Genomic DNA, 144,179 nt, shown 5'->3' with positions numbered 1-144,179 from the left:
ACAAACACGTTCACTCATTTGTTTTTAATACTTAATTCACACGCCTATTGCCTTTGTAAATCTTAATATGTAAAAAAAATGCATTACTGATGTAATCATAAACAAAACGATGACTAAATATGAAACTAATAGCAGAAATAAATCTCATAAAAAAAACATATAAGTACTGGGATGTATCAAAACAGACCTTGACCCTAAACTTAAAGCCAAAAATTATCTAAACACACATCAAAAAGCACCCAATGGATAAGAAGACAATATAAGAACACTCTGAAGTGGCCTGCCATTCCTAATCTCAATCTTACCGAACATTTGTGAAAAGAGCTGAAACGTACAGTTTGGAAGACGGCACCTCTCAAACCTGAGACAAGGTTCCTAAAAAGGTGAAGGTGTTTGTATCTTTTAACATAAACTCCTCCAATATAATATTAAGGAATGTAAAGTTGCAAATCATTTGTAGGGACCCTCAGAACCCTAAAAACAAATTTGGCAAGAGGAATAGGTCAAAATGTAAACACAAAAAGCATGGCTTTCTAATCTGATTCTTCCTTAGTATTTTGAAAAAATAAGTCAAGCATTATTACAATAGTTGTTATTGTTATATTTTATAATAATTTAAAATGATTAAATTTATACTGTAATTTTTCTTATTAAAATGACAAAAAGACTCCTGCTGGCCAGAAATGTGCTATAGTTAATGTTTTTCAGAATAGACTAAAGACAATACTCAAATAAAGGTATTTTGTTATTTGGGATACAGCCCTACATCTGTACTGTACTGTACTAAAACATTGTGTTAAGTGTTAATGGCACCCCTCCACCTATAATAAACAGTAGTCAATATGTGTGATTATCTAATAATGTTTTTTGTCAACTGCATTAGAACTGTAAGTAGCAGGAGGAGGAAGCTAGCTTTAAACAGTTTATTGATTACTGCCTGGTTGTTTGCCAAACTGCAAGCAAACTATTGTGCTAAATAATAAACTAGAGTTGCATTACTGTAATGAAATATGCCTTCAACATTGACACAGAGAACAGGGAAGAAGGGGCTAAAAGGGATAGCAAAAAAGCTAAAAACAAACAAGAAGTTAGCTCAAAGTAAGGTCCCAGTAAACCATATCATTGGTATTTACATACATAAAAAGAAATATAAGACCAGCAAAACCAGCAAATAATCACTTCACAATTATTACTTCACAAGTAAATAATAATAAAAAACTACATAAAGAAGTACACCTTACCAAATATGCTGTTTGCAAAACAGGAAGTGATGTCACAGGAAAAGAAGAGACCCCTTCAATACTTCAAACCAGAGCCGTAGATAGAGAGAGTTGCGACACTCCTTGATCTCGCCGCTACGCGGTCACGTGGTTCATGTAACCCTCCAATAGTTCCAAACAAACCCGGCGCTGTCATGTTCTCATATGGGACAGGCAGCAGTGAATTAAATATTAAACGCTAAATAATAAACATTTGTACAATTTCTGGGTATTTTCAACTGCCTTTACATTTACTGCATCTGCTTTAATGTCAATTTGGTATATAAAGTGGAAGATTGATGTTTATAATGACTTGTTAATAGGTCGTTCTTGTTAACACACAGTACATTATATTAGCATACATTACATAATGCCATATCATTAAGTAGCAGAGACAATATACAGTATAGACATTAAAGTTTTTTTGTTTTGTTTTTTGTATAAACTAATCTCCCTTCACTTTCCTGAGGATTCATAATAATAATCATTTTGGCTAAACACTAAGTCATGTGCTGGATTCATAAGGTTTACCTGCACTGAATGATTAGATTCATAAACACACTACCGTATCAAAAACATTATAGTGCAGGTACATGAAAAAGCATTCATTCATCTCTTATTTCATGAGTGATTAATAAGGTACATGAGTGGACAAGGTACACAAACCATGTAGTTGAGTTAAAGTAGAGATATCCAAGGTAACATATTACTCCAGTAAAAGTACTAGTAAAAGTAAAAATACTCTTTACCTCCACTAAAGTACTAAACTAAATTTACCTTCAAATGTACTTAAGTATGAAAGTAAAAGTATAATGATTTATTGTGGTTCTAATGTTTTATGATCATTTCTGTAACAAGACTCTTGATTAATCAACTCATTTTAGGTGAAAAGACTCGTGTGTCATTAAGCTTAACTGACTAAGCTAAATTGGGTTATACCTATTAATTAAGATAAACATGTAACATTTAGTGCTGAGCAAATGCTAAACAATAACAGTATTAAGTATATTAATGACATCAAATTCATTATTTTTTTAAAACAAAGCAACATACAGCTAAAAATGTTTGATAAGTAGTGAAAATGAATGGGGCTCTATGGGATGTTTGGAACTATACAGAGCTCCACAACCCGGAAGCTGCACAGAAAATATGTCCCGCCCCCTTTCCAACGGTTCCCTATGGGAGTGTCGCCACTCTGTTCTCTCTACCGCTCTGCTTCAAACTAAACAAAAAAAGCTGTTATTGACCAGCTTAACCCTTAAACTCATGATTTTTATGTTATTCCCCTAAAATTGCATAAAGTTTTTTTTTGTTTGTTTTAAGGGGTTTAGGTCATGTTATCCCAACATGATTTTACAATATTCCAAAAAGCATCATGGGATGTTACAGATTTTTATATATATATATATATATATATATATATATATATATATATATATATATATATATACATATAACTACAACTCAATACAATTTAAGCAGCCAAGGGTTAAGGGCCCTGCAACAATGCAACAACAGTAGGGCTGGCAGGACTTGAACCAGCAACCTTCCAATTACTACTTCAGCACCTTAACCGTTGAGCCACCACTGCTCTATACTGTTAATGAACAAGAAACCATTTTAGGTATCTCACATTCTATTTTATTGGCAACATTTTTTCATACCAGGGATAATAAAATAAGAATGTTAATTAATACAGTCATTTTGCAGGACGAGCATAATAATTTGATCCACTTAATGTAGACAACCTCAATAAAATGAGACCTACTGCTAAGCTTACTGATGTTTATAATTTCATCTGTATCATAGATTGGCTTTACAACAAGTCTACAAATCTAAATTTCTTTTTACAATGATTCTGGTTGGTGAATTAAAGCAAATCTTTTCAAAGGTTTTACAATTTAGTGTAAAGCCTTCTGATAAGAGCAAAATCCATATAAATGCCCACCACTTTATTTATAAGCAAGCATATATAGAACTCTATTCATACTCATTACATATCTTTAAATCTTTATGTATATTTTACTTACTTAAGTTTAAAAGATCTGGCGAGGTTCTGACAAAGTTATAAGTAAGTGGACAGTGATACAGGTGTATGTGGGAAGCTTGTTCCACCTTGTTAAATTTCATTATGATAAGCTATTACTTCAAAGGTTTTACTGTGGACATTTTAACAAATGCATGTTTGTGGAGGTGGAGAATTAGGAAAGTAGGCAGGTAATTAAATAGTACAAATTTAAGTATATGAGTAAGTAAATAGGTAAGTAGGTGGGGGGTAAGCAAGTATGTGGGTAGGTTATAAATAAATAGGTGAGTAGGTAAATATTTAAGAATGTAAATATGTGAAAAGTTAAGTACAAACTTCTTTACAGGGCAGCATGGTGGCTTGGTGAGTAACACTGTCAGCAAGAAGGTCCTGGGTTCAATTGCCAGGTGGAGCAGTCCGAGTCCTTTCTGTGTAGAGTTTGCATGTTCGCCCCATGTCTGCGTGGGTTTCTTCCCACAGTCCAAAGATGTGAGGTAAATAGGAGATATAAAGCTGTCCAAGACTGTGTTTGACATTAAGAGACTTAAACTAATGAATCTTGTGTAACCAGTAATTACCTGTCCTGTCATAAATAATAATAATAATAATAATACATTTTATTTATATAGCGCTTTTCAAGATACTCAAAGACGCTTTACATAAGACAAATAATCAAAACAAATACGTACATACACCATACAAATCATAGTACAAAATCAAAATAGTACATCAACATCAAGAATAATTAAGATAAAAACAAAGAGAGCAGCATAAGACAGTTCATTAAAAATTAGCTAAATTATGAGAGAGAACAACAAATATAGAACAATTTCTTAAAATTAGACAGAAACAGGACAGATTTACATGCAATCAGGAAACTGAAAACTTTACAAGTTTTAGGATCTAGGACTTCACATTTCTGTCGTGATCTAAGTATAAAAACTATTAAAAAGAATAGCACAAATAAAAGCATTTATTTTGTGTTGTTACAAGTTAAATGCCATATTGAATAGATGAGTTTTGAGAAGTGACTTGAATTTGGACAGGTCAGGACAATCTCGTAGGTGTTTGGGGAGAGCATTCCATAAAGATGGAGCAGCTATGGAAAAGGCCCTGTCACCCCAGGTCCGGTGCTTGGTCCTAGAGGGTATGGACAGTAGGTTAGCCTCAGAAGAGCGAAGGCTACGGGAGGGAATGTGCTGATGGAGCAGGTCGGTGAGGTAGGATGGGGCCTGATCATGGAGAGCTTTGTGAGTGAATAGAAGAATTTTGAATTGAATGCGTTGAGCAACGGGAAGCCAATGAAGTTTTTGTAGAACAGGTGTAATATGATCACGGGAGCGAGTATGAGTAAGGAGGCGAGCAGCTGAATTCTGGATATACTGAAGTTTTTTTAGGATTTTGTTAGATGTACCATAAAGGATGCTATTGCAATAATCAATTCTGGATGTAATAAAAGCATGAATCAAGGTTTCGGCGGCAGAAAAAGAGAGTGATGGACGTAGACGTGCTATGTTTTTTAGATGAAAGAAAGCAGTTTTGGTGATGTGATTTACATGGCGGTCAAAAGAGAGGTTGCTATCAAAAATTACACCAAGATTTCGGATGTTAGAAGACGGAGACAAAGTGTCATTATCAATGGTAATTTGAAAATTTTTTGTGGTTTTTGCCAGGGTTGTAGGACCTACGATGATCATATCTGATTTTTCACAGTTTAATTTGAGGAAATTAGCTTTCATCCACAATTTCATTTCAGTGATGCAATTTGTCAGAGTGGAGTGAAGTTCAGTATTAATGGATTTGGAGGAGATGTAAAGCTGAATATCATCAGCATAGCAGTGGAAATGTAAACCATGCCGACGTATGATGTCACCAAGGGGGAGCATATAAAGAATAAACAAAAGGGGACCTAACACTGAGCCTTGGGGAACGCCTTGGGACAGTGGAGCAATGGCAGAACTACAATTGTTGATATTAACAAACTGTTGTCTGTTTATGAGATATGACCTTAACCACAAAAGGGCAGTACCAGTGATGTTGACAGAGGATTCAAGGCGGGACAGAAGAATGGAGTGATTAATGGTGTCAAAAGCTGCAGTAAGATCAAGGAGGACGAGAATATTAATTTGTCCAGAGTCTGAGGAAAGAAGAAGGTCATTTGTGACTTTGAGGAGGGCTGACTCAGTGCTGTGCTGGGGGCGGAAACCAGACTGAAATGATTCAAATAGATTATTGGAATTTAGGTGATCTTTGAGCTGTGAGGCAACAACACGTTCCAGTATTTTCGACAGAAATGGAAGATTGGAAATGGGCCGAAGGTTACTCATAATGTTAGAGTCAAGTCCAGGTTTTTTAAGTATGGGAGTAACAGCAGCCAATTTGAGTGATTGAGGGACTGAGCCAGAACTAAGAGAGGAATTGATTATCTCTGTGATAAGTGATGAGATAACTGGAAAACAACCCTTAACAAGTTTTGATGGAGCAGGATCCAAAACACAAGTGGAGCTTCGCATCCCTGTTAAGATCTCAGATAGGTCCAAAAGAGACACAGGTGAGAACTGAGACAGAGGCTGGGTAATAAATTGAGATGAGATAGGCGGAGAAACAGAGATGACAGGGGAAACTGTCAGAAAATTGTGGATATTCTCAACTTTTGTTTGAAAAAATGAGAGGTAAGAGTTACACTTGTCAACTGTAAAGGAATTGGTAGTATTGTCAACTGGTTTGAGAAGTTTATTTATTGTGGAAAAGAGAGTCTTAGGATTTGTTGATCCAGCATGTATGAGTTCGGAATAGTAAGTGGATCGGGCTGCCGTAAGAGCGTCTTTGTAATGTTGAAGATAATCAGAATAAATCTGATAATGTACTGTTAGACCGGTTTTCTTATAAAGTCTTTCAAGCTGGCGTTTACGGGATTTCATTTGGTGAAGCTCAATTGTGTACCATGGTGCGGAATGACTAAATGAAACAAATTTGGTTCTCAAAGGAGCCAGCTCATCAAGACATGAGGCGAGTATGTCATTATAGTAATCGACAAGGTCAGATGAATTACTAGACAGTACAGGACAGACAGACATCTTTTTAACAAGAGAATCTGAGAAAGCAGAGGGAGAGATATATTGAAGATTCCTGAAGGATATTTTACGTTTAGCTCTAGTGATGGGCCTAGTGACCTCAATGTCCATGATGATTGTCAAATGATCAGAGACAGTAAGGTCATGGCTGGACGGCTGATGAACTAGGACACCAGTAGAGCAGACAAGGTCAAGAGTATGACCTTTTTTATGAGTTGGAAAATGTATATGTTGTGTGAAATTAAAACACTGTAACAATTCCAAAAATTCCCTGGCAAATTTACAGTTGTTGTCATCAATATGGATGTTAAAATCACCCATAAGCAGTACAGAGGATGAGAGGCCACTAAGCTGGGTTAAAAAATCTGAAAAATCAGAGAGAAAGGAAGCGTTTGGCTTTGGCGGACGATAAACTACAGCAGTGACCAGAGGAGTTGGCCCTGACAACTTGAAAGCCAGGTGTTCAAAAGAAAGAGCAGCAGGAAAAGACAAAGTGGTTATTTTAATATCATCCCTATAGACTGCAGCAACACCACCACCTCGCCCTTCCATACGAGGTTCATCAATATACGAGTATCCCATTGGCGTGGTCTGATTTAACGTAAAATAATCCAAGGGTTTATGCCAAGTTTCAGTGAGACAGAAAAAGTCTAGTTCACTGTCAGATATAAATTCACTAAGTACAGTACTTTTTGTGTTGAGTGAACGAACATTAAGCAATGCCATTTTCAAGTGGTATTGTTGTGTAGTTGGCTGTGAGGAACGAGGAAGAGAACGGAGATTTGCTAAGTCCACTCCGCGTTTCCTATCCCACTCCGTGGACAGCGTTGTCATGGAGACTACACCGCTACTGGTGTGCAAGGCAGCAGCGCTCTGATGACGTGTTTGCGGAGCGACAGTGCGCACGGCTGACTAGAAGGATGGAATAGCGTTACCGTTTCGAAGATAAACAAGCTTTCTCCGGGAGCCCCTGTGAATATAACGAGGCCGGCGAAGGAGTCCAAGCTGTTTGATGACTGAAATACACGATGGAGTAGTGCAGTTGTTGAACTTCCTCAGCTGGTCAACGGAATAGTTCAACATCGTGCCGATCCCAGGAAAACTCATCCACCGTTCACCACCGGCCGCAGACGCGATGTACAGTAGAAAGAACAAAAAGTATCAAAAGCACAAATAAAAGTATCAAAAGTAACATAAAAGAAATAGATCCACAAGGTGTGTAAAAAGATGAAAACGAAAAACGATAAAAATACAATAAAATACGGTAAAATACGGTAACGGTAGCGGCAGCCAAATGCGCCAGCGTCCACCATCACCATGGCAACTGTAAATAATGTAACATGGACCCACAACATAAATGTAACCAAAGTGTGTAAAAATGACGTTAAAATCCTAATAAATAAAACCCCATTTCTAGAAAAGTTGGGACATTTTGTGCACTCAGTAAAAAGAAGAATCTATGATGTGTTAATTCTCTATCAAGAAAAGATTTTGCAGTGTTTATTAGTGCTTGCACTGATCAACTTCATTGTATTTTGTAAATTTAAACACAATAGAATATGATACCAGTAACACAATTGAAAAAAAATGGCACAAATGCATGTTTACCAACCACATTTTATATTAATGAGACTTTTAAATGGTTTGGTAACTAAGTACACTAATTGTTATGGAATTTTTCTCATTCTTGGGAGCAGCCTTCAGCTGCGTAACAGTCTGTGGTCACCACTGTCTGATTCCCCTTTTTCTGATATGCCATTCATTTTCAGTAGGAGACAGATCTAGTCTGTGGGCAGGCCAGTAAAGGACACATACTCCATGTATACAATGAAACACTGTTGTAGTGCATGCAGAATGAGAACTTCCCTGGAAAAGATCTTGCCTTTATCTGTATAATCTCAATATACACCTCTACTTCCGTGGCACTCATGCTGTGGGCACTAATGCACCCTTATACCATGAGTTTTTGCACTTGCCCAGATAACTGTCTTCATGCAGTGTAGAACAGTATTAATTGACAAAGGCTTTCCAAAGTACCCCCAAACACATGGGGCTATATTTAGACGTCAGTCAATCACAGTCAAGTCAATTAAATTTAGTCATTACAAGGGAAAACAGTAACCAAAGGCAAAGATCAAACACAAGACACTGAAGCTATATGGAATTAACACTACAAAGCTACTTACACTTTTTGAACACAGTTGTGTATTACATTTCATTACATTTGCATCATTTAGCGACTTACAATCATTACTGATACACTTTGAGCAATTGAAGGTTAGGGGCTTTGCTCAGAGGCCCAACAGTGGCAACTTGATAGTGGACAGGCTTAAACCTGTAATCCTTTGATTACTAGTCCAGTATCTTAACCACAGAGCCACCACTGCCCTATTATTATTATCTTCTAAACCTCTGTGCCACCAGATGGTTGAACTACCCTTCTAACTGGTAGTTGTTTTATTTGTTTGGTGCTGGATCCTCACAGAAACGAGAAGCCATTTGGACTGTGATCACTTAATCATTGTGATGTAGTAAATAATAAATGTTGGGAATGTGGGACACGGCTGTGTGATTTCTGCCAATTTTGAGTAACCAGTTTAGATAGATTGTGTCTCAAGGATACAACACTGATGCTCATTCTCTAGCAAATGTAGATCTGTTGAATATTCATTTGTGTGTGGATTCTTGTATGATCTCAAGCAGGAGGGTAATTCATGTTCTGGTCTGTGTGGAACACGTAAGCGTCTTGTCTTCACTGTAAAACATCAAGGCATGACTTTATTTTACATTTTTAATAACTGCTTTCCAGTAGATTAAGGAAGTTGTGGGTCCACTGCCAATTTGAAACTCTAGAAAAACTACCTACTGTTAAAAACAAAAAATACATGCTTGCTGTGGCTTTTTCTGTTGGGTCATGCATTTAATAAGCTAATCAATAAGATACGTCAGTTTAATTTAGTTTGTATGGCACCACATGCTTTTACTGGTGCAGTCAAACAGTCCTAGAGACAAAACCACACAGACACTGGGAGAACATGCACAACTCGTCACACAGACTGGAGGAAAGGAGGAAACTCAGGTCTTCAGGACTTCACCCACTCCACCAGCTCCACCCACTCTATGTATTCAGTGGTAAAGAAAAAGTGCTGTTTACATAAAAATACAAAGTAATTCAACACACTATTTTAAGGCTTGTGTTCATTAAAAAATAAAAAAAACACAGACTGCCTGCGGGCAGCACGATGGATTCGAATGGTAGCACTTTCACCTCACAGCAAGAAGGTTCTAGGTTTGATTCCCAGGTGGAGCAGTCTGGTTCCTTTCTGTGTGGGGTTTGCATGTTCTCCCCGTGTCTGTGTGGGTTCCTCCGGGTGCTCTGGTTTGCTCCTACAGTACAAAGACATGCAGTCAGGTTCATTTGAGATACTAAAATGCCCTGGATATGAGAGAGTATGTGTGTTTGCCCTGTGATGGACTGACTCTGACTCTGAAAAAACAGTGGTAAAACAGACAATGAATGAATGACGCTTGCCTGCACATGCCTGCAAAAAATGTAAAAATCCAAATATTACTCTCAATGTACATTAAACATACAAAATGAATAAACTATTTAGATAATGTATAACCCCTTCGAAACCTCCAACAAATACCCCCACCCAAAAATAAATAATTTTTTTTTTTTTAATACTACATTATAACTGATACTACTACATTTTCACTATTATACCAGATACCAAGGGACTCAGGTGGCACAGCGGTAAATTCCGCTGGCTCACTAGCGCTAGAATCCAGGGTTTAAATCCCTATCGTTGCTATCGGTTGGATGGACAGTGTATATGACTGGTGGAGAGCATCTCAAGACGCATGCAGTGATAATTTGGTGTATTAAAAAGACATTCCTGCTCCCAATCACATTGCTTACACATCTTTGTATTATTCATTACAATAACTTAAATAACATTCAGAAAAGCTGTTTTGTCAGTAATTAATAAACTGTGACTAAGGACGTTGTGTGCATACCTCTATTTGAGTCTGTTCTTGATGAATTTGACTGTTGAAAATGTGTGTTCACATCTTGAATGAAACTGTGTTTTATGTTTTCTATGTTTTAAACCCTGAGGGTCTAAGAGAAAAAAAGGTTGAGAAGCACTAGTTTAGATAACTCAGTATTTATCTCAGTATCTAATAATTGTTTATTTTTTAAAACATTTTGTTTATGCATTTTCTCCCCTTTTTCTTCAGACTTTAGCGTATTCAATTACCCAGTTGCATTATGCTTCCTCTGTACTGATGTTGATCTCCACCCTGGTTAACCCTTTGATGCACAAGCTAAGCAAACCCCTTCTAATGCACAACATGGGTCAAAAATTACCCATATTCATCCATTCAAGAATATTTTCATATGCACACTTCATGTATTTGCTGTCTTAGCTAATAAAAGCTATCTATACTAGAATATGTAAACAGCTAGCAAGCAAATAGTATTGGACATATTCAAGATTCAAGAGCCTAATCTTTGGTTGTCTTTCAAAAGATCAGTAAATATGTTTTTGACTACAAACACTTACAAATGTCAGTAGTTTCTGTCAAATTCCATAGTAAATACATAAGGGTCATTTTTGACCCATGTTGTGCATTAGAAGGGTAGTGATACAAAAATTATTTTTATTAAAAAAGCAAAAAATATAAAACTGAAATAAGGATTTGTGATGATCAAAAACAAGTTAATTGAAAAATTCATGGAAGCTTGAATGACGAAATTAATTTATTGCAAAGATATAGAAAATAAAAACTCAGTTGGGTCACTTTTGACCCAGGTTGTGCATCAAAGGGTTAAGGAGAGCCATGACTGACACACGCCCCCTCCGACACGTGTGCAGTAGCCGACTGCATCTTTTCACCTCCATGAGTTTATATGTGGATCAGCTGTGTACGGAGAGCCACACCCTGATCACACATTATCCCTTGTCTCTGTGCAGGCACCATCAACCAGCCAGCAGAGGTCATAATTGCATCAGTTATGGGGAATCACCATCCGGATCCCACCCTGTATGAACAACAGCTAGTCGTTGTTCATGTAGGCGACCAGCCTGGCGGATAGCAGAGCTGAGATACGAAACAACGAGTTTGAAATGTCAGCTCTGTTGTGCTAGCGTGTTTTACCGCTGTGCCACCTGAGCACCCAAAATGTTTATTTTTAAGTAGTGCCCTAAGTTGGGAATAGGTGTCATTGAATTTCAATTAATTGTCGATTAATTTCTATTGAAATGGCAGAGTAAATGAACTTCAGTTGGTATTACTTAAAACTTATGTTTGAAAATCAATCAGTCCGTTACAGTTACAGACCCTTAAATACCAGACAAATAATTATGTACCGGCCCTTTAAAAACAGCAGACTCGTATGCTGAGTAGTCTTCACATAATTAGCTGTTTGTTGGCTAGCTGTGCTTTCTCCTGACCTTTCAGAGCTGAACCTGCAGTATCATACACAGCCAGTGAGAGGTTATGTAAGATATCACTACTGTTTTTGTTCCAGACTGGTGACCTTACAGTCATCAAATACTGTCAGACTATTCATCACATTTCAAGCAGAAAAAGTATTTTAATGTTGAAGTAAAAATGGAATATATTGAGTGTTGGCTGGTAGACTGTTTTTTTTATTCATGGAGCCAAAAGTATGTTTTCCTCCTCAGCAAAATGTACTGTATATATCAGTGCCACTAGGAATAAAGGAAAGGTACTAATCTGATGTGCCTTTAATGTGCATTTATTGTGCTAAAAAATATATGCAGGGGGTTGCTGAAGCCTATCCCAGCTCTCAATGGTTGCAAGGAACACAAAAACATCCTGGATGGGGCACCAGTTCATCACAGGGCAGACATACAAACAAACACATTCACACCTTAACACACACACACACACACACACACACAAACACACACATATCTAGGGCAATTTTAGTATCTCCAATTAACCTGACTTCATGTCTTTGGACTGTGGAAGGAATCTGGAGCTCCTGGTGGAAACCCACTGACACAGGGAGAATGAGGAGGACATAGCTAATGATGTCATACCATAGCTGGCTAAAAGCTGCATTTGCCAGTAACAGCTTTGCAGTTATTATTTTTGAATGTATGTTTATGCTTACAATTATATACTAGTCATGTGCATATTACTATATTACTCTACAGTTAAAGTAACACACAAGATAATTATTTAAGCATGAACATCCAGTCAAAAGTGAATTTAATATGTCTTTTTTTCTCTCCTGGGGTGGAACTGGATAGCTAGCAAGTACTGCAACATGGTGTTAAGCCAGTTAGGATTTATTCATTGTTTTGTCAGTCCTACTGGATTTCTACATTCATTGTTAAATGAACGGGTTACTGCTTCATGAGCAAACATTTTTCACACACCACTAAACATTAATGCACTAAACATTAAGTCCTTTTGTGTCCTGCCTTTCACTGACTTTGCTTGTGTTTACTTCAGTGAGCAGCCAAGCGAGTTTGTGTGTGTGTGTGTGTGTGTATGTGTGTCTGTGTGTGTTGGTGATATAATCTGTACTGTATGTCTCAGTACAAACCTATCTGTTTGGCATTAGGGCTGTGGTGGCTCTCCCAGCTGATAGACCAGTATTTACAGTATCCAGTTACAGCATGCTTACGGCAAAGGGGAGGGGTATAGACACCCTTTACAACACACACACACACACACACACACACAAACAAACACAGAATCATCAGGTAAAATAAGCTGTATTTTACTTACATAATATAATTAAATGAACTGTAAAAAATATTTAGCTTTGAAAACTATACATAAATTTACTGTGAGCTGTGTTGAAAGTAAAATACAGTATATTGTAATATATTGAATGCTTTTACCTGGTCGCACCTCCTGCTGCACCACCTGGACGCCCTGGAAGCCATATGTTAACAATGCCCAGATACATCACTGACTTTTCTGGACTCAAATAAAGGTACCACACCAGCATAAAGACTAAAAGCCAGGGTCTGCCAGAAGTTGTTTTTGTAGCCACAACATGGTACCTTGTGAATCTGCAAGGGCAAGACTAACAATAAAAGATGCAAACGAATTCTGAAGCAGCATATGCAGCCCTCTGGACAGCGTCTATTTTAAGTGCATACATGCTTAATTTAACAGAACAATGTCAAGCCACATTCTGCATGTGTTTCATCAGCATGGCTGTGTGACCTTAGAATGTGAGTGCTACACTGGCCTGCCTGCAGTCCAATCCTGCCTTTTATCACAAATATGTGTTGTTGAAGGAAGAATAACGTGACAGTGGTACACATGCTCCCCAGCCTAAATTGACATTTTGGGCGGTAACTCATAGACACATACACACATACTTATAGACAGTGGTAGCCTAGTGGGTAAAGCTTTGGCCCATCAGTCAAGATTGTTAGTTCAAATCCAGGCTCTGCTATGCAGCTACTGTTGGGCTTTTGAGCAAGGCCCTTAACCCTGTCTGTTTCAGGAGCGCAAAACAATGGCTGACCCTACACTTTAATCACAGCTTCGAAAAAAAAAAAAAACATTTTACTGTATGTGTGTATGTACAGTATATATGACACATAAAGGCATTCTATCTGATCTATTCTAAAAACAATTAAATATTGGGATGTTGAAATCTTGAAAAGAGCTTTGGTAACATAGGAAGTTGGAAGAACATGACCTGGAATAAAACGGGCAAAAGCATCAAGCTCTGGAAATATAGGGCTTCAAAATGGCATTGAAGACGAGACTAGATGCAGGAGGATGCAACTTGATTGTTCAAGCTCATCTCCAGCTACAGACTTCCTTCCCATGAAGCACTGGAAAGGATGTGTGGTCTGTGTTATTGCAGGCACACCCAAGAGAAAGGATGGCGGACAGACGCCCAGCAGCCTCCTCACCCGTCCTGTCGAGTGTACAACAATAGATTGGTGGATGCTTAGTGGAAATCGTGCAAGCGTGTAGACTTCTGGACTTACCCTCCCAGTGTCTGCTTGCTTCCAGATGTGCTGTTTTTTGTATCCCAAAACATACTAGTAGATGATATTCCTACTCATTTACATTGCCATTTTAGGAATTCAGCAGACGCCTTTATCCAGAGCAACTCACAGTACTGTGACAGTATACACTCTAAACAATTGAGTCTTGCTCAAGGACCCAACAGCAGCAACCTGGCAGTGGTGCAGGTTGAACAAGCAACCTTCTGATTACTAGTCCAGTACCTTAACCACTAGGTAACACTGTCCCACAGTCCACTCTAAATTGCCCCTAGGAGTAAGTAAGTGAAGTAATGTGATGTACCTTGTGAAAATGTGATGCACCACGTCCATGTCCGGGCTTTGATCCTTGCATTTCCAGGATGAGCTCTGGGCCAACTGTGACCCCGATCAGGATATTTTTAGTAAAGATGAACAAATGAATAAATTAATTAAATGACTGACTATGGATGACCAATGGATAAGAAGTTTGGTGTCATCCTTGCCTCCTGAGCTTTGCACTAATGCTAATGTCAGCAAGTAATAAAAGCTTTTAGCATCTGTTTGCTAAACTGGTAAGATTAGCTAAACTGGCGCTTTAGCTATTACATTAGTCTCAGTGTTCTAATGCAAAACTTTACAGAACAAATAAGCACCCAACAAGAGTCTGGGGTAAGGAGATATTGGCGCAAGGGGAAGGTGAGGTGAAGTCAATATACATTGAATACTTGTTTGCCCCCACTGTATATACACTGATCAGCCATAACATTAAAACCACCTCCTTGTTTCTACACTCACTGTCCATTTTATCAGCTCCACTTACCATATAGGAGCACTTTGTAGTTCTACAATTACTGACTGTAGTCCATCTGTTTCTTTACATATTTTTTTAACCTGCTTTCACCATGTTCTTTAATGGTCAGGACCACCACAGAGCAGGTATTATTTAGGTGGTGGATCATTCTCAGCACTGCAGTGACACTGACATGGTGGTGGTGTGTTAGTGTGTGTTGTGCTGGTATGAGTGGATAAGACACAGCAGCGCTGCTGGAGTTTTTAAATACCGTGTCCACTCGCTGTCCACTCTATTAGACACTCCTAACTAGTTGGTCCACCTTGTAGATGTAAAGTCAGAGACGATCGCTCATCTATTGCTGCTTTTTGAGTTGGTCATCTTCTAGATCTTCATCAGTGGTCACAGGACGCTGCCCACAGAGCACTGTTGGCTGGATATTTTTGGTTGGTGGATTATTCTCAGTCCAGCAGTGACAGTGAGGTGTTTAAAAACTTTAGCAGCGCTGCTGTGTCTGATCCACTCATACCAGCTCAACACACACTAACACACCACCACCATGTCAGTGTCACTGCAGTGCTGAGAATGATCCACCACCTAAATAATACCTGCTCTGTAGTGGTCCTGTTGGGTCCTGACCATTGAAGAACAGCATCAGCATGAAAGAGGCATGCAGAGAAACAGATGGACTACAGTCAGTAATTGTAGAACTACAAAGTGCTTCTACAGTGTATCACAAAAGTGAGTACACCCCTCACATTTCTGCAGATATTTAAGTATATCTTTTCATGGGACAACACTGACAAAATGACACTTTGACACAATGAAAAGTAGTCTGTGTGCAGCTTATATAACAGTGTACATTTATTCTTCCCTCAAAATAACTCAATATACAGCCATTAATGTCTAAACCACCGGCAACAAAAGTGAGTACACCCCTTAGTGAAAGTTCCTGAAGTGTCAATATTTTGTGTGGCCACCATTATTTCCCAGAACTGCCTTAACTCTCCTGGGCATGGAGTTTACCAGAGCTTCACAGGTTGCCACTGGAATGCTTTTCCACTCCTCCATGACGACATCACGGAGCTGGCGGATATTCGAGACTTTGCGCTCCTCCACCTTCCGCTTGAGGATGCCCCAAAGATGTTCTATTGGGTTTAGGTCTGGAGACATGCTTGGCCAGTCCATCACCTTTACCCTCAGCCTCTTCAATAAAGCAGTGGTCGTCTTATAGGTTTGTTTGGGGTCATTATCATGCTGGAACACTGCCCTGCGACCCAGTTTCCGGAGGGAGGGGATCATGCTCTGCTTCAGTATTTCACAGTACATATTGGAGTTCATGTGTCCCTCAATGAAATGTAACTCCCCAACACCTGCTGCACTCATGCAGCCCCAGACCATGGCATTCCCACCACCATGCTTGACTGTAGGCATGACACACTTATCTTTGTACTCCTCACCTGATTGCTGCCACACATGCTTGAGACCATCTGAACCAAACAAATTAATCTTGGTCTCATCAGACCATAGGACATGGTTCCAGTAATCCATGTCCTTTGTTGACATGTCTTCAGCAAACTGTTTGCGGGCTTTCTTTTGTAGAGACTTCAGAAGAGGCTTCCTTCTGGGGTGACAGCCATGCAGACCAATTTGATGTAGTGTGCGGCGTATGGTCTGAGCACTGACAGGCTGACCCCCCACCTTTTCAATCTCTGCAGCAATGCTGACAGCACTCCTGCGCCTATATTTCAAAGACAGCAGTTGGATGTGACGCTGAGCACGTGCACTCAGCTTCTTTGGACGACCAACGCGAGGTCTGTTCTGAGTGGACCCTGCTCTTTTAAAACGCTGGATGATCTTGGCCACTGTGCTGCAGCTCAGTTTCAGGGTGTTGGCAATCTTCTTGTAGCCTTGGCCATCTTCATGTAGTGCAACAATTCGTCTTTTAAGATCCTCAGAGAGTTCTTTGCCATGAGGTGCCATGTTGGAACTTTCAGTGACCAGTATGAGAGAGTGTGAGAGCTGTACTACTAAATTGAACACACCTGCTCCCTATGCACACCTGAGACCTAGTAACACTAACAAATCACATGACATTTTGGAGGGAAAATGACAAGCAGTGCTCAATTTGGACATTTAGGGGTGTAGTCTCTTAGGGGTGTACTCACTTTTGTTGCCGGTGGTTAAGACATTAATGGCTGTATATTGAGTTATTTTGAGGGAAGAATAAATTTACACTGTTATATAAGCTGCACACAGACTACTTTTCATTGTGTCAAAGTGTCATTTTGTCAGTGTTGTCCCATGAAAAGATATACTTAAATATCTGCAGAAATGTGAGGGGTGTACTCACTTTTGTGATACACTGTATATGGTAAGTGGAGCTGATAAAATGGACAGTGAGTGTAGAAACAAGGAGTTGGATTTATGTTATGGGCACAAATTCCTACAGACATACTTCAAAGTCTTGTGAGAAGGGTGGCTGTTGTTTTAGCAGATAAAAAAAATCACACAGGTCCCTCTGTATTAATTCTATTTGTTTTTTTGAAATTGGGATATCCAAGAAGCTCACGATCAGGTGTCCAAATACTTTTGGCCGGTGTAGGAAATTGAATAGGTACAGATTTCCCAAGTTGTAGACAGGGAGAAAATCTGTACCGGGAGGAAAAATTATGTGTGCACTAAATTATTATTTAAGGTTGTTGCTTCAAGCTATCAAGGTATTAATTTAAATATTGGAATTTGAATTTTGACTGAATGGGCACAAATTCCCATAGACATACTTCAGTAAGAAGCCTTCACAGAAGGGTGGCTATTGTTTTTTCCCCCTGTTTTTTCTCTTATCAGATTTTCCCCCACAATTTTTCCCTAATCTAGTCGTATCCAATTACCCTGGCTGCGTTACACTTCACCTCCTCCGATACAACCCTCCACTGCTGACTGAGGAGCTTCGCAACTGACACACGCCCCCTCCGACACGTGTGCAGTACCGAGTTCATATGTGGATCAGCCTTGTGCACAGAGAGCCACACCCTGATCAGCATTATTCCCCAACTCTGCACAGATGCCATAAATCAGCCAGAAGAGGTCATAACTGCACCAGTTATGAGGGACCCTGGTCCGGCTCATCCCATCCCAGAACAACAGCCAATCGTTGTTCATGTGGCCGCCCAGCCCAGCTGTATGGCAGAGCTGAGATTCGATACGATGTATTCAAAATCTCAGCTCTGGTGCACTAGCATATTTTACCGCTGTGCCACCTGAGTGGCCGTGGCTGTTGTTTTAGCTAAAACGATCACACAGAGGTCACTATATATTTGTCTATATATGTTTTTGAATGGGATGTTCTACACACATGTTCAGGTGTACAAATATTATTGACCGGGGTAGGAAATTGAATAGGTAGAGATTTCACAAGTTGTAGAAATTTGTGCAACTTCCTAGAGTCTGAAAACACCAAAGTACAGGGAGGAAAAATCTGATTTAAACAATATAGCTCTATTTAAAATTGATCAGCCTAAATCCACGATTTAAAATCCCTCTTAGGTTTGGTCATACCCCGACCAGAGAAATGGCCCGTACTTTAACATCTAATACTATAATAACAGGGATTTCTACAGCATGTACTCACACAAGGCATCAATGTAGCAGAGCCTAAATGAAAACTATACAAATTTTAAATCTAGGAACAGCAAAAACTCCACATCTTGGGTCATCTGATGCGAATGCTGTACTGCCTGGCACCAGCATGTTATTGAGCAGTGCATTGGTAAGCAGAGTTTCCCTGTTACGCTGGGCAACTGCACCCTGCTGCCAAAATCAAGGCAAAGAACCAGGTCTTGCCAAGACTGTTACACAACTGGTGGTTGTGAAGTGAGAGGGGAAGTGGAAATCTAATGAAAAGAGAACGATGGAGAGAGGTCAGGGAGTTTAGCTAAACACAAGAAAAACCTGAGAAACAAGACGGCTTGACTCACACCATGTTAAGGGTATAAATACTGCCCTTATGTACCCAAATGGTGTTTGAAGTAAAGGCTGAAATAAGCTTTCTCAGAAAAGCAACTGAAATCGGCCTGATGCGGCCATTGGGAAGCCAGGAGCTTTCACTGTACATCGGAACATTATGACTTACTATTGCCACCTTTTTTTAATTAACTTGCGCAATTGTCCCTCATGTGGCACAGTGGGCTTGGTCGGCAGGACTGTTGCCTCACTGCAGGAAGGTCCTGGGTTTGATTCACTCTATTAGACACTCTTACCTAGTTGGTCCACCTTGTAGATGTAAAGTCAGAGACGATCGATTGCTGCTGTTTGAGTTGGTCATCTTCTAGACCTTTCTCAGTCGTCACAGGACGCTGCCCACGGGTGCTGTTGGCTGGATATATTTTTGGTTGGTGGACTATTCTCAGTCCAGCAGTGACAGTGAGGTGTTTAAAAACTCCATCAGCGCTGCTGTGTCTGATCCACTCATACCAGCACAACACACACTAACACACCACCACCATGTCAGTGTCACTGCAGTGCTGATATGATCCACCACCTAAATAATACCTGCTCTGTAGTGGTCCTGTGGGGGTCCTGACCATTAAAGAACAGCATGAAAGGGGGCTAACAAAGCATGCAGAGAAATAGATGGACTACAGTCAGTAATTGTAGAACTACAAAGTGCTGCTATATGGTAAGTGGAGCTGATAAAATGGACAGTGAGTGTAGAAACAAGGAGGTGGTTTTAATGTTATGGCTGATCGGTGTATTTGAAATTCTTCTATGACTTTACCATACCTATAGCCCTCACAAATATATCTATATCTATATACTTGACCTTGCCACTACCTTATGGCCTTTATTATAAGTGAGGTTTAAATAGTTGTTTTTCTTATTTCCTGCCTATAATAATTATACATTCACTACAAAAATAAATAAATAAAACAGAAATTAGAGTCATGTTGTAGTATTCCTTTAAGAATCTTATTTCATTTTGGCTCAAGTGCCTGTCATTCCTCTGCCAAGGATATTAGATATTCCTGCAGACCAGTGTGAAATGTTGCCATATCTGAGATAGCACTGTGCTTTAGAAAGGTTACAGTGTGTATATAAAACCTGAGACTCACAGAAATTAGCTTTTTTAGATTTTAATCATGCTGAACACAGTGCTCTAAACTTCAGCATCTATTTTTAAACATCCTCTGCTCAGACTGCACATTAGAAATACAGAAGGGTAATGCTGCTTCCAGTGAACAAAATTTATTATCTTAATTCAAGGGTCAAAGCTTTTCAAAAATATAATAACCTAAAAAATAGCGGGCTTTAAAAATATACTAAAACCCTTGTAGCTCCAACCCTGTGTTCCAAACGGCAGCAAGACAATGCGACAAAGCGACCGACTCTCATTTATTTTCAATTAGAGCTGGTGACAGGAGGTGGAGCGGACATTAGCAATGTGAAAAGGGCTGAATCAGTGACGTTGAGAAAAGTTCAATTGCAATGCAAATTAGTAGCAAAGCGATGTGCCGATTACCAATAGGAATTGAGCACTGAGAACATTATCTCTATTAATTTCCCTCCAAGATTCTATTTTTAATATTTTTTTATTTATGCATTTTCTCCCTTTTTCTCCCTTTTAGTGTGTCCAAATGCCCGATTGCGTCATGCTTCCTCTCCACCAATGCCGATCTCTGCTCTGATTGAGGAGAACAAAGCTGCCGTATGCATCTTATCACCTACACTTTGACGAGTGCCGTGCAGCTCAGCACTGTGTACGGAGAATCACACCCTGAGAGCACTCTTTTCTCATCTCTGTGCAGGCGCCATCAATCAGATAGCAGAGATCGTAATTGCATTAGTTATGAGACAGAGACCCTATCCGTCTTAATCCCACCCGTATCTGAACAACAGGCCAATCGTTGTCCATGTGGCCGCTCAGCCTAGCCAGCAGGCAGAGCTGAGATTCGATATGATGTATTCGAGATCCCGCGTGTGTTTTTTACCGCTGCGCCACCTGAGCGGCCCAAGATTTTTATTTTTTAGCGGGAACACACTTGATTTGTGGTCAAAACTAGGTGGGAAGGAATCTGATTTATGATCAAATTGTATTTTCTAAATGCTCTGTAGGTACTAGTCACTAAAGTATGCTGTACTGCCCAAGCATTTGCATGGCGTCAGTTAAACCAAGCATCTCCAGACAATAATAACGCTTTCAGTGTGAACACAGGGTGATTAGTGATCTAGGCTGGTCTGAACATAGGGTAAGACTACCTTCAAACTGTGTGAATTGTTAATACCTGTCTACACACATTATAGATTAGCTGTTTTTAATCACTTCACAAGAATAAACTTATTACAGAATTAAACAAATTAAGAAGGAGTATTTAAAACATGACTGAGACCTAATCATAGACAGAACACAGATTTGTATGTTCATTATAAAAAAGGGGAGAAAATATGAAACTACAGCCAAAATGCTTAGGTCAGACCACCCAATCTCCAAACTATGTCAACTAACAAGAGATTCACTCAGAAAAGAATACTAATGATCACTTTGGCTAAGATTCAGAAGTCTGTGGCTATGACTAAAGGCAATGTTTATGGATCAATCATTTCCAATGTGTTACAACAAACACCAAACCGGCCTTAATGGAAATGATGCAAGGAAGCCCTTACAGAAAACATTGCCTTGCTTAGAAAGCATTTGCAAAATGATTAGCTACAATTTTAAACATTGTTTGTGGTGTAAATCTAACAAGTTATATCAACCACTGTAAAATATGTTGATGGTCAAAGTTAATTAAAAATTAATGGGATAGCTGCTCAGGTGGCGCAGTGATAAAATACGCTAGCACTTTAGAGCTGGGTTTTCAAATACATCGTCTCAAATCTCAGCTCAACGATTGGCTGTTGTTCACAGGGTGGGATGAGTTGGACCAGGGCTCCTCATTGAGGAGTTGGGGAATAATGCTGATCGGGGTGTGGCTCTCTGTGCACAAAGCTGATCCGCATATGAACTCACCTCGTGCAGGTGAAAAGAGGCAGTCGGTACTGCACACGTGTCGGAGGGGGCGTGTGTCAGTTGCGAAGCTCCTCAGTCAGCAGTGGAGGGTTGTATCGGTAGAGGTGAAGCGTAACACAATCAGGGTAATTGGATACGACTAGATTAGGGGGGAAAATTAGGATTACATTTCAGAGAAAAAAAGTTAATGGGATGTGCGGAACAAATATTTCATTGTACTTTACACGTGTACACATATTTCTGACAAATAAAGGCATTCCATCTGCCCTAGATTATTATTATTATATTATTATAATTATGGAAAAAGTTGTTCCCCTCTGCTAGTCATTTAGCAAGACTACTGGCCAAATCACACATCTAAACCAACAGAAAACAAAAGAATATTATCTTTGAAGGTCAGTCAAAGTCCTGATTTATCTGTTCACCACTTATCCCCAGTTAATCATACAGACCTCAATAATTTTGTAAAAGGGATAAGCCCGAGTTATTTTTCCACTGTGAAAAGTATTCATAAAAGTATTTTTTTCCCAAAAATGTCTGACTTAAACAATCTCTAGATTTTCAAGTACTACAGTGTGATCCCTTTAGGTCACTGTATTACATAGCTGTTTAAAATATGCAAGCTTAGAATAAACTGAGCTTTGTGCTCTGTCTGGCTTAGTTAGGCAATACATAAAAAAGCTTGTTCTTTACTTATCAATGGGAAACTAATGCAAATTTTCTAGAAATAGTTTCTACACCAATTTTCCTTATTTAAACTGTAACCACTGTAGCTCGTGCTACACAAGTCCTCTCAGATTAGTGTCAAATGGTGCGTTAATGATCATTAAGGCTGATCAGGTTGGCGGGTTGGAAGCACTCCAATCTAGTTCTTGTGCTCACTCCCACCTCTTGCTAATGAAAGGCAACTCTATTCCCCCCTTCTTTTGTGTGACTAGGGCTTTTGGCCAGATCTGCTGGGGAATATAGCATAGCCCAGGCCGGCTGGATTTACAAAGTGTGGTTTGAAGACTGAACATTGGACAGAAGCGGCATTCTGCTCTTGTTGGAGGCTAATGCAGTCCCACGACTACACTCCCACCACAGTATTCAGTTCTATAGAAACAACATTGTGAACCACTGGAATGACCTAGAATCTGTCTAAGTGAATATAATACAAGTGTGCTTTTTTACTAATAAATATACACTGATCAGCCATAACATTAAAACCACCTACTTGTTTCTACACTCACTGTCCATTTTATCAGCTCCACTTACCATATAGAAGCACTTTGTAGTTCTACAATTACTGACTGTAGTCCATCTCTTTCTCTACATACTTTTTACATACCTGCTCTGTGGTGGTCCTATGGGGGTCCTGACCATTGAAGAACAGCATGAAAGGAGGCTAACAAAGCATGCAGAGAAACAGTTGGACTACAGTCAGTAATTGTAAAACTACAAAGTGCTCCTATGTGGTAAGTGGAGCTGATAAAATGGACAGTGTGTGTAGAAACCAGGGGGTGGTTTTAATGTTATGGCTGATCGGTGTATGTTTGTCTTGTAAACAAGAATGAGGAATAACGTCTTTACAAAACTACTTTATTGATTAATATCCTCAAATCAAAAATGATCAAAAAGCAAAATTATTAGGAAAGGTCACATAATAATAACGTGATAAACATGCCTCTGTCCCAGCTTTATTTGTGTTCCAGGTATAAAATGCTAAATTTGTTGATATTAAAAACTATAATTAAGTTAGTTAATAAAACATTGGAATATTTTCTTAGTACTTTTGTCACTTAAGTAAAGGTTCAAATGATTAAACAAATCACATTATTTTTTACTTTTGGGTTTATGAAAGAACAGAAAATAAACAAAAAAGGTTTAATAAGATTGCTGTAATTAACAATTTAACCACTGACCCCAAAATACAATAATAACATCTTATTAATGTTCCTGCTACTACTAGTACTAATTATAAAAATCATAATTAAATATTTCTACTATAATTATTTCTGAATGTGACACTTAAAACAATGACCACATAGTTAATATAATATAATAATTTTTAAAAAATTACAAAAAGAACTAAAAGAGAAAAAAAGAAAGTAATATGGGCTAAATATTGCATACATTTTCCATTGTATATTAATTTTACACTGATTTTTAATATAAAAAATTACATCAACATTGTGTCACATTATAAAATTATGTAGTGATTATGTTTGGTTATGTATTATTCATTTATTCGTTCATTCACTGTCTGTTTTACCAACGCCTTTTTCTTATTCAGGCTCGCAGTAGGTCCAATTCACTGGACGAAAGGTGAAAAACACCCTAGACAGTTTGCCAGTCCATCACAACACACACACACACACACACACACACTCATACCTAGGGGGACAATAGTATCTCAGGTGAAGCTAACTGCATGTCTTTGGACTGTAGGAGTAAGCCGGAGTACCCGGAGAAAACCCAAGGAGACACGGGAAAAACATGCAAACTCCACACTGACAGAACCTGGACCGCTCAACCTGGGAATCAAACACAGGACCTTCTTGCTGTGAGGCAACAAGGCTACACATGAGGCACCATGTTGCCCTGGTTATGTAGGGTGCCCATATGTCTTCTTTTTCCCAGACTTGTCCTCTTTTTTGGACCTAAAAAATGCATCTGGTCGGGATTTCTAAATCACCAAAAATGTTCGGGATTCGGCTTTTGTAGTCTCTGTGCGTTCTCTGTTCTCTTTAGGTCTCGCCTTCTCGCACTCCTCTTTAAAGATGTCCAAGTGCAAATTAAAATTCACAGATGAATCACAGAAACAAGAAACAGGAATTTCCTGTTCTAGTCTCGGTCAGGATCCTTGGAAAGCAGAATGGATGACCAAGTGTCAAATACAGGTGCTAGTTTAGCAAAACACAAACTATTTTATTTGTTGTTTTTACTGTGTTGGGCCAAACACTGAAATTAAAGTAATAAGATTATCTGACCAAAAAGGCATTTGTTAGTTGTTCTGTTAAATAGTAGCTGTTTATTTATTAAAGTTCAATAACATAGTTGCATTATTGATGCATTTGTGAAATATTTAAACCCCTACACATTACCATGGTTTGCCAAGGGCACCAATGCCTTTTTGGTCAGATAATCTTATTACTTTAATTTCAGTGTTTGGCCCAACAGGGGAGGGGAGGGGTGGGGGGAGGATTAGGATTGGCAAAGTAATTTCATGTAATTGGTGTGCCACCAATTACATGAAATTACTTTGCCAATCCTAATCCTCCCCCCACCCCTCCCCTCCCCTGGACCAAACTGTCTTTACAAGATGATTAAAAACGCACCTCTTTACTAAGCACTTAAGCTGACATGTACAGTACTTACTAATGCTCTTATTTATTGCTTGCATAAAAAATCACTTTGGTTCTAACAGGATTTCAGCAGATTTGTATTCTTGAACTGTTATTTACTTAAACTAGAGTAAGGTAATGTTTACTATCGAAGCACTTTTGTAAGTCGCATTTATATATATGGTCCTGGGTTCGATCCCCAGGTGGCGGTCCGGGTCCTTTCTGTGTGGAGTTTGCATGTTCTCCCCGTGTCTGTGTGGGTTTCCTCCGGGAGCTCCGGTTTCCTCCCACAGTCCAAAAACATGCAGTCAGGTTAATTGGAGACACTGAATTGCCCTATAGGTGAATGGGTATGTGTGTGTGTGTATGTGTGTCTGCCCTGCGATGGACTGGCGCCCCGTCCAGGGTGTTACTGTGTGCCTTGCGCCCATTGAAAAGTTGAGATATGCTCCAGCACCCCCCTGCGACACTGATTGATAAGCGGTTAAGAAAGTGAGTGAGTAAGTAAGTGAGTGAACATAACATTCCACCCAGTGCAGGTGTCCACAAGTGTCCTCTTTTTTGAAAACCAAAATATGGTCACCCTAACTTTTGACCTCAACCTTAAATCCATGCAGAGCCATAATGTGACAAACACACTATTATCCAACAGTTAGTTCCGACCTTACAATCTGATTGGTTGAGAAGCGTTCTAACCGTGCTGATATTGGTGATAACAGCACGGCCTTTTCACACCACAACTGTATTACTCCGCTGACGCGTTGCCAGTAACGACAAGCTTCACGCACACAAACGCACACGCAGGCGACACAGACTTTTTTCTCGATCGCGTTTTAAATCCGTTATCTGATATACAATCTAGCGCACTGTGTAGGGAACATAACCAACTGTCTAATTTACTATCTAGTGAACTATGTAGGGAACATAAATGTGTTTGTAACGCGAACAGTTAGCAGCTCCTAAAAGTTCTGTTATCACCCATATCCTTTGGTGTGTGCGAGAGGTTTTTTATTTCTTTTTTTTTTCCTTCGGAGGTTCTTGCCTTCTTCTTCTTGTTTTTCATACCTCCCTGAAATGAGTTTTTGCAACTTGGGATGTCTGTTTTGTAGTGTTAAACTTTTTTAGCCTACTGTGTTAAGGCATGGTGGGGAATTTTTACCGTTGCATAGCAGCAACTCATTCGTTGTGGAACTACTTTTTGGCGGAAGGTACTGTCAATATTAAAGCATATTCAATGTGAAATTCAGGGCTTCTTTGATTTAATTTCTTTCTTTATTTTGTAAAAACTGTTGTATAAAAGCAATAGAACACTCGAGGTCGTGTGTTATCGCGAATAACATCACGGTTGTGATTTGGTCACAGGCACGAGCCGATAACACACTCCCTCTCGTGTTCTATTGCTGAAATGAGTTTCCTTTTGTGTATTTGTGTAATACATTAAACCCCATAACTGTGTAATTATGAAATATATGCTTCTGGTTCTGCTTCTACAATGTCTTCTTGTTGGAGGTGGAGAAAGTTATTTAAAAAATGTCAAGACAAAAGGCATCAGTGAGTCAGACTAGTAAACTTTGTTTGTTTCCCCCCCAACCTGTTTTATGGCAAACCCCACCTGTTTTCCTGTAAATTAATCAGAAGTCCCGCCTCCTGCGCTATAACTGTGCTATGATCACTTAATACACCGCATTATTATCCAATCCTATTAGCTCTCATACCTAGGACGGGTCAGGATGGAGATGTAGTCCACTGGGCGTGGTTAGTGTGAAGTAGGCGGGGAGTGGGCGGGAGGAGGGAGGAGGAAGAACTGGCCGCGGCTGGTTCTGCCGCACATAAACAACCGAACTGTGTGTTGAGAAAAGAAACACAAAGAGCAGAGCTGTGTTACTAATACACTCTAACAGGCCGATCAGGAGTACAGGTATGAGTTTAACTACCTCATTACATCTAAAAATGGCATTATTTTTTCATGTCATTGTGTTATTTTTGTGTAAGTAACAGTGGCATGTCAGGCTAACCCTGAGAATTAAAGAACGGAGCGAACGAACAAAAGAGCGACTCCCCTATTCATGCGCTTTTCTTTTCTTTATTAATGCATCTTCATTGTTTTATGTGTTCATTCTGTCTTTGTTTATTCATTTATTTACAGTCTATTTTATACGATTTTCCTGTTCTAACACACATATTCCTCTATATTATGCGCTCCGATGCTGCGCTCCTTCTGCCCTGGATAACCATCATTTAAGAAAAGAAACAACGTTTTTTAAAAGAAAACAAAACATATGCCAACACATTCTTGTTGGTATTCAATTACTTGACTGTTTTATTTAGTATTTTCTGTATTTATTTATCTGGATTCATTACAAGCCAGTACGTGTCCTCTTTTTCTACAGCTCATACGTGGCACTCACTATTTATTGGTGGCTCTTTTGTCCAAACTTCAGACAATCTGAATGAATACTCTCAGATAAAATATCCTCCTGAGACAAAGACTAGAACAAGCAAATGATAGCAGGTAGTACTATTGTTGCAGCAAGAATGAAGTGCACCTCTGATACTGTATTACATTTGCTCTTTGAACCAGAGTACAGTACAGTCTCAAGGCTGGATCAGCTTTTTTTAATACCTAGTTACATTACTAATCACTAGGGATGGTGGGATGGTTCCAATCAGTAATAATACATGATAGCTGTATGGAATAGCCACGAAATATCCAGTGGACTTTTTTAACTTTGTTGTCTTGTAGATACACCTAATCAAGCATAATACATCAGATTTGCAGATACTGTAATCTGCACTTACATTTGGAACCCGATTTTGCTCTTTGGACCAGAGTACAGTACAGTCTCAAGGCTGGATCCGCTTTTTTCAATACTCAGTTACATTACTAATCACTAGGGATGGTGGGATGGTTCCAATAGACCTAAATATGGGGGCCCAAAATGCTGGTACATTCTTAACAAAACAAAAAAAATCCATGACAAAACTGACAAAATTGTGTATTATTTCATGGCAGTGGCATTTGAGGAACAGTGGACGCGCACTATCAGTAATAATACATGATAGCTGTACGGAATAGCCACAAAATATCCAGTAAACTGAATGAACACACACAGTGGACTTTTCAGGCCCTTTGACTTTTTTACCTTTGTTGTCTTGTAGATACACCTAATCAAACATAATAGAGTTTTCAAATGTATTAAAGACAAAAACTCAATTCACAAAAGTACTATCTATCTTTTGTTGCAGCAAGAATGAAGTGTACCTCTGATACTGTAATCTGCACTTACATTTGGAACCCGATTTTGCTCTTAGGACCAGAGTACAGTACAATCTCAAGGCTGGATCAGCTTTTTTCAATACTCAGTTACATTACTAATCACTAGGGATGGTGGGATGGTTCCAAGAGACCATCCTTAATGAAACAAAGCAAAAAAAATCCAAAACAAAACTGTAACATTATGTATTGTTTTATTATGGCTGCATTGGTCAAACTGGCAGTGGTATTTAAGGAACAGTGGACACGCACTATCAGGGATGAGAATTATACAAGATAGTAGTACTGAACGTCCCTAAATACAGCCACAAATATTCAGACCCTTTGACTTTTTTAACTTTATTGTCTTGTGAATACACCTAATCAGGCATAATAGTTTTTAAAAAATTTATTACAGACAAAAACTCTTCAGGCCAAATCCAAATCGTGGTCAGATACATAAATGTTTTCGATATGTGACTAGAACTCAGTTGGTGTCCACCTTTTGAAATTTAAACTGATTGGACATAGATAGGAAAGGCGCACGGTGACTGTGAAAGAAGGGGCTCAGTCAGGGAGGTACGAAAGAACCCACTGGTAGCTGTAAAAGAGCTCCAAAAGTCTTGTGCAGAGATGAGATAAACTTTTGGTACAGACAATCTTATCTCTTAGCACTCCCTTATTCAGGCCCTTATGGCAGAGTGGCAGGATAAAAGCCGCTGTTCTTCTGCTAGGAGTTCGTTAGACAGCATGTAAAACTCTGGGACAAGAGGTAAAAGATTTTCTGGTCTGATGAGCTGAAAATTGACCTTTTCGGGTAGAATAGTAAGAACTGTGTCTAAAGAACAATAAGCACTGCGTTACCTGACTGCTACCATTACAACAGTAAACCATGGTGGCTTTTCAGTAGTGGTGAAAAGGAGGGACAGATTATTGCTGACTTTATTTACCAAATAATAGTCCTATCTTGTCCCCATTACAACTTTTATTTTGTTGTCCAAAGCTTAAAATGCAGTAATGGTCGTATATTAACAAATAAGTGGACCAGACAAAACATGAAATAACTTGGGTTCATTCTGTCTGCAGTGAAATGAAAGATAAAATAAATGTAAAAAAACCCCACATTTTTATTTGTATTTTGTATTTATAAGCATAAGCAAATATATGTTTAACAAAAGTTAAATAAAGGGAAAGTATTTAGTCATTATAATAATAATAATAATAATAATAATAATAATAATACATTTAATTAGTAACATTTGTGTACAAATCTCAAAGTGCCATAAGATAAAAGACATCACTACAAATAATAAATAAATAAATAAATAAAAAAGCTGCAATCACTACATAAATTAAAAATTATTCATAAGTTCTGCTAAAAAGAAAGGTTTTGAGTCTCTTCTTAAAAGTCCCAATCGTCTGTGGTGCCCTCAAATGGTCAGGGAGGGCATTCCAAAGGCGAGGGGCAGCAGAACAGAAGGCCCGATCACCCATGGTACTGAGCTTGGTTCTTGGGGGGGGGAGAAGGCGATTTGAGTTGGTAGAGCGGAAAAATCGGAATGAGGTTTGAGTGGTGAGCAGTTCTTTCAAATAGGTGGGAGCATATCCATAAATACACTGGTGAGTGTATTCAATTATGCTAAAGATTTACACAGATCAGCCAAAACATTAGGACTATTCACCAAAAATTTCAATAACAATGCCTATTGTGTAGCAACTGTGTGTGTCACAACGAGGAATGCATTAAAAGTTGGGTTTATGGTTACTTGTAGTTCACACATTGACTGCAGCAGATACGGGCAGCATAAGGATCTGAGTGACTTTAATAAGGACCTAATCATTATGGTCAGATAACTGGATTGCAGTATCTCAAAACAAGTGCTTACAGTCAGCCGCGGTTAGAACCCACTGACAGCAGCCTGAGGAGGGACCAGCCAACTGTGTCAGGTTTGTTAGGCTGCTAAGACTCATGGATACCAGAGGACATATAGGCTCTGGGACCTGGTACTAACCAACAGAAGGTCTACTGTGGCTTTTACAGATTGAATATCAGTTTCACACAGGCGATGAGGTGAATGTGTTACAACACAATAAAATGAAGCCTTCTGTGTATGGGACTGCACAGTCAGAGTGCCCATGCTTACTCCTGTTAACCATCAAAAGAACCTACAGTGGGCACACAGGCATCAGAAATGGACAGAAGAAGGTCGACTGGTACAAAAGAAGAAGACCCCTGATACAAACCAAGCATTATTTGAGAGCCACGTGCACTAGTCATCTTATATTTATCAGCATGATACTTCATTCTAAACTGCTTGTTAACGTTTTTTGGACAAAGATGAAAGTACTCTAAGTAATCCTTTACAAGTGTATGTACAACTGCACATTTCTTTCTTGGGTGGAGGTGGTAATTTTAAGTAATACGCCCACGAGTGTGTGCACTATCTGTAACACGACATGCGGGTTGGTCAGGAAGGTGTGAAGTTTCCATCATGCTTTATCTACTGTGTAAAAGAATGACACAAATGTAGAACTAACTTAAAAGACTTTCATCTGCAAGATCTCCTTTATGTGGTCTCTATATTCTTTCCTGACTATACAGTGTATCACAAAAGTGAGTACACCCCTCACATTTCTGCAAATATTTTATTATATCTTTTCATGGGACAACACTATAGAAATAAAACTTGGATATAACTTAGAGTAGTCAGTGTACAACTTGTATAGCAGTGTAGATTTACTGTCTTCTGAAAATAACTCAACACACAGCCATTAATGTCTAAATAGCTGGCAACATAAGTGAGTACACCCCACAGTGAACATGTCCAAATTGTGCCTAAAGTGTCAATATTTTGTGTGACCACCATTATTATCTAGCACTGCCTTAACCCTCCTGGGCATGGAATTCACCAGAGCTGCACAGGTTGCTACTGGAATCCTCTTCCACTCCTCCATGATGACATCACGGAGCTGGTGGATGTTAGACACCTTGAACTCCTCCACCTTCCACTTGAGGATGCGTCACAGGTGCTCAATTGGGTTTAGTCCATCACCTTTACCTTCAGCTTCCTCAGCAAGGCAGTTGTCATCTTGGAGGTTGTGTTTGGGGTCGTTATCCTGTTGGAAAACTGCCATGAGTTTTCGAAGGGAGGGGATCATGCTCTGTTTCAGAATGTCACAGTACATGTTGGAATTAATGTTTCCCTCAATGAACTGCAGCTCCCCAGTGCCAGCAACACTCATGCAGCCCAAGACCATGATGCTACCACCACCATGCTTGACTGTAGGCAAGATACAGTTGTCTTGGTACTTCTCACCAGGGCGCCGCCACACATGCTGGACACCATCTGAGCCAAACAAGTTTATCTTGGTCTCGTCAGACCACAGGGCATTCCAGTAATCCATGTTCTTGGACTGCTTGTCTTCAGCAAACTGTTTGCGGGCTTTCTTGTGCGTCAGCTTCCTTCTGGGATGACGACCATGCAGACCGAGTTGATGCAGTGTGCGGCGTATGGTCTGAGCACTGACAGGCTGACCTCCCACATCTTCAACCTCTGCAGCAATGCTGGCAGCACTCATGTGTCTATTTTTTAAAGCCAACCTCTGGATATGACGCCGAACACGTGGACTCAACTTCTTTGGTCGACCCTGGCGAAGCCTGTTCCGAGTTGAACCTGTCCTGGAAAACTGCTGTATGACCTTGGCCACCAGGCTGTAGCTCAGTTTCAGGGTGTTAGCAATCTTCTTATAGCCCAGGCCATCTTTGTGGAGAGCAACAATTCTATTTCTCACATCCTCAGAGAGTTCTTTGCCATGAGGTGCCATGTTGAATATCCAGTGGCCAGTATGAGAGAATTGTACCCAAAACACCAAATTTAACAGCCCTGCTCCCCATTTACACCTGGGACCTTGACACATGACACCAGGGAGGGACAACGACACATTTGGGCACAATTTGGACATGTTCACTGTGGGGTGTACTCACTTATGTTGCCAGCTATTTAGACATTAATGGCTGTGTGTTGAGTTATTTTCAGAAGACAGTAAATCTACACTGCTATACAAGCTGTACACTGACTACTCTAAGTTATATCCAAGTTTTATTTCTATAGTGTTGTCCCATGAAAAGATATAATGAAATATTTGCAGAAATGTGAGGGGTGTACTCACTTTTGTGATACACTGTACATGGCCTATTGCCTAACAGGTAAATAACTGAAGGCTTTTTGTTTTCTGCTGCGTGCATATTTGGCAAACATGCCCCAAGCCACATCCTCTGAGCGTACGCTAGCTGCATGCACTTGCTGTTTTGGCTAATTCGGCACAGCTGTGTCTGCTTTGTTAAAGTTTGCCCTTACGTGTTTGGGTAAGGATCTGCACGTGGTGGGTGTTGCGCATGATTGCCTGCTGTGGCGTGCATGTTTCTGTTTGTGTCGGATCAAAGAACCCTGCTGTCTCGCAGCTGAGAGGTATTATTTTTAGATCAGATAACTGACCGGATTTGTTTTGAGTTGTTTTACGATTGGGATTGGTTGGTAAAACAGCAATCAAATCTTTCGTCCGCTTCTTTTGGTGAGAGTTACTATGGCAGCAGGCTGAGAAGATTAGCCCAGACTTCCTCATCATGACTGAGAAGAGACATAGTATCACATATGCAGACCGCTTCTTTTCACCTGCTTGATATGGAGTCTCACAGGGACTCACTATATTCTACTCTTTGGGTCTGTTCGAAAACCTAGTAAGCTGCCTTGTTGCCTACCTAGACGGCTGCCTGAGTAGAGAGGATTCTAATAAGACATCAAACTTATTTAGACGCACTACTTAGACTGCGATTAGGCAGGTGTAGCCTAGTGGTTAAGGTACTGGTCCAGTAATTAGAAGGTTGCCGGTTCAAGCCTCACCACTGCCAGGTTGCCACTGTTGGGCCCTTGAGCAAGGCCCTCAACCCTCAATTGCTTAGATTGTATACTGTCACAGTACTGTAAGTCGCTTTGGATTAAAGCATCTGCTAAATGCTGAAAATGTAAAATGTAAATGATTACATCACCGCAGTTTTTGCTTACTGAGCTAACAGTTTAAACCAATGGGCTGAGGCTACAAAACCTGCTAGCATGCCAGCTAACATCCCCCATCATGTGGCACTGACAAGCTTAAATTTGCAAATAAATTACACTTGTACACCATTTATAACAATTAAAAAGAACTATGTTTGTTGCTCTGCATCTGTCCGAGCAAGGTTGTGCCGCATGGAATGCTGGGATTGCCTTCACCGCTAAGGGCACGTCGGATGCTCCCTTAAGGGCCCCTTAGTAGGCAGCATTTAAAGGCATCTAAGAATTCGGACAGCCTTCTTCTCTGAAGCACGCATAGGATGGCGTAAAATGCTGTCTATGTAGAGAGCGCACAAAATGTACAAACAGACCCAATATGCTTTTCCGTGACCATCCACCCTTCATGTAGGCGCCTTGACCAGCCATCAGAGGTTGCATTTGCATCAGTAACAAGAAACCACATAGACCTTTCTTCCTCAGGCATGGCCAGTTATGCCTGTTGGCTGCCCAGCCGGGTTGTTCTCAGCCATAATGGGTTAGTGCGTTAGACCACTGCATCCGGTGACCATATTCTTTCTGTTATTGCCTGCGGCAGAAATATTTAGTGAGTTCTATCTACAGTATTTGTTCAGAATTCCACATCTGCATCTCACTTGACCCCAAATGACTGTCCCAGCTCAGAGTTAAAACCCGCAGCCTTACACACGTTGTTCGATGGACATGGTTAATCTTGAGTGCTGGTGTGATGAAATCCAGATAAATGTTCCAAACTCCACTGACGAAAGGAAGTTAATGCTTTGAGGTCTGTTTTGTCTAACATCTAATAGCCTCTGTCATAATATAACACAGTTTTAATCTTTTATATCCAGACTTTCTTCTGCTGTCTGCTTTGTATCAGGTGTATCTTTGTTTGGCTAAGTTTATCCAATAGTGTTTATATTCCATGGCATTAAGGGATTGAGGTTCTCTAAATGGGGGGTGTAATTACATTGTCACTATCATTATTCCCATAGACTGATATTTTTAATCATGAATTTTGCACTAATATGTTTAAAATCTTTGATAAACTACACTTGAAATCTTCATGCTGGCAGCAACATCATATCACTCTAGATAGTGTGAATCTTGGAGACCTGAGTTCATCTGAACACTGAAAGATTTTCGATATCCTCCCTGTTCACACAGGTTTTCACTTTCCAATATACAGAAGGTTGCTTCAAACTGCACCAAAGTATGAGCAAAGTGTGAGTAGTGCACTGCGATTAACTGGTGTCCTGTCCAGAGTTCATTCCTGCCTGGCATCCAGTGTTTCCAAATCATGCCAGACACACTGTGACCCTGACCAGGATAAACACTATGACCTAATTGACTTGATTGTAATGCAAATGCACCATGAACAATCAGCAGTTACTGCTTGTTTGGACTCTTTATTTCAGTCTTCCTGTGTGTGCATGTTTATTTGAATTGCATTGCTTCACACTTTTAAATTAAGTTGGGCGCCCCTTCCACAAAACACGCATGCCTGGAAAGTGTCTTGCTGGAGATATAAACTGATTTTATCAAATTGATTTCATACATTTGTTAGTGATGGTTATGGCTTAAAATACAGTGGACCCTTGACTTACGAATTTCATTGGTTCCAAAGGGCTGTTCTTAAGTCAAAATGTTCGTTAGTTAAACCTATTTTTCCCATAAGAAATCATGTAAATAGAATTCATCCGTGCCAGACCTCCCAAACCCCCCCTTACCTAACATTTCTAATGTCTTAAATGGTCTTTTTTGTTATAAATACAGGTATATTTTCCCTTAATCTTAAATTATAGAATAGACGTTCCTGTAATAAAGAAATAAACAACAACACAGTAGTACTGTACATAAAACACATCATATTTCAGTACAGTACGTGTGCTGTACCATACACCATAATACATTGTATCTACCAGAAACAACAATAACTCTTACATTTCTCTGTTATTTCCCTCTTTATTTCAATAGCGTTGTATTTTGTAGGTGTAATTTCACGAAAGAATAACTTCCTTCTTCTCTCTCACTCACTGTCCCCTCTGTCTGATACACAGTGACAGCTACTGGCAGGAGTCATTATACAACAACTTAAAACTGCGCTTTCTCTGCACCTTCTCTGGGGACATTTTAATATAAAATGTTACAAAATATAAAGAAAACACCGGAAAAACACCGTCTGTTGTATGTTTGCTCACTGTATATATATATACAGTGTATCACAAAAGTGAGTACACCCCTCACATTTCTGCAAATATTTCATTATATCTTTTCATGGGACAACACTATAGACATGAAACTTGGATATAACTTAGAGTAGTCAGTGTACAGCTTGTATAGCAGTGTAGATTTACTGTCTTCTGAAAATAACTCAACACACAGCCATTAATGTCTAAATAGCTGCAACATAAGTGAGTACACCCCACAGTGAACATGTCCAAATTGTGCCCAAAGTGTCAATATTTTGTGTGACCACCATTATTATCCAGCACTGCCTTAACCCTCCTGGGCATGGAATTCACCAGAGCTGCACAGGTTGCTACTGGAATCCTCTTCCACTCCTCCATGATGACATCACGGAGCTGGTGGATGTTAGACACCTTGAACTCCTCCACCTTCCACTTGAGGATGCGCCACAGGTGCTCAATTGGGTTTAGTCCATCACCTTTACCTTCAGCTTCCTCAGCAAGGCAGTTGTCATCTTGGAGGTTGGGTTTGGGGTCGTTATCCTGTTGGGGATCATGCTCTGTTTCAGAATGTCACAGTACATGTTGGAATTAATGTTTCCCTCAATGAACTGCAGCTCCCCAGTGCCAGCAACACTCATGCAGCCCAAGACCATGATGCTACCACCACCATGCTTGACTGTAGGCAAGATACAGTTGTCTTGGTACTTCTCACCAGGGCGCCGCCACACATGCTGGACACCATCTGAGCCAAACAAGTTTATCTTGGTCTCGTCAGACCACAGGGCATTCCAGTAATCCATGTTCTTGGACTGCTTGTCTTCAGCAAACTGTTTGCGGGCTTTCTTGTGCGTCAGCTTCCTTCTGGGATGACGACCATGCAGACCGAGTTGATGCAGTGTGCGGCGTATGGTCTGAGCACTGACAGGCTGACCTCCCACGTCTTCAACCTCTGCAGCAATGCTGGCAGCACTCATGTGTCTATTTTTTAAAGCCAACCTCTGGATATGACGTCGAACACGTGGACTCAACTTCTTTGGTCGACCCTGGCGAAGCCTGTTCCGAGTGGAACCTGTCCTGGAAAACCGCTGTATGACCTTGGCCACCATGCTGTAGCTCAGTTTCAGGGTGTTAGCAATCTTCTTATAGCCCAGGCCATCTTTGTGGAGAGCAACAATTCTATTTCTCACATCCTCAGAGAGTTCTTTGCCATGAGGTGCCATGTTGAATATCCAGTGGCCAGTATGAGAGAATTGTACCCAAAACACCAAATTTAACAGCCCTGCTCCCCATTTATACCTGGGACCTTGACACATGACACCAGGGAGGGACAACGACACATTTGGGCACAATTTGGACATGTTCACTGTGGGGTGTACTCACTTATGTTGCCAGCTATTTAGACATTAATGGCTGTGTGTTGAGTTATTTTCAGAAGACAGTAAATCTACACTGCTATACAAGCTGTACACTGACTACTCTAAGTTATATCCAAGTTTCATGTCTATAGTGTTGTCCCATGAAAAGATATAATGAAATATTTGCAGAAATGTGAGGGGTGTACTCACTTTTGTGATACACTGTATATATATATATACAGGGTTGGATAATGAAACTGAAACACCTGGTTTTAGACCACAATAATTTATTAGTATGGTGTAGGGCCTCCTTTTGGAAGGGCGTCTTGGAAATGACATATACAAGTCCTGCACAGTGGTCAGAGGGATTTTAAGCCATTCTTCTTGCAGGATAGTGGCCAGGTCACTACGTGATGCTGGTGGAGGAAAACGTTTCCTGACTCGCTTCTCCAAAACACCCCAAAGTGGCTCAATAATATTTAGATCTGGTGACTGTGCAGGCCATGGGAGATGTTCAACTTCACTTTCATGTTCATCAAACCAATCTTTCACCAGTCTTGCTGTGTGTATTGGTGCATTGTAATCCTGATACACGGCACCGCCTTCAGGATACAATGTTTGAACCATTGGATGCACATGGTCCTCCAGAATGGTTCGGTAGTCCTTGGCAGTGACGCGCCCATCTAGCACAAGTATTGGGCCAAGGGAATGCCATGATATGGCAGCCCAAACCATCACTGATCCACCCCCATGCTTCACTCTGGGCATGCTTCACTCTGGGCATGCAACAGTCTGGGTGGTACGCTTCTTTGGGGCTTCTCCACACCGTAACTCTCCCGGATGTGGGGAAAACAGTAAAGGTGGACTCATCAGAGAACAATACATGTTTCACATTGTCCACAGCCCAAGATTTGCGCTCCTTGCACCATTGAAACCGACGTTTGGCATTGGCACGAGTGACCAAAGGTTTGGCTATAGCAGCCCGGCCGTGTATATTGACCCTGTGGAGCTCCCGACGGACAGTTCTGGTGGAAACGGGAGAGTTGAGGTGCACATTTAATTCTGCCGTGATTTGGGCAGCCGTGGTTTTATGTTTTTGGATACAATCCGGGTTAGCACCCGAACATCCCTTTCAGACAGCTTCCTCTTGCGTCCACAGTTAATCCTGTTGGATGTGGTTTGTCCTTCTTGGTGGTATGCTGACATTACCCTGGATACCGTGGCTCTTGATACATCACAAAGACTTGCTGTCTTGGTCACAGATGCGCCAGCAAGACGTGCACCAACAATTTGTCCTCTTTTGAACTCTGGTATGTCACCCATAATGTTGTGTGCATTGCAATATTTTGAGCAAAACTGTGCTCTTACCCTGCTAATTGAACCTCCACACTCTGCTCTTACTGGTGCAATTATGCAATTAATGAAGATTGGCCACCAGACTGGTCCAATTTAGCCATGAAACCTCCCACACTAAAATGACAGGTGTTTCAGTTTCATTGTCCAACCCCTGTATATATATATATATATATATATATATATATATATATACAGTGTATCACAAAAGTGAGTACACCCCTCACATTTCTGCAAATATTTCATTATATCTTTTCATGGGACAACACTATAGACATGAAACTTGGATATAACTTAGAGTAGTCAGTGTACAGCGTGTATAGCAGTGTAGATTTACTGTCTTCTGAAAATAACTCAACACACAGCCATTAATGTCTAAATAGCTGGCAACATAAGTGAGTACACCCCACAGTGAACATGTCCAAATTGTGCCCAAATGTGTCGTTGTCCCTCCCTGGTGTCATGTGTCAAGGTCCCAGGTGTAAATGGGGAGCAGGGCTGTTAAATTTGGTATTTTGGGTACAATTCTCTCATACTGGCCACTGGATATTCAACATGGCACCTCATGGCAAAGAACTCTCTGAGGATGTGAGAAATAGAATTGTTGCTCTCCACAAAGATGGCCTGGGCTATAAGAAGATTGCTAACACCCTGAAACTGAGCTACAGCATGGTGGCCAAGGTCATACAGCGGTTTTCCAGGACAGGTTCCACTCGGAACAGGCTTCGCCAGGGTCGACCAAAGAAGTTGAGTCCATGTGTTCGGCGTCATATCCAGAGGTTGGCTTTAAAAAATAGACACATGAGTGCTGCCAGCATTGCTGCAGAGGTTGAAGACGTGGGAGGTCAGCCTGTCAGTGCTCAGACCATACGCCGCACACTGCTTCAACTCGGTCTGCATGGTCGTCATCCCAGAAGGAAGCTGACGCACAAGAAAGCCCGCAAACAGTTTGCTGAAGACAAGCAGTCCAAGAACATGGATTACTGGAATGCCCTGTGGTCTGACGAGACCAAGATAAACTTGTTTGGCTCAGATGGTGTCCAGCATGTGTGGCGGCGCCCTGGTGAGAAGTACCAAGACAACTGTATCTTGCCTACAGTCAAGCATGGTGGTGGTAGCATCATGGTCTTGGGCTGCATGAGTGTTGCTGGCACTGGGGAGCTGCAGTTCATTGAGGGAAACATGAATTCCAACATGTACTGTGACATTCTGAAACAGAGCATGATCCCCTCCCTTCGAAAACTGGGCCTCATGGCAGTTTTCCAACAGGATAACGACCCCAAACACAACCTCCAAGATGACAACTGCCTTGCTGAGGAAGCTGAAGGTAAAGGTGATGGACTAAACCCAATTGAGCACCTGTGGCGCATCCTCAAGTGGAAGGTGGAGGAGTTCAAGGTGTCTAACATCCACCAGCTCCGTGATGTCATCATGGAGGAGTGGAAGAGGATTCCAGTAGCAACCTGTGCAGCTCTGGTGAATTCCATGCCCAGGAGGGTTAAGGCAGTGCTGGATAATAATGGTGGTCACACAAATATTGACACTTTGGGCACAATTTGGACATGTTCACTGTGGGGTGTACTCACTTATGTTGCCAGCTATTTAGACATTAATGGCTGTGTGTTGAGTTATTTTCAGAAGACAGTAAATCTACACTGCTATACAAGTTGTACACTGACTACTCTAAGTTATATCCAAGTTTTATTTCTATAGTGTTGTCCCATGAAAAGATATAATAAAATATTTGCAGAAATGTGAGGGGTGTACTCACTTTTGTGATACACTGTATATATAGAGAGAGAGAGAGAGAGAGAGAGAGAGAGAGAGACGGTTGGAGTTAACTTGTTCGTGACGTCACGTGTTTCGCGAATTTCAGTTCGTAATTCGAAATTTGTTCGTACGTTAAGTTGAAAAAGATCGTTCGTAACCGAAAATGTTCGTATGGTAAACCGTTTGTACTCAGGGGTCTACTGTATTCTGTCCACATACTTTTGGCTGTATAGTTTATACCAGTGCAATTTCTGACAGATCTCAAAAATGTCTTATTTTTTATGTACAAATGGAAAGATTATGGTTGCCATCACCAAGTGCTTTTATAAGCTTTCTTCACTGTTTTTTATGCTGTTGGTCAAGCCTTAGACCTGCAGACCTAAGTAACTCTTGTGCTTTGTGAAGATGTTTTTATTTGACAGATACTTTATCTTGGGCCACCTCACTCAGCCTTACATCTTAAACATGAAAGCCTCCTTTACTCTTTTACGATGCTTTATTTTCGGAATAAATTGTCATAATATTTCATAATGTTTCTCAAAGAAGCCACTGTTTGAAACCACCTCTCTTTTCATTTTGCCCTTCAGGTCTTTTAGAAGAGGAGTTTGGACGGCATGCAAAGTTGTGAAATATCTTCAGACAGCACAGATGATCCTCTTAGTAGCGGCTTATGCAGGCATCGACAACCGCGAATAGTAGTGATTGGTGCGGGCCTGGCCGGCCTGGCAGCCACCAAAACCCTCTTGGAGAACGGCTTCACCAATGTCACCGTGCTAGAGGCCTCGGATCGCATCGGAGGCAGAGTGCAAAGCGTTCAATTCGGTGAGACTAAATGAACCTTGAATGAACTATATTAATACGTTTTCATTAACTGATGGGAAAAAACTAATCTTGCAACTAATCTTGTCCTAGTACGACTGAACCCGAAACTTTATCATTCAATTCCAAACTACTTTTCTGGAATAGAATCAAGAATCTGTGATTTGTTAATTCTCTTACACTTTTATTTACCTGTCAAAAGTAAAGATTTCCAGTGTTTTCACTGAATTTGATGCCTGCAACACACTCAAAAAAGTTGAGTCAGAGTTATGTTTACCTTTTCTATTAATTTGTTAATCGTTTGGGAACAGATTACACAATTTTTTGCAGATTACCAGTGGAATTTTTGCTCATTCTTGCTTGATACAAGAGTTCAGCTGCATAACAGTCTGTGGTCACTGGTGTCTGATTCTCCTCTTTATGATGCACCATACAATTCATATGGAAGCAAGAAAAAGTGCACATGAACATGTCTACAAAGCCACACTGTGGTAGAGAGCACAGAATCTGACTTCTTCACTGACTTCCCAAGGAAAGATGTCTCCCTGATGGCAGTACATCTTTATAATATCTTAATATACATGCAAGTCACCCGTTCCATGACCGATGTTGACTTTTGCATCTTTCGCTGCTGACAGTCTGGATGGTCTGTTTTGTCTTTGGGACTAAGAACTGTTGCCAAAACAAACGGAAAACTAATCTGACCACTGTAGACCTTTTGGTCCGTCTGAGATGAGCTCGGGTCCAGAGTACTCTGTGGTGTTGATGTTTGGCCTTCTGTTTGCATAACAAAGTTACAGTTTCCATTTCTTAATAACAGTGGTGGACTGTATCAAGCGACAACTGTTGTGCAAAGAACTTCCATACAAATGTGGCAGTATTTGTTACTGGTACACAAGGGTTTCTTATGCAGTGTCATCTGAGGGCTCAGAAGTCATGCAAATTCAGTACTGGTTTCTAGTCTTGCCTCACACTAAGATTTCTCTGGATCTTTTCATGATATTACATATGGTTGATGTAAAAGATCTGAATTATGTGCAATCTTGTGGTAAGAAATGTTTGAACTGGCTAAAAATTCTCGAAAGTTTGGCACAAAGTGGTGAGCCATGACCCATCTTCCCTCAACTGTTACCAATTCACCTGAATGGAGTAACATAAATATTTTACAACTTTTTGCCTTGAATTTGCTATTGTGTTGTAGATATCAAATTTATAATATACAAAACCAGTCAGAGGAAACATTGATCATCTTTTCTTTGTGATTTTGTCAGTTAAATAAAGCTTCAAGCTAAATTGAGGAATCACAAATTCTTGTTTTTATTGTTTAAATTCTTCAAGAAATACAGTGTACATTTCACGTTTTAATTCTCATTTAATTCATGTCTAGATAAAGCCACTTTGGAACTAGGAGCTACCTGGATACATGGAGCTATTGGGAACCCCATCTACCACCTGGCTGAGGAAAACGGGCTTCTGGTCCACACTACGGAGGACGAACGCAGTGTGGGACGCATTAGCCTCTATGCCAAAAACGGTGTGGCTCACTACCAAACCAACAATGGCAGACGCATCCCCAAGGACCTGGTGGAGGAATTCAGTGACCTGTACAATGAGGTGAGAGGGCCTTGGCATTTAAGAATCCATAAATTAAAGTGACAGTCCAGCCAAAATTTGACTTCATTTGTACATTTTATACATGTACTATATGGTCTATATAAGCATGTGGACACCTCTACTAAATATTAGGTTTAAGTGTTCCAGCAATGCCTATTACTAACAGGTGTATAAAAGTATATTCAGTACGTACTTTGCAGTTTGTGGCAACATTTTGGTAAAGGTGTTTTCTTTATAGACCAAGTTTTGTGCACATGGGCAAAGTGAAGTTAGGACAGGACATGGTTTCACAAATTTCGTATGGAGGAACTCCTGCCATGACCTCATTTGAGATGAATTGGAATGTTAAGTGCGAGCCAGGACTTCCAACATTAGTGTCTAACAAATTCTCTCATCATCTTCATTGTGTCCAAATCCACTAGACCACTACAAAACAATGCTTTTGCATTTTGAATCATTGTATTTCTGCATGACTCAATCATGCCTCAGCTTTAACTCACTGACTGATGACCTTACATTCTCCTCAAGAATGTTCTAATAAATAATGAATTCAATCTTTCCTTAATACTGTTGTTCCTGCTATAACATGCCCCATTTCCTTTAGCCAGACTTAACAAGACTCAGACCAACAGTTGATAAGATCATTACTCATTCCTATTGAAGCAGATACAATCTCTGATTGCAAGTCGAATTCTGTGCCTTATTGCCAGCCAGAACACTCATACAGGAAGTTGCAACATTGTGTTGCATGACAACACTGGTCTGCGTAGACATGTACACTGATTAAAAAGACTGAACAATCCTGGAACACAAAGTCCTAATTAGAAATCATGACTAGTACAGTTTTAGATGAGGTCATCAACATGACACTGTACATTGTGTTCATGACAGACTGATTAGTAATCAGATATGCAATCGCATCAAGCGACCTTGGGCCTGTCTGGAAACCTAGTGAGCTGCCTTGCTACCTACTACCTGCCTCAGTAGAGAGGATTCTAATAAGACATCAAACTAAGGCAGATTATTTAGACGCAGTACTTAGACAGCGATTATGTCGCCACAGTTTTCGCTTACTAAGCTAACACAGTTAGCCTCAAGCCATTCAAATCAATTGTCACTGACAATTACACGTGCACACCTTTATACAAATTAAACATCAATGAGAATTTATTTACATTTGAAAAGAACTCAGTTCGTTGCTCCGCATTCGTCCATCATATTTTTGTATATTATTTATTATTCAATCAGATTATCGCTTAGAATTTAAGCACCTCAGTAGGCAGCATTTTAAGGTATCTAAGAATTCAGACACATTTCTTCTCTGGAGTGTGTATACGATGATGTAAAATGCATCTATATAGAGAGCTCACTAAGTTTTCAGACAGACCCCTATTCACATAATTTGTCTACCAGTGAGGGTATGTATGGTGGCTGAGTTTTTGTTTGGATGGGCTCTTTCATCAACGTGCATAATTACTGCAAAGCAGATTTTAATTAATGACTTAATTAGAGAGGAATCGAATGTCCGTTACACTTGAATACTGATGAATTGTGCCCTGCACTGTCGAGATGACATTAGCAGCTGCCTTGTTTATGCATATCTGTCCAGGATGAATTCCCAACTTGCACCAAATTCTAGCTGATAGTGAGTATTATTAAGGTTATTTGCAGTAATAATACTCAAACTATTATTTTCTTGGCTGTTAAACCTTTACGCTTATATTTACAAGTAGCATCAGTTATGCTCTAGTAAATACAATTCATAACATATTAATATTAACAAAATATTAATTTCTTTTTTTTTGTGGCATATTTTATTCATGTTATTAAAGTGACAACCCAGTGAAGATCTCAGTATTTTTAAATGTCCATTAAACTACTGATGGCTGCAGATTGTAGATGTGGCACATCCTTTCCAATATGTGCAGCATTAGTTGTAATTTCCAAAACTCATCTGGTCTGTGTGGTTCCTAATCAGCAGATTTCTCAATCAGTCTTGTGACCCACGTGAGGAGCATTTTCTCCCCTGCCCAAACAACAGTTTTTATTGCTTATGAGTTCACTTTCCGTCTTCACATACAGAAGACTGATACACACTACATGAAAAAAAGTATAGGGACACCCATTTAAGTTGCTGAAATCATGTGTTGCAGCCATAACTGAAATGCTTGGTTTAAAGAAACTCCAGTGGCCTGCACAGAGCCCTGACGTAAGCCCCACTGAACAGCGTAGCTTTATTACACGCATTTATAACTTTGATAATGGCACTTTGATACACTACTTGGCCAAAAGACAAAATATAGTAAATGCAAAGTTCCCAAGGGTGCATTCACATGAGAAATCAGCGCTTGGCTTGAGTGGTGTAGTAAAATGTCATCAAAGTGCACCACAAAATAAATATCAACTTGTGTGTAATAAACATCAAATCCACTCTGAAAGCATCCACATGTATCTATGTTTAGCTGGATTTTCCTCACTGTGTGGTGGTTTCACTTTTAAACTTGTGTTATAGCTCGGGGTGCTGAGAAATGGTGAGAATCAGGTTTTCTGCGAGAGTCGAAAACACTTAACATAAAAAAAGCATAATGTGGTTTAATTAGTGCTGGACAATAATTCGATATCGATATATATCGCGATAGAAAATGTTTCAATAACGGTGATATGATTTATAAACAAATTCGATCGATATGCATACGTCAGTACCAGGGATGGACTGGCCATCGGGAGGGTCGGGAGTTTTCCCGGTGGGCCGCTCTGTATGTGGGCCGCTGAGAGAGTGAAAAATAAATTCTATTTTAATATTCCTGAATAATAATCCTGAAGTGTACATTGGCCCACCACAGTATCCTCACTGCATGTCCATTGGCCAATCACAGAAATGTCCCTCCCCCAGGATAAACCGTAATCACAACCACCAGTACAAAAACTATGAATGAGTGCGAGATGGAGAAAGGGTCGAAAAAGCGTAAAGGAGGTGCAGAAAAAGCCTGTGATAAAACACAGAAAAAGCTGCAAGCAGATGCAGAAAAGTGCAGGAAACTGGACAACCTGTTTGGCAGTGAGGAACCACAGCATAGCCAGAGAGCAGAAAAGGAAAAGTTAGTGTTCAGTGACTCTGCTTCGTTAGTAACGCCGTTTAAGAAGAGACTGTGGGCCCATCTCAAATGTCGCCTATGCCCTACTTAGGGTACTTCCTAACAGTACAAAACATTTCTTTTAACAGTCGCTGAATGATTAATAAGTAGTTATCTAAGCTACTGTTGGATATCAGGGGCTTTAAACCAGCCGTTTTAAGGACGATTTTTGTAAAAGTTCTATGATATCATGTTCAACATAGTGCACTACATAGGGCGGTGGATATAATTTGAGACGGTACCATTAGTGTCCTCTATAATACAGAAAGGAAAATGCAGTTGTTCAGGACATTTTTAGAGTGATTATGTGCATAGCGCACATGGTTAATTTCCCTTGTCAACATATAAAGTATTTATTTTTTTGCTCATCGGAGCAATGCACTAATTTGGAACAAACGTGAATCACGTGTGAATAAAAGTGCGAAAAAAGCATATTTACCAGTGTTAAAGGTTTAATGAAAGAAAGGTTTAATTTTATTTCTTGCGGTTTAATGAGACAGGATGGGGAAATCCAATAGAACCATTTAAGAAATTGTAAATTTAATGTGTGTGATAGATGGATAGAACTATTAATCCCAAAGGAAAGTGTTGGAAATATTTATATATTTGTTTGTAGTTATTTTTTTATTATTTTAATTTTTATTATAGTGAGTTATTAACTTTAGTGGTAAGATAGATGAAAACTATTAATATCAATCATCTAACATTTGAGTAGGGGGTGATATGTGTGGCGCGATGTGCTTGTAGTGGGCTGGTGAAGAAAAAAGTCCAGGGCTGAATTTTGTTCCCAGTCCAGCCCTGGTCAGTACGTGATGACGTGCGCCACAGGCACGAAGTCAGTGCTCAGCGTTACCGCTGTGATTACACTCCGCTGCAACACGGTGGATATTAGCGGCTAAATGAGTTCAACAGCTGTGAGTGAACGAGCATCCACAGTTACAAAAGAAGCAGTAGAAATAGTTGATAAGAGAGGAAAGACTGTATTTTTTTCTGTATTCTTTAAGCACAACATCTGCTGCAGCAAATTCTGCAGCAACTCTTAAGCACTTTTTATATTCTTTATCCTGGTTGAGCACTTTTGTTCGAAAATGTTTACATACAAATAATAATCAGTCCATGTTGTGGATTAAAGTTAGTTAAGACCAGAGGTGGAAAGTAACGAATTACATTTACTCGCGTTACTGTAATTGAGTGTACTTTTTTGTTTTTTGTGTACTTTTTTTTATTATTTTTTTTTTTTATTTTTACCCCTTTTTCTCCCCTTTTTAGCGCATCCAATTGTTCAATTAGCATCGTGCTTCCTCTCTGTCTATGCCGAACCCTGCCCTGACGGAGGTGATTGAAGCTAACCCGTATCCCCTCCGAAACACGAGCAGCAGCCAGATGCATCTTTGCCACCCACACATCGACGAGTTTGGCGCCACCTAGCGTTGCATGCGGAGAGACACACCCTAAGGGCACCCCCTCCCATCTCTGTGTAAGCGCCTCCAATCAGCCGGCAGAGAACGCAATCGCATTCTGACAGAGAGAGACCCACATCCGGTTCTTTGTCCCACCCCCCACATGAGCAACCGGCCAATCGTTGCTCATATAGCCACTCAGCTTCGAACCGGTAAAGCAAGGCTGGATTCGATACGACGCTTCTCAGAATCCAGCCCTGGTTGCAGCGCGTTTCTTTTTACCGCTGCGCCACCTGAGCGGCCGTACTTATACTTTTTAAAGTAGATTTCACAGCCTGTAATTTTACTTTTACTTCAGTATGTTTTGTATTAAGAATTGTAATTCGCTACATTTTAAATAAGATCCGTAACTGAGTAAAATAATAAACGCCAAAGAAATCGCGTCTGGGAAACTGCTGCAGTGAATTCTGCGACGGGGAGTCGGATCTTTTGTCTCGGTTCCTTTTAAAGAGCCGTATATATACATAAAGCGTGAATCGATTCCTTTATTTCAGTTTAAAGGGCCGTTCAATAGATTCAAATAATTCTACGACACATCACTAGTGGTTATACAGTTTAAAAAAGTTTTATGGGACTAAAAGGACACATTACACACCCCTAAATGTTTTAAATGTTGTATCAACATGAATTAAAAACAACTATTGTGAGATTTATATCCACTTGTCCTGTTTGCATTACACAGAAGAGACCCCCCCCCCCTGCTGTTAATAAAGTAACTAAGTAACGTTTACTCTGAGTACATTTTACCTTTTACTTGAGTAGATTTTTAGACTAGTAACTTTACTCGTACTTAAGTAAAAATTCATTAAAGTAATAGTACTTTCACTTGAGTACAATATTTCAGTACTCTTTCAACCTCTGGTTAAGACATATGTTAATATATTATATTATATATTGTCAAGGCTTATGTTTATTTGAGAATGATGTCGTGTTTTTGTCTGTATACAAATGCTGAATACAAGTAAAAGGTGAAAGCTAATTTATTTGTATTATTATTATTATTTCTAAAATATTATGCAGTTGTAAAGGGTGAGATTTCATAGACTTTGCAAATAAATTTTTCAGAGGTTTGCAGGTACAGCCTTTTAATGTTGGTGTTCCTGGCAGTTTTTCTGACATTTGTATTATTCATATCGATATCGGAATTATATCGTATCGACCGAAATTAGGAGTTATATCGTGATATAAATTTTAGCCATATCGTCCAGCCCTAGGTTTAATGTACTAAAACAATGACCTTGAAACTTCTCTTAATTATTACTGAGAACACTCACTTGTTGTTTTAGTACAATATGTCACGTTAAGCGTTGTTCGTACTGAGCCACTTTTACCATGTCATTTCAAACAGCTCGTCTTATTGGAGATGCTTTGAAAAGGTCAGCAGCAAACTGGGTAAAAGGTCAGTCAAGTGAATCTGAGCACCGTGGCAAATGCAAACATCGCGAGCCCCATAGAAAACAATGACACAGCCAGCGCAAAAAAACGTTTTGCTGCTTCTCATGTGAATGCGCCCTAATAGGTCGAATAGGTCAGTGGACTGTGACTGATCTTTTTAAGACCTACCAATTTTGCCAAAAATAAATATTTAAACCTTACACAAATTTTACATTATCATGGTTAAAAGGAACAGATGCCAGGTAAAATAATACAAGCCCAAATAAATCAGCCACGCTTGTTGAAAATAAGGAGAATGTGTGGCCATGCAGCGTTCGGCATTAAGCAAGTGTGTATGAGACAGTTCATCTAAAGAAAAAAGATCTTGAACAGAAATTAAAACACTGACTGTACACACAGGCTCAGTCTTTTTAGTGTGTGGTGCGTGTTTCTGAAAATTGACTTATAGGTAATACTGGTAATTGGGGCAGTGATCTAAAAACGTTAAGAACTACCGCTCTAATTCATTTCCTCAGACCAGCTCATGACTTCAAAGCTGCATGTGTTTGGGATTAAGCTTTGACCTAATTATACAATAAGTACGGTTTAACTCATTATCGTATAAATATTTCTGTTTTGGTCTCTCTGTCCTCTGGGCATAGGTGTACGAGCTGACTCAGGAGTTCTTCCAGAATGGGAAGCCGGTGGGTGCTGAGACTAAGAACAGCGTGGGCATTTTCACACGAGACCTGGTGCGGAAAAAGATCACGATGGACCCTGATGACTTCGAAAGCACAAAGAAGCTCAAGCTGTCCATGCTTCAGCAGTACCTTAAGGTGAGTTCAAGCTATACCAAAACTCACAGGGTGTCTTACCAAGCATACTGTTAAACTGAAAGGTACCATGTCGCCACACCTGTTCATACTTTATTTATTTTTGCCTTTTTTACCCTAATTTCCTCCCAATCTAGTCTTCCTCCTAATCCAGTTTCGCACAGTGAGAGTCACACACTACTCCCATTGTACCTCGTCTCTGTGCAGGCGGCATCAATCAGCCAGCAGAGGTCGTAATTAATTTAATTAGTTATGAGAAATCCTCTCCGATGTACACTTTACGAACGAGCCAATAATTGTTCGTGTAGGCGCCCAGCCTGCCGGTAGCAGAGCTGAGATTTGAACTCACAAGTTCGAGATTAACCACTGCACCACCTGAGCACCTATTTTGGGCCTTTATTTTTACAAATTTGTCACATTAACTGGATTCATGTCCTCATACAAAATGTAGGAAAGTACCAGGACATGAGAAATTCTCCAATGTATTTAATAAAGAAAAAAGAAATAAAGAAATAACTGCAACTTTAGCAGCAACAAATGCAACCCAATTCATCTGATTACTGCAGATCAGTTTATGGCGACGTTTTTGAGATCAAACAATCATGAACTGTCCATTTAAGGTCCAGCCACAGCATCTGACAGGGTTTCAGTCATTTATATTTATTTAGATATTGAGGGTCAACTTGCTTTTGTAATTTATAAAAGGGTCTTGTTGCATAATTCAGTTGCACTTGAGCTTTAGATCACAGGCAGATGATTGGACATTCTTCTTTAGATTCCAAAGCTGCAAATAATCTACCTTCATGCTGCCAATAACATGTTCGGTTGTTGATATGATGTTTTTTTATTGTAAAACCCTATTTTGGTTTTATGCCAAATGTAACAGCAACAATTTCTTCCAAAACAGTTCCGTCTTTGACTGATGAGACTTGCAAATCATCAAGGTTTTATTCTTAGATACGTCATCAGTGCACTCTTTATGAGATTTTGCTACTTCTGGAAAAATCTTTTGTTGCTTTAAGTTTTTTTGTCCATATGAGGAAAGAAACCACCCGAGCACTCTGCACAGCACTAAATATTTCTTGGAAAACCATCCTAATAAAGTGGAAATCCAAAAATTCTATTAGCATCGCCCACTGGTGACTATATCAGTGGAGAAGTTATTATTAAAAAAAGTGAATTTGACACAATCTGGACACTCTTCATTACGTTTCTACAGCAATAGATTACAGTCTAAAAGAAACAGTAAGATACAAACATAAATAAATAAGACACAACCCCAGAAAACCATATATACAATATAATTTATTGTGTAAATTGCACAGATCTTATTTTGTGCTGCTGTTTGTACATATAAGGTATTGAGTTGAGAGATGGCTCCAAATGAAATCCATGCACTGCAATGGATTCAGATGAAGAACTTTGTTAAGACAAGCTAAGCTTGATATGAAATCATAATGCCTTTATTTTCAGCACTTTACTGGGCTTCTATGTGTCCATATAAATAGGTCAAGTTTGACTGCATCAGTTTGAACTAAGGTCTGTGGCCAGAGAAAAAAGCCACTGCTGGTAACACGTTGTCTGGGTTGATATGTGTAATACAAGAAAGAATATTTAAGTTGCAAAATAAATTCAATCATAAAACCACCTTAAAATACATGGTTCCTAAACTTTTGACTTGAGAACCCTTAGACTCGTGTAGCCCGGTTTGGTCCAGTCAGTTTAAAAGGTTAAGAACTACACATCCTATGACGTATGTTTAAAATCCTGAACTCACATGTCTGCACTTTCACTTCTTGTTTTTCTGTACTGAATGTAGTTTGAACTGATCTTGACTGGAAAAGGCTGGTTTAGCAAAATAATGCAACTCTTCTGCAGTTTCACACTAACCACAGTCTACGATTGCTTAAAAAGAGCTTACTATGGTGTATTGTAAGTGCACAAATGCTCGAGCGTGCATGACCTTACATGCTTACTCATAATATCTAATAGGAACATCTGGTGCTTACAAACCACAACTACCAAACCACATCGCAATCCAGCGTAGCCCAGTGTTACCGTGAGGTACAGCTGCGTTCATTCTCTACCATCTTTTTCTGACTGTATTATCACAATGCAGTTTACAAATGATGGGAAACGGAAATAAAAACCTAAAATAAGAACTGATCGCACAAGTTTCTCGTTGCATTAACATAGAGCAGGAACTAGTGCATGTCTAGCCTTTCTTTTTTTATACAGGCTTCTTCCTACTCAATAAAACTTGTGAAAAAAAGCCAGCTAGTAAATTTCAGTTCAAAACATTTAGAAGATGATAGTGAAAGTGATGTGTGAAGAGAAAAACACCAATAACGGATGTTCTGTCCTCAGTTAGGACCTGTCTGTGACCTTTCTATGCATAGTGAGGTAGTCAAAGTATAACTTAAGACTTAAAAAGTGAGTGAGGAAACTCTTTAGTGGCTTAAGGCAGGGTTTTTCCAAAAAAATGGGTCACAGAGAAAAAATAATGATAATTAAATAAACTTGTACGCGAACGGTGGGTAGCACTGTCACCTCACAGCAAGAAGGTCCTGTGTTCGATCCCCAAGCGGGGTGGTCTGGGTCCTTTCTGTGCAGAGTTTGCATGTTCTCCCCGTGTCTGCGTGGGTTTCCTCCGGGAGCTCCGGTTTCCTCCCACAGTCCAAAAACATGCAGTCAGGTTATTTGGAGACACCGAATTGCCCTTTAGGTGAATGGGTGTGTGTATGTGTTCCTGCCCTGCAATGGACTGGCGCCCCGTCCAGGGTGTTACTGTGTGCCTTGCGCCCATTGAAAAGCTGGGATAGGCTCCAGCACCTTCGTGACCCTAATTCGATCCCCCAGGCGGGGTGGTCTGGGTCCTTTCTGTGCAGAGTTTGCATGTTCTTCCCGTGTCTGTGTGGGTTTCCTCCGGGAGCTCCGGTTTCCTCCCACAGTCCAAAAACATGCAGTCAGGTCAATTGGAGACACCGAATTGCCCTATAGGTGAATGGGTGTGTGTGTGTGTCTGCCCTGAGATGAACTGGCGCCCCGTCCAGGGTGTTACTGTGTGCCTTGCGCCCACTGAAAAACTGGGATAGGCTCCAGCACCCCCCTGCGACCCTAATTGGATAAGCTGTTAAGAAACTGAGTGTACAGCCCTTGTGAAGGCTTTACATTAAATCTTGTATAGAGAAGGTAAGATGCATTGTGTTGCCTGGGTCGCGTAAAATGTTATGAACATAATGTGGCTCGCTTGGGTCTCTCTAATGTTTGACTGTTCTACAATAGAAATGTTTGTCTGTCTCAGGTGGAGAGTTGCGAGAGCAGTTCTCCCAGCATGGACGAGGTGTCTCTGAGTGAGTTCGGAGAGTGGACCGAGATCCCAGGTGCCCACCACGTCATCCCAGATGGCTTTGTCAAAGTGGTGGAACTACTGGCTCGTGAAATCCCTGCTCGCATGCTACAACTCAGCAAACCCGTCCGTCGCGTTCACTGGAACTACAGCGGCCACGACGCCGACTCAGATGCAGCTGACCACAACCACGACCAGCGGCCCGGGCCGGCCCCGGTACGCGTCGAGTGCGAGGACGGAGAATGGTACCTTGCTGATCACGTGGTGGTCACAGCCTCTCTAGGTGTCCTAAAGAAGGCCCATGAAACACTGTTTGCTCCGGCGCTTCCTCTGGACAAGGCCCTGGCCATCCAGAAGCTGGGCATTAGCACTACTGATAAAATCTTCTTGGAGTTCGCCGAGCCCTTCTGGAGCCCAGAATGCAACAGCATCCAGTTTGTGTGGGAGGAAGAGGCTCACCTGGAGAGCCTGGTCTATCCAGAGGAGCACTGGTACAAGAAGATCTGCAGTTTCGACGTGCTGTACCCACCTGAGCGCTATGGTCATGTGCTGAGCGGCTGGATTTGCGGAGACGAGGCTTTGCACATGGAGCGCTGTGATGATGAGACCGTGGCCGAGATCTGCACCGAGCTGCTTCGCAAATTTACAGGTTAGTGGAAAAATGTTAGAATTAAAATTACTAACAAGCAGTTATTTTGTTCGTTAAGTACTATTCAGTAAAAGCAAGTGACTGAATACTCAGCATTTAAGACAATTCATGGTCATTTATGGTTCCAAAAATACAATTCAGAGAAGCACCTCCGCAATTTACAGTGGGTGTGGGGTTCTTGGGGTCGCACACACAACCGTTTCTAAAAATAAGAGCTAAATTATCATCCAAGTTGTGTGTAAGTGTAGGAGATGATGCAGTTAATTGCTTATTATTCATTGGGTCTGTCTGAAAACCTAGTGAGCTCTCTACATAGACGCATTTAACGCCATCCTACGCTCTCCCGAAAAGAAGGCTGTAAAAATTCTTATGCCTAGTTCACACTACATGATTTTTGCCCTGGTTTTACTCGCTGTCAGGTCGCCGCTAGATGTAGCAGCTCAGAGGCCACTCTGCGTTTGCTTAGGGCTCAAAAATCGACTCACCGAGCGCTGGCGGACTATTTAGCATGTTAAATATCTGGACCAGTCTGCGAGTCAAAACCCTGTAGTGTGAAAAGTGTTACGATCAGGTTGCGAGTGCTATGTCAAACTACAGCCAATGAGAACGCAAGATACGGGGTGAGGGAAAACCCGGGGGACAGGGGCATAATATGATTTCTATCAGAATACATCGGCACACACACAAGGTTTACAGTATTTGTGATCTTATCATTCACGCCAACCATAATACCCACGCTGCATTGCAAAAATATTTATTAACCTCCAACTCACTACAGAACAGACCGAGTTTCGGGTAGCCCAATCCACTCTGATTCATTTATTTTTCCTACTTGCTTCTACGCTGCACATCAGCACACGTGTAGTGGGAAATCCACAACGACTTCAAAGACTCCCGATTGCAAGAAATCCAGTTGTGTAGTGTGAACTGTACAGCGATCCGACGGCTCCGAAAGTCGTGTAGTGTGAACTTGGCATTGGATGCCTTAAAATGCTGCCTGCTGAGGTGCCTTATTTCAAAGTGATAATCTGACTGAATAACAAGGGAGCATCCGATGCTTCCTTAGTGGTGAAGGCAATCCCAGCATTCAGTGCGGCACAAGTTTTCTCACAAAAAAATACAAATATGGAGGACACATTTTAATAACACATTTTAAATGTAAATAAATTCTCATTGATTTTTAATTTGTATAAAGGTGTATAAGTGTAATTTATTTGCAAATTCCAGCTTGTCAGTGACAGTGCAATCGTTGTTGGTATATGGAGGGAGATGTTAGCTGGTATGCTAGTGGCTTGTGCCACTTCAGCCCATTGGTTTGAATGGCCTGAGGCTAACTGTGTTAGAGAAAACTGCAGTGACGTAATTGCTGTCTAGGTAGTGCATCTAAATAATCTGCCTCATGAGTTCGATGTCTTATTAGAATCCCTAGGTCTTCCCACAGACCTACTGTCTGTTGTTCCTGCTGCTTTTATGTAGTCCTGCATACACTAACAAAGTGGCGACTGCCCCCTACTTTCCTTATCATTAGTTTTAGGAGCAAGGGGTGTGTAATGGACCAACTATACTAACAGGGATGTTAAAGCTCATGTGGCCGTGGCTCTGAAGCATTTTCCATTTAGATTTTTGTGTAAATAAAAATACATTATTATTGTTTTTATTGGAGGAGGAAATCTACAATTAACTATTGTAAAACACATTACACAAGTGAATTCATCACTAAATTCTACATCATATTTGAAATTTTAGCACTGCAGGATGATTCAACTAATTAATCACCCAGTAGTAAACACTTACTCCATCATCGCTCAGTGACTCTCTACCATAAGCGGACTCACCTTTCCACTTATTTGACGTAAACACAGACCAAAAATATGTCATTGCCTGTCAGGGTTTTGTATTCCCTAAAGCAACCTGCCATTTCTGCATGGTGAGTCACTCAGGGACCTTCACATCTGTTCATATCATTGCTAACCCAATGCATTGTGCAGTTAGGGCTGTAAAGCTACATATATTATTTAGCCATACACATTATGATTATGTAACACAAGGATTTCAGACAAGTATACATAATAATCCTGAACGCCTGTTTTAAACACTTTGCCGGTTAGCCGTGGAATGGGACTGTTAGAATAGCTGATTAGTTATTTGCATCTGAAATGGGTTTGGCAGCAAATGAAAGGTTAACTATATGCAAAGGGTGGGACTGAAAATTGTTTAGGCGGAACTGTCAAGTTTCACAAGTTCTAAGGTGGCGGTTTTGATTATTCATTAGGTAGCGCACACGCCTTTAAATTCACTATTCTGAAAGATTGTTAGGAGTCTGTGGCTCGTCTGTCAGCCCATATTCTCATTCAAAATTATAGTTTAAAGATTTTAAACCATTTTGTGTATACTCATACAAAAAAGATAGTCAAAAAGTCGTGTCCAGGAAGCTCCTATGGGCCTGACACCTATAGTTGGATGCTAAATTATCATGGGCTGTTAATTTCTTATGATTTAAGAAAGAAAATATTACGACTCACTGTAACTGATATTGAACCACAAATGTCTATGATGTGGTTGCAGAAACAGGTTCGGCCATCGCATTGAATAAGGAAGGGCTGTATTATCTGTTTGAAGTAAATATTTAAATCAGCGTGAACAATGTTAATTATATTATTTTTAGCTTGTCAAGATCTTTCACAATGGTTTCTGGGCGAGGGTTGATGTGTGTGTGTGTTAGGCATATGTCCAAAAAGTGGTTAAGGTACTGGACTAGTAAACAGAAGGTTGCCGGTTCAAGCCCCGCCACCACCAAGTTGCCACTGTTGGGTCCTTGAGCAAGGCCCTTAACCCTCAATTGCGTTCCACTCATTGTGTAAGTCGCTTTGGATTAAAGCGTCTGCTAAATGCTGAAAATGTAAAATAACAGATGCCTTGTAATAATAATACCATAAACAATGATTACCAAACATTTTGACCTAGGCCTATGTAAATCTGTTTTTTGTATTGGCTGCTTATTACATGCGCACAAGTGTTTTCTATTACTCACTTGGTTGGACAAACGCTGACGGGCCGGCCTCATGCTTAGCAAACGAAGACTGCTAGGAGAAGTACTGGCCTTTACATAACTAGTACAGGCAGATGTTTGGAACGATACCGCTTTCATATGTAATAAAAGCACTATATTATAAAAACAATATTAGTTATGAAGAAAATAGATTTTAAAAAGTAGTTATAGGGCACTGCTCCACAGCACATCTGGTGAGAGATGTGTCTGATAAAGACACATTTATTTAGACTTTTCTATTTAAAACCTTTAAAGCAGTGGCCTTCCTACTCAATACCTGGACCCCCCCCCCAGGTCATTAGTTAGCTAAACTGTAACTTCAGGCAAAACTTAGAAACTAGCTGATGTCAGCATTCCTTAAAATGCAGTCGACACAATCTAATTTAGAAAACAAGAAGTTAGGATACTGTGTTGTACGCTTTAACCCTGTTTACAGTAATGCTAAAGCTTATTGGTGTATTACAGGCTGGCCATTTTAATGTATTAGTGCCGATTTAGGGAACCTCAGCAATGTTACTATATTAAGTGCTACTATATTAAAACTATTGAGGGAAAGTTATTATTTCTTGTGAAATTCTCAGCTGTTAAAAGTTTTTTGGCCACAGACAAAAAGTCACATGACTTAGCAGGGTCTCCGTGTTCAGCACTAAGATTTAGGAAGTGAGAGAGATGGAAAAAATGTACGTAAACATGAGTGTATGTAATGCTGCATTCACGTGTTACAAGTATGTGGTTGCCAGAGATCTTAAAATTCATTGTGGGTTTTTGAGTCCCCCAGATTTAAACACTACATGCTGTGTTCTGCAACATGCTCAGCAGTCTTTATCCATTTTACATTACTGCACCAATTTATGTTATTTTATTTTTCAATTTTTGCAGTAGGAATCCACGTCTTTTGACAGTAGTTCATCTCACTGTAGGCCCTGTTCAGGTGTTCATTGTAGTGCTTTTTTTATTAAAGGCTCATAAAGTTGTGTCCAGGAAGCTCCCAGGGGCCTGACACCTACAGCCGGGTGCTAAATTATCATGCGTTGTTAAAGCATGATTTAGGAAAAAGATCTTCCAGCTCTTAAAAGGGATTAAGCCGGTGGAGACTTTTTTCCGTCTGCACTTTAGAACTTTCCGTAAGAGGTTCGATTTACATCAACTGATTACAGAGGATATAAAAGTAGCTCAAGTTTATTCTGGCATCATATTAAACCACTTGGAAATAACCCCGTATTTGCTGCCTGTGATACAATCATGCGAAACAATTATTGCACAATTCACCAGACGAGTAAGTATACCATTATTGATTTCTTACTGAATTTAACAGCTGGCATAGAGCGTGAAAACATTGTTCGATCCTCAACTGTAAATAGCTCATCTGTAAGGCTTTGCAAGTCTTTGTAATTGTGATTTAGTTGCATTTTATGTGGTGTTTCTCTTTAACAATGCCCGTTTTAGCCGGTTCTTATATCATTCTTTTGTTCTTCACAGGAAAGCAGAACATTCCAAAACCAAGACGTATCCTGCGCTCCTCATGGGGCAGTAATCCCTACATCAGGGGTTCTTACTCATTTACCCGTGTGGGCTCCAGCGGAGGAGACGTCGAGCGGCTGGCTGAGCCTCTGCCCTACACCAAGAGCACCAAGGCTCCAGTGAGTGTCAAAACTTACTACTTAACACTTGTCTTTCTTATCTTCGCATTAATATTAGATGGTTTGGATCTGAATTTGCAACAGTATTTTCTGAGCAAGTAACAGGCTGCAGTAAAAGACTAAGGAGACATATGGAACATATGAACATAGAAACATATGACCATGAACGTTCCACAAGATTTTGGTCTGTCTGTGGGAATTTGTGTCTACTTAGTTAAAAAGACACAAGCATTTGTGGGGTCACAATAGACAATTAACATAACAAAAGACTCCACACCTTTCGTTAACCTATAAAAGACATATCACAACCTTTCCTGCCATTAACATAGCCCAAGAGCAGACATGGCATTAAAAACAAAATTTTGCAATTTCCCCAGTTCTTCTCCCAATCTAGTTAAATCCGGTTACCTGATTGCATTACGCTTCCTCTCTACTGCTGCTGACGTCTGCTCCTGACTGAGGAGAGCTGTGACTAACACATGCCCCCTCCGATGCGTGTGCAGTTGCCGACTTCATCTTTTCACCTGCACAAGATGAGTTCATATGGGGCTCAGTCTCATGCATGGAGAGTCACGCACTGATCCCATTATCCCTTGATCTGTGCATGTGCTGTCAATCAGCCAGCAGAGACCATAATTGCAGAATTGAAGCTGTTGGAACACTGTATAGATTTTAGAGTAAGCGAACATTACTAATAACATAGAGAAAAGAAGCAGCTTCTAAGTCATGGTAGATCTGTGTTTAGGGTTTTTGTATTGCATTATCTGGACAAATTTCCCATCAGTATAGGCTGACATTTTAGGATTTACATTTTAGTACTTTATTTATATCTAATAGAGCTTGAGACTGTCATGAAGAATGTGAACAGCCTAAATCAGGACAGGCAAAGCTAGAGATGTATCTAAGAAGACTTGCAGATGTAATTGCTGGTGAATATGGTTTCTAAATATTGATTAAACGGTCTGAATAGTTTTTACAAACATGTTTTCTTTTGTCATTATGGTTGATTCAGTATAAATTGAAAAAAATCTACACTTGTACAAATGGCAGTATGTCCATTTAAAATTAAATCCACAGCAGAAAGTCAAGGAGTCTAAATACTTTTTGACTCCACTGTGTGTTTGTCATTTAGACACAGAAAAACAATAGTTGCAGAAACCAATGAAAGCCCAAGACTGTGATTGTTAGACAAGTGAAATAAGGCTTCACATTCAACATTTTTTTCAATCATGATTTAAACATTTTTGACATTTTCCTGAAGCTGTACCTGTGTAAACAGGCTTCAGTCCCTCTCTACCTGTTTTTTTCCTCCTCCCTCAGCACTAACATGCAAGTACAAATTTTAAAGGAACAGTCTGAGCCAGCACAACACTCCCAGCAAAAGATGCAGTACAGCCAGAAATCACTTGATTAAAAATAACCACCGCAATCTAGGCATAAATGGCACAGAGCGTTTCGACAAGTCAAGCTAACTGCTCCTGGACTCGGTTTTATTAGTGCACTGGACGTTAATGCTTGAATTTACGCATTATTTTTTTCTTTGCCTCCAGCCGTTACAGGTGCTGTTCGCTGGCGAGGCCACACACAGAAAATACTATTCCACTACCCATGGTGCTTTGTTGTCTGGTCAGAGGGAGGCGGACCGTCTTGTTGAGCTGTACCAAGACCTCTTCAATGCAGAAACCACAAAACCCTAACTACCAGGATGAATAAATCAAAGCAGAACCACTAACTCGTGATTTTTAATCTCTGTATTCTTAATGACTAAACTTGTATTAAAAACTAGTAGGGGCATTAAACCAATAACAACAAAAAAGAATCTTGTTTAACATGTATGTAGATTTATAGATATTTAGATATTACTGGAGATGTACTGTACAAGGCTGCCAAGTTTGGTGCCAGCTTTGGTTATCTTTCACTAACTGTTTTTTAATTAATGAGTTATATGTTTATAACACAACTGTAATTTAACTTTTTTGTAAGTGCCTTCTGTATTTAATGGTGTCTTTTAAAATAAAACCACTGTGGCAAAGAATAAACTGTATATTACTGTGCAACTTTAACATGAAACAATTACTCAATGTGATAAAAATTAATTTACATTTTCTTCATTTAGCAGATGCTTTAATCCAGAGTGACTTACAGAAGTGCTTCCATAGTGAATATTACCGTACTCTAGTTTAAGTAGACAACAGTCCAAGAACACAAATCTGCCAAAACCCTGATAGAACCAAAAGTGAGAGCAATAGTAAGTAAGTACATGTCAGCTTAAGTGTTTAGTAAAGAGGTGGGTTTTTGATCGTTGCAGCAGTAGGGTGATGTGGTAGTGTTTAGGTTGGTTAAGAACCATTTTGAATGAGTTGCAAGGATTTAATAGTGGACATAGGAGCACCTGCCAGGAGGGAGTTGCAGTAGTCCAGCCGTAAGATTACAAGTGACTGGACCAGAATCTGAGTGGCTTCAATGGAGAGAAATGGCCGAATCTTCTACATGAGAAGAGAAGGTCAGCTGGTTATCCAGGACAACACCAATGCTTCTTACATTATCAGACGGTCTGATTTGGGAATCATCAAGAGAGATGACTAGGTCCTGGGTTGGAGATTGATCTCCAGGAATAAGTAACAGCTCGGTCTTCCTGGGATTAAATTTTAGATGATGAGCTGACATCCATTTTAAGATATCTTGCAGACTTGCTGAGATGTGAGCTGAGACTTGTGTGCTGAAGGAGGAAATGACAGAATGAGCTGAGTATCATCTGCATATGAGTGGTAAGAGAAGCCAGTGGAGACTATGGTCTTACCAAGAGAGTGGGTGTAAATGGAGAATAGAAGTGGGCCAAGTACAAATCCCTGAGGAACACTGGTTGAGAGAGTGCATGGAGAGGATATAGATCCCCTCCATGACACCTGGTAGGAGCACCCTTCCAGGTAGGAGGCCATCCATTGCCATGCTGAACCATAAAATGACAGAACTATTCAGTACTTTATGTTGTGGCTTTATTAGCCTGAGCATTGTATCAAACTATTGTCACACTGACTGACTAAATTGACGGTCGATGAAGTTTTTTGTAGATTTTGAGTGGAACGTAACAGATACCTGAAGGGGTAAAGTCCTTCCTTCCCGTGGAAGTGGATCTATGTATACATGCCAGCAGTGTAACTAGATTCTTATGGGCCTCATTTTAAAATTAATTGTTAAAAAAGTAAGTCCTCCAGAGATTAATAGCCTAAACAGTCTTGTCTCACAATGGATAATTCAATCTACTCTTCAAAGTTTCTGGTTGACTTTGAGATTACTGTTGAAATTAGTTGACCTAACTGACTGTCAAAGTGGTTTTTAGTAGATTTTGAATGAAACGTGACAAGTCAATTTTATTTGTATAGCGCTTGTTACAATAGACATTGTCTCGAAGCAATTTTACAGAATTCAGGACTGACAGACCAAAAAACCTGTTGAGCAAGCCAAGGGTGACAGTGGCAGGGAAAACTCCCTTAAAATTACAGAAAGAGCTATGCGAGGAACCAGACTCAGCAAGGACCTCCATCCTCCTTGGGTGGGCTGGAGATTGTACTGTACTGTACTGTACTGTACAAGGCTGCCAAGTTTGGTGCCAGCTTTGGTTGTCTTTCACTAATTGTTTTTTAATCAATGAGTTACATGTTTATAACACTTTTTTTTGTAAGTGTCTTCTGTATTTAAAGTGGAACTGGTTCTATGTATACATGCCAGCAGTATAACTAGATTCTTATGAGCTTCATTTTTAAATGAATGGTTAAAAAAATAACTGGTCCTTCCAAAATTATTAGCCTAAACACTTTTACAAAATCCTGTCTCACAATAGATGATTTAACCTACTCTTGAAAGTTGAGATTTTGAAAGGGGCAAGGTCTAGTTAGTGGGTCCAGTAAAGATGATAGTGAGGCTGATTGGCATGAGACCTAGTTTGTTTGCCATTCCCGCATTGGCAAATTCACGAATGTGGAAATTAATTAGATGCATGGCGTGAAATGTGGTTGTATAAACACCACTGCCATACACCAAAGGCACAGTTGGCACTTAGGCACTTCTTTTAACTGACCCAACATGTTACTGCTTGTGTAAGTGTATTTTATCATGTGATGAATTGGCTCCCCTTTCACTTAGTGACTCAGGACTGCAGTGGATTCACCGTGATCCAGACCAGGATGAAGCATTACTAAATACAAATGCAATTAATAAACACAATAAACTTTTGGAATTAGCACAAGTTTAGTTTAATATTCAACGTGTTGGCGCCTCCTACTGGTTACAATAGGCAAGTAAGCTTAGATATGGTGCACGAAGCTGGTCAGTTTTAATGATGGTCACATGATAATTTAGCCTTGTCTATGAAATTGATATCTAATAATCTTCTCGATTTACCTTACCTCTAATAACTGCACATCCCTTGTACACACATGCACTGGCTTGCTTGTTGTATGCAGTTACTATATACACTGATCATTTTATTAGAAATGCCTGTAATCAACCAGTCATCTGGCAGCAGTGCAATGTAATCTGAGTGAATTTGACCATGGCATAAGTACAGGTACCATGGCACAGACTGGTTAGAAATTCACTGGTGCAAACTAACAGACAGGGCATGGGTAATGAAGTACATCAGAAGACCACATGGTCATTGAAGAACAGGGCCCGAAGGTGTGCAAGTACAGGGATTTGAACCCTAGAGCCCAGCTGTATTAGGCTAGTGTAATTTACCGCTGTATACCCAAGCACCCTGTACACATTTTGCTAAGTTAAATTAAGTAAGAATTGCAGCTATGTCTTACTTTAGTTACCTTGTGTTACATCACCTTTATATTGCTATTGCACTTAGCAAGCACTTTTTATCCAAAGCTCTCCTGACCTATGCCCATGTTTCCCAGTTGGTTGTGCTCCATAACTAATTTTTATCTAAAGAATATGTTTCTACTCCAAAACACTTTTTGGCCCTTTAATAACCTTTCTGTATTTCTGCCTTAGATTAGTGTATTAATTGAATCATGTTTATCGTTAGTTAGTTTGATATGCTGCAAGTTCAAATTAGATAAAATTTGGCTTCATGATATACACATCCAGATAAATAAATGGCATTTGTATAACCCTGACCTTTAAAATAAACATGCTGTTTAAACAGAAACAACAAAAAAACAGCAAGGCTTGTTTTTTCTCAGGAAGTGCTCTTCATTTTGAGAACCGGCACCATGGTGTATTCCCATGACTATAACCAACCTTCATCTCTAGGTTTCGGTAATACAATATACACCGATCAGCCATAACATTAAAACCACCTCCTTGTTTCTACACTCACTGTCCATTTTTTCAGCTCCACTTACCATATAGAAGCACTTTGTAGTTCTACAATTACTGACTGTAGTACATCTCTTTCTCTGCATGCTTTGTTAGCCCCCTTTCATGCTGTTCTTTAATGGTCAGGACCCCCACAGAGCAGGTATTATTTGGGTGGTGGATCATTCTCAGCACTGCAGTGACACTGACATGGTGGTGGTGTGTTAGTGTGTGTTGTGCTGGTATGAGTGGATAAGACACCTCACTGTCACTGCTGGACTGAGAATAGTCCACCAACCAAAAATATCTAGCCAACAGCACCCCGTGGGCAGTGTTCTGTGACCACTGATGAAGGTCTAGAAGATGACCAACTCAAACAGCAGCAATAGATGAGCGATCGTCAACTCCAGCAGCGCTGCTGTGTTTGATCCACTCATACCAGCACAACACACACTAACACACCACCACCATGTCATTGTCACTGCAGTGCTGAGAATCATCCACCACCTAAACAGTACCTGCTCTGTGGGGGTCCTGACCATTGAAGAACAGGGTGAAAGCAGGCTAAAAAGCTATGTAGAGAAATAGATGAACTACAGTTAGTAATTGTAGAACTACAAAGTGCTTCTATATGTAAATGGAAAGTGAGTGTAGAAACAAGGAGGTGGTTTTAATGTTATGGCTGATCAGTGTATAAGAGCATATAAGAGCATAGTGTATGGACAACGAGCATGTTGGACATTCCAAAACCAGTAGTACATACTTTTGGCTATAGAGTGGATGTAAAACCTCTTTCTGAATAAATGCGAAGCATTTTGTAAAATAATACCGTTGTTTTTTAATAAACTATGAAATTAAAACTTGTCCCAGCTTGTGTATATGTGGATGAGATTCAAGATTGCACATGACCAAGAGTGTATTTTCCTACTAAGAACCATATTCCCATAGACATGTTTTTTTTTTTCAGATAAACAGTCACGACTCTTCAGAGCTCCCCAGAGATGTAGTTCGTAATATTAATGTTGGGCTTTTGGTTTTGACAACTAAACGCAGGATGCTGTACAGTTCATCTGGACTGAAACTATTATTCCACACACTTCTACAGTGTACATGGACTACTGAAGTTTTTTTCCTACTGTTACCTTATGGATTTACCTTCTGAAAGCAGTAGTAGTGAGTAACTTGGCAATCCTTAAGTCCTTGCAAGATTTTAACATTTGCATTAATCCTTGTGTTCTGTTGACACTGACATTACTCTTGTATTGTTTTTTTGGGTCTTAGAAACCCCAGTGTTGAGTGGGTAAAATATAATTACATTAAGCTTAAAATGAGCAAAATCAACCAACAAAATTAACTGAAAATAGAGATTGTATAAAGGATTGTGTGTGTCTGTTCTATAGTACATGATTCTTTTAATCATGTATTCTAGCTGCCGTCTCTAAGACCCTAAACAGAAGTGTATAAATTAAGGGAATGTTTGGAACACAACATCAGTATAAAAATCTTGCTTATTTGCAGTTTCCATAAAATTAGGAACAGTCATAAAGTATCAAGCTGATTAAAAAGGCTAAGAATATATTATCAGCTGTTAAAGAGGCTCTGGGGTCTCGGGGACCACAAAGAGAACATGAGGGTTAAGAACTCTTTAGGTTTTTTAATAGGATAGATATCAAAATCAAAATAAACATAGAAAGTGCATGAGTTTCAAACCTTTTTTTACTTTACTTTACTTTTTTTACTAGTTATGCTACTAGGGGTCTTGTTTTGCCCTGCACAATCTGAAGTTATGTCTTCTTATGATGTAACTTATTTATGCTGGTGACACACATTTATTTATAAAATAAAAATTAATATATACACTGATCAGCCATAACATTAAAACCACCTCCTTGTTTCTACAGTCACTGCTCCACTTACCATATAGAAGCACTTTGTAGTTCTACAATCACTGACTGTAGTCCATCTGTTTCTTTACATACTTTTTTAACCTGCTTTTACTCTGTTCTTCAATGGTCAGGACCACCACAGAGCAGGTATTATTTAGGTGGTGGATCATTCTCAGCACTGCAGTGACACTGACATGGTGGTGGTGTGTTAGTGTGTGTTGTGCTGGTATGAGTGGATCAGACACAGCAGCACTGCTGGAGTTTTTAAATACAGTGTCCACTCACTGTCCACTCTATTAGACACTCCTACCTAGTTGGTCCAGCTTGTAGATGTAAAGTCAGAGACGATCGCTCATCTATTGCTGCTGTTTGAGTTGGTCATCTTCTAGACCTTCATCAGTGGTCACAGGACCCACAGGCCCATGGGGCGCTAACACACCACCACCATGTCAGTGTCACTGCAGTGCTGAGAATGATCCACCACCCAAATAATACCTGCTCTGTGGGGGTCCTGACCATTGAAGAACAGCATGAAAGGGGGGTAACAAAGCATGCAGAGAAACAGATGGACTACAGTCAGTAATTGTAGAACTACAAAGTGCTTCTATATGGTAAGTGGAGCTGATAAAATGGACATTGAGTGTAAGTGCAAAATTCCCTCGCCTTAGATTAGTGTACCATCTATCTGACCGATAGCACCCTTGGGGATTCGGGATACCCTGGATCCCAGAGGTAGTGGGCTAGCATAATTTACTGCTGCGTGATCCGAGCGCCCTTGAGTAAATAAATAAATAATAAAATACATAAGTAAATGTTTAAAACATGTCTGGTCACTGAGTCTCTGCTGTGTTTAGGGAACTACAAGGCTCTCGTGTATCTTCTGCTGTTGCTTGCAATGCCAATATGCCAAGGCGCCAGATTTACCCTGCTGCTAGCAATGCCCAACACCTCCACATATTTTAGCGTTGGCCGCATTGGAGCTGCAGCTCTCATCGCCATTGATGCAGTCAACCGCAGTCCAGATCTATTGCCAGGTTAGGTTTTGATCATTTTTTGTAATATCTAAATAGCTTTTGCTCAACGTGAAGCTAATTTCAGTTTTATTAACGGAATATTTTAGTAATATTTACGTCTTCATTAGAGTGACTGTAACGTGTGTGATTACATTAGACAATAATTCAAAACGATTAAGAATTTGATGACATGAACTGTGTGAAACGTTTGTAAATCGCCTTTTTGCATTTAGCAAAATGAATCTTTCAGGACACCAGCTTGACTATCACTATGTGGATGAAGAATGCGATGATCTGGTAGGACCAGGGAGGATTGTGGCTCTGCAGCTCAAGAACAAGTACAGTGCCTTTATTGGTCCCTGCTGCTCAAACGTATGCAATTCTTTATGCAATATAAATATTTTATCATTTTAGTAGAATAGATTAATAAAAAGGTTACAGTTCTTCCATGCTGAAGCACCACTTTAGTAAAAGCTGTATAAAATGAACTGTAGAGTGTCATTATTAAATTGTATTATTTATGATTTGTAATTGAAGGTATGCGCAGTTACTGCCAAGCTAGCAGCTTACTGGAACATTGCCATGATTAGTCCCATATGTGCAGAACAGCAATTTTTAGATAAAAAGGTGAGTAATTATTCTTCATTCATTCATTTTCTGTTTTACCACCGCTTGCTCCTATTTAGGGTCGCGGTGGGTCCGATTTATTGGGTCACCCAAGCAGTATGGGTCCCAGCTGAGTCTGGTTCCTCTCAAGGTTTCTTCCTGTAATTTGAAGGGAGTTTTTCCTTGCCACTGTTGCCCTGGGCTTGCTCAACAGGGGTTTTTGGTCTGTTGGTCCTGGATTCTGTAAAGTTGCTTTGAGACAATGTCTATTGTAAAAAGCGCTATATAAATGCATTTGACTTGACTTGACTTGAAAGGCAGGAAACACCCCGGTTGCCAGCCCATCTCTGGGCAAACACACACACATACTCACTCACTCACACCTAGGGGGACTTTAGTATCTACAATTAACCTGACTGCATGTCTTTGGACTGTGGGAGGAAACCTGAGCACCTGAAGGAAACCCACGGAGACACTGGGAGAACATGCAAACTCCACATGGAAATCGAACACAGGTTCTTCTTGCTGTGAGGGGACAGTGCTACCCACTGAGTCACTGTGCTATTATGTATTATTATTATAATTATTTTATAAGTTACCAAACAGCCTTATGCGTACATATATTCGCCTTCAAATGAAACCACAAATACGGTTCAGAAATATGTCAATTTCATTTATTGCAATGCTTTAATGCCACACTTACGATGATCAGTAGAAAAAGCACTACAAAAATCTAAATGGATGTAGCCACCAAATATCAGTCCCTCAAAAAATACATAGTGTCTTTGCTGTCCTAAAAAACTAATCAGGGACCTTATACAGCGTCAAAGACCCCACCCCCTTTTTTAGTCCAGTCTTTTTTCACCCAGCAGACTAGTTGCCAATTTTGTCTGCTGCAGGCACTGCCAAATGTGCCTGCTGGGGGCGCCCAGCTGAGTGGTAGCAGAGCTGAGATTTGAACTTGGAGAGTTCAGAATCCCAGCGCTGGTGTGCTAGTGGAATATCCCGGTATATCCCTGCCAAACTAAATAAATTTCTTAAACCTTTTGAAAATATTATGTATGGTAGATGGGAATAGACCTAAAATATTTGCAATCTTGCTTTAAGAAATGTTCTTTTCAAAATTCAAAAATAGAGAAAACTGTTAGTAGTGGATCATTTTCAGGTAGTAGTAAACAGGTAGTAAACTTGCACTCAGCATTGGCGGTGTAAATGGTACGAGTGTATCAGGTGCAACAGTGTAATTAGGATTTTAAATAATATGTTCATTTGTTCCAGGCATTCCCCACACTGACGAGGGTGTTAGGGCCATTTACAAAGCTGGGGACCTTCTTTGTGAAAATCTGTAAGCAGTTTGGCTGGCAGCGAATTGGCATCATCCACAGCGGTGATTCAACATGGACCATTCCAGCAGAGGGGATTAGGTACAGTACAATACAGTAGTGGTCAAAAGTATGTGGACCGTGGGCATTAATAGAAAGTTGAAAGCAATACATACTGTGTTGACAAGAGCAAATGACTTATTGTATATACAGTGTATCACAAAAGTGAGTACACCCCTCACATTTCTGCAAATATTTCATTATATCTTTTCATGGGACAACACTATAGACATGAAACTTGGATATAACTTAGAGTAGTCAGTGTACAGCTTGTATAGCAGTGTAGATTTACTGTCTTCTGAAAATAACTCAACACACAGCCATTAATGTCTAAATAGCTGGCAACATAAGTGAGTACACCCCACAGTGAACATGTCCAAATTGTGCCCAAATGTGTCGTTGTCCCTCCCTGGTGTCATGTGTCAAGGTCCCAGGTGTAAATGGGGAGCAGGGCTGTTAAATTTGGTGTTTTGGGTACAATTCTCTCATACTGGCCACTGGATATTCAACATGGCACCTCATGGCAAAGAACTCTCTGAGGATGTGAGAAATATAATTGTTGCTCTCCACAAAGATGGCCTGGGCTATAAGAAGATTGCTAACACCCTGAAACTGAGCTACAGCATGGTGGCCAAGGTCATACAGCGGTTTTCCAGGACAGGTTCCACTCGGAACAGGCTTCGCCAGGGTCGACCAAAGAAGTTGAGTCCACGTGTTCGGCGTCATATCCAGAGGTTGGCTTTAAAAAATAGACACATGAGTGCTGCCAGCATTGCTGCAGAGGTTGAAGACGTGGGAGGTCAGCCTGTCAGTGCTCAGACCATACGCCGCACACTGCATCAACTCGGTCTGCATGGTCGTCATCCCAGAAGGAAGCTGACGCACAAGAAAGCCCGCAAACAGTTTGCTGAAGACAAGCAGTCCAAGAACATGGATTACTGGAATGCCCTGTGGTCTGACGAGACCAAGATAAACTTGTTTGGCTCAGATGGTGTCCAGCATGTGTGGCGGCGCCCTGGTGAGAAGTACCAAGACAACTGTATCTTGCCTACAGTCAAGCATGGTGGTGGTAGCATCATGGTCTTGGGCTGCATGAGTGTTGCTGGCACTGGGGAGCTGCAGTTCATTGAGGGAAACATGAATTCCAACATGTACTGTGACATTCTGAATCAGAGCATGATCCCCTCCCTTCGAAAACTGGGCCTCATGGCAGTTTTCCAACAGGATAACGACCCCAAACACAACCTCCAAGATGACAACTGCCTTGCTGAGGAAGCTGAAGGTAAAGGTGATGGACTAAACCCAATTGAGCACCTGTGGCGCATCCTCAAGTGGAAGGTGGAGGAGTTCAAGGTGTCTAACATCCACCAGCTCCGTGATGTCATCATGGAGGAGTGGAAGAGGATTCCAGTAGCAACCTGTGCAGCTTTGGTGAATTCCATGCCCAGGAGGGTTAAGGCAGTGCTGGATAATAATGGTGGTCACACAAAATATTGACACTTTGGGCACAATTTGGACATGTTCACTGTGGGGTGTACTCACTTATGTTGCCAGCTATTTAGACATTAATGGCTGTGTGTTGAGTTATTTTCAGAAGACAGTAAATCTACACTGCTAAACAAGTTGTACACTGACTACTCTAAGTTATATCCAAGTTTCATGTCTATAGTGTTGTCCCATGAAAAGATATAATGAAATATTTGCAGAAATGTGAGGGGTGTACTCACTTTTGTGATACACTGTACATGTTTTTACTATACATATCATGTTGTGGCTAAATTACCAAAGCTGAATAATTAATGGTGTGCCAGTGTTTGGTAAAGTCAGGATTAGTAGCATTTTGTCTTGTCAAGATGCTGCTTATGATCACCACTGTTTGAGTCCACTGTCCTCACATATCACTTTGCACAATCCTGTGTTTTAAAGGTACCAGGCTGAGCAGAATAACATCACAGTGGCTAAGTACTTGGAGATTGATGGTGCTATCCAAAATTCTCTCTTGCAGTCATGGGTTCTTACAGAGATTGCCAGTATGTCTCGCAGTAAGTTGTGCTGATTTAAATTTGGGGTAAAATGTAAATATAAATGTATTATTATAATAATAGGCTGCCAAAAGATGCATTAAGTAGAGGTGTGCCAATGGTTACAAGGTGGTAGGCTTAATCTTTTCACAGATAATTCAGCGCCATCCAAAACATTAAGTGCAAAGCTGAAACAAACCCTGGACAAAGTGGCAATCCTCCGTTACTCACACATGGGGCAATTTGGAGCGGATAGATCACCTAGTAAGCTTAATCTTTTTCCAGAGGATTAAGCGCCATCCAAAACACTGAGTGCCAAGCTGAAACAAACCCTGGACAAAGTGGCAATCCATCCCACAGCACCACACATTTACCCACTCACTCAGTTACTCACACATTTTGAAGGGCAATTTGAAGCAGCTAGATCACCTACTTTCATTTGTTTTTTTGGGGAAATGGGAAGCAGTGGAAAGTAACTGGAGATAAGGATCAAACTCTGGTACACGCTGCACTACCATGCATTTTAAGTCACGGATCAGGGTCAAGGATTTGGCTGCTTTAAATTGCCTCTAAACATCAGTCAGGAAGTAAACGGGTGGTTGATTATTGCTCTGTGTTAACTTGGCCTTCCGTTTAATGCAGGGCTGGGCAAATATTTTGGCTCAAGGGCCACACTGGGTTGTAAAATTTGACAGACAGGCTGGGCCAGTAGCGGATGTGGGGGTGATCTAATATAAATTACATGTAAAACTCATTACCTCCCTACCTTTCAGTAGGCTTTAGCAAAGGTCGGTAGTGTTTGGAGTGTGTCATTTAGTGGAATCAACTGAAAAGCAGGGTATTGCAGAAAAAAAGTGAAATGAATGCGGTCATTAGGACAATTTGGTAAATACTCGACGGGCCGGATTAAACAGCCTAGCGGGCCATATGTGGCCCTGGGCCCTAGTTTGCCCACCACTGGTTTAAGGTGTACTCCTGCTTTCATTTACATTTATACACACTTTGGATACATTCATGACAGGACAGGTAGCTACAGGTTACACAAGATTCATCAGTTCTTATATTTAATGTCAAACACAGTCATGGACAATTTTGTATCTCCAATTCACCTCACTTACATATCGCTGGACTGTGGGAGGAAACCGGAGCTCCCAGAGGAAACACACGCAGACATGGGGAGAACATGCAAACTCCACACAGAAAGCACCCGGACTGCTCCACCTGGGAACCCAGGACCTTCGTGCTGTGGGGCGACAGTGCTACCCACCTAAATTAAGTAGCTAGTAAAAATGAATGAAAATGCCTTTTAGTATTTGTTAGCTAAATTGTTGTATCACTCATGCAAGAAAGAATACTCTGCTACAAAACATGCACATTACCTGACTAAAGTTTTTTGCTTATTACATGGAAAAAGAAAATGATTTTTTGGATTGATTCGACAAAGAATTTCTCCCTCAGTGGAAGCATTGCAAAAGTGGACCAAATAACAGACAACGAGATTACCTCAAAATTCTTCAGAACAATCTCAGTCCATCAGCCAGGAGGTTTGAAGCAGAAGACCACAATACAGAGTGATACGACAATGGGTCTAAATACCTTTGTAAATAAGAGATAAACATTTTTTAAAAGCAATAAGTCCTAATTACTTAGTCACAGAAATATAAAAACCCGGCAAAATCATTAAAATCTTTAAACTAGCATGACATACATGTTTGCAAACGTTTTACTTTACCTATGTCTTAAATGAATCTTCTGTTGACTGTGTGCAGTCATAGTAATATCAGCAAATGGAATGATGGTGCGCAGCTTAATGATCGAAGCTCACCAGAGAGGTCTGACCAACGGAGAATACATCTTCTTCTGTTTTAAACCCTACAACCAGAAAGAGATGTTTGGTAGCTTTGACTGGAACCAAGGTATAATCTACAGTCATATAACTCCAGATAGATGAGTAAATACAAACCTCAATTCCAGAAAAGTTGAGACAGAATGTAAACAAATGAAAACAGATTTCACCTGTATTAAAATACAAACAGTATTATTTTGTCTTATGATTTTCATTGTTTTTTTGCAGATATAAGCTTATTCTAAAATTGATGCCTACAACATGTTTAAAGTGTCAATTTAAGACCAAGAACACTGTCAAATGTTCAAAAAGAAAATGAATGAGGTGATGCAATAATATCGGGTATAAGATTGACTAGTCTTTAATGAGCAAGAATAGGTTTGAATGGGCTTGCCAAAAACAATGTCAGCAAATAATCCCAAAGCTTTAAAACAAATCTCCTTAACAGACAATTGCATTGTGTTTTACCCTCTACAGTGCATAATATCATAGGAAAACTGACAATCAGAAATTTTGTCCATTCTGTTTTTAATACATGTCAACATAGATTTACAAATAGCAGTTTTTTGTTTTATAAGCATTTCACATACTGTTCAACTTTTTTTTTAAATAAAGATTATAATCACATATAACAATAATAAACTGTTTTTACAATCAGGAGATGATGATGACTCAGTGGCTAAGCAGGCCTATTCGGCACTTTTCCTCCTGTCCATGTACAAGCCTGATGATGAACGTTACAGGGTCTTTGCAGAAAATGTCATCAGCAGGTCGAAACAGGATTTTGGCTACATATATGAACCTCATGAGAAGGTTAGCTTGGATGTACTCAATCTTTTGATTAACCTTAAATAAACACGATTATGTGAATATTTGACCTTTGACCTCTGTGCACTAAGCGCCTCAGCATCCGCTGACCCCGCTCTGTCATTTTATGTGGCCTACCACTTCGTGGCTGAGTTGCTGTCGTTCCCAATCGCGTTCACTTTGTTATAATACCACTGACTGTCGACTGTGGAATATTTAGTAGTGAGGAAATTTCTCGACTGGACTTGTTGCACAGGTGGCATCCTCTCACGGTACCTCACTGGAATTCAGTGAGCTCCTGAGAGTGACCCATTCTTTCACAAATGTTTGTAGAAGCATTATACATAGAAGGGCAGCTGTAGCCTAGTGGTTAAGGTACTGGACTAGTAGTAATCAGAAGGTTGCCGGTTCAAGCCCCACCCCTGCCAGGTTGCAACTGTTGGGCCCTTGAGCAAGGCCCTTAACCCTCAATTGCTTAGATTGTATACTGTCACAGTACTGTAAGTCGCTTTGGATAAAAGCGGTGCTTGGTTTTATACACCTGTGGTCATGGAAGTGATTGGAACACCTGAATTCATTGATTTGGATGGGTGAGTGAATACTTTTGGCAATATAGTGTACATGGGCATGAACATGCCTTGTTCTGGCATATGCCAAAACCATGTTGACACTTCAGACTACCAGACTTCCGAATCTTTTTAAACCTGCAATGGCAAGTGTAATGACAGTGTACATCACTCCATCCGACATGTCCACATGATGATAATACTGGTGTATAAAACTCAGCAGTTAATGCTGCAACAAGGGACACACACATGTTATTACCTGGGAGACCTTGCTGCTGCTAGACATTTCCAAGTTACAATAACAGTGTTTACAGCGGACCAGGGCAAGCGTAGCAGAAAATACATTTTATGAACTGACTGATGGCCCATACTTTCGTGTTATTTTTTTTTTTGGAAATGGGAAGCAGTGGAAAGTAACTGGAGATAAGGATCAGACTCTGGTAAGTGCTGGATCAGGGTCAAGGATTTGGTTGCTTTAAATTGCCTTTAAACATCAGTCAGGAAGTAAACAGGTGGTTGATTATTGCTTTGTGTTGGCATGGTGTAGTGCCAACTCATCATATACAGTGTATCACAAAAGTGAGTACACCCCTCACATTTCTGCAAATATTTTATTATATCTTTTCATGGGACAACACTATAGAAATAAAACTTGGATATAACTTAGAGTAGTCAGTGTACAGCTTGTATAGCAGTGTAGATTTACTGTCTTCTGAGAATAACTCAACACACAGCCATTAATGTCTAAATGGCTGGCAACATAAGTGAGTACACCCCACAGTGAACATGTCCAAATTGTGCCCAAAGTGTCAATATTTTGTGTGACCACCATTATTATCCAGCACTGCCTTAACCCTCCTGGGCATGGAATTCACCAGAGCTGCACAGGTTGCTACTGGAATCCTCTTCCACTCCTCCATGATGACATCACGGAGCTGGTGGATGTTAGACACCTTGAACTCCTCCACCTTCCACTTGAGGATGCGCCACAGGTGCTCAATTGGGTTTAGTCCATCACCTTTACCTTCAGCTTCCTCAGCAAGGCAGTTGTCATCTTGGAGGTTGTGTTTGGGGTCGTTATCCTGTTGGAAAACTGCCATGAGGCCCAGTTTTCGAAGGGAGGGGATCATGCTCTGTTTCAGAATGTCACAGTACATGTTGGAATTCATGTTTCCCTCAATGAACTGCAGCTCCCCAGTGCCAGCAACACTCATGCAGCCCAAGACCATGATGCTACCACCACCATGCTTGACTGTAGGCAAGATACAGTTGTCTTGGTACTTCTCACCAGGGCGCCGCCACACATGCTGGACACCATCTGAGCCAAACAAGTTTATCTTGGTCTCGTCAGACCACAGGGCATTCCAGTAATCCATGTTCTTGGACTGCTTGTTTTCAGCAAACTGTTTGTTGGCTTTCTTGTGCGTCAGCTTCCTTCTGGGATGACGACCATGCAGACCGAGTTGATGCAGTGTGCGGCGTATTGTCTGAGCACTGACAGGCTGACCTCCCACGTCTTCAACCTCTGCAGCAATGCTGGCAGCACTCATGTGTCTATTTTTTAAAGCCAACCTCTGGATATGACGCCGAACACGTGGACTCAACTTCTTTGGTCGACCCTGGTGAAGCCTGTTCCGAGTGGAACCTGTCCTGGAAAACCGCTGTATGACCTTGGCCACCATGCTGTAGCTCAGTTTCAGGGTGTTAGCAATCTTCTTATAGCCCAGGCCATCTTTGTGGAGAGCAACAATTCTATTTCTCACATCCTCAGAGAGTTCTTTGCCATGAGGTGCCATGTTGAATATCCAGTGGCGAGTATGAGAGAATTGTACCCAAAACACCAAATTTAACAGCCCTGCTCCCCATTTACACCTGGGACCTTGACACATGACACCAGGGAGGGACAACGACACATTTGGACATGTTCACTGTGGGGTGTACTCACTTATGTTGCCAGCTATTTAGACATTAATGGCTGTGTGTTGAGTTATTTTCAGAAGACAGTAAATCTACACTGCTATACAAGCTGTACACTGACTACTCTAAGTTATATCCAAGTTTCATGTCTATAGTGTTGTCCCATGAAAATATATAATGAAATATTGGCAGAAATGTGAGGGGTGTACTCACTTTTGTGATACACTGTATATGGCATCCTTTAATAGCCCCACACTAAATGTCACCAAGCTCAGATTCTGCTATGTTTTTGTCATTGACTAAATGCTTGCAAGGCATTCTACATGGGCAGATAATTTTGTCTATTTTTATTGTCATTGTCAATAAAAGACTTCTAACTGACTTTATCCCTTGACAGGTATCAATTCTGGCAGCCATCGCTCATGACAGCGTTTGGCTATATGCTCAAGCATTACATGAAACCTTAGCAGAAAACGCTAACCCGTTTGATGGTTTTGCTGTTACCCGCCGGATGTGGGATAGAACCATTACAGGCAAGCTTATTCAAATTCCTCTAACTCAATAGTTATTTAACTCAGGGTCAGGACTTCACGTGGGGTTGCCACAGATACAAATAGAGTATTTTGCATGCTGTAATTCTAGTACCTTAAACTTTATTCATTTAGAAGCTCTTGTCATGACCACTGCTGGTCATCAGTGTTAAACATCAATAAAAAAGAAGGTAAGAAAGAAGCACTTTAAAAGAGCTTCAAAAGTATTGTGCAGAGATGAGAGAACCTGTTGGACGGACAACCATCTCTGCAGTACTCCATTTATCAGGCCTATATCATATATAAACTATATGGCAGAAAGGCAAGACGGAAACTACTTTAAAGTAAAAGGCATATGAAAGCCCGCTTGGAGTTTGGTAAATGAGATTTGATGGACTATCTGGTCTGTTGAGATGAAAAATAAGCTGCAGGTAGTGTCCATCCCTACAGTAAAACATGTTGGAGAAAACATCATGCTATGAGCATGCTTCAGTATAGGGACAGGGAGACCGGTAAGACCCAAAGGACAAATGAATGTATTAAAATACAGGAACAATAACAAAACTTTCTCCAAAGCACATACAAACTGAAATGACAGTTCACAGTTTAAATCTCACTGACCTGAAGCTTACAGCCAAAACCACACCGTGTGTCTACAAGTGGCCCAGCTAAAGCCCAGATTTAAACCCTATTAAACATCTGTGGAGAGACCTGAAAAGTTCTCTGGGAGTTCACAGATGCTTCCCATCCAGGTGGCACAGCAGTAAAACATGCTAGCACACCAGAGCTGACATCTCAAACTTGTGAGGTTGAATCCCAGCTCTGCTACCGGCAAGCTGGGCACCCACATGAACAATGAATTGATCATTTAAAGGGAGAACCAATGGTGCTTGCACAGACAAGATGGATGATGGGATCAGTGTGTGCCTCTCTGTGCGCAAATCATAGGCACATATGAACTCGCCCTGAGCAGGTGAAAAGAAGCTGTCGCTGCTACAAATGTGACCAGGGGGTGGCTGGGTGGATGGTTGTAAGTCACGGCTCTCCTCGGTCAGGAGCAGAATTCAGCATCAGTACATAGGTAGGGAAATGCAATCGGGTGATTGGATTAGAGGATTTTAGTTTTTGATTTTTAATTGTTTTCAAAAAGCTCTAAAAAAAAATTACACTATTATTATTATTCATAATTAAATGTATATTAATGGGTAGTGGTTGTTAAGGTACTGGACTAGTAATCAGAAGGTTGATGATTTAAGCCCCCACCACCGCCAAGTTGCCACTGTTGGGCACTTTAGCAAGGCCCTTAACCCTCAATTGCTTGAAATGAACTTAGACACAATTGCAAGTTACTTTGGATAATCGTGTCTGCCAAATGCCATAAATGTAAAAGTAAAATGTAAACAAAATGAAGTGCAAAAAGCAAAAGGGGTCTGAGGGAGTTTATTCTTTGTAGTTTTGTCTATACACTGTATTTTTAGATCATAATTATAAAACTAAATCTGCTGAACTCATAACGTAATACACTGGAATAAAACGCCCATGCCCAGGGTCAAAAATTGTTATGCCCTTAAAAGTTTAAGGTTAAGAAGCCCTGTTCTTTTTATGTCATTTGTTAAAAAATTAAAAAGCCATTTAAAATGACATGACATGCTTTGTAGTAAATTATCATACAATGTTTCCTGTTGTTGCGTAACAAGGTATCCAAGGAGATGTGACGATAGACACTAGCGGAGACCGGGAGCCAGCTTATATGCTGAAACACAGCCAGGGTAGTGACAACCAATGTCAGGTAACACATCTGCCACCAGAAATTACCACTTACATAAATAAATGGGAGTAAAGCATTTCCACAAAGCATTATACTCTTTATTATCTTTTATGTCTCTGCAGGTCATTGCTAATTATTTTGGGACTCGTAATGTGTATGAGGCAGTGACGGGAGTTCAGATTAGCTGGCCAGGGGGTAAATCTAGTCCCCCTAAAGATTCTCCTGGATGTGGATTCAAAGGAGAGCTCTGTAACAGATTTGGTACATCTCCATATGTCTGAACTATAATAACAAAGAGATGTTATGTACTAAAGGGCAACACCAGTGGTCTATTGCCATGACCAATTTGTCAAACTCATTCTCGGTTGCCAGTGGCTGAACACAGGCTTTGGTAGAATCAAAGGTTGATGTATAAAAGAAGTAGTTAAATATAACTATTAAAAAGGGGCGGCACGGTAGCTCAGTGGGTAGCAATGTCACCTCACAGCAAGAAAGTCCTGGGTTCGATTCCCAGGTGGGGCGGTATGGGTCCTTTCTGTGTGAAGATTGCATGTTCTTCCTGTGTCTGGGTTTCCTCCAGGAGCTCTGGTTTCCTCCCTAAGTCCAAAGACATGCAAATAAGGTTAATAGGAGATACTAAATTTTCCATGACTGTGTTTTTTTTTTTTTTTGCGTCATGATTGCGTCATGCTTCCTCTCCACCAATGCCGATCCCTGCTCTGATTAAGAAGAACAAAGCTAACCCACGCCCCCTCCGACACGTGGGCAGCATGCCGTATGCATTTTATCACCTGCACTTTGACTAGTGCAGTGCAGCTCAGCGTTGTGTCATTTCTGTGCAGGGGCCATCAATCAGCCAGCAGAGGTCGTAATTGCACCAGTCATGGGAGAGAGACCCCATCCTGTTTAGTCCCGCCCATATCTGAACAACAGGCCAATCGTTGTTCATGTGGCCCCTCAGCCTTAGCCGGTAGGCAGAGCTGAGGTTCGATACGATGTATTCGAGATACCAGCTCTGGTTCCAGCGTGTGTTTGACATTAAACTTGAACTGATAAATCTTGTGTAATGAGTAACTACCTGTCCTGTCATGCATGTAACCAAAGAGTGTTAAACATGACATTAAAATTTTAATAAATAAATAAATAAACAACTATTAACAAGCAAACAATACTGGCTATAAGTGTAATAAGTGTTATAACAGGTCATTACTGTACATTATCAGTGGTCCTTGCTGCATTTATGCAAAGCACAATGACTAGCTACATTTTTGTCTGAAACCCATTCATGGACAAACAAAAGTAGAATGTATAAAGCATAAAAAACCTAGTTGCCAGTGTGCCAGTAAGTGCTCTTCAGTTCACCAGATGCAGACACACAAAACAAGAAACACTTTACCTGCGACTCTCAAATAGAAAATGTTATTATTATTTCTTTCACATGTATTCACACTTTCCTCACTCCCCTTCTGTAAATTTGGAAGAAAACTAAAGTACCTTAAGAAAACTAACACAAAAAGTGAACATGTTAAACTCCACACAAACAGTGACCGAAGGCAAGTTTTGAACCTAGGTCCCTGCTGTGCGGCACAAACTCAACCTTTTTAAGCTGTAAAAACCAGACTAGGATGAAGCGATACAATAAAGATAAACACTAAAATAAATACATTTTGGACCAGGTGGAATATGACAGGGTGGCATGGGGTCCTGTGCACCCAAGTTTCAGCCTGGCCCTGGGTCACTGTCTGTGAGGAGTTTAGCATTTACATTTATTCACTGTCTGTTTTACCACCACTTTATCCTATTTAGGATTGCAGTGGATCTAATTCACTAGGTGAAAGGTATGAAACACCCTTGACAGGGCAATTTTAAGAGCACCAATTAACCTGACTGTATGTCTTTGGACTGTGGGAGAAAAACCAGAGCACCCAGAGGAACCCAACACAGACATGGGGAAAACATGCAAACTTCACACAGAAATGACCCAGACTGCTCTACCTGGGAATCAAACCTAGGAACTTCTTGCTGTGAGGAGACAGTGCTACCCACCTAGCACATACAGTAAATGCATTTACACAGAAAGGACCCAGACTGCTCTACCTGGGAATCAAACCCAGGACCTTCTTGCTGTGAGGAGACAGTGCTACCCACCTAGCCTACACAGTACATGCAATGTCATGTGGGTGTCATAAGACTACACTGGTTTCTTTTTACCTCGCAAAAACATGCACAAGGTTAACTGGCTACTTTAAACTGCTAGGTGTGAGTTAGTGAGTGATTTTGCAAATGTATGTCCCCCTGTGATCGACTGGCCTACTGTCCAGGGTGTACTGCTGAAATTGAATGAATGTACAGGTTAGGTATATACCCTAAATGCTGCATGTAGGGTCTGTTTTAAATCAACAGGGGGAGCTACAGCCCTGGGTTTGTGCTTCTAACCATTTGCTTCAGAGAGTAATATTGTGTGAACCCTGACCTGCTTGCCCATCTCCAGCTACGAGGTTCATTTGGGGTCTTACCTCATGCTGTTTCTTTGATTAAAAAAAGAAAGAAAAGTCTATTTTAATAATAAAAGAAAATATAAGCTCAGCTTGAATAATTCACACCTTCCAGACCTGAAGCTTCACATGAATGAAAAATAGATGTTACTTTATATTTTTCTGAGCAATTTACAGATTCCTGACCCTTTAGCGAATAGGTCCAAGTAATAAAAGTGTGTGAGGCTCATGCAACCCATCTAACCTTTACAATAAGCCAGTTCCTTTCACATATTCTGAATGTAATATTTGTTTCAGAAAGAAAATTTTCTATTGCTGTGGGCATTATTGTGGGCTTGATTGCCACAGGAACTCTTGCAGTCTGCATTTTATACAGGTAGTACAGCATTTTAATTCGGCTCTTTTAGTCGTTTAATGTTTGTAATAATGTATTATCCCAAACATGATGTGTTGATAATCATTCAGCATAATGGGACAGTTTAATAGAGATATCTAATTTAGAAGTGCAAACAGGTGTACTTTGATACTTCCAGTGCATATATCCGCTTTATATTTGCAAACAATGTCTTTTTCTTGAACAAAATGTGTACAATATTTATAAGCATATAACTTGACTAGGAGAAAATGTATTTATGTGTTTAAGTACACCGACCAGGCATAACATATGACCTCTAACAGGTGAAGTGAATAACACTGATTATCTCTTCATCACGGCACCTGTTAGTGTGTGAGATATATTAGGCAGCGAGTGAACATTTTACCATCAAAGTTGATGTGTTAGAAGCAGGAAAAATGGGCAAGCGTGAGGATTTGACGAGGACCAAACTGTGATGGCTAGATGACTGGGTCAGAGCATCTCCAAAACTGCAGCTCTTGTGACGTGTTACCGGTCTGCAGTGGTCAGTATCTATCAAGAGTGGTCCAAGGAAGGAACAGTGGTAAACCGGAGACAGGGTCATGGGCTGCCAAGGCTCATTGATGCACGTGGGGAGGCTGGTGTGTGGTCTGATCCAACAGACTGTTGGAATGCTGGTTCTGATAGAAAGTTTGTTGCGTATGGGGCTGCATAGCCGCAGACCAGTCAGGGTGCCCATGCTGACCCCTGTCCCCTTTAACATTTCTGTCAGTTTAACAGATTTGACATTCTGCAATGAAAAGCTCAAATAGCAAAGCAGCAGGATTCAACAGTCACACAGTGAGCAATAAGTGACCCCATGCAGAAGAGAATTCCTTTGCTACAAAGAACAAAGATTTAAACTGAAACAGATCTGAACTTTCGTGTTAAAGGAAAGAACAGTTGTGTATTTAATTATCAGAACATCATACTCACAGTGAAGTACAGAGGTGGGAGCATTATCACATGAGGCTGCTTTTTGCAAATGATAGTGAAACGTAAACTGGGCTTTTACTGGACAAACTAAATCTGGAAGACTACCTAGGTGCACCAAAGGTGTATTAAATAACAAAAATCATGATTGTATAATTTACATAATAATACCCACTGTAGGTGTAAAACATGTTTAAGTACATTTTGGTTAAGCCATAAATTTAAATGGAAAATTTTTACAATTAGAGATGTTAGTTCAAGAGATTGAGGGGAAGAGGGGAAGGTGGGGTGTCAACAAATACACAGCAAAAAACTTATAAGGACCAAATAAAGTAATATTACTACATACATCAAGGTATATGTAATCTTCTGGCCTTCTACATTTAAAAAACATTCTCACCATATTGGCTGCCTCCCAAATCGTATGTATTAGTAAAAGAATTGCAGCCACTGTGAAATATGTGCATCAGATTAGCACCTGCCCCAACAGTATTAAATGACCTTAAATGACTTTGTATGGTTAGAAAATCACAAGGCCAATGCTAAATGAATGTATTTGCCTCAGTACCTCACTGTATTCTGGATACATACGTAGAAACACCCTAGTTTGCATTTTTTTAAGGAAAACAGAAAACGGACAAGTTTAATCATTTAATCCCTGTGGTTTTATTGACAGGAAGTACAAACTTCAGAAGAAAGCCTCCATGATGCTGTGGAAGATTGATGCCAGAGATGTTATCATAATGGAGCCTTGCTGTTCGACTTTAGCAGACAAGGTGTGACATTAACCCATATTGGCCAAGCTACTTTAAATTGATGTTACGTTTTTAAAAAATTACAGCTTTTTTACTGTAAATTTATCTTTGTGTGAAATGTCTCTAACCAAGAACAAGCTACACAACAAATGAAGATTAACTACACTGAAGAAGCTACATCTATTACTGTGACACTGTTATAATGCTTCTATTTTGCATTTAAAAATTGATCCAGTGTTCCATTCAAAATATCAAACCTCAAAGCTTTGCAACATCTACATACAGACCGAAGAAGGTCAAGGGGTGCTGACTTCAGGGGGCATGCCAAATACTAAGAAATTCTCAAATTTACGTTTCAAAGATTTACCTTTTCAGTCAAACAGTTATGCTGATTAAATGATTTGCAATCACAGTAGGTGTAATGGTCTTATAGATAGGACCCTACTAAATTCACAGGAAAATGTGCTTCTCTTTATGGACCTCATTTCCCATGTCATGGGTTTTCAAGGAAAAGTGCCACATTTCACTGCAGTCATTAAATAACACTGATAAATTGAATGATAGAAAAAACTGAAGCTACAATATATGGCACATTTCACCTTAATGGTTGAATGTAAACCTAGAACATCCAGCAACGATGCAAGGCTTCATGTATTCTCAAAGACAAAAAAGTTCATGTGTGTTTTGACACATCCCCTTCTGCGTCCATAGAACTTGTTGGGAGTTTTCCAAACTCAGTTATCCAAGTAGTGTTTTTACATTTTGGACATTTTGACTAACTGAATTGCCAAAGAATTGCTAGGACGGCCTCATAGTGCAAATTAACCAGTAAATGTGAGGCACTTGAAACACTACGTGACCGTAAATTTTGAATTTTACAGCAAATTGCATTTTCTTCAATGGTAAGGACCCCAACAGGACCACCACAGAGCAGGTATTATTTAGGTGGTGGATCATTCTCAGCACTGCAGTGACACTGACATGGTGGTGGTGTGTTAGTGTGTGTTGTGCTGGTATGAGTGGATAAGACACAGCAGTGCTGCTGGAGTTTTTAAATACCGTGTCCACTTACTGTCCACTCTATTAGACACTCCTACCTAGTTGGTCCAGCTTGTAGATGTAAAGTCAGAGACGATCGCTCATCTATTGCTGCTGTTTGTAAAATGGACTATGTGTGTAGAAACAAGGAGGTGGTTTTAATGTTATGGCTGATCGGTGTATATTACAGTATAAAACTGTGGTTTGCCCTTTAGGGCTAATGACTAAAGAGACATGCTGAATTATGCTGAAATGCATTATTTACACTTGCTGACCAATCACAATGAAGGATTTAACAATAGTGAAGGATCATCACAATAACATGTTTAATAATAATACAAGAAACCACATCAAAGCAGCGCAAATTCATTATGGAAATAGTAAAGAACGTTTTATAAATGAATGGTTTCAGGTCACTGCGGCTACGGTGACAGCCTAACCGTTAGCATGATAAATGACCCCATGTACAATCACGCTTTGTCTTACCGCCAAGTCCAAATGCACACTGTTCTGTTTATGTCAATAACTGTGGTTTTGCATTTGCTCATAATGATAGGCTTTTTGCTATGACTCTTCCAGGCTTATGTAAGTGCACTCGTACAGTTTGGTTTACTGACATGTTCCACACACTTTTACTGGTTTTACTGCTTAGCTCACTTTTACGGCAGATTTCTTTTTTTTTTTCAGACCCATGTGCTTGAACACAAATCCATACAAGCCTCACTGGAGTCCATTATCGGCAGCATGCGAGACAGACCGTGTGCCCACCGAACTGCCATTTATAATGTGAGTCTAAAAGTCCTTGACATTTTACCCACAGAAATGTGGGGCAACAATTAACCTAAAAGTCTATGGTCACATCATCTCATGTAATACCCAAGGCTAACCGTGGGAAAATGTGTAGTTAAAACCTTACAAATGCTCTCACTGTGCCCTCTCACTCTACTTGGTCAAGGGAACTATTTGCTGTGTCCGCTTCTTGACTGCCAAAAGTGTGCATCTCAGCACTGAAGTTCTAACTGAACTTAAACAGGTAAGCACAGTCCTTTTGTTAAACATAGGAAACATTACAAACTTTGCATATTTACCAGTCTGCATTAAATACTGCGTTAAAACATGGTATGATGTTGATCCGGTTCTTAATGACAGACAAACACATTTAATTACAGCTCAAGTCTTTTGCATTCACCCTTAGATTCTACTGTACCTCTCTTTTAGGGTTGTATTTTATAATATAGAACGCCATTATTTGTCATACACTGATCATTTCTACGCTCACTGTCCATTTTATCAGCTCCACTTACCATAGAAGCACTTCGTAGTTCTACAATTACTGACTGTAGTCCATCTGTTTCTCTACATACCTTTTTAGCCTGCTCTCACCCTGTTCTCCACCACAGAGCAGGTATTATTTATGTGGTGGATCATTCTCAGCACTGCAGTGACACTGACATGGTGGTGGTGTGTTAGTGTGTGTTGTGCTGGTATGAGTGGATCAGACAAAGCAGCGCTGATGGAGTTTTTAAATACCGTGTCCACTCACTGTCCACTGCATTAGAGACTCCTACCTAGTTGGTCCACCTTGTAGATGTAAAGTCATCTATTGCTGCTGTTTGAGTTGGTCATTTTCTAGACCTTCATCAGTGGTCACGGGGCGCTGTTGGCTGGATATCTTTGGTTGGTGGACTATTCTCAGTCCAGCAGTGACGGTGAGGTGTTTAAAAACTCCATCAGCGCTGATGTGTCTTATCCACTCATACATGCACAACACACACTAACACCATGTCAGTGTCACTGCAGTGCTGAGAATCATCCACCACCTAAATAATACCTGCTCTGTAGTGGTCCTGGGAGAATCCTGACCATTGAAGAACAGCATGAAAGGGGGCTAACAAAGCATGCAGAGAAACAGATGGACTACAGTCAGTAATGATAGAACTACAAAGTGCTTCTATATGGTAAGTGGAGCTGATAAAATGGACAATGTGTGTAGAAACAAGGAGGTGGTTTTAATGTTATGGCTGATCAGTGTATACAGGTGTACAGTATAACGAAGTTCTTTCTTTACATATCCCAGCTTGTTTAGAAACTGTGATCAGAGCGCAGGGTCATCCATTGTATGGCGTCTCTTGAGAGGACAGGGTTAAGGGCCTTGCATAAGGGCCCAACAGTGGCTGCATGGCAGAACTGGGATTCAAACTCTCAACCTTTCAGCTGATAGCCCAAAGCTCTACCCATTACCCACATTTTGTGTTCTTAGTGTGATTGTAGCAGGATGCTTACTCCAAAAGACAACAAAAACAGTATTAAATCTGTTTAAATCTGTTCTTCCAACATGTGCTGTGAATAATTTATTAAGGTGTTCAACAAAGACATGAAAGTTAGAATTGTTTGTCTCATATTATATTTAAGATCAGACCATTATACCAGGTAATTCCAGGGGTTTTACAAACCTTTATAGCATACCATCAATTAGCATTAAGCTGTAAATGTCATTTTACACTTTAAGCTTGTTGGAGTCCAAATGCTGGAGGTGACAGAGAAGAAGATGCATCGATTCCTGTTCTGAGTATGGGCAAGGACGGACAGGATTTGGAACAAGTTAATTAGAGGGACAGCGCAGGTAGAATGTTTTGGACACAAAGTTAGGGAGGGGAGTTTGAGACCATTTGGTATGTGTAGAGGAAGGAAGGGAGTAATATCAGGAAAAGGGAGCTTAGGATGGAGCCTTCAGGCAGGAGGAGGACAGGAAGGTCAAAGAGGAGTGGACAAGGTGGTCAAGATGGAGACAAATGATCCACTGTGGCGACCCCTAACAAGAGCAAAAGGATAAAGACGTGAATTGGAGTCGAGGACCATTGGCTTTACCGGCCACTTTATTAGAAACACCTATACACCTGCTTGTTCATGTGATTGTCAGCTAATCATTGGGTAGCAGTTCAAACACAGCTCAAGGGCTTTAATAATGTTCACATCTAACATAAGAATCTGAAAAATGTGATCTAAGTGACTTTGACCGTAGGTGGTATGGTTGCTATATGGGCTGGCTTAAATATGTTGTGCTGGTATGAGTGGATCAGACACAGCAATGCTGCTGGAGTTTTTAAATACCTCACTGTCACTGCTGGACTGAGAATAGTCCACCAACCATAAATATATCCAGTCAACAGCGCCCCGTGGGCAGTGTCCTGTGACCACTGATGAAGGTCTAGAAGATGACCAACTCAAACAGCAGCAATAGATGAGCGATCGTCTCTGACTTTACATCTACAAGGTGGACCAACTAGGTAGGAGTGTCTGATAGAGTGGACAGTGAGTGGACACAGTATTTAAAAACTCCAGCAGCACTGCTGTGTCTGATCCACTCATACCAGCACAACACACACTAACACACCACCACCATGTCAGTGTCACTGCAGTGCTGAGAATCATCCACCACCTAAATAATACCTGCTCTGTGGTGGTCCTGTGGGGGTCCTGACCACTGAAGAACAGGGTGAAAGCAGGCTAAAAAGGTATGCAGAGAAACAGATGGGCTACAGTCAGTAATTGTAGAACTACAAAGTGCTTCTATATGGTAAGTGTGTAGATGGTGTTTATTTTAATAAGACATTTAAAAAAATGTCTAGGTTCTTATAAGTGCAGGAAAAATAAATACTTTTTGAAAAACCAATAATGTATGGCCTTCCTAATCCTAAATCAGAAGCGACACCCTGGAAAACAAAGCCAGACTGCTGAGCAGACAATATAGAGGCAACTCAGGAAATATGGTTCAGTTTTACTGATTTAACTGTCCCAGTTCTCCTATGTCTTGTCTGTGGGAAGAAACTCTCCAGTCCTGACACCGTTTCCTGTAAACTTCTCATCAAGATGAGACCGTGTTTGACGTGCTGTCTTTAGTGGTTAGTATGTAGCATGTCGTAGGATTACTTCACTTTACAAATGTTCTATGGCAGATATTAGGTTGGAAAGCACTGATCTACGTATGTATTCATCAATCCTACTTACTACTCTTATTCAAAAAGTAAAAAAACACGACTGTCTCACATTACATCGGACAAATTACAGCTTTGCATCTATCTTACAGATGTTTTGAAGGCTCACTTGTGTGCAGAATTGTGATTTTTTTTTTTTTCGTCTGTGTATTTATCAGTGCAGAGATTTGACCCACCAGAACATCTGTAAGTTCATCGGAGCCTGTCTGGACCTACCTGATCCTTTAATTTTGACTGAATACTGCCCTAAAGGAAGTCTTCAGGTCTGCACACAAATACTTTGCTGCTTACATCAGGTTCTTCAGTTTAAAATCAACCACAGTCATCTGCTATGTTTCACTGTTTCATAACAATTAAAGCATTTTGTCTTAAGTGCCAAGAACATTTAAAGGTTGTTAAAATAAGACAGAAGTCAACGTAAAAAAAAATCAATCTACTGATTTCATAATGGAAAAATATAATACACTATATTGCCAAAAGTATTCACTTACCCATCCTAATCATTGAATTCAGGTGTTCCAATCACTTCCATGGCCACAGGTGTATAAAAGACTCTCAGGAGCTCAGTGAATTCTAGCGTGGTACAGTGATAGGATGCCACCTGTGCAACAAGTCCAGTCGTAAAATTTCAAAAGTCAACTGTCAGTGGTATTATAACAAAGTGGAAGCGATTGGGAATGACAGCCACGACAGATGTCGACAAAATGACAGAGCGGGGTCAGCGGATGCTGAGGCGCATAGTGCGCAGAGGTCGCCAACTTTCTGCAAAGTCAATCGCTACAGACCTCCAAACTTCATGTGGCCTTCAGATTAGCTCAAGAACAGAGCGTAAAGAGCTTCATGGAATGGGTTTCCATGGCCAAGCAGCTGCATCCAAGCCTTACATCACCAAGCGCAATGCAAAGCGTCGGATGCAGTGGTGTAAAGCACGCCGCCACTGGACTCTAGAGCAGTGGAGACGTGTTCTCTGGAGTGACGAATCACGCTTCTCCGTCTGGCAATCCGATTTTGGACAATTTCATGCTCCCAAATTTGTGGGAACAGTTTGGGGATGGCCCCTTCCTGTTCCAACATGACTGTGCACCAGTGCACAAAGCAATGGATGAGCGAGTTTGGTGTGGAAGAACTTGACTGGCCTGAACAGAGTCCTGACTTCAACCCGATAGAACACCTTTGGGATGAACATCAGTGTCTGACCTCACAAATGCGCTTCTGGAAGAATGGTCAAAAATTCCCATAAACACACTCCTAAACCTTGTAGAAAGCCTTCACAGAAGAGTTGAAGCTGTTATCACTGCAAAGGGTGGGCCGACATCATATTAAACCCTATGGATTAAGAATGGGAGTCACTCAAGTTCATATGTGTGTGAAGGCAGACGAGCGAATAATTTTGGCATTATAGTGTAGATCAGTTAAGGGTCTGAGCTTTTTTTAATGTCAATTACATCTTTACACTAATCAGATGAAAGGAAATCCCACATTCAAGGACTAAAACAAACTAAACTAAACTAAACTAAACTAAAACTTCAGTAGCAGTTTAAGGAAACAGGTTTACATAAGGATAGATTAAAATCGCTCAGGTTAAACATCTAAAAAATGTGTGTCATATACATACAGTGTATCACAAAAGTGAGTACACCCCTCACATTTCTGCAGATATTTAAGTATATCTTTTCATGGGACAACACTGACAAAATGACACTTTGACACAATGAAAAGTAGTCTGTGTGCAGCTTATATAACAGTGTAAATGTATTCTTCCCTCAAAATAACTCAATATACAGCCATTAATGTCTAAACCACCGGCAACAAAAGTGAGTACACCCCTTAGTGAAAGTTCCTGAAGTGTCAATATTTTGGGTGGCCACCATTATTTCCCAGAACTGCCTTAACTCTCCTGGGCATGGAGTTTACCAGAGCTTCACAGGTTGCCACTGGAATGCTTTTCCACTCCTCCATGACGACATCACGGAGCTGGCGGATATTCGAGACTTTGCGCTCCTCCACCTTCCGCTTGAGGATGCCCCAAAGATGTTCTATTGGGTTTAGGTCTGGAGACATGCTTGGCCAGTCCATCACCTTTACCCTCAGCCTCTTCAATAAAGCAGTGGTCGTCTTAGAGGTGTGTTTGGGGTCATTATCATGCTGAAACACTGCCCTGCGACCCAGTTTCCGGAGGGAGGGGATCATGCTCTGCTTCAGTATTTCACAGTACATATTGGAGTTCATGTGTCCCTCAATGAAATGTAACTCCCCAACACCTGCTGCACTCATGCAGCCCCAGACCATGGCATTCCCACCACCATGCTTGACTGTAGGCATGACACACTTATCTTTGTACTCCTCACCTGATTGCCGCCACACATGCTTGAGACCATCTGAACCAAACAAATGAATCTTGGTCTCATCAGACCATAGGACATGGTTCCAGTAATCCATGTCCTTTGTTGACATGTCTTCAGCAAACTGTTTGCGGGCTTTCTTGTGTAGAGACTTCAGAAGAGGCTTCCTTCTGGGGTGACAGCCATGCAGACCAATTTGATGTAGTGTGCGGCGTATGGTCTGAGCACTGACAGGCTGACCCCCCACCTTTTCAATCTCTGCAGCAATGCTGACAGCACTCCTGCGCCTATCTTTCAAAGACAGCAGTTGGATGTGACGCTGAGCACGTGCACTCAGCTTCTTTGGACGACCAACGCGAGGTCTGTTCTGAGTGGACCCTGCTCTTTTAAAACGCTGGATGATCTTGGCCACTGTGCTGCAGCTCAGTTTCAGGGTGTTGGCAATCTTCTTGTAGCCTTGGCCATCTTCATGTAGCGCAACAATTCGTCTTTTAAGATCCTCAGAGAGTTCTTTGCCATGTTGGAACTTTCAGTGACCAGTATGAGAGAGTGTGAGAGCTGTTCTACTAAATTGAACACACCTGCTCCCTATGCACACCTGAGACCTAGTAACACTAACGAGACACATGACATTTTGGAGGGAAAATGACAAGCAGTGCTCAATCTGGACATTTAGGGGTGTAGTCTCTTAGGGGTGTACTCACTTTTGTTGCCGGTGGTTTAGACATTAATGGCTGTATACTGAGTTATTTTGAGGGAAGAATAAATTTACACTGTTATATAAGCTGCACAAAGACTACTTTTCATTGTGTCAAAGTGTAATTTTGTCAGTGTTGTCCCATGAAAAGATATACTTAAATATCTGCAGAAATGTGAGGGGTGTACTCACTTTTGTGATACACTGTATGTCATATAATGTTACTATAAAATGCAGTTGTGCAGAGCTTTTTGGGGTTTTTCTTTTAGTATAGTAGTTTTTCTTTATCAGTTTCACAACAATATGAATAACTTCATGTGGGTACAAGGAACTCCAAATTGTGAAGGGAAGATTCCCAGCATAAGCTTATAATGGTTAATTACTGATGGACAAACAATTTATGTTTTCTCCCAATTTAGCCATATCCATTTACCCGAATGCATTACGCTTCCTCTCTACTGATGTTGACCTCCGCTCCTGACTGAGGAGAGCCGTGACTAACACACGCCCCCTCCAACACGTGTGCAGTAGCCAACTGCATCTTTTCACCTGCTCAAGGCGAGTTCATATGTGGATCAGATTAGTGCAGGGGAGAGCCACACACTGATCCCATTATCCCTCGTCCCCCATTATCCCCCATTATCATTATTATCGCCATCGGTCAGCCAGCAGAGGTCATAACTGCATCAGTTATGAGCAATCCCCGCCAGCATCTAACCCTATGAAAGAGCCAATCATTGTTCGTGTAGGCGCCCAGCCTGCCGGTAGCAGAGCTGAGATTCGAACCGACAAGTTCGAGAAGTCAGCTTCAGTGTGCTAGTAAGTTGTACTGGTGCGCTACCGAACCATGGACAAATAATATTTACTGGGTAATAATAATAATATAACTAATAACAGGGCACTTGGTTGGAACAGCAGCAAAACATGCTAGCCCACTACCGCTGAGATCCAGGGTTCAAATATCAATGGTGCTATCAGATGGTCAAACAGCATAGCCATTCTGAGGTGCACTTGCACTAACAAGCAAAAAAAAAAGAAAAAAGAAAAAAAAAGGAGGGTCACATTGGAAAGGGCATCAAGCGAAAAAATGTGCCAAACCACATATGCAGACTAGACCCATTAAATACAAGAGCAGCAGTATGCTGTAATTCATTAATGTAATATCTAGCCAGCTTTAAAAAGGGACCTACATGTTTTCCATAGCGATGCCAGCTAAACAGATAGGTGGCAGATACAAGCAATAGCTATGCCTACAAAGTGCATCTACAGTATTTGACAGGCATATCTATCAAATCTGTAGTGTTAGGTATTATGTAATAAATACAATATCATTACAAAATAATTGAAAGGTGCAATTTCTATTATCATGCATAATTTAAAGTGTGTCATTTTACATTGGCAGGACATTTTGGAGAACGAATCCATTAAGTTGGACTGGAGCTTCAAATGTTCCCTCATGTTGGATATTGTAAAGGTATATCACTCATGACTCATATTAATTATGTTGTGTTCTTGCATTTGTTTGTCCATCAACCCAGATGGAGATTTAGATGGAAAAAAGTGGTTCTACAAAACAGGTTTCGATTTCCTTGGGTAACTAATCACTAGGATCCTATTTGCGATGGAATGGAAAGCTTAATCCAGTTGCCTTTAGGAATGTGCATAGTTAAAGCTTAGGAAAATCCTGTCCTCACTCACTGAAAGACAGGCCTAATACTGCAGCTTTTTAACTGCACGACCATATGTGCTGGTTTAACTGAGTCGATATGCCTGCTTGCACCTCTATTTCTGCTTATTTACGCCTTAGCACTGTGGTATAAATCTTACTTATCACTTTTTCAATTTGTGCCCTGATAAATACATTTAACTGAATTAACTGCAGTATTGGTATGCATGGCTGAAACTAGGCAAATGCCATAATCAAACATAAGCTGGAGAGTGGCTTGTACTAAATAGTTCTGACATACAAAGTAAAACCATCACAGGATGTCATTTGTACAAAGAGCTAGTTTGTCGATAGTCTGCCCTGAGAGAACATACCTAGTCAAATGCCGGTGCTGGGTTTGTTATGTGGGGTCATTTAGAAGCAACAACACCTCAGATGTTCAACAGTAGGCAACAAAAACTGCAAAAAGTGCTGAATGTATGTAGCACATAAAAAAAATCTATGACAGGCTGCAACACCCACTTCTGAGTTTTAAACTGCCTTTGAAAGCAACATCAGCAAAAAACTGTTTATTAGAAGCTTTATGGAATTGGTTTGTGGTGCACATAGGCTTAAAATGATGGAGTGGTATATAGCAGTGGTTCCCAACCACCGTGTTAAGTTAGGGTAGTAACCCACCAAGGACTAGGGGGGAACCCAAAAGGCGAGTGCACAAACAACCAAAAATCCAGAAGTGATAATACAATGTTTATTTAAACAAATAATAAATAAAAGACCAAAACAAACAACCAAAATGATAACTGAAACGAGAGGGAAGCGGCAGGAGCGGTACTGGTAGCGCCGGGGAACTGCAGGGCGGACAGATGACCAGGAGCGATGAACCGGGATGCAGGAGGACGGCAGGAATGCAGGAAGACCAGGAACGGTGGGACCAGAGAACAGGAAGCCGCAGGAACGCAGGAGAACCAGGAGCGGCGGAACGGCAGGAGAACCAGGAACGGCGGAACGGCAGGAAAACCAGGGATGGCAGGAACACAGGAGAACCAGGAACGGCGGAACGGCAGGAAAACCAGGAACGGCAGGAACACAGGAGAACCAGGAACGGCGGAACGGCAGGAAAACCAGGAACGGCAGGAACACAGGAACGGCAGGAACGCAGGAACGGGGGGAAGGTCTAGGAGGCGATGAAAAAACAAAATACGTAAAGAGGAGAAGGTAAAAGAAGTAGACTCACGGTTTTAGGACACAACGAACGGCCGTCTGTGTACCGTATGGCAAGCAGACAATCTGGCGACGAGTGAGAGAAAAGCCGGCGTTTAAATGCAGTAGTTGATGAGCTGGAGAATGAGGCGCAGGTGTGTGTGGGGTCCGCCCTCCAGCGATCTATTGGCTGGCTTCCGCAGCAACCTCCGAAAACAGTACCGCTCCAGGCCGCTAGGGGGAGAAGGGAGCAAAACGGGAAAACAAACGCAAACCACCACCAAGAACAAAACGCAAACCGGAATAAAAACAAACGCTGGAAAAAACCAAAAAATAAGAAGGTAAGTGCTGCGGATCCTAACAGTACCCCCCCCTCAACGGCCACCTCTAGGTGGCCCACCGGGTCTATCGGGATGTAAACGGTGGAACTCACGGACCAGGTTGGAGTCCAGGATGGCAACCCGGGGAACCCACGACCGCTCCTCAGGCCCATAACCCTCCCAATCTACCAGGTATTGGAGGCCCCGACCACGTCTACGGACATCCAGCAACCGGCGAACCGTGTACGCCGGATGCCCATCGACGAGCCGGGGGGGTGGTGGGGGTTCGGTCGGAGGGTTCAAGGTTGAGGAAACCACGGGTTTGAGCTGGGAGACGTGGAATGTGGGATGGATCCGCATGTGGCGGGGGAGTTTCAGTCGTACCGACGTGGGGTTGATGATCTTCTCGACGGTGTAGGGGCCGATGAAGCGGGGGGAGAGTTTCCGCGACTCAACACGCAAGGGGATGTGAAGGGTGGACAACCAGACAGCTTGACCAGGAGCATAGGGGGGGGCCGGTCTTCTATGATGATCGGCCGACTGCCGGTTGGCGTCCCGAGTGCGCAGGAGGGTGGTCCTGGTGGAGCGCCAGAGTCTTCGGCACCTGCGAAGGTGGTGCCCAACAGAGGGGACTGCCACATCAGCTTCTTGTTCGGGGAACAGTGGTGGCTGGTAGCCTAGGGAGGCCTCGAAGGGGGACAATCCTGTGGCAGATGACACTAGAGAGTTGTGGGCATATTCGACCCAGGCAAGGTGGGAGCTCCAGGCCTTGGGGTTGCGAGCAGCCATGCAACGTAAGGCCGACTCCAGGCTCTGGTTGGTCCTCTCCGCCTGACCGTTGGACTGGGGGTGGAAGCCGGAGGAAAGGCTGACTGTGGCGCCCAGCGCCCTGCAGAAGGCCTTCCAAACCTGGGAGGTGAATTGGGGTCCTCGGTCCGACACAATGTCCAATGGTATTCCATGCACGCGGAAAACTAGATTAACTAAAAGTTCTGCTGTTTGGAAGGCTGTGGGGAGCTTCGGCAGAGCAGCAAAATGTACGGCCTTGGAAAACCGGTCAACGATGGTGAGGATGACTGTGTTCCCGTTGGAGTCCGGAAGGCCCGTGACGAAGTCCAAGGCAATATGGGACCATGGGCGACTCGGGATAGGGAGAGGCTGGAGTAGCCCCGCAGGAGATTGATGGGATGCTTTGTTGCGGGCACAGGTGGTACAGGCCGCCACAAATTCCTTAACATCCTTCTCCAAGGAAGGCCACCAGAAATGCCTCTTTAGGAGGGACAAGGTACGACTCGTCCCGGGATGGCAGGCAACGCGGGACTCATGGGCCCATTGTAGGACCGGCGAGCGAGCTGTGGCCGGGACGAAGAGATGGGTTTGGGTTCCTGTCCTGGGGTCTGGTTCCTGGGCCTGGGCTTCGGTGACTAGACGGCGAACGTCCCAAGTGAGGAGCCCAACAAGTCGATTCGGCGGGAGGATCGTCTCGGGAGAGGTGAGGGCTTCCTTCGGGGCAAACTGGCGAGAGAGGGCGTCCGGTTTGATGTTCCGGGATCCTGGCCGGTAGGTCATAGTGAAGTCAAAACGGGCGAAGAATAGTGCCCATCTGGCTTGCCTGGAGTTCAGCCTCTTTGCCGTCTGGACGTAAGACAAATTCTTGTGATCCGTCCAGACGACAAAGGGCTGAACGGCCCCCTCCAGCCAGTGCCTCCACTCCTCCAAGGCCAGTTTCACCGCCAGCAGCTCACGGTCACCGACATCGTAATTGGTCTCGGCAGGAGAAAGGCGACGTGAGAAAAAGGCACAAGGGTGCAGAGGGTTCTCGGGACTCGCCCGCTGGGAGAGCACAGCCCCTACCCCCGTATCGGATGCATCCACCTCCACCACGAACTGCTTGTCGGGGTCGGGCTGGATGAGGATGGGGGCGGAAGTGAACAAGGTCTTGAGCCGGAGAAAAGCTTCCTCTGCCTCCTGGGGCCAGGTGAAGGAAATCTTAGTAGAGGTGAGGCGAGTGAGGGGTGCTGCAACTTGGCTGTAGTTTCGGATGAATCTTCGATAGAAGTTAGCGAAACCGAGGAAGCGTTGGAGCTCCTTCCGAGTGGTTGGGGTTGGCCACTCAGTGACCGCTCGGATCTTGTGGGGGTCGGTTCTAACCTGGCCGCTCTCAAGAATGACCCCGAGGAACTCCACCGAGCCGGTGTGGAACTCGCACTTCTCGGCCTTGACGAACAATCTGTTCTCTAACAAACGAGAGAGGACTTTCCGGACATGCGCTCCGTGTTCTTCCCGGGACTTGGAAAAAATCAAGATGTCATCAAGGTAGACGAACACGAACCGGTTAAGGAAGTCCCTGAGCACGTCGTTGACCAGGGCTTGGAAGACTGCCGGGGCGTTACAAAGCCCGAAGGGCATCACGAGGTATTCGAAGTGGCCGAGCGGGGTGTTGAACGCCGTCTTCCATTCGTCGCCTTCTCGGATCCGCACCAGGTGATACGCGTTGCGCAGGTCCAACTTAGTGAAGATGGTAGCACCGTGCAGGGGTTCGAAGGCCGACGATATCAAAGGCAGGGGATACCGGTTCTTGACCGTGATCTGGTTGAGGCCCCGGTAGTCGATGCATGGCCGTAGGGTCTTATCCTTCTTTTCAACAAAAAAGAAGCCAGCCCCTAAGGGAGAGGATGAAGGGCGGATGATCCCGGCGGCCAGAGACTCAGAGATGTAGCTCTCCATCGTGCTCCTCTCGGCACGAGAGAGGTTATAGAGTCGACTGGTAGGCAGTGGGGCACCAGGTAGCAGGTCGATGGCACAATCGTAGGGTCGGTGAGGAGGTAGAGACAGGGCCCGGTCTTTGCTGAACACCTCGCGGAGGAAGTGGTACTCCCGGGGCACCTTGGACAGGTCAGGGGATGCTGCAGCGGGGGTGGTGCTTGTCACGTTCCCCGGTTGAGGGATGGCGGAAACCAGACAGTTGGCGTGGCAAAAGTCGCTCCAAGCCACAACTTGTCCACGAGCCCAGTCGATGTGGGGGTTGTGGTGTGCCAACCAGGGGTAGCCTAGGACCAGGGGGGTCTGAGGAGCTTTGATAACTACGAAGGAGAGGGTCTCCCGGTGGTTCCCTGAGATGAGCAGGGACAAAGGCGCGGTACGGTGGGTCACCCGGGCAATGATCCGTCCATCCAGGGCTCGCGCAGTGATAGGAGGGTCCAGGAGCTCCAGGGTCCCCCCCAGCTGACTTGCCAGCCCTTCGTCTAACAGGTTGTCCTCCGCACCCGAGTCCACTAAGACCTGGAGAGGGACCGAGCAGCCATGGCAACAGAGGGTTGCCTGCATGCGGAGGTGGCGTTGCTGGGAGGATTGGGATAGTTGTGGGAGGGGGGATAGCTGAGAGTCGCCCGCCAGTACCCCCACGGCTACTGACGGGCGCCCTCTTTTGGCCGGACAGGGCATGCCCGGAGAATATGGCCTGCCTGACCACAATAAAGGCATTGCCCGGCCCTGAAGCGGTTAGCCCGCTCCTGGGGGGTTAACCGGGCACGCCCCAACTGCATGGGTTCAGGCATAGGTACTATGGGTATGGGGGCAAAACTGGAGGCACCTGAGGGCTCTGAGGGGCTCGAACAGGTCAAAGGGGAAGGTAGCCTGGAACCGGTTCTGGCCGCCCTTTCATGGCGGCGGCTGCGGAGGCGGTTATCCAAGCGGATGGCCAGAGCTACCAGGGAGTGGAGGTCGGGGCTCTCGTCCCTTGCCGCCAACTCATCCCTCAGGGAGTCGATGAGACCTTGCCGGAAAGCCTCCCGGAGGGCCTCATCGTTCCACCCCGAGTCGGCGGCCAAGGTCCAGAACTCAATAGAATAATCAGCCACGGACCGGGAACCTTGGCGCAGGGAAAATAGTCGGGAAGAGGCACTCCCCGAATAATCCGGGTGGTCAAACACTGTCCTGAACCGGGCGAGGAAGTCAACAAACGAGCCCTCTCGAGGGTCCGTCTGTGACTGTACAGCTTCGGCCCAGGTCAGGGCCCTGCCTCTCAGGTGACCAATAATAAAGGCCACCTTACTGGCCTCGGTGGCAAAGGTAGTGGGACGCTGACGGAAAATGGATTCGCATTGGAACAAAAACCCTCTGCACCTCTCCAGGTCTCCACAGAAGGGCTCGGGGTTGGGGACAGGTGTTTCCACGGAGGACCCTGGAACCACGGGACCCGTCGGAGGTACGACCGGAACCTGGGAAGGAGCAAGAGGTACAGGGTTAGGAGGTATTAGACGTGCTACTTGCTGGGTCAAGTCAGCGAGCTGCTGGCTGAGTGTCCCCAGCATCTGGTTATGGCGGATCAGGACCTCCTCAGCGGTCAGGTCCTCACCCGTTTGTGCACCCGTGGGTTCCATGGTGGCCAGATTGTACTGTTAAGTTAGGGTAGTAACCCACCAAGGACTAGGGGGGAACCCAAAAGGCGAGTGCACAAACAACCAAAAATCCAGAAGTGATAATACAATGTTTATTTAAACAAATAATAAATAAAAGACCAAAACAAACAACCAAAATGATAACTGAAACGAGAGGGAAGCGGCAGGAGCGGTACTGGTAGCGCCGGGGAACTGCAGGGCGGACAGATGACCAGGAGCGATGAACCGGGATGCAGGAGGACGGCAGGAATGCAGGAAGACCAGGAACGGTGGGACCAGAGAACAGGAAGCCGCAGGAACGCAGGAGAACCAGGAGCGGCGGAACGGCAGGAGAACCAGGAACGGCGGAACGGCAGGAAAACCAGGGATGGCAGGAACACAGGAGAACCAGGAACGGCGGAACGGCAGGAAAACCAGGAACGGCAGGAACACAGGAGAACCAGGAACGGCGGAACGGCAGGAAAACCAGGAACGGCAGGAACACAGGAACGGCAGGAACGCAGGAACGGGGGGAAGGTCTAGGAGGCGATGAAAAAACAAAATACGTAAAGAGGAGAAGGTAAAAGAAGTAGACTCACGGTTTTAGGACACAACGAACGGCCGTCTGTGTACCGTATGGCAAGCAGACAATCTGGCGACGAGTGAGAGAAAAGCCGGCGTTTAAATGCAGTAGTTGATGAGCTGGAGAATGAGGCGCAGGTGTGTGTGGGGTCCGCCCTCCAGCGATCTATTGGCTGGCTTCCGCAGCAACCTCCGAAAACAGTACCGCTCCAGGCCGCTAGGGGGAGAAGGGAGCAAAACGGGAAAACAAACGCAAACCACCACCAAGAACAAAACGCAAACCGGAATAAAAACAAACGCTGGAAAAAACCAAAAAATAAGAAGGTAAGTGCTGCGGATCCTAACACACCGGGCCACAGACCAGTCATTTATTAACCGGGCCGCACAGAAAGTTTTATTGACAATCACACTCTGAAAGATGTTTTATTTGATAAAACCAGATTTTCTTTAAATAACATCCGTCTGTTCCTCTTGGCGCGTTTGACACTTACCTATTTCAGTCTTGTGATACCAAAAAATAAAGCTCACAAGCTAGCTAAATGAGCTCAGGGTTCCCACTGATTTTCCATCATTGGTGAGTAGTATTGTTATGCACTTTGTGCTCGTCATATAATTTTAAATCCTCCCGCCCCTGCCTGTCCGTGAAATTATATCTTATATGAAACCGGTTCGTGAGGCAAAAAAGGTTGGGGACCGCTGATATATAGCACACTGCCTCTGAACTCAATGGAACAATGTGTCATGCATGGCACACATCTCAATCTGACAGTCACATCTACATTTAATGAATCCCACTCAAACATTAGCTGTCCTGATGTGCTATGGCATTGTAAAGAAATATTCTAGAGTGTAGGACTGACCCTTACCTTTTTCAGCAAAGAATGAAACCTATAGAAAAATAGCTTAGTGTGTTTGGTGTGAAGAAACTTGTTTAAGCCCTGACATCAACTCCTACATCAGCTCTGGAATAAACTAAAATGCTAACTACAAGTTGCCCAACATCAGCACCTGACTTTGCTGATGCTTTCATGGATAAAGCAAGTAAACCCCTGCATTAATCTTATAAAATGTACTGAAACACAAACAACAAAAATTCAGAGGAGTAAAACAAACAACTTCATTTTGGATGTTAGGGTGATAAGGCTCCACAGATTTAACCATGTAGTGTTTTTGACAAATCTGGATGTTAAATAATAATTAGCAATAAAATATAGCATAAAAAACCTAAAAACTTAAGTTCTAAAAACCCCACTTTGGTCTACTGGTGACAGTTTTACAGTACATAGTGGCTAAACCAAACTGGTTTACACTGGTGGTCTTACCAGCGCTTTTTCTGTTATTCAGGTTTCAAGTTTTTGTGCTGAATGGAGTTGGGGTTCCCATTAGCTTTGCAAAGGTCAGGTTGAGACTTGGTCATATGGGTGCTTATTCAGTTCTGTGGTTATTTTGAGTATATATTTACATTTTCAGCATTTAGCAGACGCTTTTATCCAAAGCGACTTACAGTATATAGTCTAAGCAATTAGGAGTTGCTCAAGGGCCCAACAGTGGCAACCTGGCAGTGGTTGGGCTTGAACCAGCAACCTTATGCTTACTAGTCCAGTACTTTAACCACTAGGCTACAGCTGCCCTATATACTTAAGGCATTAAGCATCTATGCTGTAAAGTGCCATCTATGCCTGTCAGATTTCAGCTACTTCACTGTAGTCCACTGTTTCCCTTTGCTCATGCTGTTTGCCCAACTTAATACTTTTATATGTACCTTTAATTCAGTCACCTACTGGTTGGTCTCTTTGGAACTCTGATAGTTGCCTAATGATGCTTTAAACTATTGCATTTTGGTGACACAAATATGATGTAAAAGAGTGAATCCAGTAGCTGGGGGCTTAATCAAGGCAGAACAATTACGGGGCTGAAAAGCCACAAGCCACTGGAAAATAAGATCTAAATAAAAAAAAAATTTAATCCAAGCAATAAAAATCTGGAGCAAATGCACCATGTGATTACCAGAAACATAGAAAACACAGTTACAGACTCAAGAGTGCCACTTTACCAGCTACTCAGTTCACCAGCAAGAACTGGTAGGCAGCTACAAAACAGTAATGCTGCCACTTTCTACCAGTCAGCCCCTTGATGCTAGATTAAAAGAACGCTAGAAAAAAAGGCTAATAAAGGTGAAGTCAGTCAGGTCGTCAAGTCCAGCCAGGAATGTCAGGCAGAGAAACAAATGACTAACAAACAGAGCTCACAAACAAATCACTAAGCTGAGTCCCAAGTAGGCTTCTAAAGCATTGTCTCCAGGTGCAGCGAGTAAAACTTAATTAGGTACAGGGAACTCTGTGATGTGTATTTCAAACATAAACTACTTCTGTTCAAGTGTACCTCCTTCACCTTCCAGGTCAAACAGAGTATGTCAGGTGGACACCTTACACTTTGTACCTTTGATTTAATCACATCGAAATCAATCTTCATTTTAATGAGGTGTTTAATGAGGTGTCAGTTTGTCCATCACTGGTATGTACTGGCAAATCATTAGCATTTGTAGCCATTGTATATGTAATATTCTAGATGTGCTCTTGTATTTAGGGCATGGATTACCTCCACCGCAGTCCACTGCATTCCCACGGCCGACTGTCCTCTTCCAACTGTGTGGTGGATAGCCGCTTTGTTCTAAAAGTCACCGACTTTGGCCTCAGCTCTCTGAGACACTTTGAGACAACGGATGACTGGAACTGTGAGTGCAAATCTAGGGATTAAACAATAAATGTCAGATTTAAGCCATGAACTTTTTGTACCTTGATTGAAGACATGTCCCAGCATTTTGCAACCTTTTTCTCTAGCTATGTGGACAAAAGCATGTGGACACCTGACCATGAGCTTATTGCAGGGTTTTTTCACATACAAGTTCACGTTTATTTAATAATTATTATTTTTCTCTGTGACCCATTTTTTTTTCAGCTCATGACCCATTTAAGGTTTGAAAAAACCTGGCTTATTGGACATTTTGTTCCAAATACACTGCCATTATTAAAAAGTTAGATTTTGAGGTGTGTCTGTGGACATCTGTACCTATTCAGAAACAAAAACATCTGACTTGAAGCCAATGTTCCATTTAATCCCAAAAGTGTTTAGTGGGCTTGAGATCTCAACTCTGTGCTGTCCCTCCACACCGAACATGGAAAGGATGTTACCCAAACTATGAATGGAAACATATCATTTATTTAGTATTGATTCAAACAAATGTATTCATTCATTCATTGTCTGTTTTACCACCGCTTTATCCAATTCAAGACCGCAGTGGGCAATTCACTGGGCAAAAGGTAGGAAACACCATGGACAGGTCGCCAGTTCATCACACACATTCACACACACTCATACCCAGGGGCAATTTAGTATTGCCAATTAGCCTGATTGCATGTCTTTGTACTGTGGGAGGAAACCAGAGCAGCGGACACGAGGAGAACATGCAAACTCTACACAGAAAGTACTTGGACCACTCCACCTGGGAATCGAACTCGGAACCTTCTTGCTGTAAGGTACACTTAAAAACGATCATCGACAATGATAAGGGGTGTCCACATATTTTTTGTTGTGTAGTGCAGGGTTTTTCAAACTGAAAAACATGGGTTGCAGAGAAAAATAATAATATTTAAATAAACTTGTACGCAAACACCACCTTGTGGAGGCTTTATGTTACATTTAGTATAAGAAAGTAAGATGACGGCGCCCAGATGGCACAGTGGGATATTCCGCTAGCACACCAGCACAGAGATTCTGGATGCCTCGGTGCCACCGGTCGGCTGGGCACCATTTAGCAGGCATAATTGCCAGTGCCTGCAGGCAGGGAATGACCGGAATATGTGGGTGGGGTCTTCAAATGCTGTGTAAGGACTCTGATTGGTGGATAGAGGTGCCTGTGCAGAGTGCACAGATGGAAAAGGGTTCTGTTAAGGGCTGCGCACGGGTCGGAGGAGGTGTGAGCAGCAATATACTCTCCTCAACTGCAAAATATCGGGGATCCCCAGCAGCGGAAGACAAATTGACTACGCTAAATTGGGAGAAAATGGGAGAAAAACGCATTACAAAAAAAAAAGAAATGCATTGTGTTGCCTGGGTCGCATAAAAAAAATCATGGACAAAATTGTTGGTTGCCTGAAAAAGAGTTTACAAAAACCCTGGTGTAGTGCAAGATTTTGTATGGTTTGAATGTGCAGTTGTGTATTTTTCTATTTATAATAATTATTTTTTTTTGCATTTCCACTTCACAAGTTAAGGAGCAAGAAAAAATCTTTTTTATTTCTGAGAGTAATCCCTGTGTGACAAATGGAGATGAAAACTTTAAAGCATTTGAGTATGACTAATTGTGTGTACGTGTCTGTGTTTGTGTTGCCTCTCAGTGCTGTTATGGAGGGCTCCTGAGCTTTTCAGGCAGCCCATGCCTGCTAATGGCACTCAGAAGGGGGACGTCTACAGTTTTGGCATCATTGCTCAGGAAGTGGTTTACCGCAGAGGGCCCTTCTTTATCCCCGACAGCTCCCTGAAGACGAGAGGTATGTCTGTGCCCCCACCATCCAACCATCCCTCCCTGTTTGATAATCTTTTTAAAGCATTCTCACTCTTCTGGACATGATGACTCACTAAAGTTAATTCTCAAGAGACCAACACTCTTTCATAACAGCTTTCATTAGCAGTGGATATAAACAGGCAAGGTTGGGGTGATTTGTCTTTCCTTGCTTTTATTAATTTTTACCAACCACTTATTCTGGCTTATTATGGTTTGTCTGGCGCTCCTGAAGCACACAAACACATGCATTTCTTTAAGTTTACCTTTTGTTTGGTAGGCAAGAAAACACTAAACTCAGGTTTCTTATAAAAATATACACACTCTGGATATTAAAAATCTTTTAGATATTATACAGATACAGTGGTGTTTAAAAAAATAGCAGTCCAACACCATTAACTTGATAAATCAAAGTTTTTAGTAGAAATGCTATTTCTACATAGCAAAAAATTTACTTGAAAGTGTAGTAGAGTATTGAAAACAAAACAAACCCAACAATTAGGACATGCATGCCGTTCATTCTGAGTAATCAAAGCATTGATTGAAAGGGGGTTGTTCAAAATAATAGCAGTGAGGAGTTCAATTGGTGAAGTCATTCATTCTGCAGAAGAACGGGTGTCAATTTTGGCCCTTATTTAAGGTAGGAGGGTGGCAAATGTTGCACAGGTTGGTCATAGCGCATTTCCTTCTGAAATACTGGGTAAAATGGGTTGTTCCAGACATTGTTCTGATGAACAGCGTACTTTGATTAAAAAGTTGATTTTAGAGGGAAAAACATACAGAGAAGGGCAGCAAATGATAGGCTGCTCAGCTAAAATGCCTCAAAATGCCTTAAAATCTCAAATGCCTTAAAATCTCAAATGCCTCAAAGTGACAACCAAAACCTGAAAGACGCAGAAGGAATCGTGGAACTACTGTTTGAATGGATCAAAGAATAGCCAGAATGGCAAAGGTTCAGCCAGTGATCACCTCCAGAAAGATCAAGGAACATCTGAAGTTACCAGTGAGTACAGAAGATGATTAAGTGAAGCCAATTTACCAGCAAGAACTCCTTGCAAAGTCCCGTTGTAAAGAAAAAGACGTGTCCTGAATGGGTTCAAATTTCCCAAAGAACACATTGACTGGTCCAAAGAGAAATGGTTCAACATTTTGTGGACTGGTGAAAGCAAAATTGTTCTTTTTGGGTCAAGTGGCCATAGACAGTATGTCAGACGACCCCCGAGCACTGAATTCGAGCCAAAGTTCACTGTGAAGACAGTAAAGCATGGTGGTACAAAACTATGATATGAGGATGTTTTTCATACCATGGTGTTACGTCTATTTATCACATACGAGGGATCATGGATCAGTTTAAATATATCAGAATACTTGAGGAGATCATGTTGCCCTATGTCGAAGAAGAAATGTCCTTAAAATGGGTGTTTCAACATGACAATGACCCAAAACATCTTGGTTACAGACAAACAAGATTGAGGTAATAGAGTGACCAGCCCAATCCCCTGACTTCAATCTCATAGAGAATTTGTGGGCTGAAATCTGAAACGCGTTTTTTTGAGGCAAAACCCAAAATTGCAGAAGAACTGTGGAATGTAGTCTAATCATCCTGGACTGGAATACCTGTTCAGAAGTGCCAGAAGTTGGTGGACTCCATGCAACACAGATCTTGGAAACAATTGTTATGCAACTAAATATTAGTTCAGTAATTTAAAGTAAAGTGAAACCTCAAACATTTTCAGTTTATAGATACATTTTTTGAGTTTTTAAAGAAAAATGCTGGCACTGCTATTTTTTTGAACAGCCTAATATTCATTTTTCTTAACTTTCTGTAAAGGATTAACACAAACTGGCTAAATGTTGTTATTGTTTTGATTTAGAATTAAAAGTGTAGTATTTTCAGTGCATTCGCATTTATGGAAATAAAAGTTATTATAATGATTTTGTGCTTTATTCACTTTTTTTTTAAATCACTGCTATTTTTTTGAACACTACTGTACAAAGATATAATATGAAACCAAGAGTGCTGGAAAAGAGTTTGTTCATAAAAACACATTACACTGATCTACTGACTTTATTTATTAATTTATTTACAGAAAGTAGAAGCAAGTTTGTTTTATTTAATATTAGAGATGGAAAAATCGATCGGCTATGTATCGAAATCGGCCGATTTTTAATCAAAATATGCGATCGGTTGATATTTCCTAAATTCAGCAGATCCGATCGCGTGATATATAAAGATCACCTCCATGTTAAGCTTAACAGCTCAGTGGATTGATCCAGACTTTGAGCTACAAAGCGCCAACCATCGCATCACCATTCGTCAACCATCGCATTTCACAAGCTAAAATAACATAATTAACGTTGTGCATCATACATACGATGCAATTTTGCTGATTGAAATATTTACTTTAAAAAGATAATTCAACCCGATCCCATCTGAGTCGATTCTATGAGCACGTTATATACATTCGTGGTTCACTTTGGTAAATCGTAAGCGGTTCTTGCTTTTGATGTAGATGAGAACAGAAAACGTTACAGAGCCAATCAGAGGCAAACTAATTAATGAATTAATTACTAAATTCATTAGTTCAGGATCATCTGCTCTGACTGACAGAAAACTTTTAGCTCCACAGGCAGAACGAGTCTGACTCGGTTACCGCTCTGTGGTAACAGCAGTTTAATTAAGCTTTTTAATGTAAGAGAGTCACACAAAATGTTCTGAAAGGAGATCGGAGATCAAAATCGATGCCAAAAACCCGATCGGTACATCTCTATTTAATATGCATCCTATTGCTACAGGTGTATAAAATCAAGCATCTACCCATGCAGTCTGCCTTTACAAACATTTGTAAAAAAATGGGTCACTCTACAAGAGTTCAGTGAATTCGAGTCTAGTACTGTGGTACTGTAATAGGATGCCACCGTTGCAACAAGTCAGTCTGTGAAATTTCTCCCATCCTAGATATTCCATGATCAACCGTGAATGTTATTATTGAAAAGTGGAAGCGTTTGAAAACCACAGCAACTCAGCTACAAAGTGACAGACCACATAATGTCAGAGTGCTGAGGTTTATAGTGCATAAAAGTCACCAATGCTCTGCTGACTCTACTGCAGAGTTTTAAACTGGGGGCCAGTGATAGCTCAGTGGTTAAGGTACTGGACTAGTAAACAGAAGGTTGCCGGTTCAAGCCCCGCCACCACCAAGTTGCCACTGTTGGGTCCCTGAGCAAGGCCCTTAAACCCTCAATTGCTCATTGTGTAAGTCGCTTTGGATAAAAAGCGTCTGCTAAATGCTGAAAATGAAAATGTAAACCTATTTTGGCATTAATGATAGAGCAAAAAATGTGCGATGGGAGCTTCATGGCATGGGTTTCCATGGTTGAGCAGCTGCAAGTCTTAAATCACCAAGCATAATGCCAAGTGTCGGATAAAGAGGTTTAAAACGTGCCGCCACCAGACTATGGAGCAGTGGAAATAAAGAAATGGGTTTGGCAAATGCCAGGATATTGTTACCTGCCTGATGCATTGTGCCAACTGTAATGATTGGTGGAGGAGGGATAATGTTATGGGATTGTTTTACAGGCGTTGGCTTTATACCAGTTTGGAAAAGACCCTTTTCTGTACCAGCATGACTGTGCCCTGGCATGACTGAGAGAGTTTTGTGATGGAAGAAATTGACCGATCAACATAAAGCCCTGACCTTAACTCCATTCAACACTTTTAGGAATGGAGATTGCCAGCCAGGCCCTCTAGACCAACATCTGTGTCTGAACTCACTAATTCTCTTCTGGATGAATGGACAATGGTTCCCACAGACACACTCCAAAATCTTGTAAAAAGCCTTTCTAGAAGAGTGGAAGCTGTTACAGCTGAGCTGAAAAGGGGGGACCAACTACATATTAATGTCTTTGAGAATTAAAATGGGATGTGATATAAACTCCTGTTGGTGCAATGTAAAGTTGTCTCAATACTTTTGTCCATATAGTGTATGTATGTGTGTATACACTGATCAGCCATAACATTAAAACCACCACCTTGTTTCTACACACACTGTCCATTTTATCAGCTCCACTTTGTAGTTCTACAATTAGACACTCCTACCTCCACACTCCACCTGTAGATGTAAACTCAGAGACGATCGCTCATCTATTGCTGCTGTTTGAGTTGGTCATCTTCTAGACCTTCATTAGTGGTCACAGGACGCTGCCCACGGGGCGCTGTTGGCTGGATATATATATTTGGTTGGTGGACTATTCTCAGTCCAGCAGTGACAGTGAGGTGTTTAAAAACTCAATCAGCATTGCTGTGTCTTATCCACTTATACCAGCACAACACACACTAACACACCACCACCATGTCAGTGTCACTGCAGTGCTGAGAATGATCCGCCACCCAAATAATACCTACACTGTAGTGGTCCTGGGAGAGTCCTGACCATTGAAAAACAGCATGCACAGAAATAGACGGACTAGTCAGTAATTGTAGAACTACAAAGTGCCTCTATATGGTAAGTAGAGCTGATAAAATGGACAGGGAGTGTAGAAACAAGCAGGTGGTTTTAAGGTTAAGGGTTCAAAAGTCAGAGTAGGAACCAAATCTACCAGGAAAGGTGAGATTAGAGGGTGGGTTCCTGCCATTTAAACCATCCCTGCCATATTACCAACTGATGGAAACATTGACAAATCTTAACATTACACAAAGCAAGTGAGTGGAATATGTTTATGATTTTTACATCACTTTTTGGGGAACATTATGAGAACATTATAAATATCTAAAAACATGGGGGGACATGTTTATATGGTTACAGCCTTGATATAGCCCAATTATTAATGTAGACCCCACCACTTTGGACAAATAGTCTCATTAGTTCATAATTGCTCATAAATATTATTAAACAACTACACACATAGATTTTTACCAGTTGGCTACTTTTTTCCCCCCTAAAAACCATTATAAACAATAACAAATAAAGCCAAAAAACAGCAAAAACAGTAGAGGAGATGAAAACAGTGAATGACTTTGCTTATCATTATGCAGACAGGGCAATATATGCTAATAAAACTAGTCCATGTTTAAGGCCTACATGTTTGTTGGTACTAGTTTCTTTGGTACTTTTAAAATAACACTTTGTTTTGAAAGCACTTTTCTTAAAGCCCACACCAAACCAAAACTTAAATAGGTTCGTGTTTACTGTTTACAAAAGTACAAAATAAGCACAATTCGCAACAGTAAACAATAGCTAAACTAGCAAGTTGCTAAAACGCTTAATAAACAAACAAACATGGACTTACATTAAACTGCTGCAATGTCCAGCTCCACAACCAGTCTCCCCCAGAATCAGTCAATTAGGCTGTTAAAACAGGTAAATTACAAAGATTAAAAGCCGTTCGTTGAAAACAACCACTCATAACGCGAGTTAAAATGCGCTGCTTTATTTTAAAAGGCGATATACTTTAAATGGACCGTATGCGGCTATGTTTATATGACATAATATAATATAAATGACTGTCACGGGGTAGCTGTGTACCACCTGTCACATCAAGAACTGCTGAAAGAATCGAATTGTTCAAGAGTTATTTTGGACGAGTCCGAGTCGATTCAGGAGTCATTACGGACGAGTTGCAGGTCAAGTTTGAAGTCTATTCGTATTCGACTCGGACTCGAGTCTGAAACTCCAGTGTCTTTTTGTTTATTAAAGCAATAAGCCACGAGAGACGTTACTCCGCTTCGCATCGTGCCAAAATCGTCATTCCCCGTGATAAAATCATAGCAGTAACGCACGGTCTCGAGTGGCTTATTGCTTTTATAAAACGACGGGTCAACATAAAATACAATAAATACAACAATGTTTAATTCATAAATGTTTAATTCATAAATCAGATTTTAGGACCGGAACTAGAAAATCTGATTGGCTGAACCGCGTTCGAAGCCGTTGTAAAATCCCCGATAAACGCACACCTATGACCACCTCACATCATTCCATATTAATACGCCACTGAAAAGAAAAAGTGAATGTTACGTTCGCCCTCATGTTGCCTAGCAACACTGTTAATCGAACTACCTTGCGTCGCGGAAGAACGCTTTATTGTAAGTTTATACACAATAAATACATTTATGAATTAATATGAATTAAACATTGAAAAACGTCATTCCCGTGATAAAATTGCAGTAACGCACGGTCTCTCGTGGCTTATTGCTTTATTTTACATCAGGGGTATTCAACTAAAATGTAAAGAGGTCCAGTTAGAGAAAATTTCTTGAAGCAAAGGTCCGGAATGTTTAACTATATAAATATATATATATATATATTGATATATATATATATATATTAGGGCTGTCAAACGATTAAAATTTTTAATCGCGATTAATCTCATAATTTCATATAGGTAATCGCGATTAATCGCATTAAATAAAATCTGTGTAAATGTTATAGAAAACAAGGTTTTTTAAGTGAAATGTGAAAAGTGGACGTTTCTACACGAAGTGAGTGTGTTTTGACCCTTTTGGGGCTTCCATAGTTCATGGACTAGCGTGCTTGACTCCGGTATTCAGTGCCGTAACAGATTAAGTTAATAAAGTGTTTTGCTCCCGACAACTTGTGAGTATAGCGTGTGTTTATTTCTTTATTATGCAAGTGCATCCCTACGACGCTCAGTTATATTATTTTAACAAACCGCAAATGAACAACGGTGGCAAGTCCGACATTAAAACGCTTGTTCTACCAGTCAAGTCTCAACATGAACTAGAATTTGCGTTAACGGCACTATTTTTTAAAATCGCGTTAAATTGAGATTGCGTTAATGCGTTATTATCGCGTTAACTTCGACAGCCCTAATATATATATAACATATATATTGATATATATATATATAACATATATATTGATATATATTATATATAAATAGCCTAGTAGTTGTATCAACATCTGCATGTAATCAATAACTGACTGTCAAATCAGATGTCTGTTTGTTTATTAGGATTTTAACGTCATGTTTTACACTTTGGTTACATCATGACAGGAACGGTAGTTACTCATTACACAAGGTTCATCAGTTCACAAGTTTATATCGAATACAGTCATGGACAATTTAGTGTCTCCAATTCACCTCACTTGCACGTCTTTGTACTGTGGGAGGAAACCGGAGCACCTGGAGTAAACCCACGCGAACACGGGGAGAACATGCAAACTCCACACAGAGAGGACCCGGGCCGCCCCACCTTATCAAACCTTTCTCTTATCAAATTAAGAGAAAATAAAAATAAATTGTGCTCCAGTGGAAAGTAAGAACAGAAATGAGTCTCTCCATCACGGATTAAATGCTGTATTTTCGCTGTACACGTTTCTTTTTTGGAGAGCGCCATTTGTCTCCTGTCTCACTCGTCTTTTTCTCAACTTTCTCCTGCACAGTCGTCTGTATCTCTCCCTTCGTTTTTTCTACGTTCGCTATCTTTCTTTTTCTTTCCACCGTCTTTCCACATGTAACTCGCCTCTAACTCTCTCATCTGTCTGCACTGTAGAGTCGCAGTGTTTACCGGCTGGAATGCACAGACTTGATTGGCTGAGTGGTGTCACGTGATTGGTCTGTGCGTTTTCTCATCCGCTAAACCGCTACCGTAAAGACTACAAAAGCTGCGCCGGTTAAAATAGAAGCGCTCCGTCAGGTTTCAAATAATAACTTTCTGTTTTGGCTGTAGGTCCGGGTCCGTATGGGACAGCTTCTGGGTCCGGATCCGGACCGCGGTCCGCCTGTTAGTGACCTCTGTTTTACATCATGTTTTACATTTTGGTTACATTCATGACAGGAACGGTAGTTACTCATTACACAAGGTTCATCAGTTCACAAGTTTATATCAAACACAGTCATGGACAATTTAGTGTCTCCAGTTCACCTCACTTGCACGTCTTTGGACTGTGGGAGGAAACCGGAGCTCCCGGAGGAAACCCACGCAGACACGGGGAGAACATGCAAACTCCACACAGAAAGGACCCAGACCACCCCACCTGGGGATCAAACCCAGGACCTTCTTGCTGTGAGGCGACAGTGCTACCCACCGAGCCACCGTCCCCGTCCTTGACCTTTGCGCTTTTGTGGTGGGCAGATCATATATGTGTCCATTCTCAATTTTAGACTATAGGCAGTTAAAAAGAGATCTTTATGATATCGCAAAAAAATCTTCCATATGCCAATAGCCTACTGATTTTCCTGTCCGATTAAGTGTGATTCTATTTTATTCTTCTCAATTAAATGCAACGGGACCCCCCTCTAGGCTCTCAGAGGGTGAGAAACACTGTATTAGAGAACAATTAAATCTCATCAGTCAAGAAACTGAATCTTAAGAGAAGATAAAAATTTGAACAGGCACTGTGATCCACAATAATTCGAACTGACTTTTAAAATGAAAATTAAGGTTCTTGCTTAAAGGTACAGCCCACTAAACATTTCCAGTTAAATTTAAAATTGAAGGCAATTTGCCAAGAGGAAAGGGGCAAATTTAAACTACAAGGCTGCAAAACAACAAAATATGTCTCACAAAATTTACCTTAAAAAGCAAGACTCAATTAAGACTCATTTGCAATTAACACATCACTACTCTTTCTGTATTTAATTTTCTCAGAGATCGTGGAGTTGGTGAAGCAGGGGGGCAGCAGGCCTCTGCGGCCACATGTCGATGCCTCTGAATGTGAAGATGGAGTGGAGGCTCTGTTACAGAGCTGCTGGGCAGAAAATGCATCTGAGAGACCAGACTTCTCCTCTCTCAGAACCACTGTCAAGAAAATGTGTCCCAGCGGGTTAGTGATTAGACCTCATTTACATATTTTATTTTCATCAACTGATTTATTATGGTCAGGGTCAGGTCAGGTTTTAATGGAATACACTGGGAGCTAGACAGGAAACTCCTGGACAGGGTGCCAATCCATCAGAAGGCTTTGGGCATGCACTCTCATGCATAGCCAATCATGTCTGTATAAATGCCCTAGGCTAACACAATAGACTGTTGCGCCACCCAAGCTGGACCATATTTATTAATTACTGATATTCAGTACATGCCTCATCCTGGTCAGAGTTGCAGTGGGCCCGGTGTCACCTGGAAGCACTGGGTGCAAGTTGCACCAGTCTATTGTAGGTACAGGTACCTACATGTTTACTCAATCATTTACAACTTGGGAAAATTAAGAATAGCCAGTTTACCTTTTGCATATTTTTGGGAGCTTGGAGGAAACTTTAGTACCGGGAGGAAACATCAGTGAAAACATCTGTTGCCTAAAGTACACAGACAACAAAACATCACAAGCACATCACTCTAAAATAGCGTAATTAATAACCAAGGGTATTATATGGAGTTAGATCTTCTTATAAGGTTTTAAAATAAAACCATTTTGAAAGATGAATAAATGAATCATCAAATACAGAACGATTTATTCAGCCACAATAGAATTAGTCCAGTTTATGTGTTGAATTCTTTTGGGTTCTGTGCAGGCCGGCCATTTTCTACTGCACTATCTGATATTGACCCAACTAAACCATTTGAGTGCACCAACTATAAAAATACCCATAATACCATTATTTTTTTTATTTATTTCTTTATTTATCCCTTTACAAATTTAACAGAAATAATACATTTCGTTCCAGTACCAATTTTTATACTTAATTTTGTCCTTAAACAATCTATACTTTATAAGTCCTTCTCTAGATGCCCACTACTATCACTTTTTAAAATGCCTTTCTTGTTCTCACTACTTTTGCATTACGTTAAGTTTACATAACTTGTTAAAATACCAAATGTGTTCTTCTACCAGCTTTTCAGCTCCTGAAAGTACCTGATTTTGACCTCCTGATGCTTTTAAAAATACCTGACCTTTTTTGTTAATAGCAAAAGCCATATACCAAATATGACTCATTTGATGCCTACATTTGGAGTGAATAAAAAAAACCTTTATTTTTGGTTGAACTGCTCCTTTAATATTGAGTCAGTACATAATGGGGTTTACTTTTGCCCTTGGACTTTTAGTGCATAATTTGTCCTTTGTGACACACCACCGGAATATCAAATGATCAATTTTCCGTACTGCTTTTGTTTTTGGTCCACATTTAGCAGAAACCAATGTTTTCATCTCAATTTAGCTGCAGGCAATTCCTAATGTAACCATTTGCTATAGTTTTTTGTTGCTAAATAGCCTTTGAAGTTTAGCTAAATAAAGGTTCTGAATTGGAAAAGCAATTGTGAGGAAAGGAAAGGTCGAGTTGGCTGGCGATCTGCCACTGAAGGGTCACTTTATTATGAATCACTCGATGAAGTGAGCTGAGTCAATGTTGAATGAAGTAAAGGTCCTGCAGCTAAATTGACATTTATTGTCCTGGTTTGTGCACCTTATTGATTCAGAATAAACCAATTCATCTTTTGCCAAACTGCCCTTCTTCTGACCTCAGAAATTACTGCTGAAGTCAAAGTTGTTAAGTCTGATTACCTCCTATTACAGTCTTTTTTTCTATTTTCCCATTAAGATGTATTGGTTATTATTGGTGTAATTTCAGTAATGCACTAGTGTATTAATAGTATAATACGCTATTAAAACACACCCACACACTCACACACTTTACTAATTATTACATTTGCCAGTGTATTTTCTTATGTTTCCCAAGCCTGATTTATCTCTCTTTAACTTTGGTTCCCTAGTTCCACCCCATTACTTTTTAACCTCACCACTTCATAAAACGTCCAGTTTATTTCCCTTACACTTAAAAAATATTTGATGTCCCCCTGTATTTATTAAAAAATCCAGTTTTACCCACCACAACACACCACACCCTTCCTTTCAACTTTTGGCTTTGATTCCTATTTTTTAATTAATTTAATTGTCCAGTTTTATATTCTGTATTTATTTCCTACAGGTTTTTGTAATGTACACTGATCAACATCTATTTTATCAGCTCCACTTACCATATAAAAGCACTTTGTAGTTCTACAACTACTGACTGTAGTCCATCTGTTTCTACTGCATGCTTTTTTAGCCCCCTTTCATGCTGTTCTTTAATGGTCAGGACCCCCACAATGACATGGTGGTGGTGATGTTAGTGTGTGTTGTGCTGGTATGAGTGGATAAGACACAGCAATGCTGCTGGAGTTTTTAAATACCTCACTGTCACTGCTGGACTTAGAATAGTCCACCAACCAAAAATATATCCAGTCAACAGCGCCCCGTGGGCAGCGTCCTGTGACCACTGATGAAGGTCTAGAAGATGACCAACTCAAACAGCAGCAATAGATGAGCGATCGTCTCTGACTTTACATCTACAAGGTGGACAAACTAGGTAGGAGTGTCTAATAGAGTGGACAGTGAGTTAAAAAAAACTCCAGCAGCGCTGCTGTGTCTGATCCACTCATACCAGCACAACACACACTAACACAGCAGTGCTGAGAATGATCCACCACCTAAATAATACCTACTCTGTAGTGGTCCTGTGGGGGTCCTGACCATTGAAGAACAGGGTGAAAGCAGGTTTAAAAAAGTATGTAGAGAAACTGATGGACTACAGTCAGTAACTGTAGAACTACAAAGTGCTTCTATATGGTAAGTGGAGCTGATAAAAATGGACAGTGTGTGTAGAAACAAGGAGGTGGTTTTAATGTTATTGTTTATCGGTGTATATTATTCCCTATCTTTGCCCCAAACCACCATAACAGGCTTTTTAAAAGGATTTTGGATTGAAACTATGATGATGTGTGGGTAGAGCTGTGGTTTACCAACTGGAAGGTTGTGTGCTCTGCCATGAAGCTTCTTTTGGGCCCATGCACTCTGACGCCAGCTTCCACAGAAGCTGGGATACATGGGAAAAAAGAATTTCACTGTTTTGTATAATTGTGTATATACAGTGTATCACAAAAGTGAGTACACCCCTCACATTTCTGCAAATATTTCATTATATCTTTTCATGGGACAACACTATAGACATGAAACTTGGATATAACTTAAGAGTAGTCAGTGTACAGCTTGTATAGCAGTGTAGATTTACTGTCTTCTGAAAATAACTCAACACACAGCCATTAATGTCTAAATAGCTGGCAACATAAGTGAGTACACCCCACAGTGAACATGTCCAAATTGTGCCCAAATGTGTCGTTGTCCCTCCCTGGTGTCATGTGTCAAGGTCCCAGGTGTAAATGGGGAGCAGGGCTGTTAAATTTGGTGTTTTGGGTACAATTCTCTCATACTGGCCACTGGATATTCAACATGGCACCTCATGGCAAAGAACTCTCTGAGGATGTGAGAAATAGAATTGTTGCTCTCCACAAAGATGGCCTGGGCTATAAGAAGATTGCTAACACCCTGAAACTGAGCTACAGCATGGTGGCCAAGGTCATACAGCGGTTTTCCAGGACAGGTTCCACTCGGAACAGGCTTCGCCAGGGTCGACCAAAGAAGTTGAGTCCACGTGTTCGGCGTCATATCCAGAGGTTGGCTTTAAAAAATAGACACATGAGTGCTGCCAGCATTGCTGCAGAGGTTGAAGACGTGGGAGGTCAGCCTGTCAGTGCTCAGACCATACGCCGCACACTGCATCAACTCGGTCTGCATGGTCGTCATCCCAGAAGGAAGCTGACGCACAAGAAAGCCCGCAAACAGTTTGCTGAAGACAAGCAGTCCAAGAACATGGATTACTGGAATGCCCTGTGGTCTGACGAGACCAAGATAAACTTGTTTGGCTCAGATGGTGTCCAGCATGTGTGGCGGCGCCCTGGTGAGAAGTACCAAGACAACTGTATCTTGCCTACAGTCAAGCATGGTGGTGGTAGCATCATGGTCTTGGGCTGCATGAGTGTTGCTGGCACTGGGGAGCTGCAGTTCATTGAGGGAAACATGAATTCCAACATGTACTGTGACATTCTGAAACAGAGCATGATCCCCTCCCTTCGAAAACTGGGCCTCATGGCAGTTTTCCAACAGGATAACGACCCCAAACACAACCTCCAAGATGACAACTGCCTTGCTGAGGAAGCTGAAGGTAAAGGTGATGGACTAAACCCAATTGAGCACCTGTGGTGCATCCTCAAGTGGAAGGTGGAGGAGTTCAAGGTGTCTAACATCCGCCAGCTCTGTGATGTCATCATGGAGGAGTGGAAGAGGATTCCAGTAGCAACCTGTGCAGCTCTGGTGAATTCCATGCCCAGGAGGGTTAAGGCAGTGCTGGATAATAATGGTGGTCACACAAAATATTGACACTTTGGGCACAATTTGGACATGTTCACTGTGGGGTGTACTCACTTATGTTGCCAGCCATTTAGACATTAATGGCTGTGTGTCTAGTTATTTTCAGAAGACAGTAAATCTACACTGCTATACAAGTTGTACACTGACTACTCTAAGTTATATCCAAGTTTTATTTCTATAGTGTTGTCCCATGAAAAGATATAATGAAATATTTGCAGAAATGTGAGGGGTGTACTCACTTTTGTGATACACTGTATGTATGTATAGGACAAATTAAGGCATTCCTTCTGTCCTAGATCATCCTTAAAATATTTGTACATAATTAGTAAAAGGTCAGGCAGTCATGCTGGAAGAAAAGGTCTGGCTGGCAAGTGGTGTTCTACTCCACCACAGCAGTGGCCTATTATGCTAGCCCACTACAGCCGGTCTACTACATACAGGTTCAGATCTTAGCTGTGCTATTTGCTGGCTGAACATCTACACAGACATGATTGGTTATATCTGAGGGGGGTAGGTCAAAGCCCTGCAGTGGATTCTGCCCTGTTCAGCGTATTTCTGCCTTGCGCCAAGTAATTTACAGTGAATGATAAATGAGTATTGACTTTATACACCTATAGAAATAGGCGTGGCTGAAACACCCAAACTTTATAACTGGTACGTTGTTCACATACTTTTGACTCAATATTAGAGCTGGTCGGTTCCTGAATCACCCGGATCCTTTGAGTCCTCTGATTGGCCGCTGCTAAGTACACAAGGTGAGTGAGCAGACTCACCGGAAACAGCACGGACTCAGATAATTTGGCTGAACCGACTTCACTCCAGTCTGTGAATCTAAGTAATAAGTTAAATTTTCCAATAAACAAGCGGTTAAACACATTGGTGTCTGTTATGTGGCTGATTATTATTATCAGTAGTAGTGGTATAGATTAGTAATGCATTATATTTTTCTTGTAAGCAAAACAACAACAAAATATAGTAATAATATTATTAAAATGCAAATGCTTACAGGCTACTTTAGGACTGTACCACATAAGGAGTATCATAGCCCTTCCCTATGGTAATTTATTGACTGTTTGCTTTGGTGCCACTGTGGCTGCCTGACTGGGTCAAGTTACCATGGCAATTTGTTGTTGACCATCTCCCTGGAACCCTTGACCCATTAGTATACCCATTTAATTGATAGGTGAGTCCACCCTACTTTCCCCCCTCCTTGTCGCTATACCCCATGATCAAGATTCCACTTAGAAAAAAGTGTCAACTTGTCACTGACAAGAGAAGTGTGAGGTGCCAAGAGAATTAAGAGAGAAGGATTTATTTACAAAAGATGAGTGCATGGTAAAAAAGTTATATTTGGATGCATTTTCATGCAGTAAATCAATCGCAATCAGGATGTCAGTACAAGTGACTCAAGTGAATCAAGTGAACAGGATCACATTACTGAGTGACTCAGACTAACCCTACATATAATAAAATGAACCGAATTTACCACCACTACTCTATGTTGTATTAATCAATCATTTTAAACATTTATTTTTCCTTTTAATAATTTTAAATGCCGGGTAATGTCTAAAATACAAACTTTTTAAAAATTCAACAGTAATGCTGAGAAAACACTATTAAAATACCTAATTGTTTTTCCATCACATTTAAAACTCATTGTTTCAGCTTGTTCACATGAATTAAAGAAAACAATAAAAAAAGGCAACATCAAGCACCTGATTTTTTTTTTTTGTATAAACAAATATCCACTCATTTTCTTCATTTGTCCCATTCTCTTATCTCAGGGAGCAGGAATAAAAAAAACATTTTCTATAATAAATTGTGACAGCATAATTCTCTCAGGACATCACATCTTCCTTGTTGCGTGTCATTAGCCCCCAGAGGAGGCCCATCATGCTGTGTGTTTGTGTGCCTGATTAGGCACTGTCATTGCTGTGTTATTAATAATCGTCTGCACCTTGTATGCTTGATTATTAAGAGTGAGAGTTTCTTAGTAGTATTCAGCTGCAACTAGCACAAAGCTTCCACTAACGATCATAGAAAAGAGGCTTTTTCTTTATATATACACCGATTAGCCATAACATTAAAACCACCTCCTTATTTCTACACTCATTGTCCATTTTATCAGCTCCACTTACCATATAGAAGCACTTTGTAGTTCTACAATTACTGACTGTAGTCCATCTGTTTCTCTGCATACTTTTTTTTAGCTTTCACCCTGTTCTTTAATGGTCAGGACCACCACAGGGCAGGTATTATTTAGGTGGTAAATCATTCTCAGCACTGCAGTGACACTGACATGATGGTGGTGTGTTAGTGTGTGTTGTGCTGGTATGAGTGGATCAGACACAGCAGCTCCACTCACTGTTCACTCTATTAGACACTCCTACCTAGTTGGTCCACCTTGTAGATGTAAAGTCAGAGACGATCGCTCATCTATTGCTGCTGTTTGAGTTGGTCATCTTCATCAGTGGTCACAGGACACTGCTCACGGAGTGCTGTTGGTTGGATATATTTTTGGTTGGTGGACTATTCTCAGTCCAGTAGTGACAGTGAGGTGTTTAAAAACTCCAGCAGCGCTGCTTTGTCTGATCCACTCATACCAGCACAACAGACACTAACACACCACCACCATGTCAGTGTCACTGCAGTGCTGAGAATAACCCAGCACCCAAATAATACCTACTCTATGGTGGTCCTGGTAGAGTCCGGACCACTGAAGAACCGCATTAAAGGGTGCTAACAAAGCATGCAGAGAAACAGATGGACTACAGTCAGTAATTGTAGAACTACAAAGTGCTTCTATATGGTAAGTGGAGCTGATAAAATGGACAGTGAGGGTAAAAACAAGGAGCAAGGAGGTGGTTTTAATGTTATGGCTGATTTGTGTACATTTCCAGTGCACTTTAGCAATAAATAAACTCACTTTCTAAGCCGCTTATTCTAATCAGGGTTCGCGGGGTGATGGTGGTGCAGCTCTCAATAAATGCAAGGCACATAGAAACACAAGGCAGAGACACAAACACATCCAAGGGCAATTGTAGTAGGTCCCATTTACCTGATTGCATGCCTTTGGACTGTGGAAGGAACATGCAAAATACACACATAAAGAACCCACAGTGCTCCACCTGGGAATCAAACCAAGGACCTTCTTGCTGTGAGGCGGCAGTGCTACCCACCAAGCCACCGTGCTGCCCTTTAGTGGAAAATGCCAAATTAAAAAAGAAATTGACATGTTATCCTTTTTATTGTACATTTGTTGCACTGAATTTAAGTTCATTAAACACATTTTGTAAAACATCAACAAATTATATTGGTAATACCATTAAGGTAATTAAACAGAATCTAATCACACATCATTCATCATACATTAAAGTTCATCATAGTTTCTACAGAAAAACGAGAAAGCAGATTTCATAGGATTTAGGATTCCATTAAACCACAGTAGGAAACATTATGTCTAGATGGATACTTAGTACCTTTTATAAATCTACCCAGCTACCCTGCTAAATTTCTTCTAGAGCTTAGTACCAGATTTTGAAAAACTACTCAAAGTACTACACATCTATAACTTAACAACATGAAAACACTAGGCAAAAATGTGACATAGCAATAAGAAAACCACTTCTCCCCAAGAGAGACATCGACGTTTGCAAAAAAAGGACCTGGATGACTTTCAAACCTTAAGGAATAATGATCCATAGACAGGCAAATCTAATCTACTTTTTGCCTATCTAGGACGCCTCCATGTCCAGCAAGTAGCAACTAACCCAAATAGTAAAAAGAATGTAAGAAATTTCATGTACTTATAAAAGTTATTTAATGAGCAAAGTCATTTGTCTGTCTGTAAGCTGAAGCTAAGGTGTAATTGGGTTCACAATCACAAGCAATTTCACACCTTAATATCTAACAAAAAAAACCAGTAATAAAGTGGCTTTGATGCAGTTACGCTAAGTACAACTCCAAATCAGAAAAAGTTGGGACAGCATGGAAAATGCAAATAATAAAAATGCAAATTGCATTATTTGATTGCAGACAGGATGAACCTGAGATATTTCATGTTTTGTCTGGTCAGCTTCATTTTATTTATTAATAAACATCCATTCCTGCATTTCAGGTCAACACATTCCAAAAAAAGTTGGCACAGTAAAGCATTTACCCCTTTGTAATGTTGCCATTCCTTTTAACCACACTTAAAATGTGGTACGTTTTGGCACAGAGGATACCAAGTGATTTAGTGTTTCAGCTTTTATTTTCTCCCATTCTTCCTGCAAACACGTCTTAAGATGTGCAACAGTACGGGGTCGTCACTGTCGGGACAGGTCAGGACTGCAGACAGGCCAGTCCAGCACCCGTACCCTCTTCTTTTGCAGCCATGCCTTTGTAATGTGTGCAGCATGTGGTTTTGCATCGTCTTGTTGCAAAATGCATGGACGTCCCGGGAAAAGATGACGTCTTGAAGGCAGCATATGTTGATCTCGTTTAATGATATTATGCACTGTAGAGGGAGAAATATGCACATCCCTTCCAATCTTTCTTTGAGGTACATTGTTTTTAAACATTTCATAATTTAGAGGTCCTCTTATCATCTTCTGCTCGTCAAAGACCTTTCCTGGATACTGCTTTTGTACCAAACCTGGATTACAATCACCTGTCTGGAATCACATCATTATTTAGTTTTTTTTTTACCTCATTACTAGTCCTAAATTGTCCCCGTCCCAACTTTTTTTGGAATATGTTGCAGGCCTGAAATGGAAGAATGGATGTTTATTAACAAATGAAGTGAAGCTGACCAGACAAAACATGAAATTTCTTGGTTTCCAACTGTCTGATTTGGGGTTGTAGATTGAAGCTACAAGACTAATCTCAAATTACAAGTGTTCAGTTGCAGTCATTGCCAAAAATGCTGGTACAACTTTGCAATAAATTTGAAACGTATCAACACTATATCGCTAAAGTATGTGGACAACAGATCATGGACTTCTTAGACATCCCATTCCCATGCTGCTATAACAGCTTTAGCTCCCCTGGGAAGGCTTTCCGCTACATTTTGGAATGTGTCAGTCAGTTCAAGCACTAATGTTCGACGAATATTAACTGGGGTTTGTCAAAGCGCTGTGCAAAAGTCACTGACAATTTGCAATGACAGTCTTAAAAGACATATCAAACCAAGTCTTTTTGGAGCTAAGCAAACTGTAAGTCATACTGTATCAGAAAATGGTCTCCCCCAAAAACTTTATGTTGCCATAAAGTTAAAAGCATGGAATTTATTTATTTATTTATTAAATGCATTTTCTCCCAATTTTCCTCCCGAATTAGCACACTCAATTTTGTCTTCCGCTGCTGAGAGATACCAGATTGCATCAAACGTCGCTGCACGTCACTGCACACGCCTCTTCCGACACGTGCACAGCCCTCCTCTTCTCGCCCCTGCTTTCTGCACAGGCGTCTCTTCCGCCAATCAAGGTCCTCACACAGTGTATGAAGACCCACCCACCCACACATAGTCCGGCCCCCACCATGCAAATACAGTGGCCAATTAGTATCTGCTGCAGGCACTGCCAATTATACCCGCCAGAAGGCGCCTGGAATTTATTTTTAATTATTGATTTTAGGACCCTTTTAGCTATGGGTGTGGCTAAAGCTCCTGAACTCAATAATTAGAAAGGATGTCAACATACTTTTGGTCATTAAGTGTGTTTTCAATGAGCCAGAATCATTTACAGTGACAAAATGCAAAAACAGGAAACAATAGGAGACAATTACAATTTTCTTTAACAAAAATCTGACCTGAATGGGTTTTTGAGTGTGCACAATTGCATCCAATTTTCTCTCTTTGTAACTCAGCGGGAGTGAGAACATCCTGGACGATTTGTTGTTGCGTTTGGAGCAGTATGCGTGCAATTTGGAGGAGGTGGTGAGTGACCGAACAGCTCAGCTACAAGAGGAGAAGAAGAGAGCCGAAGGTCTTCTTACACAGATGTTGCCACGGTAACCTCTTCACATCCTACTTGTAATATAAGATTGTATGATGAGATGCTTTTGCTGGGCATCATTACTGGAGTGCTCTTTTCTCTGGTTCAGTCAAAATACTGTAACTAATGAATTTAGGGAATTGCTTGATAGGGTAATTGTACACAAAATCATCCCTGCGTTTTTTTTAACCACTCTATGTTTATCAGGGTTGTGGTGTGTCCATAAAATACAAAATGAACAGGACGACAATCTATTACAGGGTATCACTCACTCACCTATCCATCCACTTACTCATACCTATGAGTGATTTAAAGTAACCAATCCCCCATCCACTCCATTCATTTCAGCGTCTGGCCATGCTTCTGTGATGGCTATCAACACATGGGTTCAGTTATATTCATTCAAAAAGTTTAAAAAAAGCCAACATACATCAAACAATTTTTTGGCCATACTATTTCTTTTGAGTCGCAAAATCCTGCAGCTGTCTCAACATCATGTGTATAGAACAAGCACCAAACACTGTGAGGTCTCAAATCTCATTTCACACCAGCAGAAGTTTCAAACCAGTTATCTTTTCTTTGTCTATTTTTAGATCAGTGGCTGCGCAGCTTATAGCTGGAAAGACGGTTCGTGCTGAGACCTACGACTGTGTCACCGTTTATTTTAGTGACATTGAGGGCTTCACAGCGATGTCCGCCTCCCTCACACCAATGCAGGTAATGACAGCCACTGAGGGTTTGATGTAGGTGATGTATGGCTTTGTGTCACTGCGTTCTGCATGCACAGTGCATCTGACATACGCATTTAATTTACTTAAGCTGTAGCTCATCATGAAAATATCATCTGGTACCAGAGATGTTCTCAAGTCACAAAATACGAGTCCGAGTCAAGTCACGAGTCTTTAGGCTAGAGTTCGAGTCAAGTCACGAGTCTTTAGGCTAGAGTCTGAGTCAAGTCACGCGTCTTTAGGCTAGAGTCCGAGTCAAGTCACGAGTCTTTAGGCTGGAGTCTGAGTCAAGTCACAAGTCTTTAGGCTAGAGTCCGAGTCAAGTCACGAGTCTTTAGGCTGGAGTCTGAGTCAAGTCACGAGTCTTTAGGCTAGAGTCCGAGTCAAGTCACGAGTCTTTAGGCTGGAGTCTGAGTCAAGTCACGAGTCTTTAGGCTAGAGTCCGAGTCAAGTCACAAGTTTTTAGGCTGGAGTCTGAGTCAAGTCACGAGTCTTTAGGCTAGAGTCCGAGTCAAGTCATGAGTCTTTAAGCTAGAGTCCGAGTCAAGTCACAAGTCTTTAGGCTAGAGTCCGAGTCAAGTCACGAGTCAATAATATCTACACAAAACATATATTGGAAATGTAGCGTAGAAACAAATAAATAATATGTAAGTTCAGATAAAAAACAACAACAGATTAGCAACTGTATTTTGCCGTTTTACTTTGTGCTTTTACTTTCCTAGGTACCAGTTAAAAGCTTAAACTGATGCGTTTTGTTTTAATTGCAAAACAAAAGCGCGATAAACAGCACAATCAAGCGTTTCATTGACACATCATCTGTGTGACACAAACTGAATAAATGCAAATAACAGCATTTATTACTAAAACTTTAAATCAGAAGATCTGATTGTTTCAGAAAGCGGTTCTTCCAACCATTAGTGCCAATTCTGTAGGAGCGTTTCATTCACCTAGTGTTCCTGTGAAGTGCACTGGGTAGGGTATTCCACTATTTTAAGTAAGATTGCAATCCAAAGAAGGGAGTAGGGAGTGACGCTTTATCACTACACCGGAAGCTGGCTGGAACATTTAGCCATTGTGTGCGTTGCAGGTTAAAATGGCCGGAACGTTATTAGAGAGCAGAAAATGACACGATCAGAATGATGTCGGATCATATATATACAGTGTATCACAAAAGTGAGTACACCCCTCACATTTCTGCAAATATTTCATTATATCTTTTCATGGGACAACACTATAGACATGAAACTTGGATATAACTTAGAGTAGTCATTGTACAGCTTGTATAGCAGTGTAGATTTACTGTCTTCTGAAAATAACACAACACACAGCCATTAATGTCTAAATGGCTGGCAACATAAGTGAGTACACCCCACAGTGAACATGTCCAAATTGTGCCCAAAGTGTCAATATTTTGTGTGACCACCATTATTATCCAGCACTGCCTTAACCCTCCTGGGCATGGAATTCACCAGAGCTGCACAGGTTGCTACTGGAATCCTCTTCCACTCCTCCATGATGACATCACGGAGCTGGTGGATGTTAGACACCTTGAACTCCTCCACCTTCCACTTGAGGATGCGCCACAGGTGCTCAATTGGGTTTAGTCCATCACCTTTACCTTCAGCTTCCTCAGCAAGGCAGTTGTCATCTTGGAGGTTGTGTTTGGGGTCGTTATCCTGTTGGAAAACTGCCATGAGGCCCAGTTTTCGAAGGGAGGGGATCATGCTCTGTTTCAGAATGTCACAGTACATGTTGGAATTAATGTTTCCCTCAATGAACTGCAGCTCCCCAGTGCCAGCAACACTCATGCAGCCCAATACCATGATGCTACCACCACCATGCTTGACTGTAGGCAAGATACAGTTGTCTTGGTACTTCTCACCAGGGCGCCGCCACACATGCTGGACACCATCTGAGCCAAACAAGTTTATCTTGGTCTCGTCAGACCACAGGGCATTCCAGTAATCCATGTTCTTGGACTGCTTGTCTTCAGCAAACTGTTTGCGGGCTTTCTTGTGCGTCAGCTTCCTTCTGGGATGACGACCATGCAGACCGAGTTGATGCAGTGTGCGGCGTATGGTCTGAGCACTGACAGGCTGACCTCCCACGTCTTCAACCTCTGCAGCAATGCTGGCAGCACTCATGTGTCTATTTTTTAAAGCCGACCTCTGGATATGACGCCGAACACGTGGACTCAACTTCTTTGGTCGACCCTGGCGAAACCTGTTCCGAGTGGAACCTGTCCTGGAAAACCGTTGTATGACCTTGGCCACCATGCTGTAGCTCAGTTTCAGGGTGTTAGCAATCTTCTTATAGCCCAGGCCATCTTTGTGGAGAGCAACAATTCTATTTCTCACATCCTCAGAGAGTTCTTTGCCATGAGGTGCCATGTTGAATATCCAGTGGCCAGTATGAGAGAATTGTACCCAAAACACCAAATTTAACAGCCCTGCTCCCCATTTACACCTGGGACCTTGACACATGACACCAGGGAGGGACAACGACACATTTGGGCACAATTTGGACATGTTCACTGTGGGGTGTACTCACTTATGTTGCCAGCTATTTAGACATTAATGGCTGTGTGTTGAGTTATTTTCAGAAGACAGTAAATCTACACTGCTATACAAGCTGTACACTGACTACTCTAAGTTATATCCAAGTTTCATGTCTATAGTGTTGTCCCATTAAAAGATATAATGAAATATTTGCAGAAATGTGAGGGGTGTACTCACTTTTGTGATACACTGTATATATATATTTTTCACATGTATCTAATGGTAACACATGCTGACTTTTGTTGTATACAAGTCATTTTTTGCGAGTCACTAGTCGAGTCTGAGCCATTTGAAACGAGTCACAGACTCGAGTCCCCATCTCTGTTCTGTACTGCCTAATAAATGTATTCTGCTTGAGGGGAGAGCTGAAAGCTGCTGTAAAATGATGACAATAGTTCTTCATGAAGTTGAGAAAATGCTCTAGTATAAACATTACATTACAAACAAAGACTTGTTATGAATTATAAAATTATATAATTTCAAATAAACATGTCCAAAATTGTATGCAGTATTAATGTAATTAATTTATGAATTAATTAACAGTTTAATTCTGATAAAAACACCACTGTAACAGTATAATTTGCAGTATAAAAGTGTGGAATTTTTGAGGTCGACTGTTGCTCCTGTTTTAAAAATTGCAAAAAAAAATTCAAAATGCAGTAAAAAGAAGAATCTGTTCTGTTCTATCTATAAATTTTATTTAACTTTATTTAACACAACGTACACAAAGATTTCCATTCACTGACCAAATTAATTATATTTTGTAAAACAAATTGAATGCCTGCAACACAGAGACAGAGGCATGTTTACCACTTTTGTTTCATCACTTTTCTATTAATTACACTTTTTAATCAATTGGGAACTGAGGATACAAATTGTTGCAGTTTGCAAGATGATTTTTTGCCCATTCTTGTTTGATACAAGACTTCAGCTGCTTAACAGTCTGCGGACACTGTTGTCTGATTCTCCTCTTCATCATGTGCCGTACATTTTAATAGACAGATTTGAAAAGAAGACAGGTCAGTCAAGCAGAAACCCTCTGTGTTTACAAAGCTACGTTGTTGGGATGCATGCAGAATAAAGCCTAGCATTGTCTGTAATAACTATGGACATACTAGAAAAAGGCTGCATGACAGCATGTGTCCTTCTAAAATCCCAATATAAGCCTTTGCTTTAACTGTATGTTCACCAATATGCAAGTCACCCATACCTTGGGTTACTGATGCTACTTTATACCATTACCTGGCACACAGTTTGCCATGTGTGCCTGTGTCTATCACACCGCAGGAAGAACAAACTAAGGATAAAGTTCTCCCCAGTCCTGATGCGTTCCACATTGTTTCATGTATTTATTCAGTTGCTCTAAGACACTGTAATATTAACTCAATTCCCCCTTAAATCAAATAATCTAAAATCAGTTTGTTTTCTTTCTGCAAGGTTGTGAACATGCTCAACGACTTGTACACATATTTTGACCACATCATTGATAACCATGATGTTTATAAGGTTGGTATGATGCAAAGGCTGACTGTCATCATACATCATAGTTCTTCATGATCAAAGCACAATCTAGAGAGGTAAATGTGGCTGTATTTCTCCTCAGGTTGAAACTATAGGCGATGCTTACATGGTGGTGTCAGGCCTTCCCATAAGAAATGGAGACGAGCATGCCAGGGAGGTTGCCAGAATGTCATTAGCCATAGTGCAGGGCATGCAGCACTTTCACAGCACAAATGTTCCTCGGCAGCAACTGAAGGTCCGCATAGGAATCCATTCAGGTGGGTGGCTTGTTCAACTTGTTGAAAGGAGAATACTGGTAGTAACTGGCTACTAACTAAGCAGGATCCTTAATAACCTTTTTAAACCTGGCGTTTACATTTACTATAAGGCCAAATGAATGTGGACATCCTTTCTAATTATTATTATTATTTTTTATGCATTTTTCTGGCAATTTCACATCATTTTAATTAAAATAGTGGCATCATAGCATTTTTGACGAATGCCAAGAACATTCCATGTGAACACAGCCTGATGGATGGCACAACACACAGCCTCTTATTTAAAATATGTATTTTGCACTGTTTGTTCCAGGACCATGTGTGGCCGGTGTCGTGGGTCTGAAAATGCCTCGATATTGTTTATTTGGAGACACTGTCAACACAGCCTCGAGGATGGAGTCATATGGTTTACGTAAGATGAGATCTATGGAATGTTCTGACAGGGGTTTAATAAAAACATGAGGTCTATAGTCACAAACACTGTATATGTTTAAGCTTAAAGTCAAGTTTGCTTTGTTAACTATTATTCTAAATGCGAAGCGAGCAAAGCGAAAAACTCTGTGGGTTTGTTACATTTTGCAGTCGAATTTGTGGTTTAAGCAGAAATATGTTCAATCATGTTTTCCACTCAGCTTTGAAAATTCATCTGAGCAGTTCCACTAAATATCTGCTGGACACCTTCAAGACCTTCCAGTGTGAATTAAGAGGAGACATACACATGAAGGTACAACATAACACACACTACCAGTCAAAATTTTACCAGTCAAAAAAATCCTCAATTTATCATTTATTTAATAATGTTTATGCAGATTAAAGTTTTAGAGTACAATTTAAAATAATCAAAACAGCCAAATATTATTCAGAAAGTTATTCCCAACACTTTGGCAAAAGTTTTTACAAATGACATTTACTTTGACTTTTATTTGACTGCAGACAGTTTGAACCCAAGATATTTCATGTTTTGCTCAACTTCATTTCATTTGTTAATATACCTCCATTCCTGCATTTCAGGCCTGCAACACATTCCAAAAAAGTTTTCTGATCACAAAAAATAATTATGTGATGTCAACAGGTGATTGTAATCATGGTTTGGTACAAAAGCAGCATCCAGGAAAGCCTGAGTCTTTGATGAGCAAAGATGATCAGAGGATCTCCAGTTTGTCCACAAACGTGTGAGAAAATTATTGAAACAATGAATCTCAAAGACAGATGGGAAGGGATTTGCATATTTCTCCCTCTACAGTGCATACTATCATTAAACCATTCAAGGAATCAGAAGGAAATTTAGTGTGTAAAGGCCAAGAGCGCAAGCCGCCCATGACCCCGTTGCCGGTTTACCACTGTTCGTTCCTTGGACCACTTTTGATAGATACTGACCACTGCAGACCGGGAACACCCCACAAGAGCTGCAGTTTGGAGATGCTCCGACCCAGTTCTCTAGCCATCACAATTTGGCCCTTGTCAAACTCGCTCAAATCCTCACGCTTGCTCATTTTTCCTGCTTCTAACACATCAACTTTGAGGATAACATGTTCACTTGCTGCCGAATATATCCCACCCACTAACAGGTGCTGTGATGAAGAGATAATCAGTGTTATTCACTTCACCTGTCAGTGCTCATAATGTTATGTCTGGTCGGTGTATGGTCCATCATAAAGAGTCAGTCAGATCATTTTAACCATGAACTGGTGAGCAGCTGAACATTAATGGACATGAATGGGTAAAGAAATCACTTACAAACTGCAACCATTAGTGACCTCAGTTCCCAAACGATTAAAAGTGTAATTAATAGGAATGTTGATGAACCATAGTGGAAAACATGCCTTTGTCCCAACTTTTTTAAGTGTGTTGCAGCCATTTTAAATATGTTTATATTTATAAAATACAATAAGGTCAGTGAAAACATTGATCAATCTAATTTGTTAATGAATAAAGGTTAAAGTGAATTAACAGAAGCAACTAAATTGGTATTGGTTGAGTTGTATCTTATAGTTTTTTCTGGCAGCACACAGTGGCCCACCTTTTTACTAGGAAATATCACCTTTTCAGACCAGTGAGAACAGAATTCTTATTTTCTATTTTCTCATTTATGTATTACTATGGCCTGTGATATGCCACTGTTGTATTGGCACCTCAAAAGACATTGTGTCCTGTGGATATTGTCACTTATACAATATAAAAATGATAAGGATGTCATGAATATCCAATTTTAACCCTTATCAGCTTTGTTATGTTTTTCTGTTCTGTTACAGGGGAAAGGTCTGGTGAGGACATACTGGCTTCTAGAAGAGGAACGCTAAATATCCTGTTTTTCCTCTTATTACTTCTAAGATTTGATCTGAAAAAGTTGTTTTTGTACAAGACTGTCAAATGTTTCATGTTTTCATTATGTTTTCCTATTAGTGTTACTGCAGTATTATGGTTCACTGAGCAAATTTCTTAAAAAACCCATTTCCCCCCCACATGACTGTTCAACAGTAATGCGTCGACATTATTGCAAATAACGTTTTAGATCCTTGATTGAGGTCTAATTTCACACAGTAGCAATGCCATATTCAAAGTAAATTACATTTCGAATAAACAAAATGAAAGAGAACTTTTTTCCATAAAAAGAAAACAAGAAGGTTTATTAAGGTTTATTAAATCATATTTATATTCCAACCCTGATCAGGCACTGTAGAACAGCTTTTACATTCTGTTGTGTACATGTTTTAAAGTCTGTTAATAATCGTATATGCAATAATTCTGTTTTTTTGTTTTTAATTGATTAAATATTTGTTGAGTAAGCATATTTAAGAAGAAGAAGACTGTTGTATATGATCCAAAAGATAGATTAGCTGTAATGCAAGTGCACAAGAAGCCTTTTGCATGTTTAACATTCAATGTTTGGAAGCTTCATTATCATCACAGCAAACCCCTAAATGCCAAGTGGGCCATTAGATTGTTGATTGAACTGCTGCTGCGGTAAAGGTTCAATTATTCAGCACCTGTAGCAGTAAGAAGGATAAAATTTGTTGTTAACAATGGTGTCATGATGTTATTGGTTGGGCTCTTTGTTGCAGTCCATGTACATTTCTGTGTGTGTGTGTGTGTGTGTGTGTGCGCACATCACTTAAATTGCATTGCATTGCTTCCCACTTTTATATTCAGTTGTTCAGTTCTTCTATTCTTTTTTTGAGAGTATTTGTGTTATAACTTGCTAATGATCTGAGTAGCTGGTGGATTTACACCCAAGCAAGCACCCCCACAACATGATGCTGTTCTTGGATTAATATGTATTTTTCTCACCACTAAGAGAAGAAATGTGTCTCTGTACTGAGCGGTATGATGGCTGCGTGAACCCATAGTGTTTAAACTTTCATATTATCATTTGAACATATGGATGTGGTACCTTAAGGCATTTGGAAAGTGCTTCCAAGGATGTAAACAGGATGCAAAGGAGGCCCCTCTATATATTTTTTTTTGACAAAGCACAAGCTTTTCTCTCACACTGCCCACATTTCCAGTCCCACGGAGAAGCAAAGCTTGCTTGGCTGTAAACAGTGTTCCCTCTGTTCCAGTTGCTTCAGTAAAATTTTTTTTTTTGCTGATTCTTAAATTACATCTGGATTAATTTCCTCTCAGCGTGAGGTGACAGTTTTGGGTATTCCCAACTTTGGCAAGAGACCACTGTTTTAAACATTTTTAAATGGTACAGTCAAACTAACTATTAATATGGACAATGAGAGGTGCTAAGTCTATTATGCCAAGCCTTGGCAGGTTCAGTTATTCTACCAGCCTTGCCAGTCACTCAGCAGTGACAACTGGCTGTGCCCAAATAAGAGGAAGGTCAGATAGGGTTTTTCCTCATTTTTCCTGCTGTCTGGTTAAGGCATGGGCATGAGTAGTGGAAAAAAAACATAAGCCATAGCATGAGAGCACAGACAAATTACCAGATATAATCGAAAAGCAGGAGACATTCCACAAAGCTAAAATTCATAACAAATAATCAAATAATCTGTAACAACACATAATCTGTTGTGGTATATTTTGAGCCAGCAGACTTGGCACAAACAGAGAACTGCTATAGCTCATCACATTGAATAAATCACAATAGACCTCAGTTCTTGTAGCCTTGCAGCACTGTTAATTAAATTCATAATTATTGACGCTGAGTCATTAACTGGGGTTAAACATATTACTGGCTGCTTCTCTTTATCTCCTTCATCAAAAGCCCAGATGCTTGGTTTCTCATTACATATGAATGACTGGTCTGCACAAACAATAGCATATGAGTGGGTGAACCTTTTATGTGCCACTGAAAAGCGTACATAGTTAATCAAAGCAGACTTGACACACTTGAAGAACAGTAACAGCGGTCGCTGGGCACTTGAGGTATGTGGAAAGGTTCCTCTTGTGCTAGTTAGTGCAAGCTAACTGTAAGCTCACTGTGTTCAGTACTCCATGTAAGAATATGTTGTAAATTACCTGTTTCCTTTTGAATATAGAAAAAAGTATACATTTATTACGTATTTTTAATGATGTGAGTCTGTATTAATTTTACGTAAGCTAACTGCTACCTTATAGGATAAAAATGAGTCCTATTTCCACCTTAGAATGTCAGGATAACAGCACAGTTAAGACAGTGTTAGCAATCATATTATGGTCACATACCAAATTATAAAAGGCAGGTTTTGAAGAATGGGTAACTTAAAACTCATGATAACTTTCCATGTGGTCGCTTTGCATTCAGGTTGTTTTCCCAGCAAACAAATCTGCGTGGTACCATTATAGAACACACAGGTCCTTATTGTGGGCTGGACACAAACACAAAGACCTCAGATAACTAGCATACTGGCATAATGGCATTTGGCATACTGGCATTTTAATTTTTATATTAAAATATACTGGCATTTGTTGCCATGGTGATGGTGGACGCTGGCGCATTTGGCTGCCGCTACCGTTACCGTATTTTACCGTATTTTATTGTATTTTTATCGTTTTTCGTTTTCATCTTTTTACACACCTTGTGGATCTATTTCTTTTATGTTACTTTTGATACTTTTATTTGTGCTTTTGATACTTTTTGTTCTTTCTACTGTACATCGCGTCTGCGGCCGGTGGTGAACGGTGGATGAGTTTTCCTGGGATCGGCACGATGTTGAACTATTCCGTTGACCAGCTGAGGAAGTTCAACAACTGCACTACTCCATCGTGTATTTCAGTCATCAAACAGCTTGGACTCCTTCGCCGGCCTCGTTATATTCACAGGGGCTCCCGGAGAAAGCTTGTTTATCTTCGAAACGGTAACGCTATTCCATCCTTCTGGTCAGCCGTGCGCACTGTCGCTCCGCAAACACGTCATCAGAGCGCTGCTGCCTTGCACACCAGTAGCGGTGTAGTCTCCATGACAACGCTGTCCACGGAGTGGGATGGGAAACGCGGAGTGGACTTAGCAAATCTCCGTTCTCTTCCTCGTTCCTCACAGCCAACTACACAACAATACCACTTGAAAATGGCATTGCTTAATGTTCGTTCACTCAACACAAAAAGTACTGTACTTAGTGAATTTATATCTGACAGTGAACTAGACTTTTTCTGTCTCACTGAAACTTGGCATAAACCCTTGGATTATTTTATGTTAAATCAGACCACGCCAATGGGATACTCGTATATTGATGAACCTCGTATGGAAGGGCGAGGTGGTGGTGTTGCTGCAGTCTATAGGGATGATATTAAAATAACCACTTTGTCTTTTCCTGCTGCTCTTTCTTTTGAACACCTGGCTTTCAAGTTGTCAGGGCCTACTCCTCTGGTCACTGCTGTAGTTTATCGTCCGCCAAAGCCAAACGCTTCCTTTCTCTCTGATTTTTCAGATTTTTTAACCCAGCTTAGTGCCCTCTCATCCTCTGTACTGCTTATGGGTGATTTTAACATCCATATTGATGACAACAACTGTAAATTTGCCAGGGAATTTTTGGAATTGTTACAGTGTTTTAATTTCACACAACATATACATTTTCCAACTCATAAAAAAGGTCATACTCTTGACCTTGTCTGCTCTACTGGTGTCCTAGTTCATCAGCCGTCCAGCCATGACCTTACTGTCTCTGATCATTTGACAATCATCATGGACATTGAGGTCACTAGGCCCATCACTAGAGCTAAACGTAAAATATCCTTCAGGAATCTTCAATATATCTCTCCCTCTGCTTTCTCAGATTCTCTTGTTAAAAAGATGTCTGTCTGTCCTGTACTGTCTAGTAATTCATCTGACCTTGTCAATTACTATAATGACATACTCGCCTCATGTCTTGATGAGCTGGCTCCTTTGAGAACCAAATTTGTTTCATTTAGTCATTCCGCACCATGGTACACAATTGAGCTTCACCAAATGAAATCCCGTAAACGCCAGCTTGAAAGACTTTATAAGAAAACCGGTCTAACAGTACATTATCAGATTTATTCTGATTATCTTCAACATTACAAAGACGCTCTTACGGCAGCCCGATCCACTTACTATTCCGAACTCATACATGCTGGATCAACAAATCCTAAGACTCTCTTTTCCACAATAAATAAACTTCTCAAACCAGTTGACAATACTACCAATTCCTTTACAGTTGACAAGTGTAACTCTTACCTCTCATTTTTTCAAACAAAAGTTGAGAATATCCACAATTTTCTGACAGTTTCCCCTGTCATCTCTGTTTCTCCGCCTATCTCATCTCAATTTATTACCCAGCCTCTGTCTCAGTTCTCACCTGTGTCTCATTTGGACCTATCTGAGATCTTAACAGGGATGCGAAGCTCCACTTGTGTTTTGGATCCAGCTCCATCAAAACTTGTTAAGGGTTGTTTTCCAGTTATCTCATCACTTATCACAGAGATAATCAATTCCTCTCTTAGTTCTGGCTCAGTCCCTCAATCACTCAAATTGGCTGCTGTTACTCCCATACTTAAAAAACCTGGACTTGACTCTAACATTATGAGTAACTTTCGGCCCATTTCCAATCTTCCATTTCTGTCGAAAATACTGGAACGTGTTGTTGCCTCACAGCTCAAAGATCACCTAAATTCCAATAATCTATTTGAATCATTTCAGTCTGGTTTCCGCCCCCAGCACAGCACTGAGTCAGCCCTCCTCAAAGTCACAAATGACCTTCTTCTTTCCTCAGACTCTGGACAAATTAATATTCTCGTCCTCCTTGATCTTACTGCAGCTTTTGACACCATTAATCACTCCATTCTTCTGTCCCGCCTTGAATCCTCTGTCAACATCACTGGTACTGCCCTTTTGTGGTTAAGGTCATATCTCGTAAACAGACAACAGTTTGTTAATATCAACAATTGTAGTTCTGCCATTGCTCCACTGTCCCAAGGCGTTCCCCAAGGCTCAGTGTTAGGTCCCCTTTTGTTTATTCTTTATATGCTCCCCCTTGGTGACATCATACGTCGGCATGGTTTACATTTCCACTGCTATGCTGATGATATTCAGCTTTACATCTCCTCCAAATCCATTAATACTGAACTTCACTCCACTCTGACAAATTGCATCACTGAAATGAAATTGTGGATGAAAGCTAATTTCCTCAAATTAAACTGTGAAAAATCAGATATGATCATCGTAGGTCCTACAACCCTGGCAAAAACCACAAAAAATTTTCAAATTACCATTGATAATGACACTTTGTCTCCGTCTTCTAACATCCGAAATCTTGGTGTAATTTTTGATAGCAACCTCTCTTTTGACCGCCATGTAAATCACATCACCAAAACTGCTTTCTTTCATCTAAAAAACATAGCACGTCTACGTCCATCACTCTCCTTTTCTGCCGCCGAAACCTTGATTCATGCTTTTATTACATCCAGAATTGATTATTGCAATAGCATCCTTTATGGTACATCTAACAAAATCCTAAAAAAACTTCAGTATATCCAGAATTCAGCTGCTCGCCTCCTTACTCATACTCGCTCCCGTGATCATATTACACCTGTTCTACAAAAACTTCATTGGCTTCCCGTTGCTCAACGCATTCAATTCAAAATTCTTCTATTCACTCACAAAGCTCTCCATAATCAGGCCCCATCCTACCTCACCGACCTGCTCCATCAGCACATTCCCTCCCGTAGCCTTCGCTCTTCTGAGGCTAACCTACTGTCCATACCCTCTAGGACCAAGCACCGGACCTGGGGTGACAGGGCCTTTTCCATAGCTGCTCCATCTTTATGGAATGCTCTCCCCAAACACCTACGAGATTGTCCTGACCTGTCCAAATTCAAGTCACTTCTCAAAACTCATCTATTCAATATGGCATTTAACTTGTAACAACACGAAATAAATGCTTTTATTTTTGCTATTCTTTTTAATAGTTTTTATACTTAGATCACGACAGAAATGTGAAGTCCTAGATCCTAAAACTTGTAAAGTTTTCAGTTTCCTGATTGCATGTAAATCTGTCCTGTTTCTGTCTAATTTTAAGAAATTGTTCTATATTTGTTGTTCTCTCTCATAATTTAGCTAATTTTTAATGAACTGTCTTATGCTGCTCTCTTTGTTTTTATCTTAATTATTCTTGATGTTGATGTACTATTTTGATTTTGTACTATGATTTGTATGGTGTATGTACGTATTTGTTTTGATTATTTGTCTTATGTAAAGCGTCTTTGAGTATCTTGAAAAGCGCTATATAAATAAAATGTATTATTATTATTATTTATTATTATAAAGTTAACTGTTCACTCTCTGACAACCAAGACTGCAAGTCAGACCTCAGTGTCTGACCTCACTAAACAGTGACCTCACTGTTTTGAGCCAATGGTCACAATTTATTACAGTGGATGTTTGTATAACTGAGACTTTTTATTACCAACATGACAGTATTAAAATATCCTGCTACTCTAAAATATAACATAATTCATTTTCTTTGTTCATTTGCAGTAGCATTCAATTGACAGAGTTAATATAAAGCAGAATCCACCTATACATCCCTCCTAGAACAGTGGATGTTGGTATAACTCCAGTGGGGGAGTTATCTTATTGACATGACAATATAAAAATTTCCTGCTACTCTAAAATATAACTTCATTTTTTTGTTCATTTGCTGTATTATTCAGTCAATATAAAGCAAAATCTACCTCTACAGCCCCTCCTAGAACAGTGGAAATTGGTATAACTCCAATAGAGTGGTGTAGCTCCATATTAATGCCCATGGTTGAATTGTACATCATGGTGAGAAGTCCTCTACTTTTAGCAATTTAGAGCCCACTCCAGACCTTTTCCTGAATTTCAGTCATTTGCATTACTCCCCAGTGATGTGTCATAGTCCTGAGGTCTGGTAATGCTTGAGTAACCTTACCTGTACCTGATGTTTGTTTGAGCAGATGCTAATATTATAATGGTTCTACACTGGCACAAATATCACTTGCCTCTAAATTATAACCTTAATATAATTTCTTCCCCAGTAATCTTGAAGGTGTTCCAACAAGCAAGGTGCGTAAAATAAAGTGAGAACTTAGACCATGTCTGGCATATAACTTACACATCTTACACATTACTTACATAATCAGATGTGATGACTTTGATCTTATCGTCACTGATAAACAGGAATAATTCAGTCTGTCTGTTGTTCGCGAGATGCAAGATCTTATTTACATTACAATACCAGTCTCTGAATACCCCCCTGTCTGCTTACATTCAAATACAGAGGACTAGGTTTGCTGTAATTAATGTAGCACATTCAAATCAGCATACACACACACACACACACATACACACACACACACACACATACAGACTGATGCACATACACAGGCACATCTATCTTATCTAGCCCATCACAGTGCAAGTGCGAGAGGCTACTACCATCATCACCATTGTTTTATTGCTGGACCTGACTGTTGAGCATTTATACATTAATCTATCAGAAATAGGGCAACAGAGAGCAAGTGCGCAGAATATGGCAAGTTAAAAACGGCAAACAAGGTACTTTTGCTGGGAGGTGAGTATCTACTTTACATCAATATTTCTTTATACTGTAGTGATTCCAGTTTTTAGGAGAATAACAAAGCAACTTATTTATAATTTTAAGTCATTCAATAATAATCATCAATCCATTTTCAGGTCCAATGAACACCCACTTATTTACTTTCTTACCTACACCTAGGGGCAATTTAGAGTAGCCAGTTCACCTTTCATATATTTTTGCCAGGTCAGCTCACAAAGCTCACAAAGGCATGGGGAGAATATGCAAAGCACCTTATGGACAGTGACCGGAGCCGAGGATCGAACCCAGGTTCCCAGGAACCATGTAGGTGTGCATCGCCCACTCCACCAATTTGCACCATTTGGACTTACATTATTATTATTATTATTATTATTATTGCATTGCTTACTCTCTGTCTGAGCTTCTTCTGTCTGAGGTAATTTTATTTTATTCTTAAAGCATGCCAATGGGTGGATTAACTACTCCAAATATTTTCTAGATATAAGTATGTAAATAAGTAAGTGTTTTAATAAGTGTTTCTTTGATACTTTGTGCTTAGATGATGCCCTGTTCACACTGAGTTTCTGCCTTGTGTCCAGTATTTTTTTTATATTTTTTGGACCGGATATTGGATCAGAATAAAGCAATTATAGAAGATAAATAGATAAATTAATGGGTATGTGTATTATTATTATTATTATTACTATTATTATTGTTGTTATTTTTAATCTTATTATTATTATTGGTGCTGCACAATATCAGGGTCCTAAAGACCTAGTTTAATTTGTTCTCTCCTATCTGTGTACCAGAAGATGGACTGGCTTCTCTAATTTTACTCTAGATTTGAGTAAGTAAAGGGTGACTGTGTGGCGGCATGTCCAGGGTTTATTCTCACATTGTGATCTTGAATACAACGAAATATGATATAATGCTTTCTATGGCATGTAATTATGTAAAATGTAGCTGCCGCACAGACCTTTGGTTTATTCCTGTCTGGGGTTAATATTTGAAGGGGTGGTTTGGTTCGTTCTCCATTTGTCCATGCAATTTTTGTCTATTTGATTTAATTTGTGTACCCTGGTTTTCAAAACATGACAGTAGATTGATTGTCTGCTCCAGATTGCTCTAAGGTGTGTGTGAATGACTGTGTGATGGCTTGTGATAGACTGGCTCCCTGTCTAAGATGTATTGCCACCTTGTGTCCAGGGTTTGGTGAAGAAGGAATGTATAATTATTTAAAAAATATAATTATAATAATTATAATTATTTTTAGTATCTAGTGCATTTGTTACATCATAAAGCTGTTTAGATCTGGCAGAACATCAGATGCTAAATCAGATGTTAAAATTGCATTTAAAACATGTTTGTTTGACTGGCAGGGTTTAATGCCAGTGTGACTTTGACAAACTGCTTTCTTTGGGCAGAACCAAAGGTTGACTTGTACAAGAATGACATTTCTAAACATTTAGCTCTCTGCTCCAGTTGTCACAAATACAGGCTCTCAGCCTTCAAACAACAGCAGGATTAAAAAAAATAAAGAGCTTTTAATGGGTCTTTAAACTTAATATCAAAGTGTTTTGGAGTGGCTTTGAATTTTACTGTAATCAGAGGATCAAGATTTTATTGGGGAAAATAGCAGCGACTCAATTCAGCACTTAAGATTATTAACTATTTATATATTTTACTGAAAGATCGAGAAGAACTTAACTGTCAGCCTGAGAGATGGAAAATGACCAGACACTCACATCCTGATGGTTTACCTCCCTGTGATATGTCTGTACAGGCTGTTTGGAATGAGATCCACTAGGATCTGAGTGTTCAAATGAATCAAATGAATCAAATGTATCGTTCTGTTTGTAGAATCATGCTGCAACATTGTCCTCATCTTGTAATTATTCCGCTCAAACTAAAAAGCTTTATTTTAGTTCCACTTACATTGAAGATAATCTTATCTATATTATTATCAAGCAAATTGTGTACTATATTGACAAAAGAATGTGGCTACCTGTACTAGATACTGAGGTCAGGTCTGTTAGCCACATTCACTGCTAACAGGTGAATAAAAATACATATCTACAATAAGTATGCCATTAATTTTATGCCTACAGTTTTGTCTCATGACTCTGTGCACAAGGGGAGGACCATAAAAAACATTGCTTGACGAGTTTTGTGTGGAGGAACACCAGTAGCCTGCACAGAGCCCTGACCTCAAATGTTATTTGCAACTTCTTGTATGACATGACAGTGAAATGATCTTTAAAATGAACCTATGGTCCCTGTAATTTCATTTGTGTACCCCAGTTTCCCAAAACATGCCAGTAGGTTGGTTGCCTGCTCTAGCTTGTCACCAAATTAGAATCAGGCAGGGGGAAGAATGGAAAATAGCCTTTATCCCCCCCCCCATTGAAACATTATCAATACATGGTAATGCCTTTTGCAGTTTACTTTACTTTATGTGGATTGTGTCTTCATCTGCTGCTAACAGGTGCATAAAATCAATTAAACGGTCAAGCAATCTCCAAAGACAAACACTGCTTGTGACTTTTAAAATTTTTAACATTGTCATAGAATGCGATTCATCAAACAAGTGAGTTTGTAAAATGTTTACCCTGCTAGAGCTGTTTAAAATTGAAATGTCAAGGAGAAACAATAGCACAGCCAAAAAGAAGCAGTTCACGAAGGCACAAAGGCAAAATTACAATGATTGTCAAATACCAAACTGCCACTCTCATTGTCATCTTTTGTTGGCACTCCATGGTTTTTTAGATTTATAAATTGCCTAACAGTTGTGTAAAGATAAGAAAAGAAAGACAGACAGCTATCTCTGCAGCTCTCCGTTGTGTAAAGGACGCTGTCATTAAGAGGAAAAAGATTCTCTGGTCTGATAAGATAAGAACTAGTCTGGCACTAATAGGCACTGCTCATTACCTGGGTAATATCATTCCTACATTGAAACATGGTGGTGGCAGCATCATACTATAGGGGTGCTTCTCTGGAACCTCATAGCATGATGCTACCACCTGGAAAGAGTTAAGGGACAGATGACTGCACCCAAATACAGGAACATTATTAAAAAATACCTCCAGAGAAAGCGCATACAAACTCAGACTGGGGCCTTTCAACACTTCAATGGCCCAAAACATACAGTAAAAACAATACTGAAGTGGCTTTGGGCATTCTCTGAATGTCAATGAGTGGTGAAAATAAAATGCAGACTTAAATCCCATCAAACCTCTGTGAAGAGTCCTAAAGATGGCAGTTCACAGATGCTCACCATTGAATCGGATAGAGCTTGTGGAAATCTGCAATGAACAATTGGATAAACCACCCAAATCCAGGTGTGCATAGCTTGTATCCAGGGTAGCTAGCAGATGTAAATGCTGTTAAACGGGCAACTACAAAGGAATGTATAAAGCATTTGAACACTTTTGAAAATATGAGAATTCAGTTTTTAACTTCTTTTAATGATAAAATCATGTTTATTATGGGTAATTACGTGTAGACTGATGAGTACAAATAGCAATTACATCCATTCAAAATCAAATCCAAATCAAAATAAATAATAAGAAAAAATGTCAAAGGGTCTGAATACTTGTGAATCCTTGTGAATCCACTGTAAGTAACAGATACATTGAAGGTTGGTCAGTCGTATGATTCTAATCTGAAATTACTGGACTGTCAAATGTACCTGTTTAGTATGACAGAAGCAAGAGAACACATCTTAAAAATACCACCTGCTCTACATTTCCCAGTGGTGTTAATTAAATTTGATTTGTAATGAACTGAAACCATTAGCCACCACTGTCCTTTTTTCTTCTCTGCCACACATAGACATTCCCAGATGTTGTTTACAGACTCCGTCATGGGATGATTTTCTCTGTTTAGCATTGAGGATATGTCAGAATTCCCTGGTGACTTGCTTGGGGAAAATATTGGGGAAAATATAAAGCCATTGTTCAGGGTCATTAATATAACTAGATTTATAAGTCAATAGGGGAACTGGATTAAAATTTAAAACTGTATTTTATTATAAATTATCACTTATTTTGGGTGTAAGGTAGGGTACCATACACTCATCCATTTAATCACTTGCTTAAATTATGGACATTTATGGCATTTAGCAGATGCTTTTATCTAAAGTGACTCACAATTGTGAATACAATGCAGGCAATTGAGAGCTAAGTAAGTAAGTAAGTAAGTAAATTTTATTTATAAAGCACTCTTAAAACAACTTACGTTGACCAAAGTGCTGTACATCGAATAAGCATACATAACACAACAATATATTAAAAAAGTAAGAACCAAATAAAAATACAGAGTAAGAGACAAAATAAAACAAATACAAATAGACTAAACAATTAAAATTAACACAGCTCCTCACTGTTCAAATGCCAGCTTATAAAGGTATGTTTTTAGGAGTGATTTAAAAACAGCGGCCGAAGGTGCTTGTCGAATATTAGGAGGTAGAGTGTTCCATAGCCTCGGAGCATAAACTGCAAATGCACGATCACCTTTTAGCTTCAAACGAGCCCTAGGAACAGTCAACAAACTCTGAGTGGCTGATCTTAAAGATCGCTGTGCGGTTGCGGGAGAAAGCATACCACTGAGATAAGCCGGGGCTTGACCATTAAGCGCTTTAAAAACAAATAAAAGCACTTTAAAATGAATCCTGTGCTGAACAGGCAGCCAATGTAGTGAGGCAAGGACTGGTGTAATATGGTTTCTTTTCTTGGTATTAGTCAGTAACCTTGCTGCTGCATTCTGGACTACCTGCAAGCGCCGCAACAGAGACTGACTAATCCCAATATACAGAGAATTACAGTAGTCCATTCTTGCAGAAATGAATGCATGAATAACTTTTTCCAGGTCAGAATAGCAGAGAAAAGGCTTAATCTTCGCAATATTTCTGAGCTGGAAGAAGCTATTCCTTACCACAGAGTTGATTTGTTTATCAAATCGGAGGTCAGAGTCAAAGATAACACCAAGATTTCTCACAGATGTTTTGACACATGTAGACAAGTGACCAAGGTTATTGGAGACACTATTGATGTGATGAGGACCCCCAAAAACGATAACCTCTGACTTGCTTTCATTCAGCTGAAGAAAATTGTCAGCCATCCACCTCTTTATGTCCTCAAGACAACTGCTAAGAGATGTTAACGAGCCATTGTCATTCGGTCTAATGGGAAGATAAAGCTGTATGTCATCAGCATACAGGTGAAAGCTGACATTGTGCTTCCTAAGGGTCCTGCTCAGGGACCCAACAGGGCAACCTGGCTGTGATAGGGCTTAAACATGCCACCTTCTAATTACTAACTCATTACTTTTAACAGTAAGCTACCACTACCCACATTGAGGATATTTATAGATTAGCCATTTATCAACTTGCAGGTTTTTAAAAGCTGTACAATTGAATTAAAGTATCTGGTAAAATCCACATTGACACATGGGGAACTTGCCAAACTCTTCACAAATAAGTAAGGTTTGAACCCAGGCACCAGGTGCTGTAACTAAGGGAGACCCAGAATCAGGTGGCAGATATTAGTACAGGGTTTATAAAACAGGCTGGGGAATACCACAAAGAATTAGAGTCAGTGAACCAATACTGTGGATAGGGGTTTGGCTTGAAATTGGAGTTTAATACAAGAGCTATGTCTTACCCACACTACCTGCTGTACTATTGCACCAAAACAATAAAAAAAATACACTCAATACTGCCCCAAATGATACCTGTACTATTAATTTAAATATTCTATAATTATATACTGTATATTATATGTAACAAATGAATGCCGCAGTGTACAGGAATATATTTGAAGAAAACCTCCTCCAGAGCACATACAAACAATACTGGGTTTGACAGTTGACGGAACTCAGACTGTTACACTTCTAACTCAACAATGACACCAGAGTAGCTTTGGGGCAAGTCTCTGAATGTTCCTGAGTGGCCAAGCCAAAACCCAGACTTAAACCCTATCAAACCTCAGTGAAGAGAGCTAAAAATGGCAATTCACATATGTTCAATCTAATCTGATAAGCTATGAGAGAATCTGCCGTAAAGAATGAGATAAACTGGAAATATATTCATTTAAATTAAAATCTACAACAAAAAAGGGGAAGATGACACAGTATACACTGTAGATACAGTACACCTACTCTTTGGGGTACATCTCAGTGGCATGTATATATTATTAAATACATCACTTAATGCCTTAATGTCAGAGACTGTGCTGCACTTATTTTTATATTCTTTGAAGCAAACACTAAGGCAATGTTTTAGTGTTTTAGGTTTAAATAAGGCTATCTTTAGGAATCCTGAACAGTCCTGTAAAAGGTCAGATTAAGGTCTTCTGTTGTTTTTGACAGACAATGAACATGCTCAGCAGCTCCACACGATACCATTTTAAGCTTGTAACGATCCACGAATTCTTTTCATTTTTTTTCATTGTGTGTAAACATGCTTGCTTTAGTGTGTAAACATGCCTGCTACAAATCAGTGTCAACACTGGGCTGACTAGAAACTACCAAAATAGAGTAATCTTGCTTGTTTAATTTTTTAATAAGCAG

General features: G+C 40.7%; 2 protein-coding genes across 3 annotated transcripts; both read left to right on the top strand.

Moving 5' to 3' along the window:
* The first annotated feature begins 27,316 nt into the window (after positions 1-27,316).
* On the top strand, positions 27,317-60,427 carry smox (spermine oxidase). 2 transcript variants are annotated; one of them, XR_010014561.1, is made up of 8 exons: positions 27,317-27,399; positions 41,061-41,295; positions 42,680-42,906; positions 49,537-49,710; positions 53,012-53,705; positions 58,234-58,394; positions 59,232-59,323; positions 59,945-60,034. XR_010014561.1 is itself a non-coding variant. In XM_063008886.1 (7 exons), exons 2-7 carry the CDS (start codon positions 41,088-41,090, stop codon positions 60,089-60,091), a joined length of 1,611 nt encoding a protein of 536 aa, XP_062864956.1. In that variant the 5' UTR covers positions 27,317-27,399; positions 41,061-41,087; the 3' UTR covers positions 60,092-60,427. The 2 variants fall into 2 exon arrangements, 1 of the variants encoding a protein (XP_062864956.1); XM_063008886.1 differs by lacking the exon at positions 59,232-59,323 and having other exon boundaries at positions 59,945-60,427.
* Positions 60,428-66,216: 5,789 nt separating this feature from the next.
* Positions 66,217-130,415, top strand: si:dkey-37g12.1 (atrial natriuretic peptide receptor 1). The gene is made up of 27 exons (XM_063008338.1): positions 66,217-66,229; positions 66,442-66,621; positions 66,851-66,972; positions 67,138-67,227; positions 68,485-68,630; positions 70,515-70,630; positions 72,379-72,525; positions 73,114-73,268; positions 76,143-76,278; positions 77,973-78,064; positions 78,166-78,304; positions 80,836-80,914; positions 82,542-82,641; positions 84,346-84,444; positions 84,614-84,691; positions 87,812-87,916; positions 92,095-92,166; positions 101,426-101,573; positions 103,237-103,389; positions 112,015-112,189; positions 122,462-122,599; positions 123,177-123,300; positions 127,307-127,375; positions 127,473-127,647; positions 127,961-128,059; positions 128,280-128,371; positions 129,900-130,415. Exons 1-27 carry the CDS (start codon positions 66,217-66,219, stop codon positions 129,945-129,947), a joined length of 3,090 nt encoding a protein of 1,029 aa, XP_062864408.1. The 3' UTR covers positions 129,948-130,415.
* The last annotated feature ends 13,764 nt before the right edge of the window (positions 130,416-144,179 follow it).

Source organism: Trichomycterus rosablanca, chromosome 14 (assembly GCF_030014385.1).
Source record: "Trichomycterus rosablanca isolate fTriRos1 chromosome 14, fTriRos1.hap1, whole genome shotgun sequence".
In the NCBI taxonomy this organism is placed as follows: Eukaryota; Metazoa; Chordata; class Actinopteri; order Siluriformes; family Trichomycteridae; genus Trichomycterus; species Trichomycterus rosablanca.
This window is presented reverse-complemented; position numbering and strand designations above follow the sequence as displayed.

Bases quoted from the DNA above. Each gene is read 5' to 3' on its own strand.
- smox (XM_063008886.1), top strand. From the start codon at position 41,088: ATGCAAAGTTGTGAAATATCTTCAGACAGCACAGATGATCCTCTTAGT. The intron at 49,711-53,011 runs GTGAGTTCAAGC...TGTCTGTCTCAG, and splicing joins TGCTTCAGCAGTACCTTAAG to GTGGAGAGTTGCGAGAGCAG. The intron at 53,706-58,233 runs GTTAGTGGAAAA...TGTTCTTCACAG, and splicing joins GCTGCTTCGCAAATTTACAG to GAAAGCAGAACATTCCAAAA.
- si:dkey-37g12.1 (XM_063008338.1), top strand. The intron at 66,622-66,850 runs GTTAGGTTTTGA...TGAATCTTTCAG, and splicing joins CAGTCCAGATCTATTGCCAG to GACACCAGCTTGACTATCAC. The intron at 122,600-123,176 runs GTAACCTCTTCA...GTCTATTTTTAG, and splicing joins CTTACACAGATGTTGCCACG to ATCAGTGGCTGCGCAGCTTA.